Below are 121,896 nucleotides of genomic sequence, written 5' to 3' on the forward strand. Positions count from 1 at the left end.
GATTTTGGCATGTGGCCTCCCCTTCTGCAGATGTGTAAAGAGACAAGGCCATTAGATAGAACGTGGATGGTAATTGTGCTATAAAAGCAAGGTGTGGTGTTTACTGTACTGTAGCTCGAGGTCCAGTGTTTGGGAGTGAGAACAACGTTTGGTGAACATTTAAACTGAGAGTGACATGTGAGGAGGGAGATGTCATGCACACCAAAACACTGCTCTGTCGGGATTCTTTTTAAAGGTAAAGTGCAGATTAATTTTGTTTTATTTTTACTTTACAGCAGTCTAGTGTCAGAAAGAGCAGTGTTTCCTCCGTAAGTGTGTGTGCATGTGTATGTGTGTGTGTGTGTGTGTGCGCGTGTGTGTGTGTGTGTGTGTGTGTGTGCGCGTGTGTGTGATAGTCATCCCATACAGTAGCCCCCTCCCTACTACTCTCTTCTCGTCTTCACACATACACATGCATACATACATGCGCGTGTGCATGCATAAACACACACATTAACAGAAACACTGCTCTGTTAGGATTCTTTTCAAGGGTAAAGTGCAGGTTAATTTGTTTTATTTTTACTTTATAATTTGTATTCATTATTTTTATATGAATATTTTTTGGTTATTTCTTATGGGGGAAATTCCCTTTGATATACGATTGCTTTGATACAAGCATGCTTCCGGAATGAGTTATGCTCCCAATCCAAGGTTTAACTGTATTCAAATTTTGAAAGGTGTACAGTATTTTATTCTCTTGCTGACATCATAAAATACATAGTATGCAAAATGTACTTATTCTTAAAAAATTGTGTCAAGTGATACAAAGCAGTTAGCAGGTTAGCGATAATGAGAAACAAAATAAAGAAATTTCTGAACCATATGGCCAAATATGCCAAGGAATTCTAATAGGGTGGAGTTTTATTTTAGTTTTTATGAAGTTTATTTTTTATTTACCTTACAGTCGAATGGCCAAAATTGTTAAGTTGAAGGGCAGATTTACCACAAGGTAAATACAAGGTCTTAAAAAAAAGTCTTTAAGCTTTGGTTGTCGATGGGGTAGGAGATAAGTTTAATCAACTGTTTCTCAGAAACTGTAAACCAGATTAAAATCAATCACAAGATTCTTTGCAAACTGGAAAAGAGATAAAAAAAATTATGGCAGATGAAGGACATGATGATATTAAAAATAAACAAAGAATATATAATAATTAAATATGTAATAGATGAATAAATAAATAACAATATAAAAATAACAATATAAAAAAGCAAGGTGATTTACTTAAAATCCACTTCCAGAGAGATGTGGTTAATTCAAAATTTTAATTGAGTGTTAAGTTAGCAGAAGGTTAGCTGTGTTGACCTCTTGACAGGAGAAGCCAAAAGACTAAAATTGTAATTTTATAGATAACTTAAATTTTATATTACATTGGTGTGACAGTTGGTGACACAATAAGGTCATCCTATGTAGACCAGTCCACTTTTCCAAACATGTTAAAATTGAGACTGGTACCTCTAAAATCGTTTGGTTTATATCACTAAACAGGCAAATATTTACAATTTTAAAAATGTAGGTATCCTTCCCATGCTGATTTCAGACCATTCGGCAGTGATTGGCAATTTGTGTCCCCCTACAAGATTTTATAGAACAAAAAGATGGCGCTTTAATACATCTCTATTATTGAAAGATGATTTTACTAAACAGCTACGGGATAGTTTGACTGTGTTCCTCTCAGAGAACTCCAGTTCAGTTGTAAACCCACAGATTTTATGGGAAACAACCAAATGTTTTTTGAGAGGGAACTGTATCTCCTTTGCCTCCTATGAAAATAAGTCTAAAATTAAATCGGCTGGAGGACCACTTGAAATATTGGAGAAAGATTTAAAAGAAACTTTTTCAGAACAAAAGAGCAGAATTCTAGGAAATTTAAAATCTGATTGTAAGGCAATCTTATTAAGGAAAGCAGAATTCCTGATCCATCGCACCAAACAAAATTATTATTTCAATGGAGAACGACCCACTAAATTATTGGCTTTGAGGCTGAAACACAATGATGTAATGTCATCAATAACAGCCATTAAGAATAGCAAAGGCGTCCTGTGTACTGCCCCGGAGGAGGTGAACATTACATTTAAGAACTTCTATGAGCATCTCTACAGTTCTGAGTTGGGGGTGGAGAATCATCAAAGTATTGATTTTTTTTTATCAAAATTAAATCTCCCTTGCCTAAGTGAGTTGCAACGGAATTATTTAGATTCTCCTATTGAATTAGGTGAACTAAGAGAGGCACTAGAGTCAATGAATAAAGGTAAGGCCCCTGGCCTAGATGGCTTACCCCCAGAGTTGTATCTAGCGGTGTGGGACTTACTTGGTCCACTTCTTCTCGACTCGTTAAATTTTGCAATAGATGTAGGTTCTTTCCACAGAGATCAGAATACTGCTTTAATCTCCCTCATTTTGAAAAAGGGGAAGGACCATCTCAGTTGCTCTAGTTACAGACCGATTTCATTAATCAGTACAGATACTAAGGATTACGCCAAAGTTCTAGCCCGCCGCTTAGATCAAATTGCAGGTTCCATAATTTCATATGATCAGACAGGATTTCTTAAAGGTCGCTCTGCTACAGATAATGTCAGGCGCCTACTGAATATCATAGACAGGTCCAACCTGATCAATGATCAAAGTGCCATTCTCTCGCTAGACGCAGAGAAAGCCTTTGATCGCGTCGAATGGACATACCTCTGGTCAGTTTTAAAGCGTTTTGGTTTTGGCCCTTATTTTATACATATGGTGCGAACTCTATACACTAATTCAGCAGCAAGGGTGTCGACAGGAATGAGTTGCTCTAGTGCTTTTCCTCTGGGTAGAGGTACAAGACAGGGTTGTCCACTCTCACCATTGCTGTTTGCACTCTCTTTAGAACCCCTGGCCCAGGCAATTCGTCAGGACCATATAATTTCTCCTATCATTATAGACAATCATAGACATCACATTTCTCTCTTCGCTGATGATATTCTATTGTATTTGTCTGATATTTCTATCTCCCTTACGCAATGTCTTAAAATATTCAATGACTTTGGTAATGTGAGCGGGTACAAGATTAACTGGGGAAAATCAGTACTAATGCCATTGTCTGTGCGAACGGATATCACACCCGTGTCCTCCGCAATTCCAGTCTCTAATGCATTTAAATATCTAGGAATTCAGATCTTTTCTTCACTCCAGGCTGTGGTCAAACAAAACTATAGTTCTGTACTTAGTAATATCAGACGGGACCTAGAGAGATGGGGAGCACTTTCAATTTCTTTGCAAGGTAGAATTGCAATCATTAAAATGAACGTTCTACCTAGGCTTTTATTTTTGTTTACCATGATTCCTCTTTCTCCTTGTAAAACAATTTTCAAAGAATTCAATTCCATGATAACTAAATTTATATGGAACAACAAACGTCCAAGAATTAAACTTAAGACTCTACAGAGAACTCCGGCCAAAGGGGGTTTGGCACTTCCTAACATTCAGCTGTATTTCTGGGCATGTCAACTCCGCTCATTGAAGACGTGGTTGGAAGTAGATTGTGATATTGCTTGGCGTAGCATCGAAGCTGCAGCTGTGCATCCACACCGATTACAAGATCTGTTATTTACTGGTTTACCTAAGAAAATTAGACAATTGAATAATAAAATAGTGGTGGACTCCCTTAAAATTTGGTATGATGTTTGCAAATTTACTAAATGTGATAACAAATTTACAAAAGAATCCCCAATCTGGAATAATTATTATCTACAATCTGGGGGAAAACCCTTTGTCTTTAAGCCGTGGTCAGATCAAGGTGTTTTGGTTTTGGGTGATATTTTTGATAAACAGGGTTTAAGGTCATTTCAGGATTTGAAAGAAGGTTATAATCTCCCTGGAAGTTCCTACTTTCTGTACTTAAGGTTGAGAAGTGCAATGCGCGCTTACGGAGTACCTTGGAACTGTAATTTGCTCACTCATCCACTGAGGAGCTGGGTAAATTTTCATATGTCACGTGGAGCTGTCTCAAATATTTACAACAAACTGCTTAATCATGACTCTGCTGCACTTCCAATCATCACGATATGGGATAAGGAATTACCCACCTACAAACTCAATTGGGACTGGATTTGGGAAAGTATTTCAGTGATGTCCAAGAATCCTGCGCATCAACTTGTACATTATAAACTGATCCACAAGGCTTATGCAACTCCATATGTGCTACACAGAATGAAGCGCTTACCCTCTCCTTTTTGTACATTGTGTAATTCAAATATGGTGAGACTTACATGCATATGTTTTTTGACTGTCCAATTATCAGCTTATTTTGGGATAAAGTTTGTCGAACAATCTCTGAACTTTGTGATAGGTTTATTCCTAAATACCCCAATATTTGTTTATTGAATGATGACTACGACCTTAATTTAAACGTTTACCAACGTCGGATATTTCATACTGCACTGACTGCAGCCAAGAAGGTTATTTTCTCAATGTGGCACGAACCCACATTTCCAGCGGATAAAATGTGGCTTATAGAATTAAAAAATATTGCGCTGCTAGAGCGCTCTACAGCAAGGATGAACAGAGCTAAACCCCATACAATTAAAGCATGGTCTGAGTTCATTGAAAAACTTTCTATTATAATAACTAGATAGACTAAACTGTACTGTAAGGCAAATAGTACTACATCCCAGTTGTAGGTAGGTTGTTTGTCACCCTGGAATTTTTTTCATTTATGGTCTCATGTACTTTCTGTTAATGCAAACCCTGGCTTGTATATAGTTGTTGCTAGCTAGGTAGGCTGGCTTTGTTCTACAATAAATAAACAATAATAAAAAAAAATGTAGGTATCAATGCACTAATAATATACTGATTAAATTGACTTAAAAGGTTTCATATTAATATTCTAGTATATTCACAATATTCTTTAAAAAAAGCCCTTGCATTTTTTTTGCTTGATTTTTCTCTGAGACGAAGTATAATACAAGCTACCATTATTTTCACAATGTAGAAACAACATTATCAGCTTAACAACCTGCTCAGTGTAAAATTAAATATTAATTCCTTAAAAGATCTTCTTCTTTGTCTTTCGTTCCCTTTTAGGGGTCGCCACTGCGAATCATCTGCCTCCATCTAACCCTATCCTCTGCATCCTCTTCTCTCACACCAACTAACTTCATGTCCTCTCTCACTGCATCCATAAATCTCCTCTTTGGTCTTCCTCTAGACCTCCTGCCTGGCAGTTCCAACCTTAGCATCCTTCTACCGATATATTCACAATCTCTCCTCTGAACATGCCCAAACCACCTCAATCTGGCCTCTCTGACTTTATCTCCAAAACATCTAACGTGGGTTGTCCCTCTGATAAACTTATTCTTAATCTTATCCATCCTTGTCACTCCCAAAGAGAACCTCAACATCTTCAGCTCTGCTACCTCAAACTCTGCCTCCTGTCTTTTCTTCAGCGCCACTGTCTCTAAGCCGTAGAGCATCGCTGGTCTCACCACTGTCCTGTACACCTTTCCTTTCATTCTCACTGATACTCTTTTATCGCACAACACACCTGACACTTTTCTCCACCCATTCCAACCTGCCTGTACCCGCCTTTTCACCTCCTTTCCACACTCTCCGTTGCTCTGGACCGTTGACCCCAAGTACTTAAAATCCTGCAGCTTCTTTACCTCTGCTTCCTGTAGCCTCACCGATCCTCCTGGGTCCCTCTCATTTACACACATGTATTCTGTCTTGCTGCGGCTAACCTTCATTCCTCTGCTTTCCAGAGCATACCTCCATCTCTCCAAATTTTCCTCCACCTGTTCCCTGCTCTCGCTACAGAGCACAATGTCATCTGCAAACATCATAGTCCATGGGGACTCCTGTCTAACCTCATCTGTCATCCTGTCCATCACCAGAGCAAACAAAAAGGGGCTTAGAGCCGATCCTTGATGCAGACCCACCTCCACCTTAAACTCTTCTGTCACACCTACAGCACATCTTACCACTGTCTTACAGCTCTCATACATGTCCTGCACCACTCTAACATACTTCTCTGCCACTCCAGACTTCCTCATACAATACCACAGCTCCTCTCTTGGCACCCTGTCATACGCTTTCTCTAAATCTAAAAAGACACAATGCAACTCCCTGTTACCTTCTCTGTACTTCTCCGCCAGCATCCTCAAAGCAAATACTGCATCTGATGTACTCTTTCTAGGCATAAAACCATATTGCTGCTCACAAATGCTCACCTCTGCCCTTAACCTAGCTTCCACTACTCTTTCCCACAGCTTCATTGTCTGGCTCATTAGCTTTATACCTCTATAATTGCCACAGCTCTGCACATCTCCCTTGTTCTTTAAAATTGGCACCAATACACTTCTCCTCCATTCCTCTGGAATCCTCTCACTCTCCAAGATCTTGTTAAACAAACTTGTCAAAAACTCTACTGCCACCTCTCCTAAGCACTTCCATACCTCCACAGGTATGTCATCAGGACCAACAGCCTTTCCACTCTTCATCCTCTTCAATGCCCTTCTCACCTCACTTCTACCAATATTTGCTACTTCCTGTTCCACAACAGTCACCTTTTCTACTCTTTGTTCTCTTTCGTTTTCCTCATTTATCAACTACTTAAAGTACTCTTTCCATCTTCCCATCACTCTCCTGGCATCTGTCAGTACATTTCCATCTCTATCTTTAATCACTCTAACCTGCTGCACATCCTTCCCATCTCTATCTCTCTGCCTTGCCAACCTGTACAGATCCCCCTCTCCCTCCTTACTGTCTAGCCTAGCATACAAGTCCTCATATGCTCTTTGTTTGGCCTTTGCCACCTCTACCTTCACCTTACTCTGCATCTCCCTGTACTCCTGTCTACTCTCTTCAGTCCTCTCGGTGTCCCACTTCTTCTTAGCTAGCCTCTTTCCCTGTATACACTCCTGGACTTCCTCATTCCACCACCAAGTCTCCTTGTCCACTTTCCCCTTACCTGATGATACACCAAGTACCCTCCTACCTGTCTCCCTGATCACATTGGCTGTAGTTGTCCAGTCAACTGAAAGCACCTCCTGACCACCCATAGCCTGTCTCAACTCCTCCCTAAAGACTTCACAACATTCTTCCTTTCTCAGCTTCCACCACTTTGTCCTCTGCTCTGCCTTTGTCCTCTTCGCCTTCCTCACCACCAGGGTTATTTTACACACCACTATTCTGTGTTGTCTGGCTACACTCTCCCCTACCAACACTTTGCAGTCACTGATCTCTTTCAGGTTACAACGTCGACACAAGATGTAGTCGACCTGAGTGCTTCTGCCTCCACTCTTATATGTCACCCTATGTTCCTGCCTCTTCTGGAAGAAAGTATTTACTACTGCCATTTCCATCCTCTTTGCAAAGTCCACCACCATCTGTCCTTCTACATTCCTGTCCTGAAGACCAAACCTGCCCATCACATTTTCATCACCTCTGTTTCCTTCCCCAACATGTCCATTGAAGTCTGCACCAATCACCACTCTTTCACCTCTGGGGATGCTCTGCATCACTTCATCTAACTCACTCCAGAATTTCTCCTTCTCTTTTAACTCACATCCTACCTGTGAGGCATAACCACTAACCACATTGAACATTATCCCTTCAATTTCCAGCTTCAGACTCATCACCCTATCTGATACTCTCTTCACCTCTAGAACATTCCTTACAAACTCCTCTTTTAGGATAACTCCTACTCCATTTCTTTTCCTAGCCACACCATGGTAAAACAATTTGAACCCTGATCCTAAGCTTCTAGCCTTGCTACCTTTCCACCTGGTCTTCTGTACACACAGTATATCCACCTTTCTTCTCTGCATCATATCAACTAACTCTCTTCCCTTCCCTGTCATGGTCCCCACATTCAAAGTCCCTACTATCACTCCTAAACTCTTGCCTTTCCTCTTCTCTCTCTGCTTACGAACACGCCTTCCTCCTCTCCTTCTTCGACCAACAGTAGCCCAATTTCCACCAGCACCCTGTAGGTCAACAGCACCAGTGGCGGTCGTTGTTAACCCGGGCCACGACCGATCCGGTATGGGAATTATATTCTTGATTCGCATCATTGATTTGGCAAATGTTTTACGTCGGATGCCCTTCCTGACACAACCCTCTGCATTTATCCAGACTTGGGACTGGCACAAGAAGACACTGGATTGCGCCCCCCTGTGGTTGCATTGTAAATAAACTAGAGAGAACATCAGAGAATTCCTTAAAAGATCTGACGTTTCTCAATACACTTACTAGCAAGCTTTGGCTCACTTGCTGATGAGGAGACACATCCACACACATCAGCCATGATAGTGTATGGATGTTCTCTCTAGTTTATTTACAGAAAATTAAGGTTATAAGTCCCAAGTCATTTCTTGAGTAATTATAAAGTATATGGGTATCATGTCCATCTGTTACCACATTCAAAGGAAAGCAAAGATAGGAACAATCTTAACCTCCCTTAACTGCATGTCTACTATAAAGTACAGAGGAAGTAATTGGGGGGGCAGGAATTAAGTTTAAAAAGTTGTTTCTCAGAAACTGTGAATCAAATTGAGCTAACTCTTTAATGTCCTGAGTTATCATGCTAAACTGTAGATGTTTTAAAATAATGATTGGGCTATTTCAAAGCCATTAATACTGTTAGCCAATCACTTTATAGGAATTGTTTATGATCATCAATCATATTAGCAATCTATATACTATCCTGTTTACAGGTGCACTGGGATCCTGGAGCCTATCTCAGGAAATCTAGGGCAAAAATCCATCGTAGGGCACATACATTTACACACTTTGGAAACTTTGGGGCAATTTTGGAACATCAGTTAAAGTACTCTGCATGTATTTGGACTGTGGGAGGAAAACTGGCATACCGGAAACTCACGGGGAGAATATGCAAACTCCATAAACACACACCCAAGGCAGGAATCAAACCCGGATCCTGGAGTTGTGCCTTCATCACTGTGGTGCCTTCATTAATCATAAATGGTGACAATTTATGGTCTGCGTATTGTTCTTTTAAGAACTGGTCAATCTTGGCAAAGGGTGCTTGGCTCCTATGTTGTGTAGCAGTTGCCTTGCATACTGACTATCCAACTCGGAATTGTTACATAGGACATAGTTGGCTACCCATGGCATGATATCAACAATGCCTGAACTGTAGCCTACTAACATGTTTATATCAGTTGTTTACACCAGGATTCCTAAAAACATTTAAGACCTTTTTTTTGTTCTTCTTTCAAGTTTTTGGTGACAGTGGTACAATTTTGAAATTAGCTTGCCATGTAGCCAAGTCCAATTCCCATAATATAGCATGACCTACAAACATGGCCACCAAGGACTACAACTCACAGATAGAAAGTGAAGTTGAAGTCATGCTGTGTTAAATTTTGGGTAATGTTATGTTTTTTTATATTGTTATGTGCCATATTTTGGGGATAACGCTGCCTTTGTTTTAGTTATAAATTTATATTTAAATATATATTCAGTTGTCATGATTCTGAAAAATGTTGCAATAGAAGATCAGTGCAACTGGCATTTTTAATATATAAAAAATTAAACTCACATAAGGTGTATGTGTTCATTTCGAACATGGAATAATAATAAATTTACAACCATATCCAGCCATTATTTTGGCCATCGTCGAATAATGGATGAAATAATTATTTAATGCTGGACACAAAAAGCATGATGATTACTATGATAAAACACCCGCTTTGTATAGATTCATGTGACAAATCATTTTCTCAGGAAAAGATTCTTATATACACACATTCATCATGAAATATTTACATTGTAACCTTTCATTAAAAGCATGATTCATTCCGAAAGTGGGCTCATATTTCAAAACTCATGTAAATTAAAGCAAATTTCCCATAAGAAATAATGGAAATTATAAATACCTAAAAATAATGATTACAAAATATAAAGTAAAAATAAAACAAATTAACCTGCACTTTACCTTTGAGAAAAAATCTTGACAGATAAATATTTCCATATGTGTTTGTGCGTGTACAGAACTGTGTATATGTGTGTGTGTGTGTTTATGCGCAGGTGCTGTGTATGATTGTGTGTGTGTGTGTGTGTGTGTGTGTGTGTGTGTGTATTTGTGTGAAGTTTACGTAAGAGGAGAGGAGGAATCAGACCCTCGCCTCTCCCTCTTCTCGTCTCACACGGTAACCCTTCATCCTTTCTTATTTATGTTTTACTCACACACATTAACGGAAGCACTGTTTTATCAGGAAAGTTAACAAAGAACAACGCTAATGATGCTCAAGTGAGCACACACTAACAGACTCACTGCTGTAAAATAAAGATAAATACTTTACCGCACACACACACATAGAAAAAAATGTATCTTTAAACTCTCTAATGACACTTGCGGACACACGTGTTATAATAAACAGTATATGCCCACATGAAGAGACAACTTTCACCTTCGCACACATACAAACAAAATAAAACATGCTTTACACACACACACACGCGTGGTCACAGTGTTACAGCGCACTAAGACCAAACAAGAGAGACGATCACCCATAATTCTGCAATGCGCAAGTGGGAAAATTATTGGCTCAGTTGTCATTACATTATGCATACGTGCTACATGATACTCGGTATTTGTAAACCAAGTCTTGGTCATTTTTCAAATAAAAATTTATTTCCAATTTTTGCTCATCTTGCGGAACGTTCGTAAACTGGGTTACTCGCAATCCGCGGTTTCACTGTATTGTAAAACAAAATAAAATTTATGTTTGCTTTAGCATTGTAAACAATATTGTTTTAGGATAAATTATTATACACAATTCTTTGTGTACCATCTGGCAGATATTCTGTGAAGAACAAAACATTTATTTCAATTATAAAATGGTGCTTGCTTCTGTATACTGTCTAGGTATGTGAGTGTAAGGGTTTGGGGTCTGCGATCCAGTCTTGGACTGCCAAGTCAATGAGTCTATGTTATTATCATTACTGGTATGTCTAAATGAAGATGAATTTTACATGGTGAAGTCCCTTTTCTCTCATTTACAGCATTTGCCACCTCTTTATCCCCATCTCCATGTTTTACCTTCTTCATTGTATTTGAATGATTTAAGCTTATTTTAGCACCTTTCAGATCCTGCCCATTTCCAATACAGCATGAGATACCGTTACATCTGTTACATATATAGAATAAAATAATTTATTATATTATTGGTATGGTATATGGTATACCACTAAAGAAAATGACATTATGACAAAAACAGCATTCTACAGCTCAGCTTCGGTGCACTATTACATCAAGTGAGAACAAGTGAACCAGCTGACACATAGACAAAGGTACAAGACACTACTGTAAATACACACTCTGATTCTGTAGAATCATTATAAAAAGAAACACACCATAAATACAAAACAACATGCTTATTCATAAGTAAATCTTTACCAGTGCAACAAGCAGAATAGATATATTCATGTGCTGAGAGTAAAGCAAGGACTGTATTTATGTGTTGACATTGCAGCAGGGTTTTAAAAGTAAGGCCGAAAGGCATTGGAGTCCCTTTAGTGTACTATAGTCCAATACTTGAGCCAAAAATTCTCTGTAAACTTCTTAAGTTTATTAAGCCATCACTGAACACAAGCTCACCAACACCGCTGCAGAAAAACAGCCCAAGCCACCTCTGCTTTCTATAGGTCCCCTAGTGTTGTTTTGTTGGAATTCTTCCCATGGCTTTCTTAACACAAACTCTCTACCATCTGGTGCTTCATCTTTAAACTTTTTCTTTTTTTTTTTTTTTTTACAATATACAACTTTGCAGTAAAGGCAAAGGACAGTAAAGACTGTTGATCTTGGGAATAAGTGGTATTCTTTAGACTTTTCCCTCAAAGTGCCATCTTCTCCTTTTTTTGGTATCAATTTTAACCAGATGGTTTCAGGCTTATTTAATGTTGATGTATGTAGTCAGTTATCTATATATCTATATTGTTTTGGGGATCTTGCTTAAAGACTGTGCTTGTTGTACACACTAAAAAACGCTGGGTTGTTTTTTCTACCCAAACGCTGGGTTGCCGCTGTTGGGTCATTTTTCTGGGTTATTTACAGAGAGTTGGGTAGTTTTTGTGTAACCCAGCTGCTGGGTTAAAGTTTGCTTGGCCCCTCCCCCAAAGTTCACCGGTGGATTCAGCGGCTGTCAGTCAGAGCTTCGTGTCTCTCTTGAGCTCCCACACCGCTGATGACGGTTCATTTAAGGGAAAATAACGTTAAATACAAGGTCTGTATACACATGTTCACTCACTTAAGTCACATATGACTGAAAAATTATCACTATATGTAAAATGTATTACTGTTACCGTGTTAAGGTTACACTTAAACTTTCAGGCTGGTCTGAGGTACAGTAAGATAATTCAGCTGACAATAGCTGCTATAGTTAGCCAAAGAACCCCACCTGTGTGTGAAATAAACGGATAAGATGTCTGAGCTATTTATATTTCTCTGTAGAATGTTTGCAGGGTGACGAAACTGTAACTGTAGTGCTAGCATGACGCAGGCATTTAGTTAGTTTGCTAGCATTAGCAACCACATTAACATTAGAACTGTATTATTCTCACTGCTTGAGACAATAAAATGCTGGGGTGTTACAAAACACTGACCCTCTCACAAATATGCAGACCTGCTAACCCTCCCATTTTTCACTAGCTAGTAATTTACTCTGCGGTCAAAATTCTCTCGCGTTTCTCTCGAGTTATAACAATATTTTACACCTTTCCCCCTTTAGCAAGTCTGCTAATATGTCACCATTAACTGCTGCATGTAAGCTAACCAGGTAGCCCTCTTTAACCAAAGTTGCTTGTGACACAGGCTAAATTAACTATCAGTCAGCTGTACAGATAACTACTAGATGGAAGTAAAGTAGTAATAATTGGGTGACTGTAATGTGCCAGTATGACCCCAGCTATGACAATGCATTTCTTCGGTAATTAGCTTAAAATCAACGCAGACCACAAGATCAACTAGTCTGACTAAAAAAAACATCAAAAAAAAAAAAAAAAAATATATATATATATATATATATATATGAGCTTTATCCCAAAAGCCATGCTTATTTTATTTTTGGTAGTAGCTGTCTTTTGTTTCAGGTTATCTATACCCTAGCTTTGTCATTTTTTAATTTAGTATAAATCCTATTACACATTAAATTGATAGTCTTATTCAGTTTAATCTTTGTTATTCAACAAAATTTTTACTTTCTTTCATTTTTTTCTTTTTAAGGTTGGCACCAACATGGTGGAATACCTCCAGCAGACTGAAGTGTCAAGGCCATACTCTACATCCTGACGTTGGGAGATAATGACCAGCGCTGCTCTCAGGCATTCGTCATTCTGGTGGGACAGGCTCTGGAGCAATGCACACTACTTGGGGCGGTTGATGTGTGCTTCAAGGCATTTTATATTTTTGACATTAACTATCCAAAGCAGTGTGCTCCTGTAGAGGACTTTTTGTAATGTTGCTATGAAATAGCGAGGCCTATAGTACTTGAAAAGTCATAGACAGTGTTTGTATGTTAAAATGAGACCAAGGCTAGTTTTGTTCTGCAGAAAAGATATCTAATGTCACAGAGAGATCCTGCTCTGTAGAAGCTGCCTCAGCCTATTTGTGTTATTACTCCATTCTGCCCTTGTGAGTAATAGTATAGTAATGATGTCGCTGTTTATTATCTGCTCTTGTGCTTTTGAAAAATAAATGTTTTTTCTATGAACATTTAATAGGATGTTGTTTATTGTATATGTATGGTGTGCAAAACTTTAAAGTTATTTTATTTTATTATTTGTAATAAACCAGTATATCAAAGTAATTTAACTGTTTAATAGACATGGGTAGTTTTTTTTTTTTTTTTTTTTTTTTACAGATTCACTATAAAACATGAAAATAATAATAATAACAACCTATTTGTGAGGTAAAATTAACCCAACATTCCAGTTAAAATGAACCAACATCTGGGTAGAACATCTGACCAATTTACGTGGTAAAATTAACCCAGCATTATAGTTAAATATGACCCAGCATTTGGGTTGAATATTTAACCCATTTTGCTGGGTTAAATTGACCCAGCATGTAGTAAGTCCAATATTTACCCAGTAGCTGGGTTTTTAACCCAGCATTTTTAGGGTGTAGGCATTTAACTTTAAGTGCCATTTTGGTTTAAAAAAATTTCCAATGACAAGTGCTTTTTGTGAAACTGGACGCTAATGTGGTGACTAGTGATTAAAGTAAGTTGATTAAAGTGGTTGGTGAATGATGACAGGGTTTTATTTCTGAGGAAGGTGAGTGGAAGGCAGTTTATTTCTGATGGTCGTGAAACATTTATGGGTTTTTGTGTACTTGTTCTAAGTAAGTTTTTACATTTGTCAGAAGACAAAGAGTGAAGAGTTGGATGGAAGCGGTGTGAAGAGGTTTTGGCCACTATTCTTGTGAATTTACTGATGCATTATGTGTGGTAGATGTCCTGTATTGAAGGCAGATAGAGCTCATTAGTGTTCTTTGTTGTCTCCTCTATCCAGATGTACTTAAATTATACCATTTATTTAATATAACAATTAACTTTTAACAAACTCCCAGTGAGCCTTTTGTTTTTCTATATTATGTACAGTTCAGAAAATACTAATGAACCCAGGAGGTGTTTTCATGCAAATGAGAGAGAGAGATGCATAGATATATGAAATGAACTTACAGTTCAACATAAAATATAGTTACAGTGAAATACCAGACATGTTGTGTTAAATTACACATGTACTGCAAGGATATACAACTTAGATGTGTAGTGCAAAAATACATAACCTATAAGTTATAGAATCAGTAATGAGGACAACACAATAAATACGACACAGCATGTAGCCCATTTGGTATACCTACATAACAACAAAACCTTTATGAATTGTTGTAACATTTTAAAACACCAATCATCAGCACACTGACTGAAGCAGCCAACTAGCAGCACAGATGTTTTAAATAGTTGAGAAATAAGCAAGGACTGTATATGTGAATGGAAATCGAGCAGGATTTTAAAAGGGTCCCTGTAGTAAATCCCTGTAGCATAGTGTAGGCCAATACTCAAGCACTTAACATGTATTCATTTTATGTCTGATACTTGAATAATTTATTTACTGATTTCTGCCTTTGCTTTCATAAGTCCATGAAGCCATCACTGAAAACAAGCTTGCAAACATCACTGAATGACCACCAGTGCAAGCCATTTCTGTGCTCCCTGAGTTCTTCTCCTGGCTTTCTCAAAACAATTCTCAGATTTTCTCAGAACCATCAATTACAATGTACAAAATAATTTTAAGTTTGATTGCATTACTATTATAGGTAAGTACAGTATATTGTACTACTTTCTAATACAATATACTTGCATTTAATAGTAATGTAATATGTAAATAATTTTAAGTTTAATCGGTTAAAAATAGCAACAAAAAAAAATAGCAGTGGCCACGCCTCTTTATCTCCATAGAGACCGAATTTAAAGTTGATGATTGGCTGTTTCTTCAGGCAACATACGAGATGAATGTACATGCGCAATTTAGGTTATTTCATCTGCCTGATTTGACCACAATCCATTTTCCACCTCTTTTTCTTTTAATGTTTTCTTTCACTTAAGAGGCTGATTGTGAGCCGTTAAAATATCAGCTCGACAAAAGTTTTATCACCTGTTGCTTTGACTCCTGTTAACGGAGCTGGTGTAATGAGTGCTGTGGGCGGACGCTGCCCCGCATAAATCTCTCGCCAGGTGACCGCGCCGAGGCGGCTTCCAGCAGGTGAGACCAGAGGGCGACGGGTCGGACTGCGGTACCACAGTCTACTGAATCTGGTGAGTGCTATTGGTGAGAAGTATAAACCTACTGCTTTTGCACATGAAAAATATAAATAGGTGGAGGAAAATAGAGGTACTTTTTTGTTGGAAAAGGCTGCATTGTCTAACTGCCTAATTACAGTATATCTTCTCTTTGTTAACTAACATGGACTACAGTAAAACACCAGTGGGAGTCCTCTGCATTGAAAAACCTCAGCTCAACCCATCCAGAGTCGACATCTTGGAAGGGATTGTGGCGATAGTCTGGCCAACATGCCTTCAGTAATGTATGCTCTGCATGGTTAAACCTCTGTTTGAATAATAAACAAAAAAAGGTTTATAAGACATGACATGTTCTTAAAATTCATGTTTGAAATTTAAATAAACAGAAAACGAACATACTGTGTTTTGTTTTTACCAATATATATTTTTAAATAATTTAAACCCTCTAATTTAAATTTAATAAAAATAAAAAAAATTCTCATTTTAACTTAAGATATTAAGTGGTGTGATTGGGTAAAGCAATTGATATTAAAATTACCTTTTTCTTTTATTTAAAGAAATAAAAGAGCAGTTAGAACCAGACACACAAGTTGTAGATTTAGTACAAATTACTTACTGAATGCAAAATTTTGTTTTTCAGCTTAATAAAACCTGCCACAAAGATTATAATAATAATAATAATATTTTTTTAGAGATTATAGTTTTTTTTAAATACCCCCAGGTTTACAGTATAATACAATATTTAAATGAGCTTTTAATGTTACCTTTTGTTGTCATCCACAACAGCTAATGGTGGTTTGGAATGCACACAAGGATCATAGCGGTGATTGTGAACATCTCGATGCACGAGAATTAGAGCTGGATCTGATATTTCACCCAAAGCCCACACGTCACCAAATGGCAGAAATTTGCTGTCAAGACAGAGATCTGATTATATGTAGATTATGAAACTATTATCATAATATACATATTATCATACTGCTTTGTTTGTTTCTTTGTTTATATTAATTATTTAAACAATCACCTCAGTGTTTCTTCATATATTGGATTGCCGTCAGGGGGTTTCTGATTAAAGTCAACTTTAGCGCAAACCAGTTTATTAATAATTGGGAAATGGTCATTTACATTGCTCCAACGGTCAAGCTTATTGGAATCTTTCAGCTCTCTAATCCAAAGATCTCTAGCTTTAGTATATGCTTTTCTATTTAAAGTTTGCATGAGTTCTTTAAAAAATGTATTTGATACAAAAAGAACTCTTAAATGGAAGATGTAGAGAATATGGAAGGCAGCCAATAATGAGTCTGGGACACATGTGTTGAAAAACTGGTTTGGGCCAAAAGTCGCTTTGATGTAGGAACCCTGAGTTTTGGTCATGCAGTGTTCCAGTGTTTCAGGACCAGAGCTAGCAGGTGCAAATCATTACAAAAATGTTAATAGCAGTAAGTTTAATAAAGTTATTTAAATAATGATAACTTTACACTTTAAACACTTACCATGTAGACATCTCCGTCTCTGTCATTAAAAAGTCTCAAAAAGAAAAAAAGAATACAAAGAAAAACATAGTCATTTTTTTAAATGAAAATAAATGACAATCCATTTATATTGTTAAATGGAGAAAAACAATTGTCTTACCACCACCATTTCTTGGGCAGCGCCTGGTAAAAAAGAAAATATTTATTTGCATGGGGTGATTGATGTATATTACATAACTAAAGAATCAAAGTATAAACTGATTTTCCAATTAGAACAGTAAATTAGTAAGCTATTTAATGCATGATATAACAAAATAAGGACTTTACCTTTTATTTGGTTTACCACCCACATCTGGGGAAGCTAAAAAAAAAAAGGACACACACACATAAGGTCAAAAGGGTTAAGTATTCGGCTACATCTAGCAAAGAAAACAACTAAGGAGATTTAAAATTACTGGAACTGGGTTAACAACCCAAAGAAAAAAAATTAATAGAGATAACTTAAGCAATTGATGTTGCATGGTAAAAAATAAACACAAAAACACTGTATGTATGTTCAATACTGAAAGTAAGAGCATTATAATACACACACATTCTGATGAGAACTCACAGGTTTAACAGTGCAGTGTGGCCCTAGGAAAACCATTTGTTATACAGTAAAATCTCATCAGAAAAAGACTGGACTTTGGAGCAATGGAAAAGGTAATGTGGTCCAATGAGTCCAGATTTATTCTTTTCTAGAGTGATGGCATGTTAAGGGAAGGGTAAAAAGGGAAGCGCTTGAAGCAGTGCATCAATCATGCATAGTGATCCCTGCGGAACCCTCTAAAGACAGATTTATGATCTGAGGTTGCTTGAATGGTCTGGTCTAGGCTCAGCAACGTTACTATATGTGGCAAAATATTCAGTCGACCACTTGCATATAATAAATGAACAGGTTATCACATCAAGACTTTTTCTTCTTGATGTAATTTTGTCTTATCTGTTTTCTTATCCTAAAGCAGGTCTGGAACACATTAACATTAATAAGCTCTAATTATTTATTCTGATAACAACACAATATTAACACATTAACATTGAATATCAATACTATATAAGTAAACTGGTGACAGAATCCTGGGCACCCAAGGCTCATTTATCCATTTTTTCCCTAGGGGAGCAAAGGCTAGTCAGTCTGGTTTAATTCCACAGAAAAGCCAGTGCACCTGAGTATAAAAGGCAATGCTGGCCATGATAAAAAGACACCAGAACACCCAGTTTACCACAGCCTGCCATGCACTGGCCAGTTCAAAGAATTGTTGCAAGCTCACATATTAATTATGGCAGGCATATGCTTATTTAATTCAAAATTGTGTTGTTGTTTTATTTTTTCTTTTGGGCTAGGCAGGGTAGCTTGAAGATTGTTTGTATAAATGTAATAATAATAATAATAATAATAATAATAATAATGTGAATTAGTCTAACCCCAGAGAAAATGGCACAACTCACCAAAATAGCTCCTGTTATGACAATATCAATTGATATTGGAAACACTATATATAATCTATATAAATTGTAATGTTGGTACGTTTATTAATGAGTTTATCAATAATGGGAAGTATAAAACTAAGAAGTAAAAAGTAATGAATGTATAAGAAGCCCTAGTATTTAGGAAAAGTGGGATTTAACATGTATTTAATTTCTCTGTAGCCTTTTTTTTTTTTTTTTTTTACTTTTTTTGTATACAGTACGTTTTATAACCAAAACTTCCTTATTGTGCTGACATAACTTGTGAAGAGGCTAACATGTTGATACTAGCGGTTCACTGGCAGCATTTCTAAGGCTTTTTTCATGCGCTTATGAATTGTTTTATACACAGGAATTATCCCTTAGGGGTTTTAAAGTCTATAGCATACTTTAAGTTTTACTTTACCCTTTCTTTTGACTGCTCTTCTTTTCATTTCTTTTTTATTAAACAGCACAGATCGGGAACGATGTTGTTAAGCAAGTCGGCCTCAGACCCTACAAAAAGGAAATGGACGTTAGTATGAAACAAAGATATTTAACAGAAAAAACAAACATTTTTGGTAATCAGACTAAAAAGTGTTGATATTTAGAGGAAATTATACTTAAAAAAATTTTTTTTTGACCTTTATTTGCGAACCGGAGGTACTCGTCTGCCAGATAGCTGCCAAATCGCGAACGCTGCGCACATACAGTACAATAGGAAGTAGATTCCCCGCCCCGGATATTACGTCTTACTACCTTTTATGTCCTACCACCATTTACAGACTCCAACCCCCAGATATTACTACAACCTTTTATGAAGAGGTGTTTAAGATAATAAAGTATTTAAAACTATTGAAAGTATAAATCAAGGTGAGAGTGAATTTTATTAAATCACTTCAAATATGTGTATCTGCCAAAAGTCAATCTGAGTGTTGTGTAATCGTCTGAAGCCACATCAAAGCAGTAAATAATCACTGTAATTTTTTGCTTCCAGCATATTCTTTAACTGAAAATCTTTTCTAATCAGTTCATGGTGCCACTGAATAAGTTTTTTTAAAGAATGCTTTAACAAATTGAAGTTATTATATAATAAAAGTTCCCTGCAGAATATTTTCTTTAACTAATGAACAAATAAGCTGAAATTGACATAGATTTTTTTGCATCAGTTACATAACTCACGTTATAAATTTCAGCTGTAATTACATGTCAGAATAAAACCTGTGTGCATGCACATACTGTTTATTATACAGTACTGTGTGCGTGTGTAAAGCAAAAGCAAGTTATTTGTATAGCGCTTTTAACCATTCTCATTGTCACAAAGAAGCTTTACACAATCAAATGTATTATTTAAGTTTATATAGAATGTGAATGTGTATGAATCAAAATGGTCAGATAGTCCCTGGTGAGCACGCCGAGGGCGACAGTGGCAAGAAAAAATTCTCATTTGGGTGAAACAGAGAGCAGGAATTGATCTGCATTCATACTGTGTGTTAGTTGGCAGCCAGTTCAGCATAACAGTTGATGTTAATTGATGTTAATATGGAGTCCAGGTAGATATTGAAGACTCAGGTAGACTTATAGGAAATTCCAGTCCTGATCTATCGAGCAACTACAGCCAAGTCAAGTCCTCAGAGAAACAGCTGTCAACATCAGTCGAGGCCAGAACCGTCTTTATGGTAGAGTGAAACCGTCCCCAGACACCAGACGCATCCCAAAAAGACACACGGGGCATCCATGTGACGAGATCTCCAACCAGAAGCGGCGCACCAGGATGGGTCAGACAGGTCCAGAAGACAGAGAGAGTCTGGATGACTGGCAGCTCAGGAAAGACATGTGTAGCTCGACAGAGAGAAAGAAAGAGAAAGAGGGGGGAGAGAGAACAGAAGAGGGGAGAGCAGAAAAGAGTCTTATTAGAGAGACTTCTAATTAGAGATTTTCTATGTCTATCTCAGCCTGCACTGATTCAGAGTGTGTGAGTGTGAGTGCGCGAGTCACTGGACACCATGCCCCTTCCTCCTCTCGCCTTCACACACACACACACACACACACACACACACACACACACACTAACGGAATCTCTAAGCGTACTCGAGTGTCAGAGATGTTTTATGTAAATTTTCCAGATGTGGCAGTCTTGTGTGTGTGTGTGTGAAAGTTGTCCCGCACAGTAGTTCCACCACCTCTCAAATAAAAGAGGAGAAAGGGTTACTGTGTAACGAGAGGAGGGAGCGGGTGTCATTCCTCCTCTCCTTTTACTTTAGCTTCACACACATGCACACACATACACAGCATGTGCGCACGCATACACACACACACACACACACACACACACACACACACACACACACAGCTAACACTAACAGAAACACTTATCTGTTAGGATTTATTTGCCCTTTTTTTTAAAGGCAAAGTGCAGGTTAATTAGCTTTATTTTTACTTTATCTTCTTTATCTTTCGGCTGTTCCCTTTCAGGGATCGCCACAGCGAATCATCTGCCTCCATCTAACTCTATCCTCTGCATCCTCTTCTCTCACACCAACTAACTTCATGTCCTCTCTTACTGCATCCATAAATCTCCTCTTTGGTCTTCCTCTAGACCTCCTGCCTGGCAGTTCCAACCTCAGCATCCTTCTACCGATATATTCACAATCTCTCCTCTGAACATGTCCAAACCACCTCAATCAAATGTATGATTTAATTTGACAATCTGGCCTCTCTGACTTTATCTCCAAAACATTAAACGTTTGTTGTCCCTCTGATTTTTTTATCTTTATTTTTACTTTATATTTTATATTAATTATGTTTCCGTATTTTTTGGGTCATGGAATGAATAATAAAGTTTTCATTATGACTTATGTGATCAATTTGATCCACAGTATATATCTCTTGATGTTTATGACTACTCTCTCTCTCTCTCTCTCTCTCTCTCTCTATATATATATATATATATATATATATATATATATATATATATATATATATACAGGTGTGCCTTAGACTGGCCACCTGTAAAAGGCCACTTTGGAAGGTTCAGTTGAATCACACAGCACAATGCCACAGATGTCGCAAGTTTTGAGGTAGCGTGCAATTGGCATGCTGACAGCAGTAATGTCCACCAGAGCTGTTGCTCGTAAATTGAATGTTCATTTCTCTACCATAAGACGTCTCCAAAAGTGTTTCAGAGGATTTGGCAGTACATCCAACCAGCCTCACAACCGCAAACGACGTGTAATCACACCAGCCCAGGACCTCCACATTCAGCATGTTCACCTCCACACTGTAAACCCTAATGTTGTCTTTACTTATAGAATCAAGTAATGTTGACTAAACATTACTTAAAATTTTGCATTTTAGACCCATCACTTAAAAATATAAGTTCATTTAACTTATTTACCATCAAAATGCATAAACTTAAGATTTCAAGTGTTGTGAACTCAAAATCATGATTAATTCTTTGGGGGAAAAAGCATTTTCAAAAGCTCAATTTTCGCAAATGTGAATGTGGCGTGGGCGGGGCGGCGGCTGACGACCAGCATGCTTTGCGGGGATGTCGGTGTGTTCACCATGTTGGGGAAGGGTGTTTGGGTTAGTGGCTTCGGCCCTGTTTGTGTGTGTGGGTAAGGGGTGACGGGTGAAATATGCTCCGGTTCATGCTGAGGCTGAATTGGATGGTGGTTCCTGTGTGAATGTACTGCTCATGCCGTACATGCTGTGTGCCTAATAAAATACTCTCCAACATTCTTTCCAGTGGAAAATTGTGGCATTTTGTCAATAAAAAAAATCTAAGCTTAAAAATGCTGTTCATTGTTTTATTTCAGTTCGGTGTGCACAAAGCTTGCAGTCAAATATAAGAACATTGTTTAACAGGTTTAAGTTACATTTTCATGTTGAGTTAACTTAAATATATAAGTACACTTAAAAAAAATTATACCAAGTGAACGCAATTTTTTAAGTACATTAAATAAGTGCTAAGTTTGTTGAACTAAATGATTTAAGTACAGTCTACAAAACCGCCAAGTTAAATAAACTTAAATATGCAAGTTTTGGAAGATTGCATTACTCAATTAAATTGAGGCAACGAGTTTACTCAATCAAATTAGTCCAATTAACTTATTAGGGTTTTCAGTGCATGATCGTCTGAGACCAGCCACTTAGACAGCTGCTATAACAATCTGCATAACCAAAGAATTTCTGCACAAACTGTCAGAAACAGTCTCAGGGAAGCTTATCTGCATGCTCATCGCCATTGGGGTCTCGACTTGACTCCAGTTCTTCATCGTAACAGATTTTGACAGATTTGTGAACAATATTTGAGAGATATGATTATTTTGTTTATGTAGAAAACGTTTCAGATCTTTGACTTCATCATTAAAAATGGGAGCAAAAACAAAAGTGTTGCATTTATATTTTTGTTCAGTAGAGAGAGAGAGAGAGAGAGAGAGAGAGAGAGAGAGAGAGAGAGGGTTTTTTGAGGTTTAACTTAACTTTAAATAAATACTGATCATTTACAATAAAAATTGTTTTGCAACAGCATCAGTTAATAAGAGAAAACTTAATAAATAAATAAAATAAAATAAAGGATAATTAGTGTAAAGGAGTGCTAAAAGACAGTTCACCTTCATTAATAAAACAGATTATGTTTTTATAACACCACTTTAGCATAAAGGTATCCAAATCATTCATTTCTTTAAAAAAATTAAAATCTATTTTAACCCGAGCTTTCACTAGAGCTCTGAACACAGAAATGGGGCTGGTCAATTCTTTTTTCTCTATTTTATTTTTTAGACTTATGTATATGGCTATTTTTGCTTCTCCTACAACTAAGTTGATCAGTTCCCATTTCTGCTTTTCAGCCTTTTTATACCCAGCTCCAAATATAAAAGAAACCTGAGACCATTTTTCGCCAAAAGAATTAAAAAGTGTTTTCAGCAGCTCGAACAGAGGGTTAAGCCTTTTACATTTCAAATAACAATGAAAAATAGTTTCAGTATCAGCACAGAAGGGACATGTCTTTAAAACATTTGGATTTAGCTTGGAAATTAAAACATTGACCCCCACAGCTCCGTGTAAAATTCCCCACTGTAAATCACCTGCTCGTTTCCTAAGTGGCAATTTATAAAACACTCTCCAAGCTGGTTTAATTTCATCTGAGACCCCATGCGTTTTTCTCCACACTGTATCTGTCCTTTCATCCAGCTTTCTTTTATTTACAGCATTCATGCAGCATCTGTAAATGTCTTTTTTTTTTGCTTCATAAATTGGTAAAACATGCCCTTTGTCTACATCAAGATAACAACCATTAAAACCGTTTAAATTGGGTGAACAAAAGCAGTTCAGGGAAGGGGTCACCTTAGTCTGGTGTTTCTGTCCCCTCATGATAATCCTTAATTAGGTCCAATTCTTCTCTTGACAGCTTACTGATCCATCTTTTGATGATGGTTTCCATGTGCCGTAGTGACCGTATCCCGAGTTCCTGAGCCACCGCTCTTGTGTCCTTAAAATCCAATCCTGCTGTGTCTACTAGTCTCTTCAATGTTGTGAACTTTTTTTGTTGTAGAATTTGTGTGAGACCTGGAAAACTGTCTTTAATGTCCATTCGTCCTTCTCCCAGTAGTGGCTTCTCCAAAAGCCAAAGCAGCGAGACAGCAGGACCTCGGGATTCACACTCGAACAGAGTCCATGTTTTAAAAATACTTTTGTAAAAATTGGACATGTTAAAACCATTAAAAACTGCTAAATCCATTAAAAACAAGGTATGATCACATCCAAAACCATTGATTTTTTTCAATATAAAACTCATAGCATCACTCCATCCCAGGGAATCAGACCCGATCAGGTATTTTTGTATAGTTTTTTTAAGCGAAATGCTGTGATTCTGCTCCTAATGTCTATCAAACCTTGTCCTCCTTGGATGGAGAGGACACTTTGAGGAACCCAGTGTAATTTGTCCCATACAAAATTGACTAGGCATGACTGTATTTTTCCAACGAGGCCCATAGGGAGCTCTAGGCAGGCTACACGATGCCACAGTGTTGAGGCTACTAAGTTGTTTGCCACAAGTACCCTCCCCCTGAGTGACATGTTTGGTTTTAGCCACTGCCATTTCTTGAGTCTGCCTTCTATTTTCTCTAAAACCCCCTCCCAATTTTTCTTTCCATCATTTAATTTAATTTCTAAATACTTAAAACCTCCTTTTATCCATTTTAGTGTACCTGGTAGTTTAGTTAGGCCTTGAGACCAGCTCCCTATTGCAATGGCTTAACTCTTTTTCCAGGTGATTCTAGATGAAGATACTAGACGTAGGCAGATAAAACATGCGGGACATTAAAACCTGGTAAAATAAACCCCTTTATGGAAGTTCGTAGTCTGTGCAAGAATGGTTCAACTGCTAAGGTGTACAACATACCTGATAATGAACAGCCTTGTCTGATTACCCGTTTTACTTTAAAAGGAGCGCTTAACCCTCTGTTGATCTTCAGTACACTTTCAACGTCTTGGTACATCACTTTCACAATTGCTATAAGATTAGGGTTAAGGCCAAAGGCCTCCAGAGTTTTTCAGAGGTATTGGTGCTCAACCCTGTCAAAAGCTTTTTTTTGGTCCAGTGAAATCAGACCAAGGTCGACTGTCAAAGAACTGGAAATGTCCAGAATGTCCCGAATCAAAGAAACATTATCAATGATGGATCAATCAGGCACACAGTGTGTCTGTTCAGTTTGAATTATTGTGTCTATGATGTCCCTGAGCTGATTGGCTAGTGCTTTTGACATTATTTTATAGTCTGTGCAGAGCAGTGACACTGGACGCCAGTTTTTAATGTCCTGCAAATTCCCTTTTTTGGGGAGGAGGGTAATCACTGCTCGCCGGCTATTTAGGGGTGGACACATTTCTCTGCAGCTTTCGTTATGGACTTCTAGCAGATCCTCTCTGAGCTCTTGCCAGAAGAACTTGTAGAATTCTACTGTTAGGCCGTCAATTTCAGGTGCTTTTCCTTCCGCCATTGATTTCAAAGCGGCCTGTAGCTCCTCCAGAACCAGCAGTCCTTCTAGTGAGGACATTGTCCTCTGGAGAGACCTTCGGAAGTCCTTGATGGAAAACATCCAGCAGCTCCTTGTTTTCGCTGTAGTCACTCTTGTACAGGTCTTTGTAAAAGTTTGTAGCATACCGTCTGATGTCGTTGCTGTTTGTTATGTTTGGTCCATCCTCTGTGTGTAGTGTATGCATGATTCTGCTCTGTCCATTCTTTTTTTCCAGCCCAAAAAAAAACTGTGATGGAGTGTCAATTTCGTTGGCCCCTTTACAACGTGATCTTACAAGGGCACCCTGTGTTTTTGTTCCCAATACTGTAGATCCATCATTAATGCTTCTTTTGTTTTGATGTTCTCAGAAAGTTCTTTGTTTCCTGTGGACTCAGTCAAGGTCTGGAGTTCCACTATTTCTATCTCCAGTTTCTTTAATGATTCAGTGATGTCCTTTGTAACGTTGGTAGTGTACTGTTGACAGAGCTGCTGGATTAAAACCTTCCCATGGTCCCACCATTGTCTGCAGGAGGAGAAATCTCTCTTCTTATTTCTAAAAGAAGTCCAGAAGAATCTGAAGGACTCAGTAAAGTTAGCATCATTCAGTAAGGAAACATTAAAATGCCAGTATGCACTTTTGGTTTTGAGATTTGCAATAAAAACTTTACATCTAACTAAAGAATGGTCTGAGAAACTGACAGGCATTATTTCACTAGTTTTAAAAACATAAAAATTATGTTTAAAACAATAAAACCTATCTAATCTAGCTAGTGAAATAAACCGATCTCTAGAATGTGCCCAAGTGTATTGTCTCTGCAGTTCCATGCAGTCTTCTCCACACATCTACCAGATTACAGTATGAGTTTTTATAACACGTGTTAAAGCATGTTTAGATGCTGCATGGGGTTCCATATGATTCCTATCTATTGAATCATTTTGCGTATAGTTAAAATCTTCTCCTAAGAACAGAAAGTCTTTAGAATCACAGCTGGATAAGAGTGCATTTACTTTGTTTAAAAATAAGACTCTTTCAGGACCGCTGGTTGGGGCGTATGCATTGATTAATACTAGATTAAAATGTTCGTATTTTGCTGTAACTATTATTAATCTACCAGCAATCGCTTCTTGTATGGTGTAGGATTCAGGTAAGAAGTGTTTGGCAAAAAGAATGGCCACTCCTGCACTCACTGAGCTTGCTGAGCTCAGTACTACCCCTTCATCCCACTCCATCATCCATTTAGACTCATCATTCTTTTCACTATGTGTTTCCTGTATGAAAGTCACATCTATATGCTTTAATCTAATTAATTGTATAATTCTGCCCGTTTCCTTGTATCCCTCCCCCCCCCGCCCCCGTATATTTAAGGAAGCGATGTTAAAATCAGTCATGAATAAAAAAATAAGGAAAGGAAGAAAGGAACATTCATCTTACAGGGTTTGTTTTACGCACTCTCTTCATCTTCACACTGCAAATCTTGCCTGGTTCTGGTTACAAACTTCTTAAGTCTAAATATTTCCTGGTGAGTGAAGTCCCTGTGTTTTTCTCTTATTATGGCCTTTGCTGAGTTGATAAAGTTTTGTTTATTGGGGAAAAACTGGTCTACTCGAACTCCTTTCAAATTTTTTTTTTTTTTTTTTAAGAAATTGTTTTATCTCTTTTTCTTTATATCTGCCAATTGGTTCGTCCCTGTTTTGCTTCTCTTTATTACTTTCTGATTCTGTATGTGTATCTTGTTCCTTGCTGGATTTGGCTTCTGTTTCCTGACTCTTTATGATTTGTTTTTCTTTTTCTATTTCTACTAGCCCTCTCTTTTTGGTTTAAGGCCCACTGTTCCCCGCTCTAGATTTTCTTTTAGGCCTAACCAGAGTAAAACCAACATCATCTGGGTTCATGCAGGTGTTTTCTGAACCTATGCATTCATCATTGTTTTGACTGTTGGTCAGTAGTGTGTTCTGAAAAGCATTCTCACTCACGAAGGTTTTCTTTTTCTGTCTCCATCTGCTTCTTTTCCTGCTCAGTAGTTTTTCCTTCTTCTTGGCTCTCAGTGTTTCCTTCTTGTTGTTTAGTTTCCACCTGTCCAGTTGATCGTACACTATTTGCTCCATTGTCTTGCTTATCATTTATTTGCTTGTTTATTTCTGTCTCCTGGTTGGCTGTAGCTTCTTTTTCAGGACAGTTCTGGATTAAGTGACCCTCTCGACCACAGCCAAAACATTTCAAGTTTCCTAAAGTGGCAAAAATGGCAAATTCCTCCCCGTGTGTATTTACTTTGAACATGATGTTCAGATGTTCATCTCTGCTGTTTAAGATCATGTACACGTGTCTTCTATAAGAGAAGATATGTCTGAGCTCAGGGTCTTTGCAGCCTGCTGGTATCATTTTAAAGGGCGACACTAATTTTCCAAATCTGGTTAGCTGTTTACTCAAAACATCATTGTCAATATACAGTATGGGGGTACATTAGAGATCATCCCTTTTTTTGCGGGAGTACCGAGGGGGAGCACATTAATCAAGGTATCCTTAATTACGACCTTGGTGGCTATTACTGTCTCAGCTTTCTGAATCTCATCAACAAAAAAACACTACAGCCTTGTTCATGCAGACACGATGCTCTTCCCGCTGCATCTTTGCTACCGCTGAAGCGCATTCCTCCACGGAGCATGCGACAGTCGGGAGCACTTTAAACCCGTGCTTTCGGGTTAGGTTTGTAAACGCCATACTGTCAAACACACAGTGGCCTGTGCCGGTGACGGCACAGCATTTCACACACACACACACACACACACACACACACACACACACACACACACACACACACAAAACGACACTTACTATCCACTTAATTCATACAACCATACAAAAAGTAGAAAAAAGAAAGACTTTTCCCCTCAATCGCACAATCACACGCTCTGTCCACTCTCACACACACTCACTCACTCGCGCATGCTCAGAGAGAGAGAGAGAGAGAAAGAGAGAGAGAGTCATAAACATCAAGTGATATATATTGTGGATCAAATTGATCACATCAGTTAAGATTTGCATACATACTCTAGGTTATAAGATTGCAATAAGGTTGCAATTACAAAACAAGCCCGGTTGTCATGAAAGCCACAACTTTTATTTGAAGCAAACAAGAGCAATGAAACAAACTAACTAGGCAGCTAAATCGTTAAATGTACATGAACAGAAGGTAACTTAAACATGCAAATGAAACTGCTGCCAGGTCATTGTGAGTGATTTTTAAAAATATTTTTTTAATTAATTTATGTATATTTATTCTGAATCAGAGCTGCTGCAGGATAGCATTTCTATGTCTTCCACTGGCTGTGTCGGGTTACTAAATATGGCTAGAGCCTCTGGGCAGTTTGGGTAAAATGCTTGTGGTCCCAGCCGTTCTCTAGTCCCAGGAACGCTTACAGAGTAGGAGCACAGATCTTCTATTTCTACCTCTGCTACTGACTGTTGTAGGTAGAAATTATTATATGGATCAACTTTCTCTTTTGATAAACCTGGATAGAGAAGCTGTTTTTCTGATCCTTCACTAGTCTCCGCAATGCCTACAGAGTGTAAAAAAAAAAAGTGGCATATAACATAATTGTAAAGATTCATATAACATAAATATATTAATAAAATTAATAATTTAACTCTTACTCTTATATTCTTGCAGTTGGGTTATGTTGACATATCCAGCCAAACAAATGATATAATCTTTAAGACTCTTAAAGTTAAAAGGCTGAAATGAAGGCTTTTTCGGGTCATCATCATATAAATGCCATGTGTTTTCAAAAGACTGAAAGCACATAGTCATATGCTGTTCCTTTCCAATTAGCAAAAATTGAAGTGCAAAGATCCTAAAAGAAAGATACATATATAAGTTAAGGACATAACAGGAATTAACATTTAAACTTTAGATTTAAACTTCAGTTTGCTATGTAAAATTATTTTGATGCATATGTAGAGTTACCTTTCCTTCACATTCACACAAAGTGGCCATTCAGTATTCTTGGAATTAATATAATTTTCACAATGAACCAGAATTAGAGTTGGATCAGATGGGTCACCCATGACAAATACTTTATCGTAAATCTTAGGTATGCTGCCAGAACATCCATCAAGGTGCATGCAGAGAAAAAAGATATAACACCCATGTTAAAATATACAAATATATAATGTATAAACTATACAAATTCTAAAGTATACAAATGTTTCTCTGTATGCATTGACTATTTCTTAAAACATCTTAAAATTGTACTGCTTGGACATTTACCTGGGTATTTCTTTGTAGATGGCCAAGTCCTTCGGGGCATTTTTCCTATAAGTAATTTCTGCACATGCCAGTTTACTAATCAGTGGGAAATAATCCTTGACATTACCATAAAGGTCAAGTTTTCCAAGATTTAGCTCTTCCACACAGAGATTTCGAGTCTTAATATATATTTTTTTATTTAACAAAGACCTAACTTTTGCGAAAAAGTCATTACTATGCAAAAGAGAGTCTATATTTGGATATTTCATGCAACTTGTATGAAAAGCAGCTAGCAATGAGTCCAAAACACAGGTATTAGTTAACTGGCATAAGTCAGAAGGGCCACCAGCTTTGATGTAAGGAAAAGGATCTTCAATCAGCATCTGTAAATTATGTAGCCTACAATAAAAATGAGAACAAAGAGATGCAAAACAGTTAATACAAAATGCATAAAATTGTGTTGTTTTTTTTAGAACATTAGTATTAGTAAATAATAGTTAGCTAACTAGCATTCTTGTGTTTCAGACCACTACTTCAGTTTTATAACTAGTGATATCTGTTTATGATTTAACATCTCAGTTTTTTTTTGTTTTTTTTTATGCTAGAATACGCTCTAGTGAGGTGAAACTAGCCAGACTACAGTACTATAAGAAGTCTTGTCTAAAGTGACTGTAAAATGATTTATTAGCTGCAATAAACTGCATTACTAGTTATTATTCATTGTTTATAACCACTGGAACTTATTCACCTTCCTATATACTGTAACGCCACAAAAGGAAATAGTGTTGGTATAGTATAAATGCAGGTCAAAGAAATCTTTTTAATTAACCCTGTGTGGTGTGGTGTATAAAAATGTGGTGTGAGAGTGTGACTTAAAGACATAGCCTGGTGAAGATAGAATAAAGGGGCTATATATTTTAATACTGACACACTGTACCTGCAAATACAACAATGTTCAACAAATTGGCCATTATTGACATTCATTATTTTTATATTTTTATATTAAATTGTTAAACAATTTAGTTGTTTAACTACCTCACGGCAGAAAAAACACCTCATAACAGGTTATTACTACCTCCATGCTTTACTGTAGGAATGCTGTTATTTTAAATGTATACACTATACTTGTACAGACATATTTTTTGTTGTTGTTGTGGTCAAATAAAAAAAAAAGGTATTTCTAAATTGCTGTAACTGCTTCAGCATTGCTGAAGGCGTCTTGGTAGCCTCTCTGACCAGTTTTATTCTGGCTTTTTCATCCAGTTTGGAACTACATCCTGATCCAGGGAGGGTCTGTACTGCACCAAATACCTTTCACTTCTTAATAATAGACTTCACTGTGTTTCTAGGCAGTGATGAAGCCTTTGAACTTTTTGCATCCATCTCTTAACTTTATTCTTAATATTTTATCATTCTTGAATTTTATCCCAAAGATCTTTTGACAGTGCCTTATATATATATATTTACAGTGTACTGTGGTTAGTGGAATTTGCTTGTGATTTTAAAAGGGATTTTACTAATTGCATTGCGCTTTTTTTCCTGCTCCCCCGCAGTCGACCAGGGGTGATGTCCCCTAGCCACCTTCCTCCAGATTTTATACTCCTAACTGAGAAATCTTAGCAGCCAGTCCCTTGCCTTGCTCACAAACTTGAATCAGGGTGATAATGAGCTGATAGACCCACACAGTGACATAAAAGACTGCAAATGGGAAAACTCTCACCTGTTATATTCCCAAGGCTGTGGTCGCAGTCCTTCTTTAGTCTTAGGAATAGGGAAGGAGTATGATGACAGATCTTTCATTTCCACATCCTGTACTGACTGTCTTGGGTCTAAATGTATGGGATGGTTTACACCTGAAACAAAACACTTTGTTCCTCCTCCTCTTGTCTCAGTAATGCCTACAGAGTAAAATAAAGAAAAATGAGTCACTAAGGACCTCAGATGATATATACCAAGAACATTAGATGATACAGGGGTAAAAGGTGAAAATGCTAATTACATACAGTATTTGTGAAGCATGGGTAATTATTATTGACAGTCAGAATCACCTACTGTAATATTTGTAATTCATAAAAGTAATGTAAAACATTATTTGTATTAAAGACCACTAGTATAACAAGGGTTTTAAGAATCACTTCAAAAACATGCACCAATGGTATAAGCAGGATGAATAAACAGGAAAAATGTGCAGAGATTACCAAAGAATATTTACACCACTGAAAAAGGCAATGTTATCATTATAGTATATGCTTAAAGTATAAGCAGTGCAGCAGAATAAGACAGAATAAACAGAATAAGCAGCTCACCTCTCATATCTTCTGGTCCATGACTTTTGTCACATGACTCTCATAGATGCTATGCGGTGCATTACACAGCAAAAGAATTAACCGATTATTCTCATAAGTCTTCTAGTCCAAATCGTTCATTTTTTAAATCTATTGCACTGCATAGCGTCTATGGAAGTCACATAACAAAAGAACGAACAACTCGGACTAAAAACTCATAGGTTCTTTTTCCTGTGTAATGCACTGCATAGAGTCACATGACAAAAGAATAAATTATTCAGATCAAAAGAATACAGATGTGAGCTAATTGATTCTTTTTCTGTATATAACCTACGGTGGGTTTGCAATGCTTTGCGCATTCGCGCCCAGTAGAAATGAAGGAATCACTCTCCGAGAACTACTTATTCCACTGAGTCACTTTAAAGACCCATTCAAAAAGAACGAATCGTTCATGAACGACCCATCACTAGTAGAAACCCCCTCGGGTTTCCTAAAGTCACCTGGTCATGGATGTTAAAGCTGAGGTTATTTTCAAAGTTCTTCTACTTGTTCTGATTAATTGATTGCTATTTAAATGCTTAGGTTTAGAGATGCATTGTGATAATGGACCCTTAAGCTTGAGAAACTTATTCCTATCACTGAAAACTTCAAAAAAAATTGGATCTCACATGTGCCTTTAGTATATACCCTTGTCTTGCACTCTCAGAACAAAGTTAGAATTTTAGGAATTGAGCAGTGCTCCAGATTCTGACAATCACTAATTAGCCCATGATTCTCTCCAGTAAACCCAATGAAAAATGCACACACAATGATAAAATATTTGACCGGTAGTCTGAGAAGTGTACAAGAGTAGAAGAAGAAAAAGTGACTTGATCCAGGCTTTAAATCTGGCTCGTTGTTTTGGTATACCTACTCAGATGGTTTCTTTCTCTCTCCAAATGCTCATTCTGTTACGTCTGTGCCTTGTTAACTCTGTTTTACTTAAGCTTCTCTCAGTCACTGTTAAGTGCTAGATTGTGCATTAGTCTTGCTGGTCAGCCTTGATTCTGTTTTGGTTATTAAACCTTTTGCTGGTTTCTAAATTCATGGAAGAGGAACTAGGGTGAAAAAACTCCTGGTTTTCCCCAAATATTGACATGTTATCAGTCCTCTTCTTGCTAGTGATTCTGTTTTTGGTTACTTGCATTCACAATTTGCTTGTTTACCTTGACCTGTCTGTTCCTTAACCATAATCCTACACACTTCTTTAGTCCGCCTGCCTGAACATAAGACTGCAGCAGCCATCTGTCCATTGGTAAGTCATTGCCCACTGCTCCTAGTATTGCTTTGTTATAATACATTTTAAAAAGACTGAAGACTTTTTCTGGTGTCTTGCATTTGAGTTCCATCATTAAGTTCTCATGATGAAGAAAATGATGTACGACAGCAGAATTAATTGCAGATACTGTGTCATTGCATCATTAACAAGGGTCAGCTCTCAGTTTGTATGTTCTGAAGAAGGTTTTGAGGTGATTCTCACAACCAAGAATGGTAAAATAGATTAGATACCTCAATTGAAATAAAAAAAATCAATGCATACCAAGTTTATATTCCAGAGCTTGACTCATGTTGATGTATCCAGCCAAATAAACCACATAATCTTTAACTTTATCCAAGGAAAAAGACTGGAAAGAAGGCTTTGCTGGGTCATTATTATAGTGAAGCCATATATTTGAAAAGAACTGGAAGCACATAGTCATATGCTCTCCTTTTCCAAGCAGTAAAAACTGAAGTTGAAATATCCTGAAAAAAAAAAAAATGCACTGTTTATGTGACACAGATCATTACAGGAATTTGAATTAAAATTTTAATTTTACTGTGTAAAACTGGTTTTGATCTATTGGTACATTTACCTGTTTTTCTTATCTTCAACTAGCAACAGTGGTTCTGTTGTCAAACCGTATCCCAGAATAAGAGCCGGATCCGCTGGATCTCCCAAAGCCTTTATACGGCTGAATGTATTGAAACGTCTCCCATGACAAACACACAAAATAAAATAAAAATAATTAAGTATAGTAATATTTCCTTTTACGTATTAACATTTTGTTAAGCTGATTATTGTTTTGAAGCTGCTTATACACTTACCTGAGAATTTCATTATGAATGACACTATCATTTGGGATTTCTTGGTCAGAAGTCATTTCAGCACATACCAGTTTATTAAACAAATCAGAATGTTCTTGCATATTGCCATAAAAATCAATTTCTTTATACATGTGATCAAACCAAACATGTTTCAGCTGCCATGCACTAGCAATACGAGCTTCAACATATTTTTTGCCATTTAATAAAGCCATAATATTTTTTAAGGGCTCGTCAGAATTAAAAAGATATCTGACATTTTGAAATCTTACAAATGTGGTGTGGAGTGCAGCCAAATGTGAGTCAAGAACACATGTTCTTTTAAACTGGTATGAGCAAAATGAAGCACCAGCTTTGATGTAGAAAGAACTCTCTTCCAACAGCCTGGAATTAAAATGAGAAAACAGATATTACAGAAACTATATAAAAGGATCGCAGTGGAAAATAAGGGGAAAATAAACATGAAGTAATAAATTATTTTAATAAAATATATTATTTAAATAAAAATAAAAAAGCTTAAATATAATTTGATCCCAATACTGATTTTAGGAAAATTAAACTGAATGCATGTTCACACTGACTAGATGTATTTAAGTCTCAGTTGCAAACTCACATTTGCTCTGAAGAAAGACATCTGATTATATGTGGATTATAAGAATATTATCATAATATACTTATTATCTTACTGCTTTGTTTGTTTTCTTGTTTACATTAATTTTTTAAATAATCACCTCAGTGTTTTTCCATATATTGGATTGGCATCAGGGGTTTCCTGATGATAATCAACTTTAGCGCAAACCAGTTTATCAATAATTGGGAAATGATCTTTTACATTGCTCAAACGGTCAAGCTTATTGAAATCTTCCAGCTCTCTAATCCAAAGAGCTCTAGCTTTAGTATACGCTTTTCTATTTAAAGTTTGCATGAGCATTCTAAAATATTTATTTTATACAAAAAGAGCTCTTATATGTAAATGTTTGATGTAGAGAATATGGAAGGCAGCCAATAGTGAGTCTGGGTAAAACTGGTTAGAGCCAAAAGTTGATTTGATGTAGGAATTCTGAGTTCCGCTGATCAGCCTCAGCAGGACCACGAGCAGAGCTAGCAATAAGTTTTAAAAAGCTATTTAAATAATGATAATTTTGCACTTTAAACACTTACCATGTAGACATCTCCCTCTCTGTCATTAAAAAGTCTAAAAAGAAAAAAGAATGAAAATAAAAACATGGTCGTTCTTTAAAATGAAAATAACTGACAATCCATTTATATTGTTAAATAGATAAAAACGATTGTCTTACCACCACCATTTCTTGTGCAGCGCCTGGTAAAAAGAAAATATTTATTTGCATGGGGTGATTGATGTATATTACATAACTAAAGAATCAAAGTATTAACTGATTTTCCAATTTGAACAGTGAATCAATAAGCTATTTGATGCATGATATAACAAAACTATGATTTTACCTTTTATTTGGTATATCACTCACATCTGAGGCTAAAGAAAAAGACACACACACACACACACACACACACACACCAATATAAGGTCAGAAAGGTCAAGTATTCAGCTGCAGCTAGCAAAGAAAACAACTTAGGAGATTTAAAATGACTGGAACTGGGTTAACAACCCCACAAAAAACGAATAAAGATAATTTAAGCAATTTGCATGGCAAAAAATAAACCCAACTGTAAAACTGTAAACTAAACACTGTAGGTATGTCCAATACTGAAAGTAAGAGCATTATAATACACACACAATGTGACGAGAACTCACAGATTTATAACTAACAGTGCAGTGTGGCCCTAGGAAAACCACTTGTTATACAGTAGAATCCCATCAGAAAAAGATTGGATTTCGGAGCAATGGAAAAGTTTATTTGGTCCAATGATTCCAGACTGACCCTTTTCTAGCGTGATGGCATGTCAGGGTAGGAAGGGAAACGCCTGAAGCAATACTCGACCACTATATACTGTATAGTCGACCACTTTCATATAATAAATGAACAGGTTATTACATCAAGACTTTTTCTTCCCTGATAGCACACCTATATTACAGGACCCATGTTGCAGAGAAAAATATTGCTTCTTCCTTTTTCGTCTTTTATTTGTTTTCTTTCAGGGGTCACTACAGCGAATCATCTGCCTGCATCTAACTTGATCCTCTGCATCTTCTTCTCTCACAGCAACTAACTTAATGTTTTCTTTCTCCATCCATAAATCTTCTCTTTGATCTTCCTCTAGACCTCTATCCTCATCACTCCCAAAGAGAACCTAAACATCTTCAGCAATCCATCACAACGTTAAATGCACAACCAGAGAAAAAAAAGACATTGGATCAAGTATACACTAATGTAGCACATGCAAATACGGTACAGGTTTATACCCATCTTGGCCTGTCTAACCATCGGTCACTTTTGCTACATCCAAAGTATACTACAAGGAATAAAACTGCTGGACTCAGTGTAAGGACTGTATGACTATGGCCTGATGATGCTATCCCTAGGCTTCAGGATCGCTTCTCCCCTCACAGACTGGGACGTATTCAAGGACCACGGACCCATCACACATAAGTCTCTAAACAAATACACCTCATCAGTCTTAGACTACATCAATTATTGTGTAGATATTGTGACATTGTGGAAGCAAATGCGTGTGTCTTCCAATAAGAAACCTTGGAAGACACACAAGGTCCAACTGCAGATTAAAGTCAGAGATGCATTTAAATAATTTAAAGTATTTAAATCTGGTGACAGGACAGCATATTGTACTGCCAGGACAGCACTTAGGAGGGGCATAAAATCGGCCAAAATTCAATATAAACGGCGGATTGAGGCCCACTTTTTCCACTCCCCAACTCCCCAAGGTGTGGGAGGGAATTAGGGTGATAACAGACTATAAGAGAATGACAACTCTCTCTTTTAACAGCTATGGACACCCTAGTGGAGGAGTTAAATAACTTTTATGCCCGTTTTGATAGAGGCAATAGAGATGTTGCCCCAGTCATGAGCAGTCATGAGATAGGACAGTGTTTCCGTAACATCAATCCCAGGAATGCTGCTGAACCTGATAGTGTGCCAGGCCGGGTGCTCAAGTATTGTGCAGCTAAACTGGCGGAAGTCTTCACTACCATCTTTAATTTGTCACTGTCCACATTATGGGTGTCAGCATGCTTCAAAAACACTACAATAATTTCTATCCCCCAAAAATCTAACATTACCTGTTTAAATTATGACAGACAGGTTGCACTTACACCCATACCTGCAAAATGTTTGGAGAGGTTGGTGATTAAGCACATCAAGGATGTCATACCACCCACACTGGACCATTACCAGTTTGCATACAAAGCAGATAGATTGATAGAGGATGCAGTGGCTATTGTGCTTCACCTTATGTTGGAACATCCAGAGCACAAAAATACGTATGCTAGGCTTCTCTTTGTGGACTTTTGTTCGGCATCTAACACCATTTTGCCAAATAAGCTCCAAATTAAGGTCTGTGAACTAAACACTATATAGTGTTAAACACTGTATTGCGTAACTGGACTATAGACTTTCGAACGAATCGTTCAAAAGTGTCTCCCTTCCTTCTAATTACATCATTAAATTCTCTGATGACATCACGGTGTAAGGCCTCATCACTGACAATAATAAGTCGTCATATAGAAGGGAAATAAAACATATGGGAGCTTGGTGTGACACCCACAACCTGGCCCTCAACATCAAGGAGACCAGTGAAATGATTTTTGCAAGGGCACAAAGACCATCCAATTACGACTTACTATAAGAAATAGGACGGTAGAGAGGGTTACCAGCTTTAAATTACTTGGCCTCACAGTGACAGAGGACCTAACGTGAGGCAATAACATCACCTCTGCCCTAGGAAAGGCCCAGTAGTGCTTCTTCTACCTAAGGAACCTGAGAAGAACTAATCTTTCTCAGCAGCTTCTGGTGAAATTTTACCATTGTGCTATAGAGAGTGTGCTAACATATGGACTCTTGGTGTGGTTTTCCAGTTGCACTAGGGCGGAACATAAGACACTACAGTGTGTGGTGAAATCAGCTGGAAAAATCATCACGACTAGTCTTCCAGATATAAGTACCATCTATACTACACACTGCATTCGTCAAGTGCACAACATCCTGCAGGATCAGCATCAACCTGCACAATACCTGTTTCAGTTACTGCCCTCAAGTAGAAGGTACAGGTCCATATGGGCCAGAACCACCAGACTGTCCCACAGCCTTTTCCCAACTGCTGTAAGGCTGCTAAACGATCAGTCCCAACCCTCTTACGGTTGAAATAGGATTGGTCACCGTTAGTATTCTTGTTAGCCAATCAGAGATATCCTTAAGCGTTACTACTGATGAAAGGGCAGTGAATGAAAACAGGTAAGAAAAGTTTCTGAAGAAGAAAAGGCACAAAGTGTTGGTGTTGTGTGTTGCTTTTTAGAAGAGAGGAGCTAAAGGAGACATCACTGCCCGTGAGCTTTAAAAAATCTAGAAAGTCTCTTTAAAGTTATTTATGTTTCCAGAGTTCTCTAAAAAGTGCTGTAAACGTATTTAAGTAAAGTGGGTTAATTCAGTTAATTTTAGTTTGTTTGTAATTACAGCTAGGTGACCGGTCACATTAGTTAGTTTACAGAGGTATACATAATAGAATTGGTGTAATAGTAAGAACAATAAGTGTGTATTGCTATTTTTGTTTATTTCTAGAATTAGACTAAGTATAAAAGCAGAAGAGGATTAAGTTGATGTTTACATGGATAGTATTTATTTATATCTATGTTTGTTTTCTTTACAGGGGATTCTTTTATTTCTCAATTTGATAAGTGTTTATTTAAAGTACTTATTTTTTGTAAATACGTAAACAATATATTTTGTTTTTTATACACCCAAGGTTGTGTCTGTTTACTGTTCATAATTACTGGGGTGGAGAGTGTCCACCAGGTAAAGCCAGTTAGGCAACGGGTGAGAACCCAACCTAGGAATCCAGGTTAAATAGTTAAATATAATTTATCTACAAAAGGGGGTAGGGCATTTTCATATTTAGCTCCAAAGCTTTGGAATAGCCTTCCAGACAGTGTTCGGGGCTCAGACACAGTTTCCCAGTTTAAAAGTAGACTCAAGACGCATCTCTTTAATCTGGCATACGCGTAACTCATCCCATAACTTCATACTTCAGTACACCTATCCTGAATGGCAACTACGCTAATTCTCTCCATCTGTTCTGTACTTTTCTACCCATCCCGAGGCATCTGGAGATTGTACCAGCTTCAGTAGACAAAGGCCAACCCTGCGAGGTTTCTGAGGCATCCAGAGAAAGACCAGCTCCAGCTGAATTCTGCCTTATTATGGTTGGAGCTACACATCCTGCTCCTGTGCTCCCAGTGATCCAGATCCCATCTGCCCTCTGCACCTACTGACTCATCCCTATGCTGAACTGGACTTCATGTTAATTTAAAGAATTTCTGTTATATTGGACTTTCAGCTGCATAACACACATGGTGTTATATCATCTCTATCTGTTATCACCCAAATGAGGATGGGTTCCCTGTTGAGTCTGGTTCCTCTCAAGGTTTCTTCCTATTGCCATCTCAGGGAGTTTTTCCTTGCCACTGTCGCCGTCACCCTTGGCTTGCTCATTAGAGAAATTTCATTCATTCATCTCATTATTATCTAGACACATTTTTCTCACACATACACAATTTATTATTATTATTATCATTATTATCATTATTATTATTATTTTATTATATATATATATATATATATATATATATATATATATATATATATATATATATATATATGTATATATTATTTTTATTATTAATAATTATTATTATTAATAAATTTCTTTCATTTTTGTGAAGCTGCTTTGAGACAATGACCATTGTTAAAAGCTCTATATAAAGAAAATTGAATTGAATTGAATTGAATTTTCCTTTCTATCGCAAGATTACAACTTTAGCTAAAATACACTAATATGATGATAATGTCTTAGCATATGACTACTAGGTAAATTCTTCACAAGTAACCAAATCTAAAGTAAAACATAATTCATATATACACAAAGTAAATATTAAGCTGCAAATATCAAGATTTCCATTTTTGTGCTTAATAAAAAGGGCTAATTATCTGTTTTTAATGGGGGGGGGGGGATACTGTGAATGCACAACAGTTCACAGTATCTATGCATATATAATACCAATATCTTGATCATGGCATTTATAGTGACATTGTTCTAACAACCTTATGTATTGTTTATTTAACTATTATTGGCTGAGATCTGAGATCTTGACATTGTATTGAGAGTTAAAAGTCCCAAAGGCTTTTAATATGGTTAAAGTTGGGACTCTGTGGTGGTCAATTCATGTGTAAAAATAAATCCTCATACACACTTAACCACGATTTGAGCCCAGAGAAACTTGCCACTGTCATCCTAAAATACGACAATGCCATCATGGAAGAAAAACCCTATTGTTTTAAACTGGTCATTCAGTACATTAATTTTTATTAGTAAATAACTTTACTGAAGCAGCCTCAGATCATAACAATACCTCCAAAGGCTTGTACAGTGGCCACTAGGCATGATAAGTGCATTACTTCAGGTTCTACCCTTCGTACACGTACAGTATGCACCCACAACTCTTTAAATTTTTTCCATTAATCTGGGTTCAATTTATGATATTTTTATCAGTTTTACTAACAAGTGGTTTTTATATGGCCACACAGCTGTTTAGTTCCAATCCTGTGAGTTCTCGCCACAATGTGTGTGTTAAACGACTTCACCCTTTAAATATAGCTGGGATTTATACTCTAAATCTTTTTTAAGGATACTTTACCAAATATTTACGTGATCTCCAATCATAGTCATTTATGTTTTTTTGTTTTTTTTTAATTCCTATTGATGGTTCAGCAATATGTTCCAGGTTTTAATTAAGGTTGGACAGCTCTTAACATAATCGTGTCTCATTTGTTGTTTCCTTATCTTAAAGCAGGTCTGGAACACACTAACATCAATAAGCTATAATACTTTCTACTAATAACACTACATAATATTAACACATTACCATTAAATATCAATACTATATAAGTAAACTGGTGACAGAATCCTGGGCACCCAAGGCTCATTTATTAATTTATTCCTTAGGGGAGCAAAGGCTAGTCAGTCTGGTTTGATTCCACAGAAAAGCCAGTGCATCTGAATAAAAAAGTAAATGATGGTCATGATAGAAAGACACCAGAACACCCAGTTTATCACAGCCTGCCTATTTATACAATTCTTTGGTCAGTTCAAAGAATTGTATAAATTTAATAATATTATAAAATTTAATAATAATTTGTCTAATTTCTGAGAAAATGTTACACCTCATCAAAATAGTTCCTGATATGACAATATCAATTGATATTAAAAACACATTCTATATAAATGGTAATGTTGGCACGTTTATTAATGAGTTTATCAATAATGTGAATGTAAAGTCTGAAACTAATAAGTAAAAAGTAATGAATGTAGAAGAAGCCCTCGTATTCAGTAAAAGTGGGACTTAACATTTATTTAATTTCTTTGTAGTTTTTTTTTTTTTTTTTTTACTTTTTTTTAATACGTTTTATAACCAAAACTTTCTCTTTGTGCTGTGAGAAGTTGTTGATACTACTGTTGTCCGCTTTTTAAGTAGCAGCATTTTTAAGGCTTTTCTCATGCGCTTATAAAACATTTTACACACAGGAATTATCCCTTTAGTTTTAAAGTCTAGAGCATACTTTAAGTTTTACTTTACCCTTTCTTTTGAATGCTCTACGTTCCATATCTTTTTTATTAAACAGCACAGCTCGGGAGCGATGTCGTTAAGCAAGTCGGCCACAGACACTACAAAAAGGAAATTGACGTTAGTATGAAACAAGGATATTTCACAGTAAAACCAAAAATTGTTACTTCAAATCAGACTAAACAGTGTCGATATTTAGAAGAAAATCATAATTTCTTTTTTTAACCTTTTTATTTACCTTTTTTCTTTTACTTTTTTGCGAGCCGGAGGTACTCGTCTGCCAGATATGATGAGGAAATGGCGAAAGCTGCGCACGCACAACAGGAAATAGATTTGGTACAAAATGACTCCACACTCCAGATATTACGTCCTACCTCCTTTTATGAAGAGGTGTTTGAGATAATTAAGTATTAAAAACTATTGAAAGTATAAATCAAGGTGAGAGTGAGTTTTATTAAATCACTTTAGATATGTGTATCTGCCAAAAGTCAATCTGAATGTTGCATAATCGTTTCAAGCCACATCAAAGCATTGAGTCATTACTGTAATTTTTTGCTTGCAGCATATTCTTTAACTAAATATCTTCTCTGATCAGTTCATGTTGCCAATAAATAAGGTTTTTTAAAGATTGCTTTAACAAATTGAAGTTAATATATAATAAATAATATATAATAAAATTTCCCTGCATTTATCCAGGAACCTCCGCAGTCCAACAAGGGATCATGGAGGCCTTTTTTCACATAAGTGAAAATCAAAATTGTTATTTAACAGAAGAGGAAAAGTTGTTGTGTGTATATAGTCTTGGTTTACAAATACCAAGTATAATGTATCAGACATGCCCTTCTTGTTTTGACGCAGAGCATCATGTGATCACAACTGATCCAATGGTTTTTCTCTCTCTTGTGCTGTGGAATTGTGGATAATTGTCTCCCCTGTTCGGTCTTAGGATGCGTCTCTCATGAGTATAATCAACATCCGTGCATGCATGTACTGTTTACTGTACCACTTTGACCACGTATTTGCGCATAAAGCCTCTGGTATTTTGTGTTTGTACATGTGTGTGTGTGTACAGCGCGCGTGTACTGTTTATTATTACACACGTGTACATGTATGTACTGTTTATTATACAGTACTGTGTGTGAGTGTAAAGCAAAATCAAGTTCAATTCAATTCAATTTTATTGGTATAGCTGTCAGTGTTGCAAAACAGTTTTACACAATCAAAATAATTATTTAAGTTTGTATGGAATGTGAGTGTGCAGGAATTAAAATGGTCAGATGGTCCCTGGTGAGAAAGCCGAGGGTGACAGCGGTAAGGAAAAACTCCCTGAGATGGTAATAGGAAGAAACCTTGAGAGGAACCAGACTCAACAGGGAACCCATTCTCCTTTGGGTGAAACAGAAAGCAGTAAATGATCTGCATTTATACAGTGTGTAGGGTGGGAGGCAGTTCAGCTATAATAGCTGATGTTAATTGATGTTAATATGGAGTCCAGGTAGTTATTGGAGGCCCAGATAGACTTGAAGGAAATTTCAGTTCTGAACTATCTAGCGACTGCAGCCAAGTCAAGGCCTCAGAGAAACAGCTGTCAACCCCAGTCAAGGCCAGAACCGTCTTCATGGTAGAGTGAAACCGTCCTCAGACACTGGACACATCCCAAAGAGACACATGGGGCATCCATGTGACGAGATCTCCAACCAGAAGCGGGGCACCAGCATGAGGCAGACATGTCCAAGCGCAGAGAGAGTCTGGATCACTGGCAGCTCAGGAACGACATGTGTAGCTCGACAGAGAGAAGGAAAAAGAAAGAGGGAGAGCAGAAGAGAGTCTCATTAAAGAGATTAAAGATGCATTTTCTCTGTCTCTCTCAGCCTGCACCTATTCAGTGTGTGTGTGTGAGTGTGTGAGAGTCATTGGACAGGAATTTATTTATACTTTTTTAAATGGTACAGTGGAGGTTAATTTGCTTTATTTTTACCTTATATTTTGTATTAATTATGCCTATGTATTTTTTTTAAGTTTTCATTATTTCTGATAAGTATATATATATATATATATATATATATATATATATATATATATATATATATATATATATAGTGTGCACGTGTGTGTGTGTTTGTGCGTGTATGCGCTGTGTGTTTGTGTGTGTGTGTCATACTGTAGGTTGTGAGATTGCAATAAGGTTGCAATTACAAAACAGGTGAGTTTTCATGAAAGCCAAAACTTTTATTGAAACAAATGAGAGCAATGAAACAAGTTAACTAGGCAGCTAAATCGTTAAATGTACATAAACAAATGGTAACTTAAACATGCAAATGAAACTGCTGCCAGGTCATTGTGAGTGATTTAAAATATTTTTTTAATTAATTCATGTATATTTATTCTGAATCAGAGCTGCTGCAGGATAGCATTTCTATGTCTTCCACTGGCTGTGTCGGGTTACTAAATATGGCTAGAGCCTCTGGGCAGTTTGGGTAAAATGCTTGCGGTCCCAGCTGTTCTCTAGTCTCAGGAACGCTTACAGAGTAAGAGCACAGATCTTCCATTTCTACCTCTGCTACTGACTGTTGTAGGTAGAAATTATTATATGGATCAACTTTCTCTGTTGATAAACCTGAATAGAGAAGCTGTTCTTCTGATCCTTCACTAGTCTCCGCAATGCCTACAGAGTGTAAAAAAAAAAAAAGTGGCATATAACATAATTGTAAAGATTCATATAACATAAATATATTAATAAAATTAATAATTTAACTCTTACTCTTATATTCTTGCAGTTGGGTTTTGTTGACATATCCAGCCAAACAAATTATATAATCTTTAAGACTCTTAAAGTTAAAAGGCTGAAATGAAGGCTTTTTCGAGTCATCGTCATATAAATGCCATGTGTTTTCAAAAGACTGAAAGCACATTGTCATATGCTGTTCCTTTCCCATTAGCAAAAATTGAAGTGCAAAAATCCTAAAAGAAATATACATATATAAGTCAAGGACATACAAAAGAATTAACATTTAAACTTCAGTTTGGTATGTAAAATGATTTTGATGCATATGTAGAGTTACCTTTCCTTCACATTCACACAAAGTGGCCATTCAGTATTCTTGGAATTAAAATGATTTTTACAATGAACCAGAATTAGAGTTGGATCAGATGGGTCACCCATGACAAATACTTTATCGTAAATCTTAGGTATGCTGCCAGAACATCCATCAAGGTGCATGCAGAGAAAAAAGATATAACACCCATGTTAAAATATACAAATATATAATGTATAAACTATACAAATTCTAAAGTATACAAATGTTTCTCCGTATATTTGTTAAAACATCTTAAAATTGTACTGCTTGGACATTTACCTGGGTATTTCTTTGTAGATGGCCAAGTCCTTCGGGGCATTTTTCCTATAAGTAATTTCTGAACATGCCAGTTTACTAATCAGTGGGAAATAATCTTTGACATTACCATAAAGGTCAAGTTTTCTAAGATTTAGCTCTTCCACACAGAGATTTCGAGTCTTAATATACTTTTTTTTATTTAATAAAGACCTAACCTTTGCAAAAAAGTCATTACTATGTAAAAGAGAGTCTATATTTGGATATTTAATGCAACTTGTATGAAAAGCAGCTAGCAATGAGTCCAAAACACAGGTATTAGTTAACTGGCATAAGTCAGAAGGGCCACCAGCTTTGATGTAAGGAAAAGGATCTTCAATCAGCATCTGTAAATTATGTAGTCTACAGTAAAAATGAGAACAAAGAGATGCAAAACAGTTAATACAAAATGCATAAAATTATGTTTTTTCAGTGTATCATTTAACAGCCAGTAATACCCCATAGTTGTTATCTAGCTAATAGTTAGCTAACTAGCATTCTTGTGTTTTAGACCGCTACATCGGTTTTATAACTAGTGAATGACAGAAAGTGAAACAAGAATGAAATACCTTTACTAGTCATATCTCACCCCCTGCTTGCATATTTATCATACGCTTCCTTCTATTTACTGTATAATTTACCATCTCAAAATTTTTTATGCTAGGATACGGTTTAGAGAGTTGAAACTAGCCAGACTACAGTACTATAATAAGCCTTGTCTAAAGTGCCTATAAAATGTTTTATTAGCTGAATTTACTAGTTATTATTTATTGTTAATAATAATTGTAACTTATTTACCTTTTCCTTTCCATTTTCTCTGCAAAGAAAATCAAACCAAAAGGCTCCTTCCTGTATATACTGTAGCGCCACAAAGAGAAATGACGTTGCTATAGTTTAAATTCAGGTCAAAGGAAACATTTTAATTAACCTGTTTGATGTGGTGTATAAGAATGTGGTGTGAGAGTGTGACTTAAAACCATAGGCTGGTAAAGATACTGACATACTTTTATGTATGTCAGTATCTAAATTTATGTACCTGCAAATTATAACAATGTTCAACAAATTGGCCATTACTGACAGTTATTATTTTTTTTTATCACTTTTTACTTCACCTTCCTTTGGCCTTTTTAGAAGCAAAAGATCATGATTGTTGTTCTTTCAGCTCTAAGGTCAAAGCAGTGCAGGCACAACAGCCAGTAAACTTAGAGTGAAAACAGGAAACTGTTATGAAGTGAGGTTTGAGAGAAGGTAGTTTCAAAACCATCGAAAGCATGAATCAAAACGAGTGTCTGTGTTTCTGTAAAACCACTTTGGTTAAGGACGTCTGCCAAAAGCTATGAATTTATTGGAATGTATCCTAACATATGATTAAATAAAATGATCTAAATATTTAATTAAGAGAATAATGTAGCCTTAATTCATTTTCATAATTAATTCAATGTTCAAAATGTTTTATCTGCTAAATTAAACAGCCCAAAGAGGGGGATTCTAGCAGAGGTCAAAGGTCAGCCTGTAAACTAAACACAAAGTGGCAGTAAAGTCAACAGGTGACACACTAACCAGGTGATCTGTGCCTACATTTAAAACAAACACTTTACAGATTATATTCAAAATATATTAACTAATATATATATATATATATATATAAATTATATTAAATACTGTACATATTCTAACAACATTTTGACAACATGGATTTATGCCATACATTTTGTATGTTTACAAATCCTGATAGGCGGCCGAATAATAATTCAGAGTTTGTATTCTGGTTGTAAGTTTGTGGTCAGGTCAATGGGCTTGATCAAGATTTTCTCTGAACGCGACATGAAACCTAACCATCTTAGGAGTGCTCTCGGAAAAACTGAGTAAAGCTGTAAAAAACTATGATCCCTGCCATGAATGTCAACAAACTGCAGACATCAGAGGAACAGGGAGATTCGTATGAACCCATCATTTATAAGGTTTAGCATTAATTAATGTCTGTTAAACTTGCAGAGGCAAACAAGAAAGATGTATGCTTTAAATCAGGCCTACAAGGCCAACAGAGAATTTTGTTTTATTAAGACTGATTTAAAACACCTGATTTTAATTTGCAGGTCATATCTTCTTACTGTTCTTACTGTGAAATAATCAAAATAATATAATAGCCATTCACCAGCTATAACTGACCAAAAGCAAACAAGTGAGCAAAAGACAGCAAATATATAAAAAAAGAAGTTTGTGGAAATCTTGTGAACATTTTACTTATAACTATTGAGGTATTCAATAATTTTTTAAAACTATTTTACAGTTAAGAATGTCACAAGAAGAAAAAGGCAGAAATGAACTGATCTTTATGATTGTTCACTTATGTACCAATAATTAAATTAACATATTTGCCAATAAAACAAATAAACAACTATTAAGCAACTATTAAAGTGTTAAACAGTTGTTAAACTATTTAGTTGTTTAATTACCTCGCTGTAGTAAAACACCTAATAACAGGTTATTACCACCTCCATACTTTAATGTAGGAATGCTGTTATTTAGATGTTGCATTGTATTTGTACAGACATATTTTTTTGCTGAGAAAATCAAAATGACCCCAGCTGATCACAGGTAAATATCAAATAGCTTTGTGTGCTATTGAGAAGGTAATTAGCTTCACCTGATTGAGTTTACTCCATTTTTAACAGAGATACTTTTTCAAATCAGTGATTCTGTTTTGTTTTTTTTTACATTTTTTTTCTGACATGTTGGTGTTATATCTTTCAATTAGATGTTAAAAGTTGCACTGAGTAAATAGCAGGATAAAACAAATTTTGCCAGTCTTCATTTTAGGCTGTAAAGCACCAAAATGTGATTATTTAGTGGGTTGATTCTTTTTTATACCCACTGTATATTAAACTTTATCTATAATTAACTATATGCCTTTGAAGCTATCTAGCTGTTGTTGATGTTGTTAGTCTTTCAACTGCTCCCATCGAGGGGTTGCCAGTGGACTATCCGATTCGCACAGAACTTTGGCAGAGGTTTTATGCTGGATGCCCTTCCTGACGCAAACTTCCAATTTGGGACAGGCACTGCATCCAGTATATATTTACAGTGTACTGTGGTTTATTTAGTGGAATTTTGAAGTGTACTGTAAGTGATTTTACTAATTGCATTGCGCTTTTTTTTCCTGCTCCCCCGCGGTTGACCAGGGGTGATGCCCCCTTGTCCCCTTCTTTCACATTCTATACTCCTGACTGAGAAATCTTCCAGCCAGTCCCTTGCCTTGCTTACAAACTTGAATCAGGGTGATAATGACCTAATAGACCCACACAGTGACATGAAAGACCGCATTTTGCAAACGAGCAATAAAAAACTTATTGCACGAAAGTGAGCATTTTTCTTAAATTGTCCTTTTTTCCCTTTATGCCTGCTCAATGCCACCCCTGGCAAGTTGCCACCCTGGCTTGTGAGTTCTGAGCGAAGAAAAGCGTAAACCCTGTGTTTCCACCCGGAGGACTCTTCAGTAACCCTCTGCAACCTTCAGGAACCCTCTCAAGCATATGTATGTGCATGTGTATGTAATGGTGAAACCTTCTGGTTCAAAGTGCTAAATTCCATTTATTACAATAAAAGGTTTTGATAACAATGCAGGAAAAATTAACTAAGAAAGAGAAAGATGGACAGTTGACATGTTGCGTGTTAAATATACCCAAGTCAAAGGAGAAGGTGTAAGGTAAAAGAAAGTGAAAATTCAAATGGTGAAAAGAATGGCAATTCAAGTGGAGAAAATGTAAAATACAACAAATCAAAGTGTAATATTTTAGATTTAAGGAAGACAAAGAGAAATGGTACTTAAGTGCATACACTTACAAGAAGCGTCCAGCACATGATTCAAAAGCAAAGCAGGGTCTTAGTGTTATTCAACTCAAAGATTTAGATAGTTTGTAAGATACTGATCAAAACAATGAGGCCATACATTTTCAAGAAATATATACTTTTTATTGAAAAAAAAGCATATGAATTAGGCAGCAAATCATAAAATTAACCTAAAAGGGAAGTCCAGGCCCCCCAGCAGTTGGAGGTTCGACATGGGGTCCTTCCCACTTAACTATTGGAAACTAAGAAAACAACAAATTAAAATAGCAAACCGTAAAAAGATGCTGCCTAACAGAGTAAATAGTCTTTTACTATGACTTTTTTTTTTTGATAACTATCAGGGCTGCTGATAGAAAGCTATATCTATGTCTCCCTCTAGCTGTTCTGGGTCACTTAATATGGGGGGAGTACTGTATGATGACAGATCTTCCATTTCCACATCCTGTACGGACTGTCTTGGATCCAAATGTATGGGATGGTTTACACCTAAATCAAAACACTTTGTTCCTCCTCCTGTCTCAGAAATGCCTACAGAGTAAAATAAAGAAAAATGAGTCACCAAGGACCTCAGATGATATATACCAAGAACATTAGATGATACAGAGGTAAAGGTGAAAATGCTAATTACATACAATACAGTATTTGTGAAGCATGGGTAATTAATATTGGCAATCGAAGAAGGTGGTGCATGTTTTTGAAGTGATTCTTAAAACCCTTGTTGTAGTAGTGGTCTTTATTGCAAATAATGAATCACATAACTTTTATGAATTACACATATTACAGTAGGGGATTTACTGTAATATGTTTAATTTTACAATAGAAAAATAGTAAAATAAATTAGACACCCCAATTGAAAAAAAAATCAATTCATACCAAGTTTATATTCCAGAGCTTGACTCATGTTGATGTATCCAGCTAAATGAACCACATAATCTTTAATTTTATCCAAGGAAAAAGACTGGAAAGAAGGCTTTGCTGGGTCATCATTATAGTGCAGCCATATATTTGAAAAGAACTGGAAGCACATAGTCATATGCTCTCCTTTTCCAAGCAGTAAAAACTGAAGTTGAAATATCCTGAAAAAAATAAATGCACTGTTTATGTGACACAGATCATTACAGGAATTTGAATTAAAATTTTAATTTTACTGTGTAAAACTGGTTTTGATCTATTGGTACATTTACCTGTTTTTCTTATCATTAACTAGCAACAGTGGTTCTGTTGTCAAACCGTATCCCAGAATAAGAGCCGGATCCGCTGGATCTCCCAAAGCCTTTATACGGCTGAATGTATTGAAATATCTTCCATGACAAATACACAAAATAAAAAAGAAAAGAAAAATAATTAAGTATAGTAATATTTCCTCTTACATATTAACATTTTGTTAACCTGATTATTGCTTTGAAGCTGCTTATACACTTACCTGAGAATTTCATTATGGATGACACTATCATTTGGGATTTCTTGGTCAGAAGTCATTTCAGCACATACCAGTTTATTAAACAAATTAGAATGTTCTTGCATATTGCCATAAAAATCTATTTCTTTATACATGTGATTAAACCAAACATGTTTCAGCTGCCATGCACTAGCAATACGAGCTTCAACATATTTTTTGCCATTTAATAAAGCCATAATATTTTTTAAGGGCTCGTCAGAATTAAAAAGATATCTGACATTTTGAAATCTTATAAATGTGGTGTGGAGTGCAGCCAAATGTGAGTCGAGAATACATGTTCTTTTAAACTGGTATGAGCAAAATGAAGCACCAGCTTTGATGTAATAAGAACTTTCTTCACTAATCAGCATCTGCAACTCCAACAGCCTGGAATTAAAATGAGAAAACAGATATTACAGAAACTATATAAAAGGATCGCAGTGTAAATATTATTCTTTGTTTTTAACATAGCAAGGGAAAAAACATTGAGCACAAATAACTGGTTTATTTATGATAGGCATTTTAGAGGGTTAACCCTTAACAACCTTGTTGGTAATAACTTGAAAAGTGTGTGTTTTTTATTTATTTTTTTTTTTTTTGTGTGTGTGTGTGACAGATAAAATCACAGTTTAAATTGTATTACATCCAATTTAGGATATTTGTTTTTCCATAAGAAAAAGAAAAGCCAAACAACATTGCTACGTAATGAACATCACCCTAATAAATTTAGCCACTGGCTCCCCTCAGACAATCATATAAGTCAAGAGCTTTTGTTCTGGTTACTTGTTACAGTACATTTATACTGTATGACACAGTATTTTAAGGCTCTTTCCACCATGTACATATCAGGCTGCTAAAAGGGTAGTGTGCTTATATTACGGTAGCCTAATTATTTAATCATGGGTGCCCATGAAAGATGGTAGAACCTGCATTAGGCCTAATGGTTTTTAGAGGTAGAACTTTTAACCTTACCTTTGTGTTTCCATTTTAAAAAGTGCTCTCAGTCTAGGAATCACAGCAACTGATTGCTTCTTATTCGTTAAAATGTTGTAACAGTGCCAGGTCACGTGAATGCTGGTAACACAGCCACCTGGCCTATGTGCACATAACAAAAGGAAATCAACGGTGGTTTAACATAAAGGCATTTTCCCTCAGCATAATTTTTACCTAAATAATCATTGTGGGAGTGTATTTTAAAGATGTTAATTTGTTTTATATTTACTTTATATTTTGTATTAATTATTTAATTTTCCATTATTTATTTTGGGAAATTCTTCAATTAACGAGTGTTTTGAAAGACGAGCCCACTTCTGGAATGAGTTATGTTCATAATCCAAGGTTCCACTGTATAGTGTGTGTGTGTGTGTGTGTGTGTGTGTGTGTGTGTGTGTATAAAAATTGATAGGTAGGTAGAATTCCAGAAAAGTTGGGATGTTTTTTAAATTGAAATACAATACTTTTTGCTTAACTAAAAGACTTTAAAAAAGAAAGTCCCACCCCATCCCAACTTTTTTGTGACCTGTAGCCGGGTTTACATTCTAAATGAGCTCATTTAGTGCATAAAGTGTAAAATTTAGAATATAATTGGCTCAAGTGATTTTAAAAGTCTTAATTTTCATTCTATTTAAATTTACAAAACTTTTTTTAAAATTCGTGTTGTACTATTACTTTACTTCTTCTACCATTTCAGTTAGTCACAAACTAGCAAACTAAGTTTTTTTTGTTTGTTTTTTTCCTTAAAGCATATAGCCAAATACATTTTTATTAACAAACAAAACAAGACATTCATATTCAGAGCATATTTTAAGTTGTACTTACCCTTGATTTAGTAGAAGATAAGATTCTTTACTGGCCGTATATAGTTAAGATGTCTGCCATGTTTAACTGCTAAAAGACAAGGAAGTAGAGGAGGTTGATTATGAACGATAGCAATGATGATACGATGGGTGGTACCAATGATACATCAAACAAAAAACAGGAAATGGTAGCATATTATTGTGGTGACGAATTGTTATTTTCAAAACCAAGTATGAATTCACATGAATTCTGACGTGGGTTGGTTTTTTTGTTTTTTTTTCTGCAGTGTATTCCTCTATACTAAACTAACTTTGTACAATTTGAAGATGAATATTTTAGAATCTTCTCAGGTGACATTTGCATTTTTCTCACTTTGGCATTGATGATATCTAGCATTAGTTGTATGAGGTTAGATTCACTAGTTACCTTTTGAAATTCACTTCTATTTACTGTAATGCATTACACAATAACAAACGTGGAACAAATGAAGCAGCTAATCACATCTTATGCTGGATAGTAACTATCATTTTATCATTTCGGTATGTGTAGGTTTAGAATATTTCATACTTTTTTAATAAGATTATAAAAATTAGCCTTACAAATAAAACCTGTAATATGTTTATATTTATTTAAAGATTTACATATTTATGTAATTTTCAAAAGCTTCAAGTGTTCATTTGCTGTGGGTAACCCAGATCTTGATGTTAACCAGATTTGGTTACCAGATGCACCCACAGTGCACTAACTGATCATGTGGGTTGTAAGTTGTATGTGTAGAAACACTGACTGCAGCTCACCTGTTGGCCTTACTGTACATGGGAGACAAACAAGTTTATTAAATTTTAGTTCTTGTAACCTTTTAATAGGCTTTGTTATTACATGTTAATACATCAAATTGTAAAGTAAACAACATTGTGATTGATATTAGCTATGTGTTGTTCTTGTAATCCTGCATAAATCATTTATTAAAGGTAAACTTACTAAAGTCTATGAAACTGGTAGTACTGTAGTCAAGAGCAGCATTAGACATATACTATACCAATATTTGTGTGTTTTACGATTAAAAACAGTAGAAGCTAATGTATTACTAAAAAGCATTTATTTTAACAAAAGAGAATGAAGAAACAAACTAAACAGGTATTAAAATCATTAAGTAACAAAATCAACATAAAGAGGATAATCAAGGCATCCCAAGAAGGTACAGGTTTGACCTGAGGTCATTCTCACCTAATTAATGGATACTAATAAAATAACAACATAAAATGACAAATTATTAAAGATGCCATTTATTTTATATAAAATATATAAAATAAATTTTCACTAAACAGAATCGGGACTGCGTATCTGTGTCTTCCATTAACTGCGTCTGGTTGATGATGATGGCAGGCAGCTCTGGATATGGAAGAGAGGCTGTGTTCCCAGCAATGGTGGCCAGTCAATCAGGGGCACAGGCCCCTTAGAGTTAGGCAGTCCCAAGCCCGGAAACAATGGGAGGGTTGCATCAGGAAGGGCATCTGGCGTAAAACCTGTGCCAAGTTGTAGTGTGGACTGGATGTTCCGCTGTGGCGACCCCTTGCCAGGATCAGCCGAAAGACCAACAACAACAATGATGCTTAATCACCTGATAAATAGCTATTTACAGGCTATTATAAAGGTTAAATTAAAATTAAAAAAAAATAATAAATAAATTGCACCACTGGTTCCCAGTCTTTCTCCAGGCTCAGGAACAATTACAGAGTAAAGGGACATATTTTATTATCCTGATAAGGTACAACTCCAGTAACCTAGAATCAAAATAGGAAACTTAAAGATGCAAAATAATTAAAGCAAATAAAACACTTTTTTTTTTTTACATTTTACATTTTCATATACTTGTAAATATTTTTTTACTAGAACATTTGCTATCCATTTTTTCCAACTTGAAAACCCTTTCCTTTTAGGCTCTAGACCAGAGACTTTGATTGGCCTCATAGCCAGTGTCGATTAGTATTCAAGATGTCCTGAAATCCTTCAAAATACTGGAATATGGTAGTGTATTCCAAATGTTACCCAAATCTTTATCCCACTCAGCATCAGTGGCTCTGTGGTTTTACCTGGGAAGTCGCTACACACAAGTTCATCATATCCAGGGATCTGAAATGGTTGTGAAACGCGGTCTTTACGGGTTAGAGAGTGCAGCAAAGATTGTTCTTTCTCAGACCGTGGATAAGTTCAACCTGATCTAGTTCTACAGCCTTCGATTCCATCCTAAATCTGTCTGGTTTGAAAACACAGACCACAACCTGAGCCAAACTCCAATGGCCTGTGCACTTGTTTGTTCTGTTTAGTATGTTATACTGTATAGCATACATGTGTGCACACCATGACACATTTCTCATACACATACAATATATATCAAAATAAAGAAATTGTAATTCTGGTTTTAAATTTAATATAATTAGATTTAGAGCACTCACTTAATATTAAAACTGTTTTGCTAGTAAGATGCAACCACAACTTCAAACACAAGAGATTGCTCTAAAAACCAGCTGACCGATTGAGGTGTTTCTCAGATGAAATTAACTATAAACAAGCAAACAAATATAATGTATGTTTTTATTTCTTTTTAAAAAAGCAAGGCAAAGGTTCATGGTGGTCTTTCAGCTCTACGATGGATGACTGCCACATCAGCTTGCAGGAATATAATGGCTGATACAACATATGCAACACAGGAAAGATGGTAAATCAGTTCTGACAAGAAGAGTAAGTGGTTGCAGGTTTAGGAAGTCATATTTGAAGTTATATAGAATGCCAAAAAATCTAACATCTGTTTATTTTGACATTTAAAAAAACTAAGATTATTTATATTATTGTATCCAGGCATTACAGGTCTGATTTTCCTTTTTAAATAAATGTGTCTTAACTGCTCTAAAGGATAACTAAATGATAAGTGATAATGCTTCACCTATTTCCCTCATTTAGCTAATGTCAGTTATTACTAACTAGCATGTCTGCTGGTTAAATGAAGTATAGAATCAAAACAGCAGCATCAACCACAACAAATAGTGAAGCATTTCTTTTACTTTACATCTTAGAGAAGATTTTAAAAAAAGCCTTAGGCATGACAAAAAAAGAAGCCTATCAAAGTCATTTAGTGTTGAATGGTCTTTAGTTCACAACTGACTGGTTTTTCCTCTACAAAAATAATTTAACCTGTTTATATAAATGAAAGGATTTACTTAAAGTTTTATATTTATGATTACATTGATCGCTATCAATAGTGAATACCCACAAAGGTCTTTTTATTTAACTGTATTTATGTGTAGTTTAGTGTCTAAATTGTGTATGTATGTTTCTATACATTTATCAAATTTAGTTTGCACTTGAGAATTTGTGCACATTTTCATTTGCTCCTGACAATTCATATAGTACACAAGAACCCCTGGTGGTAAAAGAAGGTGTTACAAAAACATAAATCAATGATAATGTTGTGATTTGCACTTCCGTGTCGGCCGCCATCTTGTTTTGGGCACTTCCCTGTGTCGGCCATTTTGTCCAAGCTCTACTATAAGATGAAGCTGTGGAGCATGTGGTACCTGTGTGATGGTAAAACAGAGTTTCTTGATTCTTTCTGTTCTTTTTCTCTTTCCATCGAGATTCTGACCTATCTTGATTCTGTCTGTCTTTTCAGTGCTAAAGCTCTAACTTTGCATTAGCTGTTGGTGTTGGAAACTACTTCTACTTTCTCTGGGACATTTAATGAATGTAGATCCCATTGGTGATTAAATAAATTAGAACCTGTACCTGATCTGCCTTGGTAACCTGCAATTACATGTTTCTGTCGGACTTAAAGATTACCTGCATGCTCTTTATGTCTACATGCTACTAATACTGAGTCTGGCCTTCCTGAGACTATGAATACTATGGATAACTAATCTTCTCTGACCATATCTTATTAATCTCCTCTGAACCTGGTTGCTGGAATCTGCTCCGACCTTATTTTGCCGATTACTAGAAAACCTGGCTGCTCTCCCTATGCATTGGCTTACCACTGAAGGAACCTTATTCAATGCAAGATGCCTAGCCACAACATCAGTACCTTCATGCTTGAAAACTTGGTGTTTAGTTCCTCTGAACCTGTTCAACTTCCATAATTCAGTCTCTCTCTCTCTCTGTGTACAAGATTACTGTGCTGTTCGCTTTCTTTTTCCAGTTATGTTATAGTCTACTCCCCAAAGCTGTCATAGAGTTCCCTCTGTGTCCGTGTGTGTGTGTGTGTGAGTGAGTGATCTGTCAGCAAACACCTAACAGCAGTTATTGCATTTCCATTGTTCTTGCACCTTTCCATCACTTGTATTCCTTCAAAACTTTTATTAAAAGTTTTTTCAATCACCCTCTGGCTCTGTTGTGTCCTGCTTTTGGATCCAACCTGTCTGCATCTGCTCAAACATAAGGAAGCTCTGCTATACATAGTCAATAAAATCAGCAAAACTGAGCAAATAACTGCTTGTTTAAGTGCACACTAGATGCAGGAAAACATCGGTAGAATGTATAAATAAATCATATAAAAGACTTTTTGCTCATGCAGCTTTGTAGAGGTTGAGTAATTGCATATGTTTACCATCATTCATATTGCACACACTAAGGTCCATTACACTGCCAAAACCGGCAGTGCAAAAATATATATATATTGTTTATGCTACTAAAAAGTTTCTAAATGCCTTTTGTGGCAAAACACATCACACAGTCTTTCAATATTTTCTAACTGGAATTTGTTAGACATAAAAATTCGGAGTGTCTATAAATGCTTTGACAAATAAGAACGCTGAAATGCATAAGCCAGGGGCTCTGGGTCATGAAAATGTTTTTAATTCTGTCTATGTGCACATGCGTACCATGATTTATCCACTCCTGCATTATCCAACCCAGGATCAATTTAATCCATTAACTTAAAATAGCACAAAATATATAGTGTTAACATGGACAATGTGGCTTGCAACAAATAAAACTCCTGTGCACCTACGAAACACCTACACACTAACCATTTGATGCACTTAAGTCAAATGGAAAGTGTGCAGTATAAATATTTTTACGGGAAAAAAAATTGTCACAGAGGAGGCGCAAGATGGAAATAATTCTGTATGTCCGTATGCCTCTGTACATTTTTACAAATTCCAGAATCCTGTATATTATGTATGGGAATAAGTGTGAGTCAGACAAATCGGACTAGTTGGATCATCCCAGCATTTTAGCACGCAGGGCTTTTTTCATTTACAGTACTGGAAAGGCTGAAAATCAGCTAAGGGATACCTGTAGAATGTGAGAAAAATCATGAATAGCTTAGTTTCATGTTTATTAATTTATTCATGTTTTATAGTGATTTATCCTGAACACTATCACAGGAAGCCTGGAGCCTATCCCAGAAGATGTCAGGCATGAGGTGAGGTACACTCTAGACAAGGTTCCCATCTATTGCATGGGACACAATACAGCCCAGAAACTGTGTTATTAAAATAGCGCTAACAAAACAGATGCGAGGCAACTTGCTAACTAATCCAAGGACTATTTACAGTGGGGCAAAAAGTATTTAGTCAGCCACCAATTGTGCAAGTTCGCCCACTTACAAAGATGAGAGAGGCCTGTAATTTTTATCATAGGTATACCTCAACTATAAAAGACAAAATAAGAAAAAAATCCAGAAATTCACATTGTAGGATTTTTTTTCTGAATTAATTGGTAAATTCCTTAGTAAACTACGTATTTGGTCACCTACAAACAAGCAAGATTTCTGGCTCTCACAGACCTGGAACTTCTGGCTCCTCACTCATTCCCTGTATTAATGGCATCAGTATAAAAGACACCTTGAAATAAAGACTTATTTGTAGTTTTAAGCAGCTTCCAAAAGAAACTAAAATTGGAGATCATCTTATCTCCAAACCCACTGTAGTGAACTGAAGCTTGTTGGATCCTCACCATGGCAGCTGTTCAACACTGGAAACGGTGTGGCATTGTACTCCATTTATTTTAAACACAAATGCCACTTTATGAGAGAATTGTATTCTGCATTTCATGGGGTCACTCAGCTCCACAGATGGACCTCTGATGAAAGAAACACTGCAAACAAAAATTTACCATGTGTGTCGAACTTGCAGAAGAGCTGACTGCTTAAGTACCATAATAACTGCCCTTGTAAAGAAGATGAAACCAAAAAACATTTACATAAGTTAAGGGTAAGAAATGTAGACACTTAATAATTAGACTGTAAAGTTGTATAGATTAGCAGTGTAGTTTGTTTTTTTATTTCTCAAAATAAAAGCATTGGTTTATTCTTGTTCCATAGCATTTTTTTACTAATATTACAGATAATTAATTTAATAACTGCTACAAAACACATATTATCATGTTACCAACAAATGAGAATAGACAGAATCATTTTCCATAGAGGAATTCACAAAGAACTTACACTGGAGACTCCTTCATTTGTCTGCTGAAGGCAAAAAAAAAATGTCTTCAGCAGCCAAAGTCCACACTGTGTTTTACTCCTGTCAGCCATTGGCAGGAATCTGAATCTACATTGGACACCATCTAATCAGTTTAGTGAATTTGTGTTCACCCTAGTCTCCGATTCCTGTCCTTATTACTTTACATAATGTAATGTAACGTATTACCACTTTTCCGGCTTTCTGGGTAAAATAATAAGACAGGAAAGCTGCCCACCACCTCCTGTGCCACCCCCAGTACCCTCACCCCAGCTCAAATGAATGAATGATATATTATACTGTAGTAGTTTAGTCTAGAATATACTACTTGTAGAACTTAAGGATGTATTGTATGTAGTGCTTGTATATTAATAAAATGTTTATTTGTTTGTACAAATCCTTGTGTTGTCAAAGTGTTGAAAAAAAAAAGCCTGAACACATTTAATTAATTTTGAATCCTACCCCGACTTGTTACTAATTTCTTTGTCGTAAATCTAAATGTTTGCGCTAGATTTCTCATCATAAACAGATTTTTCTTTGATGCACTTTATTGATAGAGGGGCAGGAATATGGTGTTAATCTTCAAATGCGTCATCCGCAGCCTGTAGGATGCTCATCCCCACATTCAAGAGCAGGATGTCGGTGTTGCAGTCCACTGTCAGTTGGGAAACATAATTCGTCACAGGAAGAACGTAGGACAACGGCAATCCTACCATCTCCCCTGCTTTTTTCATCTTCGGATAAAAACAGATATAGGACAAAAGTAAACGCCATTTTAGTGCACATGCTGTAAGCCATGTTAAACATGGTAAATTTCGTAATTAATGCAGGCCTGATTGTAGTACCTTATTCTGCACAGTTAAACTGTAGTAGACGTCACTCAGGTCTTTCTGTACTGCCAGGCTCACCTGATCCACATGGGTGAGCAAAATCAGCTGAGGGATACCTTTAGTGTGTGAAAGAACAACACAATCAGACAAGGCTACTCCAGTACCAAAAGTCATAATTTTTAGAAAAAAACTTTGCATACACTCCCCTGGAAGTAATACTTGGATATGCATTTTTAAAAATAAATTTACCCTACTTGTTGTTGTTGTTGTTGTTATCCTAGCCTTAATATGTTTCTTTACATTGTTGGCTTATATGTTGTATAATCTGTAAACTGGCCGCTAGTTCACAATGTAACTGCAATTTAAATTATAATTGTTAATATAATTACAATTATATAATTACAAGTATAATTATATTTTTATTTGTATTACAGTTTTCCTTTGGGATTAATAAAATAACCTGCATGCCTTCCCTGCCTGACCTGCCATGCCCTCCATGCCATGCTTGCCATACCCGCCTGACTGACTGGGATTTGAAAACCTTAATCCTTAAACCCTCTTGCTTGTTATGCCAAATATCTAACCTAGCATCAAGATACTGATAATAAAATTATGTCTTTGGAACATTTTTCCCCCAGAGAAAGACATCACTTCTACTTCAAATGGCTATACACGCAGAGAGTCTAGTACTGTTGTAAATAAGTACTGTAGGTGTTCTTAAACTTATCCATTATCATTGACAACTACAACCTAGGACATAAAGTTTGAGACACTGTAAATGGACATATCAAATCTCTTATCGTCCAATTGGCTTTGAGTAGCTTAAATCCCAATTTATTAATTACAGAATTAAGATTAAAAGTCTGTTATATAATTTACAGTATACATATATAGATGGTAACAGCACTTTGACATTTAACTACAGTGGAACCTTGGATTGCAAGCATAATTTGTTCCTGATTCCAAATATTCAACCCCAAATATATAATATAGGCATATTCCAAAATACTCATAAATCAAAGAAAATGTTCCCATAAGAAATAATGGAAACTTAAATTATTTGTTCCACATGACCCCCCCCCCAAAAAAAAAAAATAATAATTAATACAAAATATAAAGTAAAAATAAAACGAATTAACCTGCACTCAACCTTTATAAAAAAGTTTTTTTTTTAAATCCTGATAAGTGTTCCCGTTTATGGCTGGGAGTACTTTATTTTGTACACGCAGTCACACAAAAGCATAAGCAGCACATTCACATGAAGCCTATACCTCCAATTCAGCCTAAGCTTGAACCGGAGTACATTCCACACGTCACACACACACCACACACAAACAGGGCCGAAGCCACTAACCCAAACACCCTTCCCCAACACGGTGAACACACCGACATCCCCGCAAGGCATGCTGGTTGACAGCCGCCGCCCTGCCCACGCCACACTGCCCCCACCCGAGCTGTGACCGTCCCGGGTCACCATGACGAACATCGTTTCGGACGCATGGAGGCGGTCGGCGCTGGCGTTGGGAACGCCTTTGGCAGGTGAGGGATGAGCGCGAACATTGCCCTGAGGCGGTCCGGCCTCCACAGAGTTCGATGTTTCGTCGGCGTGCGGCTGATAGGGCGCAAGACGGTCCCGGTGGAGCACAACTCGTGCCCGCCCCGCCAACCGCACACGGTAGATAACATCGGAGAGCCGAGCAATTACTGTACAGGGGCCCACCCAGTAAGACATAAGCTTGTCCGAGAGCCCGCTTTTGCTTCTGGAGGAACACACCCATACCTGCTCTCCAGCAGCAAAATCTCACCCCTGGCTGTGTGTCCACGCCCATACGCCCCATAGGTGCCCCCACCCGAAAGTCTTGCAGCGGTGCCCGCGAGCGCTGGGTGGGGCCCTTCTGCTTGGCGATGAGCGGATCACGGTCCAGCTGTGACACAGGCGAAGCGACTGCGGGTGACGCTCTGGGTGCTGCAGTAACTCGGCTGCACGCTGGCTCGGACAGCTGATCACCGCCAGAAAGCCCGGAGGACTGCACGGGGAGAATGTTCGGCGTCGAGGTTTCTACCGTACCTTCACATAGCCCCCAGTAACGGTGCGGACGTTGAAGGCAGGATCATGCAGTCTGCAAACAGGGCCGAAGCCGCTAACCCAAACACCCTTCCCCAACACGGTGAACACACCGACATCCCCGCAAGGCATGCTGGTTGTCAGCCGCTGTTCCGCCCACGCCACAATATGTTTTACACGCACACACGTGGCCACAGTGTTACAGTAAACAGTACATGCGTGCACAGATGTTGATTATAACAGTGAGAGACGTGCACTAAGACCGAGCAAAGGTGATGATTATCCACAATTCCGCAGCACAAGAGAGAAAAAAAAACATTGGCTCAAGTGTGATCACGTGACTCTCGGCGTTAAAACAAGAAGTGCATGCATGATACTTGGTACTCGTAAACCAAGACTTGCTTATTTTTCAAGTAAAAATTTATTAAAAATCTTTGCTCGTCTTGCGGAACACTCGCAAACCCCATTCTTCACAATCCGAGGATCCATTGTATATGTGTTATAATAATGATTAATCACAACAACTGTCAGTCACAAGCATGGGTAAAAGTAAATCTTTAAGGTGCCCAGTACTGAGGATAGACCAATTGCCAAAAAGACATTCAAAACCAGTTACGAAAGCACTTACAGCAAGGAAACGATCTAATAACATTGTGATAGTAAGCAACACTTAATATTTGTTTTTAAGTTGTTCCAAATCACCTCTGAACTGTCAGTGTTCATATGGTTAAGCTAACTAGCTCCTAACCTAAGACTGAATTCTAAATCGCCTTCCAAATTGCCTCATCAAATGCCCTACTTCATGTGTGAACCAATGGATTGTACACCCTAGATCTTTCCATTTAATTATTTTCGGGAACCCCAAAGTTAGCAGAGCTGAAATATAAAGATAGAAAAAAATAGAAATATAGAAATACAGAGAGAAACTTATGAGACTTTTCACAAAATCCATGTTTTATTCTCCTCAAATTTTGGCTACATAGTACCAGTAAGATTAGGTGTAGTAAAAGCAATTTCACACTGTGCTGCTATGCTAAATATCTGCGTGGCTGTGATTCCTTGGTATCTGGGCCATGCCCTTGTGCCTATAACATGATCACAGTCATGCATATAATAATCATAACAGCATTCCCTCTCCTGTGATATTGTTTAGTAGGTTGATTTATAGAAGGAAGTCACTGAGGTCCATGGGATAGATAATAGTAGGCAGGATATTTAAATAAAATTTGTCCTCTTCCTGGCTGCCTGTTTGTTAGCTATGAATCTATAAAACTGGAAAAATGAGATGTGCACTAACCCAGGTTTGATACAGCAGAATGAAGTTTCCTAAGTGTGGACTCTAGGCTGCTGGGGTACGACGTCAATTTGGTGGCATCAAGTATGAAGAGGACACAGTGAATTTGTTCATTCAGGGAGGGATTTGCTATGTAGCCACTCACAATATCACTGATTGTACCACCTTTCTGAAACTGGAGCCAAAAACAAAATACTTACTGGCAAATAAAATGTACACACCTAGGCTAAAGATATTTCATCTAATTTCTTAACACTTTTCATTTTATCAACATTTTTCAGGTATCAGTTAGAGCTACTGCCCAGCTGGCAGTTTGTCAGACATAGCTCACATTGGAGGAAGGAGAACTGCCCTTGGTGGGTCATCATCATCATTGGTGCTAATGACTGGTAGCCACATATTTAACCAGAAGGAAGTGTCTAAAGGTACTCCAAATGGACTAGGCAGGATAGCATGGCAAAATCACATGATGTTAACTATTCAATGATAATGCATTTGTGTATGAAGTGACATTTCCTTTACTATTCTGATCTGTCTCAGTCCACCACATCTTTTTTGGCCTATATACCAAAGGACCACTTTAAGCATCCTAGAAAACGGAAATATTTTAGGGGTGATTATTTATTTATGATGAGGTAAAGGAGGGATGATCAGAGTAAAAATCAATAATGTGAACCAGCATACTGTCCTCTATTTATGCCCTTTATTTCTCTTTGTGGTGGGGATGGTGGTGGTTTCTGTGTGTAAGCTGAAACGCAGTACACTTAAATTTCATTTTTCATTTAAATTTATTGGTCTGAATGACACCATAAGGATTTTGCCAAATGTATTACATAAATTAATATGAGAATGCTGCTAATACAGAATATTATCATAATTTTGCCCTAAAGGAGGTAACAATAACTACCCTATCCCTTCACAATTTAAATTTGAAATGTAGTACCTCATATCCTTCTGGGACGTGGCCTTTGATGACAGCAAGTGCATCATTGTAAGAGAGACCAGTAGAGTCATCATTTCCCAATGCCATCACATCACATAGGCTCAGAGCACTCTGAGATCCTCGCTGGTTTACGCGAATATCATAGGTTGTCATCTGAGTAAAAGAAAATTTGGGTAAAGCAGAGTAAGGGAGAGAAAGCACACTTTGACTTACATCCTGTCCTTTATAATATTCTGTTCTATTCAATTTTGTCAGTGACCACTAATCTGCATGTAGTCCTAAATTTGTTTTTCCTTTTAAATGGAGACACAAAAATATGTAGGACTGAGATGCACACAGGTTATTTCAACAACTGAAAATCTGCCTCAAAATTAAAGTTATGCTACATGTTGCTCAATTCCGATATTTTGGCCAGAACAGATTTGCATATCATGAGGGTTCATGTTCATAATTACAAGTGAATTTTATCTGACTCTGACACTGAATGTGGGTGCATGTGTCCTCTGAAATGGCACATGCAAACATTGATATGTTTTTGCTCAAGCCATTTGGTCAATCAAGTCATGAGGTCATGCGACCACTCATTTATTTTAAAACAATGGATGTGATTTCGGCAAAAATATGGTTCATATTTGGTTTATGATATGGTTTGCTCTGGAAGACAGTAAGCGGTTTTGGGCTGTATTTATTGAGGTCCATATGAGTGATAGAAAACCAGATTTAAAGAAAACATCAGTTTTACTTTGTATGGCTATGCATTCAGACAGCCATACAAAAAATCTGATCTGTGTCACATTAGAGTAAAAAAAAAAAAAAAAAAAAAGTTGGAATTGAGTTACTTCTGACTGGTTATATGAACATAGAATTAGCATAGACATTTCTAAAACCTTCTTAGTGAACCCCTCCACAGATGAGCCGACATTGGGCAGATGCACTATGCGTTTGTACATTGTGGATTTGATAGAGCTGATGAAGTTGGATTTCCCAGAACCCACTGGGCCCAGAAGTAAAGCCTTTATCTGGGGTAGAGACTCCAAAAATGGCTTGTAAGAGACAAAATCCTGCCTTAGGTTCTCCCTTGTTCTTTAAACAGAGGGAGAAAGAGAGAGAGGAACATTTACAAAATTTACAAAATTACAGTCATTTATCTCCTGCATAGAATATACTGTATAGATTAGTTGGCCTTAACAATAATGAGCATTAATTAATATGTGTAAAACAAATAAAATCTGCTATTTCAGAAGGACATAGCCAAACACTGATTTGGTTGTGTTTTTGCAGTCATTATCTTGCTAAAAGATCCATGGGAAGATCCAAGTCCAATGGGTTACAAACCGCAACACAACTAGCGTTACCACATTGTGTTGGAAAGTATGTATCTAGATATACAGTATGTAAAAAATAAACACAAGATTTGCTTTTACATAAAAGTAATTCAAACTAGTGTTATCATATATCAGCATGGCCAAGAGTGTGTTTTACACATATTTTCAAATTTTATGCAAATATGTAGTACACTGAGAGAGAGAGAGAGAGAGAGAGAGAGAGAGAGAGAGAGAGAGACTTACTCATCACTCCATAACACTTCTCTCCAAGGTTTGGGCAAAATGTCACCTAGATCTGCAAAAAAGAATAAGCACCTTAATCTTATAAGCAGCAGCCACAAAAAGTTTGTAGTTTGACATCTGTGGTACAATGTACCTTGGACACGGTGCAGCTCCACATCTATGCAGTAAACATACTGTGGCCAGGTTCTGCCATAACGCACATCTTCCCAGTAGCTCCCATACCAGAAGCCTTCCTCCAACTTTAAAATAAATTTGTTTCCAAAAGTGATTGTACTTGAATCCACATTAACAGGTGTGATTTGCCGATCATGAACCTTGTGGTGAGTCTCCATTTTAAAAAAAAACATTTCATCATCTGAGTATTCCTTTCCACACGTTAGAGGTTTACTCATGAAAGCGCCTCTGACGGACCCCAGCTTCAGAAATGCTATGAGCAGATATTTCCCATGCTTGTCAAACCTGCTGAGGAGCTGGTCAATAGTGGCTCCATGATGACTGCTCTTGTACAGGAGATGAAAACAAACACGACTGGAGAAAGATTTCTGTAAAGTTACCTCATTCTCAGCACTTAGTGAAGATGCGATGGAAGCCATAAGTCTGATTATTCAGTCAGATACAAATAGAACAAGGAAGCTTGTAAAGGATGTGCAGCACGAGAGAACAGTTGCAAGCCAGTGATGAAATGAAAGTAAAACAGCAGACACACTTTCAGCTTCTGATGAAACAGAAACTTGGCATTTAGCCCAGAGCTCTCTAAAACGCTTTGGGGATAAACATTCCAAGAACCTTAAACACAAACATCATGACCTTTTTTTTTTTAAATAGATTTTTAAAATGGAGTAGTAGTCTAATGAGTCTTTAAATATTTTTTTAACGGATCAAAATGTTTATTTATTTTAAACCATTGTTAACAATTATAGATTAACTTGGATGATGTTTGCACCAAATAATTTTCATTTTATAGCTGAACATTCTCAAATACATTAAATACCTGAAATACATTTTTTTTTTAATTAACTGCTTTCTTCCGCACATACTGTATAGAGGAAAAAAAATTGGACCACTCAATATTGAAAAATTCTAGAATTTTTTTTGTTGCTTCTCAGTCTTAATTCTTCACTAATGAAACTTCACTAATGTACTCGACTAATGAAAAACAATATTCTTGTCACATCTGGGCCACCCCAGTCCTGGGGAGTAAGCTCGGGCCCCCCCGGATTACTGAGCCGTGGCTTTGTCTCCCCCTAGTGTGTCTATGTCGGTATTGTTCCCCATTAAGTTAATCAAACACTAAACTGAAGTCACCTGTGTCTACCTCCTGTGTCACTGTTATAATGTGCACGTTATATTGTCTCTCACCCCTTTGTATGTTTCTCTCTCTCTTTCTCCCAGGACTGAGTGGCGTCTGCAGGAAGTGGCGGTGGGAAAAAAAGGACCTTCATTAAGGTTATACTTATTTTTGGAAAAGTCATTCAGCTTTGTGGTTTATTTCCCGTGAAAGAAGGGAGTACACGCATTCTCAAGTGCACTTTAGACAGCCCCCTGCAGAGCCAGCCTGGGAATACGGCTACTAAGCCGTCCAGTGTTTTTGTTTGTTTCTGTTTTATTTTGTGCTTTGTGTTATTCCTTCCACAAATAAACCCCTGTTTTCCTTAAACCTGCACCTGCGTTCGTCTCCTCCCTATGGAAGTCATGACAATTCTCCATTAATCTGGTTCTAACTTTCTGAAATAGCAGTTGACGGATTGTCTTTACAGGATCACACCATGAATCATCAACCAAGTATATTATTATTATTATTATTATTGTTGTTGTTGCTGTTTGTTGTTTATATTGTTATTATAATTATTATTATTTTATTTAATGATGATGAGTGAGTGAGAGTAGTATACGTATATAGTTGAGTAAATACCATTGAAATGAAAGGTAGTGTAGCACATTTCAATAAAGACTCAGTGTGACATAAATATTGTTCCTCTCTTTACTGCTGAACTGTAAAAATACAGACATAACAGCACATTGTAAACACGTTACTGTCGACATCTTCTCTCAAGCCATGTCCACACATAGCCAGGTATTTTTACCTGAGATTTTTCTTCTTAATTTTTAAAAATAGTTCTGTCCACACAGCCTACGTTTTAAAAATATCTTTGTCCACATGAAAACGCAAAACGCCCTGTTAAGTGCTGTTAGGAGCCTACCTAATCAACAGGGGGCCAATCAGAAGCCTAGACAAAACGTCAATACCTGTTGCGCTTTGTAGAAGTCTGACGGGTATTGTCCGAAACAGCAGTCACTGTCTGCGTCGTCTGTGTCGTCAGAGTTTGTACAGTATGTAGCAGCAGTGAGCTTAGTAGTACATTCAGTCACCTCTGTTCATTCACATAATGTGTGCGTAACTGCGCATGTATGTACATGCATGCAAAAAGTCCAGTACTCCACATTAACACAGTCACTAGTTTACTGTATGTACAGTACGTCGACCACTGCGCAAAATCTCCTCATAAATAAAACTGACATCAAATCAAGGAAACAATTACAGTGGTGTGAAAAACTATTTGCCCCCTTCCTGATTTCTTATTCTTTTGCATGTTTGTCACACAAAATGTTTCTGCTCATCAAAAACCGTTAACTATTAGTCAAATATAACATAATTGAACACAAAATGCATTTTTTAAATGATGGTTTTTATTATTTAGGGAAAAAAAAATCCAAACAAATCCTTGTTAAAAAATAACAACTGTGGTTTATCACACCTGAGTTCAATTTCTGTAGTCACCCCCAGGCCTGATTACTGCCACACCTGTTTCAATCAAGAAATCACTTAAATAAGATCTACCTGACACAGAGAAGTAGACCAAAAGCACCTCAAAAGCTAGACATTATGCCAAGATCCAAAGAAATTCAGGAACAAATGAGAACAAAAGTAATTGAGATCTATCAGTCTGGTAAAGGTTATAAAGCCATTTCTAAAGCTTTGGGACTCCAGCGAACCACAGTGAGAGCCATTATCCATAAATGGCAAAAACATGGAACAGTGGTGAACCTTCCCAGGAGTGGCCAGCCGACCAAAATTACCCCAAGAGTGCAGAGACAACTCATCCGAGAGGCCACAAAAGACCCCAGGACAACATCTAAAGAACTGCAGGCCTCACTTGCCTCAATTAAGGTCAGTGTTCACGACTCCACCATACGAAAGAGACTGGGCAAAAATGGCCTGCATGGCAGATTTCCAAGGCGCAAACCACTTTTAAGCAAAAAGAACATTAAGGCTCGTCTCAATTTTGCTAAAAACATCTCAATGATTGCCAAGACTTTTGGGAAAATACCTTGTGGACCGACGAGACAAGTCCGAGTCCCATTACATCCGGCGTAAAAGTAACAGCATTTCAGAAAAAGAACATCATACCAACAGTAAAATATGGTGGTGGTAGTGTGATGGTCTGGGGTTGTTTTGCTGCCTCAGGACCTGGAAGGCTTGCTGTGATAGATGGAACCATGAATTCTACTGTCTACCGAAAAATCCTGAAGGAGAATGTCCGGCCATCTGTTCGTCAACTCAAGCTGAAGCGATCTTGGGTGCTGCAGCAGGACAATGACCCAAAACACACCAGCAAATCCCTTCACCCAAATGAGGATGGGTTCCCTGTTGAGACCGGTTCCTCTCAAGGTTTCTTCTTATTGCCATCTCAGGGAGTTTTTCCTTGCCACTGTTGCCCTCGGCTTGCTCATCAGGGACGATCTGACCATTTTGATTCATAGACATTCGCATTCCATACAAACTTAAATTATTATTTTAATTGTGTAAAGCTGCTTTGCGATAATGACAGTTGTTAAAAGCTATACAAATAAAATTTAATTGAAATGAATATTCAGTGCTTTGGGGATTGTTGTTTTTCAGAAAGCTGGGGACAAGTAACTTTAAAAACCTGACCAAATGCTGAGTTTCCTCCTTTGAGATGCTTTGCCACAGGGAGACCTATTTCTGGAAAACCTGGTTTTAGCTCTTAACTGCTCATCACTACTGTGTTTAACTGACTCTTTGGACATTCTAGCAATTTTAGTCATTTGTTCCATTTTTTCCAATGTCTGATGAGCCACATCAAGAGGAGCATTACCAGGCCAGTACTCAAGTATCTGACTAGATTTTTTAAACTTTGACCCCCACCCCGGCTGTCCCTTATTTCTGGAAACCTTCCATGTAGTATTTTGTAGAAAATAGAATAGAAAATGAATAAAGAAATAGTTATTTCATGCTACAAACTTTCGAGAAGTGTATCGTGCATCTGTATGCTTTGCCCACTTAAATCTTAATTTTTATGGGTTAAAATAGTTTAATTAAATAAAAAAATAAGTTCAGGTGGTCCTCACAATTTAGGTAGGTGTCATGTTCCAACGCACATATTTTAGTGAAAACGAGAGACACAGGTGCACATCATTATTGATGGGGAGACCTACAGTACCACCTTACCACACTAGGGGGGGGGGGGGGACAAAGCTGCGGCTCAGTATTCCGGAGACCCAGATCTTATTTTCCTGGACCGTGGTGGTACAGATGTGACAGTAGGCTATGTAAAGCATCAGACATAAAGAGCAGCATGTCATTAGCATAAAGAGAGACTTTGTGTTCTACATCCCCACGAGAGAGAAAAAAGTTTAGGAGGTCCTCACAGTTTTGGTAGGCTATGTAAAGGATCAAACGTAAACAGCAGCATGTCTTTAGCATAAATACACACCGTATTCCACATCCTCCCTATAATTTTGGCATTTTCCCTTAATTCGATAACCAGTGGTTCACTAGTCAAAGATAAGAGAAGGAGTGATAAAGGGCACGCCTGTCTTATACCACACTGAAGCTCAAAAATAGAGGATACGTTATTATTTGCCTGAATGTCAGCCAGTGGGGATGAGTATAGTACTTTTATCATGATATAATTTAGGGCCAAAATCAAATTTCAATTCATCAAACGCTTTACAAATGCTGTACATAGATTACAGTTCAATATTTTATCAATACTATCATCCCCCAACACCTGATCAGGGCTGTGTGCTCAGTCCCCTGCTGTTCACACTGCAGAGTCATGACTGTGTAGCAACACACAGTTCCAAACACATCATCAAGTTTGCTGATGACATGACTTTGGTCTCATTAGCAAGAACAAGGAGTCAGCATACAGAGAGAAAGTGCAGCGGTTAACGGACTGGTGTAAAGACAACAACCTGTCTCTCCTGTGCTCCACCTGGAGGAGAACCTCACCTGGATCCTCAACACCAGCTCTCTGCACAAGAAAGCCCAACAACATCTTTTTTTCCTAATAAGGCTAAGGAAGGCCCAGCTTCCACCACTAATCCTTACCACTTTCTATAGAGAGACTATCGAGAACATCCTGAGCAGCTGCATTACTGTCTTGTTTGGGAATTGTGCCATCTCGGACCTCAAGACCCTACAGCAGACAGCCAGGAAGATCATCAGGGTTCTCTGCTTATTTGCACAAAAACTCATGTTGTCATTCTTGTTTGCACATTTGAACATGCACTTTATGTTGTCTTTTTCTGTATAGGACTTAGATAGTTTTAGTTAATTTATAACATTAACCTGTTTTGTCTCAGCTAGTCAGCTAATTAGGTTTCTTACTTAATTAGGTAGTTGTTTTTTTTATTAATTCATGTTGTAAATTTATGTTGTATGTAGCACCTTGGTCCTGGAGGAATGCTTTTTTGTTTTACTGCACTAAACTGTATATGGTTGAAATGACAATAAAAGCCTACTTGACTTGACTTGACTTTAGATGCTGCACTGGGGATATGGACTGACTGGAAATATAGCTATTTGCTCCTTGTTTAAGCGAAGTGGAGCTCGGGACCTGCACTCCGCAGTTTCCGATGGTAGTGTAACTTAGCAACAATGGTGCACGATTTCCCGCCCTGTTTTTCAGGAGTGGGACTTCTATACAAGTGGTCAATAAAGAGGTCCTTATCCATCTGCAGAACTTCAGTCAGTAATTTAGATAGGGACCTGGTGAAACTCCCAGAATTAGGATGTTCCTTCTCCACATTTTCCCTTACATATCATCCTACCTTGCTCTCAGTTTGACCAGTTCTGCATTACTGTATTTTGTATTGAAACCACTTCATCTGACAATGAAGACAGTTTGGCTTTCAGGTCCTTCACACTAACCGAAATCTGGTCCATTTCAGCATGTGTTGATGCACCACAACTGGTGATTTCAGCCTTGAGCATCTGTAAATTACCCTTAATAGAGGTAAGTTCTTCAGCCAGTGCACTTCTCAAATCTTATTTAATCACAGATAATACGTATGTCACTCTTAAGGGATATGAGAATTTGGGTTTTAAAGTCTGCAACATCCATCTTATCCAATTACGTCCAAAGATGAAGTAGTGGTATAGCTAGAGCTTAGCTCACTAACAGGGCTGAGCCCAGGAGGTGCTTGGTTTAGTGCTGGATGCTCCACTGAATTAGAATTTTTTCAAGCTTGCAGCCATAGCCCACAACAAAGAGTACTGAACTTGTCACTTCGTTATAAATATGTTTTCTTGACTAGTCACTGAAATAATCAGAAAATAAAAAACATTTAAACATATAAAATATTATTGCTCAGCGAGAAGGCAGCATGGTGGTGTAGTGGTTAACACTGTTGTCTTGCACCTCCAGAGTCCGGGTTTGACACACTGTCCAGGATGTAAAAAGTTTAATAGATTGTTTTTATATTATAATTAATGTGTTCCCTTTTAAAGTGATTCTCTAATTTTCAGTTAAATTGTTATGCACCACAACCGTCTAGTATATTTAAGCAGAAATATAATTTTGACCCCCACCCGTAATAAGCTAGACTCTGCTCATTCTTCCATAAGAGCATTAGTTAGCCACTGTTCTGGTTTGAGTCGATTTTCCAGTTCATTATTTGCCTTTTTTTTTCTTTCTTTCTGCCTTTCTTTTCTCTCTCCTAACATTACCTAAAACACTAAGAAGAGGGCAGTGTAACAGACAGAGTAGGCAAAACCCCTCGAAGCAGAAAATGAAAACTTTTGTTTAACCAACAGTGACTCTTTTTTTTAGTGTTAGTGGGTGGGTGGCTCCTTACTGAACACAAGTTTGCAGAGAAAATTTATTTAATTAAAGATGCATTTATATACATTTTTTTCAGACTGTACAAGTATATTTTTGATCTATCAACATTGATCAACCAAATGAGTAGTAAATAAATATTTGTATTATTTTTCAGGAAAACAGCATATTAATATTAATACTAATAGCAAACTGATATTTTGCTAGTTTACCCAAGGAAACAGTGAAATAATGACATCTGATACCACCGGTGTTCTCAAACTTAACATTCAAAGGTCTGGATCTGATTTCTATTCAAGGTCAAAAGAACAGTTGAGGATATTAAGTGGATGATTTTTATTAAACTTGCTTATAACTTACAAGCAACTTACATTCCTGTTTAAGGCAGCCTGAGACAAAATATAGTCAAGCCTGGTTAAAAACAGTATCACCGTTTAGTTATCACTTGTAAACCAAAACAGCTCCAACATTCAACATTAAAAAGTTTACAGATGTTATGAGAAAAAATTATAACTACAAGAGAAAAGCTTCATTGACTAATTTTCATGCTAAACAAACTAAATAAGCAAACTTATGCCTGAATGATCCAATTAAACAAACTGACCTTAAAGGACAGCAAAACAAGACCATGTAATATCAAAATGTTTTTAAATTAAAAGGTACATAATGCCCTAATGGGCTGTTCAGATGTCACATGTAAAAATGCAAGTAAAATGCCAGCCATGCCGCTTTCTCCATTTTCTCAAACAAAATTCTGCATAATTTTTTAGACTGAAAACATTACTCAAAAAATGTATGTATTGAAAAATTAAGAAAAGATTATAAGAATATTAAATACTAGTGAAGGATTATTGAAATTATATAGAGATTATAGAGATTATAGATATTATACTCTACTATATCTTTTCTTAATAATGGTTAGAACAATTTGGTCTTACTCTTTTATTAAACAAGTCTAAGATGTTCTATATTAAATTATAGTTAAAACACAGTCTGGATTTATGAAAAATCAACATATAATAAACAATATTATACTTGTTTTTGATTTATTTAATTATTGTGACCTCATTGAAACTGAGGGTTTTGTTTTATTTCTTGATTTTCACAAAGCATTTTACTGTGTTGAGCATAAGTGTATTCTGAAAGCACTGGATTGGCTTTGGGCCCTTTTTCTGCAAAACAGCTAAAACTTTGTATAATAATATAGCAAACCTATAACCATGAAATGGAATACTATTTTATCTGGTTGTTTTAAACATCTGGTTTATGCTTGAATATAAACAAATATGAGTTAATGCAATAAAGAATTGCAAAACTCAATTTATTTGCAATGTTCCTGTTAAAAATCAGGTAACATAGTTGTTAAAGTTCTTATAATTAAAAATTGCAAAACAAGATGCCCTTCCAATTTTTTTTTCCATTATTAATAAAACTCCAAAGAAATTTAATGTATGGCTTCAGAGAAATTTATCTTTTAAGAGGAGATTTTTTGTTCTTTAAGGCTGAAGGTTATTATTGTTTTTCATGTTCAATGTTTATTACATCAAAAATAATGTATTAATGAATACACAGGAATGTGGTGGAATTAATTTTCTTGACTTTACAACTCTGAAATCTACATTTAAAATAAATTGCCTGGGGCAATTAATTAACAATATAAATTCTATCTGAAGGAAACAAAAATAGTTTTTTAAAACTGATTTAACAATAACAATAAATAACAATTTTGTTATTTAGAAGCCTTACTGGTCTGTGTTAACTGGGAGGTTTTAGACTTCAAAGTATGTATTTAGTTTTTTTGGATATGTCAGGTAGAACACAAGTTATCACAAATTTTATGAAGGGTAAGTTTTACCACTACAAGAATATGATATTTACATTGGAAAAATGTAAAACCTGATCATAAAAACAATTTAAAACAATCATAAAAACATGTGATCATGTGTATCTGTGCTATTTCTTTGCCTAGGTGGCCATTTTCAAATTTTTTGCTTAGTCATGATTGGGAAGTTGGTAAACTCAATTTTAATTATTTTTAATCATATTACCTCTGTACATGTTTACATATGTGCTGGGCGAAAAACTATATTACACTCTATACTGCACAATCTATCCTGTCAATTTTTTTATTACTTAAAGATTTTTTAAAAAACAAAAGAAGGAGGAGATAAATAGTTTATAAAGGTTTTAGTCTTTGTAATTGCTTTTTTTATTCATAAATCTCAGTTTATTAATAGTATACCCTTCTTTCTTGTATTCAAAGAAGACAAGAAAAGTCTCAAAGAATCTCTGATTCAGAAAACTCCAAAGCTGTTAGAATATTACCTCTATGCGAGAACACAGTTTTATTTTCAGCTTCTGCTGCTCCTTTACAGTGTTTTTTTTTTTTTTTATTAACCGTTTGTTGACGTTGCCATGACAACAGTGTAACGCTGAGAAACTATTACGTTTAACAGTAGTCTCTGGCCAGGGTCGCTGTAACGATCTCCAAATAGACTTTAAAACTAAGGGTTTATTGACAAGTACAGGACGACTTTATTTCAGGGTAATAAACGCACACTTTTTACACCGTCTTATCGCATTTCTCAATTGCGGAGTGGGCGTGGTCCGGAGTGACTTGCCTTGCAGCCCAGTAAATTCACGTGATATTTCCTTGGTAAGCGCCGCGCGCCGCAGTATGGCAGCAGTGGCGTTAACACGGTGCCGAAGAAGAGCTTTTCAGGCTTTGGGTTATGGAGCAGTGCGGCTTCTTTCACCTACATGTCTCCAGGGTTAGTACAAACAGGTTTACTGACTGCTGTTTTATACAGAAATGACGTGAAATGAATGAACGGCTGTTATAAAGCAAGAAAATTAGATGTTTTATTAGACAGAAATTAAGAATGTACTAGTTTGGGAGATAAATATGCCATATGTTAAAATATTTTTTTTAATATATTGTGGCGTGGGCGGGGCGGCGGCTGACGACCAGCATGCCTTGCGGGGATGTCGGTGTGTTCACCATGTTGGGGAAAGGTGTTTTGGTTAGTGGCTTCGGCCCTGTTTGTGTGTAGTTGGGTGTGACGTGTGGAAAGTGCGCCTGTTCAGGCTGACGTTGAATTGGATGTAGGCTTCTGAGTGAAGGTGCTGTCACTACACTAGTCACAATTGAATCTAAGCGGATTTCGACTGGTCTAATTTCCACCTACAGTGTTTATTGTTTAACTTATAAATATGTTATTTACCATAGTTGGATTAGTTTATGTACCCTATATTTACTGAGTGAGCAGCCGTACTAGTATACACTTAAAAACGTAAACGGGATGCCGGGTTTCAATAATATAATTTTAACAGACTTAGTTTTGAAGTGTGGTGTTCCCTAATTGTTATATAACACTCTAAGAAATGTTCTAGCCTTTTTTAAACACTTCTCTTTTATATGAGCACAGGAGTCCGACAGAAGTCCAGTACGATCCAGTATGTTTCCCGGCCGGACCTCTCGAAGCTGGCCTATCGCAAAGAGAAAAGAAACAGTCCCGGTGTGATGTTCCTGCCTGGTTACGGCTCTAACATGAACGAACCAAAAGCTGAAGTTTTAGACGACTTCTGCAGGGCGTTAGGTTTTTCATATCTCAGGTAAACACGCTTTAATTGTAAACTGGATGAAATTCTAAAATGTTGTATTATCGAACATTATATTTGCTCTCTTTCGACTACATTATAGTTTCTGGAATAACAGGTTTTTTACTGGCCTTGTATGGTTACTTAAATGCCTAACAACAAACAAAACAAAACTACCCAGTGGGCACAAACTCGTGGAAACCACATAAAGAAGACTATGTTCTCCACGTGGAAAAGACGGGTAATTTAGGCGTAAAAGGCAAGTTGAATTCCACGTGGATTTGACACATGGAATACGTGTTGTGTTCAATGTAAATTCTGCAAAGTTTAAAATGTCTACAACATCCTGTGTAAAGCAGACACAAATCACATAAAAGTTGTAATAACCAATAATTTATTCATATTTCAAAACAAACAATACAAAATGCACATAAAAACTGGGTGTAGTGCATAATACTGAAATACCATAAAAATGTGAATACTAAAAGACTAATTAAACAAACAAAACATCTAAGAGAAGATAGACAACTGTCTCAAACAGCAAAAGAAACAAAATTACAAAAACATTTACTTAACACTTAATAAATTACACTGCATCCAGCCTTTCTTTCCTCTTAGGTGCATTTCGTAACCGATTGGCAATGGAGCTGAGGGCAAAGGCTTCTGTAACATCATGCGCCTTTACTACACTGTCTGTCAAAGGACAAAAATGTTTAGTATAATTTAGATGCATGGACTGCAATTTATCAATACAATCATTGTGTTAATATAAAAAAAGACACGACCACAAGGCACCGTTCAATTACGATGGAATGGAACATTCTGCAAGTGAATGTTAGTGTTCACTGCCAGAACTCCTCAGTGCATACAATATATTATACATGGTGATGGTGCTGCATTTATGACAAAATATACCTGTTCATCAAATACTATAGCCTGTTTTTATGATTTTTGACAAATTAACATTTGCAATTGCCTGTTATGATTTGAAGCCTACGTTAGCTACATACATAGATTCACAATCAAGCTAACCGCGTCGGTTAGAACCTACACAAACTGCCACAGAACATACTAGAATATTACTGCTTATTATTTACCTCAGTGTTCACCCTGTAACATCACACATAAATGTTCTCTGTATGAAACACAATTGCCATGGGTACTTTGTAACTTCAGCAGACCACAAATATAAACAAATTTCGAAGTTTCTAATTTCTTTTTATTAGCTATAAATGTTTCGCGCTTCCACTTAAAAAAAACGGGATCCAGGAAAGGCTGATCACTGCGCATGCTCAGTACCACTCGCTAGACTGCAAAGTCACTCTGCGCAGCGACGCCTATGTGTCGCCTCTAATAGCACATTGGTGTTCTAAACTTCTTTTTAGTTTGCAAATCCAGTGTACGTTGTAGTCAGATGTGGCATTTAAGCGATCAGTAACAAATTTTTAAAAAGTGTATGTGTATAATTTGATAAAAATGGTAGAATGGTATATTGTTTTAGCATAATGTATATACAAATTCAATCTAAAACTGTCAAAAACAAATTTGCACACGTCCGATGTATTATTTATACTGAATAAAAGTATATATAAAGTATATATACTGTTTTTTAAGTAAATATCTGACATCTGTGTTCTGTGTTTAAACTTATGTGTTCTAGATTTAAATACATATGCGCAACTTCAGAATACTCATGTTCCGTATGTGAACATAAACATGCCATTTTAGAACACATTTTGGCTCATGTGTTCAACTTTAGAACACATTGGACGCGTCATATGCGTCATTTTATTTTAGAGTGTGTTTAATGTTAATTAATGATTGTCACATTTATGTAAAAGCATACAAAATATGCATTTAAAATTAGATCAAGCAACCATCAATAGGTGGTACGAAATTATTTTCCACGTGATATCCACGTGGAAATGCACGAAGAATAATGTAGAACTAAAACTCCATGTGGATTCCACATTAATTTAGAACAGGTTTTCCACGTGCCTAAAACCACGTGGAATCAACGTGGATATCAGGTGAAAATTGGTGGATCCACCACTTCACCAAATATCCACCAGAAATCCACGTGGATTACATGTGTTGTGCCCGCTGAGTAGGCAATCATTGATATTGATATTGATATTGGTAATGTGTTTACTTTCTTTTGGGTTATTAATGTCACTAGAGAGTAAAACTAAAAACCGGTGAAGGAGTGACAATAAAACTGCAGTTAAATGAGCGTAGACAGGAAACAGTTGTTCTACAACATTAAGCCCTTGTTCACACGGGCGTTAAAATTAAGCGTTTTTTTTGCGTTCGTAGCGTCCGGTGAGCGCGGATCAAGCGGCGAGTGTTTTCTACACATGGGAGTCAATGAAAGTGTTCACACGGGCTTTGGTGACGTGCGTTTGTTTGGCTGCGCGTTTATACGACATTAAAAAAACTTTGCATGCAGCTTTTTCTTAGCGTTCAAAACCCAATGAACGTAAGAAAACTGCTTTTAGTGCGTTCTCTTCACGTTCATTTAACGTTTCGGAGGACCAGATATATCCCATGATCCTACATGCTATACATAGGGAAATGCGGAAAAGGCAAAATAAAATTAAATAAATTGTTGAAAAACATACGTGGAAATTTTCGTATTTCTTGATAAACCACAAAAAAACTTTCTTTAATCCGACGTTGTGCAGTCAGAGAGTGAACCCGGTAGCGGTGGGCTTTCATATCCAGTTCCCGACACTGCCCCCACAGGTTAACACACAAACTACAATTTGGGCTGCAGGCTGACGTTAGACAGAGACAAACGGACGCCAGTGTAGAAGTCAATCCAGCGCCACTACAAAACGCAACATAAACGTCTAGGACGTTCAGAACAAGTTCGTTTATCCAAAAATACGCCCGTGTAAACAAGGCCTAAGTGTAATGATAAACCAATAATTAAAAAAAAATAATCATTAAGAATTATAATAATAAAAACACTTCAGGGTGTTCTTTTATTACAATTAATTAACTTCAAGTTAATAATAGTGACTCCACTTCATCTTATTACTGTGTCATTGATTATTTTTCTGTAATAGCACACCCATTTTATTCCTTACATAATGAATATACTCCTCTGTCATATCTCTAAATGAATGTTGGTGCAGAATATTAATCGGTTTGTGTGCTTGTGCAGGTTTGATTATTCCGGTCATGGAGCATCAGAAGGAGTTTTCTCTGAGGGAACGATTGGAAGCTGGAAGAAGGACGTTCTTTTTATGTTGGATGAAGTTGCAGAAGGGCCTCAGGTGAGATCTTAATGATATTTTCCTGTTAACACATGAATTGTTGGCAGATTTAACACAAGATTCAACTAATTTAAGGTCTGTTCTTTTTGTATTGAACCTTTGAATGGTTTAAATGAAAGAAAAATAAAGTACCCTTAAGGAATCTGAGATCCTACTGATATAGACAGATAGACAGACAGACAAACAGATAGATAGATAGATAGATAGATAGATAGATAGATAGATAGATAGATAGATAGATAGATATGGACGTGGATGTGTGTATACTGTACAGTATATACACTACTGTTCAAAAGTTTTAGGAAACCTGCAAATTTCTTTTTTTGTTTAGTGATTTATTTTCTACATTCTACAACAATACTGGGGATTTCAAAACTATAAACACATATGGGATTAGGTAATTATGTAACAACAAGAAAACCAACAGTTAGTTGTTATTTTAAGACACAGAGGTCAGCCTTTCTGTAATAGTTCTTGCAAGAACAGTATTGTCAAGTGCATTTGCTAAATCCGTCAAGCACCATAATGAAACTGGCTTTCATGAAGGCCATCCCAGGAGGGCGAGACCAAAACCTACCTCTGCCGCAGACGAGAAGTTCATTTAGAGTTATCAGCCTGAAAAATGACCAATTAACAGCACCTCAGATTAGAGGCGTTATGAAGTCTTTACAGAGCAGAAGTAGCAGAAACATCTCAATATCAACTGTTCAAAGGAGATTAATTCCTTTTTTGGACGCCTTCAGCATTCCTTTACAATGTAGAAAGAAATAAAAATCAGGAAAAATCAATGGAGTTAGAAAGTGACCCCAAACTTTTGAACGGTAGTGTATATATACACCTGTGGTTTTGGAAAAAGGCTGTAAACATAAGGCTGAATACTTTCCAGATGCCCTGTAGATGGATAGATAAATAGATTGAGATATCCAGAGTTTCTGCAGATACATCCTTTCAGACAACTGCTTATTTTTCTGCAAATGCAAATGTCTGAATCTTGATTTTGGTATGATGCTGTAATATAAACCAATCAGCCATAACATTATGAGCACCCGCCTAAAATTAAGTAGGTTCCTCATTTTTCTACCAAAACAGCGACGCACTGTGTGTTCTGACACCTTTATATAGCAACCCAGCATTAACCGTTTCAGCAGTTTGAGCTACAGCAGCTCTTCCATTGGATCCAACTACATGGGCCAGTCTTCACTTGTTTTGTAGTTGCCCTGACTGATCACATCACACATCGTTGTTTGACCCTTGTCACAGTAGGCTACAGTTACACCTTGTTACAGTGGCATCTGGAAGTGAGTGAGATCTATTAGGCAACAAGTGAACCATCTGTCCCAAAAGTTGATGTGTGAGAAGCATAAAAAAATGGTCAAGTGTAAGGATGTAAGTGACTTTGACAAGGGCCAAATTGTGATGGTTAGACGACTCTGTCAGAGCAGCTCCTAAATGTTGCTCTTTAAGGATGTTCCTGGTCTGCTATGGCCAGGACCTACGAAAGACGTCCAAAAAAGGAAAAACGGTGAACCGGCAAAAGGGTTTCATCGGCAGCCACGACTTACCGATATACTTACTGTATGGCACAAATGTTACTCGATTCTTAATATTAGTCGTAATGTTCTGGCTGATGTCTGTCTGTGTGTTAGGTATCACTCACTCTCTCATCGTCATTACTGCTTAATCCCAGGAGACTTAGGGCACAAGGCAGGGTACACCCTGGACAGGGTGCCAATCCATTGCAGGGCACACAGACATACACACTATGGGAAATTTGAGAACACCAATTAACCTAACCTACATGTCTTTGGACTGTGGAAAAAAAACCAGAGTAAACCCACCAAGCACGGGGAGAACATGCAAATTCCATGCACACAGACGGAAATTGAGCCTAGCTGGGAATTGAACCCAGACCCTGGAGGTGCAAGGCGACAGTGCTAACCACTACACCACCATTTATTTTATATAAATATTTTTTTATATTTTTTTTGCATGTAGATTCTGGTTGGCTCCGGCATGGGCGGCTGGTTAATGCTGCTCGCCGCTAATGCTCGCCCCAAGAAGACTAGCGGTCTCTTGGGCATTTCAACAGCAGCTGATCATTTTCTCACAGCATTTAAATCACTTCCTTTGCAGGTAAGAAGCACGTCAGCTCCATGACACGCACACAGCACCACAAACTGTCCTGAACTCAGAGAAATATTTATAAGTACATCTGTTGTCTGTGAAAGAAGTGTGCTTCCTCACCTGTGTCTTTTTAGGTTAATACAGTAATACTAATACTAATAAATGCAGTTAACAAAATGTAAAGACTTTTTAGTGATGCAAACATTATTTGCATTTATTTTTAGATAAACATCACCTTACAAAATCTTTTAGGTCAGAAAATTAATCAACACTAATCAGAATCAAGCATGTGGCAGGGCTATGATACAAAACAGCATATAAAGTGTAGTTAGGATATTTTTTATCATGGCATGCTGTCTTACATGTAAAGGAATGGAGAGAGTACCACCCCTGGCAAAGAGTAAGGAATCACCGCTTTTGGAAAATGTTCATTCAATTGTTAAATTGTGCAGACATGCCACAAAAATATTTTCATTTAACAGTCCAACCTTCTGGCTTAAAGAAACACTTAAAAAAGAAAAAAACAAAAGGAAACTATAGTCAGTTGCAACTCTTTCTAAATCTTTATTACCTCTGCTGTTTAGTCTGCAGTTAAAAGAAGGAGTGCTTGCACACCTTAGTGAGACGCCGCACCAAGCTGATTGACATAAATCATGGCTCCAGCATGAGAGACGTCAGTTAAAACAAAGAAGAGAATTATAAAACATTTTCTAGAAGGTGAATCATCACGGAATGTTCCAAAAGATGTTGGTTGTTCCCAGTCAGCTGTGGCTAATGTCTGGACCAAGTACAAATCAAATGGGAAGGTTGGAAAAGGGAATTAACACCTAAACAGAATAAAACAAGGTGACAGTGGGTTAAAGGAAAGCAATCCTGGACTGTGGATGACTGAATGAAAGTGATATTCAGTAATGATTCACGAGCTGCATTGGGCAGTGTGATGATGCTGGAACTTCTGTTTGGTGCCATTGCAATAAAAATATGAAGATGACTGGCTAAAGAATATGTAAACCTCCACAACCCTTGATGGTGCGGGGAGAGGAGGGTCATTACATCTTCAATAAACGCACAAGTTTATATTGAGATTTCAGACACTTAATCTTATTCCATCAATTTAAAGAATGTTTGGTGGTAATGACAAAATCTTCACGATGATAATGCCTCTTGCCCTAGGGCAAAAGCCATAAACTCCTCCCTCTAATAAAGACATATAATAATAATAGCCTGTAAACAGTCTGGGGGTCTATCCAATTGAATATCTATGGTGGAAATGAAAGAAAGCTGATCTGACAACTGCAATAAGAAAAGGTTGTAGTCGGATTAATAAAGAATGCTGTTTGTCACCAGTTAAATCAATATCTCAAAGAATTCCAGCTGTTATAAAAGTCAGAGGTGGTGCAAAAAAGTACTAGTGGTTTACTGTAGTGATTTTGTTTCATAATATTTTCCTTAGAGTTGAGCGATTCTATATTTTTTTTCTCTGCTTGATCTGCAGAAACAGTTGCAATTGACTAAGAAACAAAAAAAAAAAAAACGGAAAAGTCAGAAGGTTGGAATGTTAAATAAAAACATTTTGCCAGGGGTTGTACAAACACAAGGGGGAATTCACTGTTTTTTCCTCCTGAAAAAAATACCATATGGAAATGAAAACAAACTACAGGCTGTAGAATAAACTAATTCATGTCAAGTTGGCTAAGTTCCCGCTCTGACCTTGTACTCTGTACAGAAGGCAGATTAAAAAAAAGGAATATATATATATATATATATATATATATATATATATATAATAAAATAGAAATGACTAGAAGATCAGATATCCGTGATATTGCCTCATTTCTTATGTTCTCCGTTCGTCAGAAAAGAAAGGAAGTAGAAGACCAGGGCGTGTGGACGATCCCGACCAAAAGCAACAATGAAGGCATGTACACTGTTAGCATGGACTTGCTGAAGGAAGCAGAAAACCACCGTTTGCTGAACGGCCCCATCCCCATCACCTGCCCCGTACGTCTCATCCACGGGATGAAGGATGAGGATGTGCCGTGGCACGTCTCCATGCAGGTGGCAGAGCGCCTGCTGAGCAAGGACGTGGACATCATCCTCCGGCGCCTCGGGCAGCATCGCATGGCCGACAAAGATGACATCAGTCTCATGGTGTTCACCCTCGATGACCTCATCAGCACACTGACCTACATGGACTGGCAGCCAGGATGGAAACAGCTGGAACCCCATTTTTAAACAACTATATTGTTTTTAAACAACTATATTGCAATCTTGTATAAACTTATAAAACAACAACAAACAACTACTCAATTTACTACATTTGTTACAAACTATTAAAAACTATTAAATTATAAACCACCAACTTTCAATAAAAAACAATTATTTACCTTCAATTTCTATTTCAATCTGAGCAGGCTGTCCTGAACTGCTCACACCTTTCTGTTTTCTCTTTTTTTATTATTATTAATATTTTTTTCCTCTTACCCTGCTGTCTCCACGTGCATTGAAGCTCCTCAGTGGCGATCCATCCCTAGGACCTCTGTCAGCCACTATACTAAATAATTTAAACTATTTGTAGTATATGCAGTGGGTGGTACTAGTGGGTATGCCCACAGACGTACTGCGCATGCACCACCTGTTCATGTTGAAGTTCGTGTGTACTGATTAAAGTGAGGAGTCTATGACTAAACTCTGTTGTGTGTGCATTATTGCTAATGAGACAAACAAAGCATACAACACATATAATGTTTAAATTGTCATTTTCTTTACTGTAACAAAACTGCAGAATCTCCATCAACAAATTGTAAATAAAATAAATTACAAAGTAATGAAGGCTTATTAAAGTGTACTACAATAACCACAATACAGTTTAAAGCCTGATGTGAAGCTGCAATTGGATCTCTTTGTGAACTTTTTTTTTTTAATTACACAATAGTTGTACAGTTAAAAATATTATGTTGTTACAGTGTGGTCTTATTTACAGTTGATTATTTTACAGTCAATGTTTTTGTCTTAACTTTTTATGTTGTGTATTTAGGGCCCAAGCACTATGAAATTAGCCCTATTGTTTTTCTAAGGATTATAATTTTTCTTTTTTAAAGCCCCAAGCACTATGACATTAGCACGATAATGCATGATAATGTCATTGTTATTATGTAAAGAACTGGCAGGTTTTTAGTTTGGTTGGCTGCCACTTGTGCGAGTGGCACAACAGCAACATGAAATTTGTGCATGTTAAAAGCCTCCATCTGCCTTTTTCTCCAAACTGTAAGCAAATTAGTCTCAAACCCAGTCATTACCCACGCTTATCTAATAAAATATCTGAAAGGAGCTAAACCCTATGTGAATGCACAGGCGTTGGCCCAGCCCGGACCAGCTCATATGCCTTCCTCATCTATCCATTTGAAGATGTTCCTCTCCTGGATTTTAGACTCAACCATAACCCAGTACTTGAAGGCACTAGTGAAACAGGGTCTCTCTGAGAGTTTCAAGATGTTTTTTTTTTCCAAGCCATCACACAGTATAGACCAGCTTCTGCATAAGGCTATGGAAGGTGATCACCATGAGCTGTATGTCATCTTCATTGGCCATATGGTGCTGCCCGTGGCACCGAAGGATGATTTCCACATCGTCGCTCAGCACGCGCTCTGCCACCTGCATGGAGATGTGCCACGGCACATCCTCGTCCTTCATCCCATGGATGAGACGCACGGGGCAGGTGATGGGGATGGGGCCATTCAGCAAGCGGTGGTTCTCTGCTTCCTTCAGCAAGTCCATGCTAACAGTGTACACACCTTCATTGTTGCTTTTGGTTGGGATCGTCCACACGCCCTGGTCTTCTACCTCCTTTCTTTTCTGTTGCATGGAGAATGAAAGAAATGAGGCGTTACCACAGATATCTAGAAAAGACCGGATCTGATATTTTAGTCACCTTTTCTATTTCTAGTTTTCTTTTTAAAGCTGCCCCCTGTATAGAATGCACACACTTTTCATCTCTATTACAAACAAATGTAAAAAAATTTTTTTTAAACATTAATTTGAAGTCAGTGTGGAGCTGAAAACCTGCAGAGGAAGTGATTTAAATGCTGTAAGAAAATGATCAGCTGCCGTTGAAATGCCCAAGAGAGCTTTGACCTTCTCAGGGCGAGCGATAGCGACGAGCAGCATCAGCCAGCTACCCATGCCGGAGCCAACCAGAACCTACACGTAAAAAAAAAAAAAAATTATATATAAAATATATACACTCACTGATTCAAGCTGATAGAAGAGCAACTTTGACTAAAATAACCACTCGTTACAACCGAGGTATGCAGCAAATCATTTGTGAAGCCACAACACGCACAAACTTGAGGCGAATGGGGTTACAACAGCAGAAGACCCCACCGGGTACCACTCATCTCCACTACAAATAGGAAAAAGAGGCTACAATTTGCATGAGCTCACCAAAATTGGACAGTTGAAGACTGGAAAAATATTGCCTGGTCTAATGAGTCTCGATTTCTTTTGAGACATTCAAATGGTAGAGTCAGAATTTGGCGTAAACAGAAAGAGAACATGGATCCATCATGCCTTGTTACCACTGTGCAGGCTGCTGGTGGTGGTGTAATGGTGTGGGGGATGTTTTCTTGGCAGACTTTAGGCTCCTTAGTGTCAATTGGGCATCATTTAAATGCCATGAGCTACCTGAGCATTGTTTCTGACCATGTCCATCCCTTTATGACCACCATGTACCCATTCTCTGATGGCTACTTCCAGCAGGATAATGCACCATGTCACAAAGCTCGAATTATTTCAAATTGGTTTCTTGAACATGACAATGAGTTCACTGTACTAAAATGGCCCCCACAGTCACCAGATCTCAACCCAATAGAGCATCTTTGGGATGTGGTGGAACGGGAGCTTCGTGCCCTGGATGTGCATCCCACAAATCTCCATCAACTGCAAGATGCTATCCTATCAATATGGGCCAACATTTCTAAAGAATGCTTTCAGCACCTTGTTGAATCAATGCCACGTAGAATTAAGGCAGTTCTGAAGGCAAAAGGGGGTCCTAATAATCCTTTATGTGAGTGTATATATATATATATATATATAATATACACACAGATAAGTCATATCATTATGAAAAATATTGAGTATTGAGTAACATTTGCTCCGCATCAGTGAGCCTTGGCCGCCCATTATGCTGTCACTGGTTTTTCTTTCCTTGGGCCATTTGGCCCTTGTCAAAGTCACTCACATCCTTACACTCGACCATTTTTTTTTTTTTCAAACACATCAACGTCTGGGACAGATGGTTTACTTGCTGCCTTATAGAAATAAAAGAGATGCTGTAGCTTAAACTGCTGAAAAGGTTAATGCTGGGTTCCAAGGTCTCAGAAGACACAGTTTGTCACTGTTTTGGTGGAAAATGAGGAACCTACTCAATATTAGAGGGGTGCACATACTTTGCATTCATTATCTTATTATACATCTGAGCAGCTGAGTGTTAAAGGCCTTGTGAGAATTTTTTTCACAGAATAAATGACCTCACTAATTGAACTCCAGACTGCTAATAATTTGAACATGTCCCTTTCAATTAGTTATTCAATTCTGTTAGTTATGGATCTGTTAGTTTTTTTATTACTTTACTACAACTACTACTAAACTATTTTGCCAGGCAGAAATATAATTCCTACCAAAAACAGGGATTGATCAGTCCAAGTAATGTTGGACTGCTATATATTACGGAATTATACCAAAACCAACATTCAGTCATTTGCAGCAAAATAAGTAGATCTCTAAAAGGATATAGCTGCAGAAGATCTGCATATCTCAATCTATTTATCTGAGCATTTACACACACACACCCACACACACCCAAACACACACACACTACTGCTCAAAAGTTTGGGATCACTTTTTAACTCCATGATTGTTCCTGATTTCTATTTCTTTTTACAGTATAAAACAATTCTGAAGGCGTCCAAAATATGCAATAAGCACCTTTATTTAGATTTTAAAATCTAATCTGAGGCGCTGTTTGTTAATTGGTGAGGAAAAGTTTGACCTCCATGCCTTAAAATAACAACTGACTGTTGCTGTTGTTGTTACATAATTACCTAATTCTATAAGGGTTATTTCGTAGTTTTGACTCCACATGCATATCCACATTCATATTCTGCATCTTTCTGTCTATCTATCTATTTATCTGTTCACATCAGCAGGATCTCAGATTCCTTAATTTTTCTTTAATCCAAACCACTTAAAGCTTCAATACAAAAAGAACAGTGCTTAAATTAGTTAATCATAATGTGTTAAATCTGCCAACAATCCATGTGTTCACAGGAAAATATCATTAAGGTCTCACCTGAGGCCCTTCTGCAACTTCATCCAACATAAAAAGAACGTCCTTCTTCCAGCTTCCGATCGTTCCCTCAGAGAAAACTCCTTCTGATGCTCCATGACCGGAATAATCAAACCTGCACAAGCACACAAACCGATTATTTTCCTGCACAAACATTCATTTAGAGATATGACAGGAGTACATTCATTATGTAAGGAATAAAAGACTCAGGGGTGTGCTGTTACAGAAAAATTATTAATGACACAGTAATGAGATGAAGTGGAGTCACTATTATTAACTTGAAGTTAATTAATTTTAATAAAATAACACCCTGAAGTGTTCCATTTCTCTTATGTAATAAAAGTTTTTATTATTATAATTTTTAACAACTATTTATTGGTTTATTGTTACACTTAATGTTGTGGAACATCAGTTTCCTGTCCAAGCTCGTTTTATTGTATTTTTATCGTCATTCCCTCACCGGCTGTTATTAAGTCCGACAAAGTGAGGCTTATACATTTACATTTAGGCATTTGGCAGACGCTCTTATCCAGAGCGACTTACATTTTTATCTCATTATACATCTGAGGGTTACGGGCCTTGCTCAAGGGCCCAACAGTGGCAACTTGGTGGTTGTGGGGTTTGAACATGGGTTCTTCTGAACCGTAGTCCAATGCCTTAACCACTGAGTACCCCTGCCCCAGGGCTACGCCTTTGACATGAATATACAAGGTAAAGCATACCAATCCATTTGACTATCTCTCTGTCCCCTTCCCCCACACTGCCATCATTTAACCAAAAATCGTACTGGAAGGAAATGAATCTCACATGTCAAATGTAAAAGTGTGGTCTCTGCATCTTTAAATTATGAGGAGGATCCCGGATGACATTTTGTCCCAGAAGCCGTTTTCCACTGTATTAGACTGTGAACTCTGTTTTGTTGAGGATTAACAAATATTTATAGATCCGCAGTGTGTTTGCGGAAATTTGAAAAGTTACATAAGACAACATTATAGAATTTTAGCTAATAAAAAATCTGGGTACGTAATAAGATTGCTGATTTAAAAAAGTGTGTTTACCTAAGATATGAATGACTGAAAAGCATGCAGAAGTCCCCTAGAGCTACAGCTTTTCGTTCGTTCATGCTAGAGCCATAACCAGGCAGGAACATCACGCCAGGACTCAACCTTTCCACTTTGCGATAGGCCAGCTTCGGGAGGTCCGGCCGGGAAATGTACTGTACCTTACTGAACATCTGTCGGACTCCTGTGCTCATATAAAAGAGGAGTGTTAAAACAATGCTGAAATGTTTCTTAAAGTGTTACAGAACGAATAGAAAACAAATCACAACACTTAAAACTAAGCTTGTTAAAATTATTTTGTCGAAATGCGGCATCATCTTTGAGTTATTAAGTGTATAATAATAGTACATATTATATAAAATATACTATAATAGTGTATATTATATAAAATATACTATAATAGTATATATTATATAAAATATACTATATCAAATATTTACACCAGTCTAATCCGCTTAGACTTAATACGTGGAGGTTGAACGACCGACAGGGGGCGCGCTTTACACACAAATAAATAACTAATATTCATGGGTTTAAAACTGATTTTCATAGCGACTTCACACAGTTTTTCAAAGACAAGGGCTTAATTAATGCCTTGTGGTTTTATCATGATTCAAAGTACAAGTACTTTTCCAAGTAGAAAAAAAACAAATAACTTTAAACAAAAAAGGTCAAGTACAACGGAATAAAGTGACAAATGGGTGTTACATAAGATTCATAAATATTCGAGCACATCCAGAACAAATATATTAAATAAAATATTTTAACATATGGCATATTTATCTCCCAAACTAGTACATTCTTAATTTCTGTCTAATAAAACATCTCATTTTCTTGCTTTATAACAGCCGTTCATTCATTTCACGTCATTTCTGTAAAAAACAGCAGTCAGTAAACCTGTTTGTACTAACCCTGGAGACATGTAGGTGAAAGAAGCCGCACTGCTCCATAACCCAAAGCCTGTAAAGCTCTTCTTCGGCACTGTGTTAACGCCACTGCTGCCATACCGGAGAAATATCACGAGATTATACTGCGCTGCACGGCAAGACAGTGTAATGAAGTGTGTTTATTACATAAAATCGTGCTGTATTCGTCAATAAACGTATCTTATTTTTCTTCCAAATCTATTTGGAAGATCGTTACAGCGACCTTGGCCAGAGATTACGGTTCAACGTAATAGTTTGTCTGCGTCACACTGTTGTGACGGCAACGTCGACTGCCCCCAGCCTGGTGTTTAACGTGACTGAGTTATAGGGCTCAGGATTGTGCAGTATAGAGTGTAATATCCTTTTTTTCAGCAGTCAAATTTGACTCATTAGATTTTAATACAGAAGTCGACTTTCCATATTTTAACTGTATAATACTTGTGGCAGAAGTATTGTTTGTGGGACTGTTTACTAATAAAATAAATTCAGCTCATTGTTTATGATCTTGTTACATGTCATTTTTCATACACAAGTAAACCAGGGTGAATTTAGACTTCATGTCTTGTCAAATTTGGCAAATAAATGCCAAAAATGGTAATGTGTGTATTATTTCTTTTTTTATAATTTGGTATCATTATATAAATTGACCTGAATTAAAATATTTATTGAGTAACAAGTAAATATAGGCTAGTTTAAAAAATTAAGTGTAACATTAATTCTGTGATAGAGCAGTATAAAATAAATTCAGTGAAAATATTTAGTAAATGTAACACTTTTTATTTGTTAAATAATAGTCTAATTTTCAGTTTCTTCTACCTTGCATTTCAATTATATCCTCTCAATTATTTTACATATTTTCATTTAGGGTAACCATTGCATTAACTTCAGATTTTCATTTTTACATTTACTCAATTTTGTACATAATTGTACTAAATATAGTTATTTAGGTCTACTTAATTTGTATTTAATATTTTATATGATTTCACAACTTTTATATTTACTCAATATTTTTAAGTGTAAAAATGTTTCACCAAAAAAAAAAAAAAATCGAGTACAGCACAATTTTATTTTTTAGTGTGTACAATTGACAACTGGGTTTAAGTAATTGACCAACTAAGATAATATTGTTAAATCAATTTTCAAACACAATTTGTTGTTGTAAGTAATCTTCCTGTGGTTTCAGATAAAGTGTGTAAGGCGTAAAATTGAACTTAAAATGAGAGATGAGTACAATCACTTTGCAGCTACGATTCTTTTCAAAGGGTGCAGGTTAATTTGTTTAACTTTTACTTTATATTTTGTATTAAATATTTTATATGAATATTTCTTGGTTGTGGAACCAATCAGTTTCCATTATATCATATGGAGGAATTGTCACGAGGCGCCGACCGTGCAACGCAGGCATGGAGAACCCAAAAACAGACACATCAGATAAGACTGGGTTTAAATGAGGAATGTGCCAGATTTCAATTTTTTTTTTTAGAAATTTAGTAATCGGGGCAGTGACCAACGCGCAGAGAGAAAGCAGCTGTGGGAGGAGATTAGGGCTGCAACGCGCGTGCCGAATCCAACGCGCAGATTAAGAGGATCGGAGATTAAATGCACCGAGCGTATGCAGCATGGGCGTCGATAGGCCATTTGTACCCAGCCCCCCTAAAAATTCTCCATAAACTTCACACAAATTGGTGATCGCCCATCGTCCCTTTTAAATTTCATATAAAAGCGGCGGCAGACGTCGGCTCCTCCCGGTCTTTCAGTTCGCCATCACAGAGGGAGGATTAAGGCAAGGTGTGTGTTTTTCGATAAATTGCATCAGTGCAGTCCTTTCTCATAAATACAGTTTACAAAATGTCATGAGGGATTAATCAGTTAAATCTTCGCTGTGTTCACCCCTCATCACAGCTGTTTCCCTGGTATCTAGCGAAAATGAAGCCCTAAATACATACTCTATGAACCCATAGTCTACTTTATAAAACAATCATGCCGTTGCTGTTTTAATTTTAAAACCTAACTGTCTATATAAAACACTGCACAGTGCATATGACATTAACTACCACAGTGTTATGCACATAAATGATTAAAAATAGTGACAGACAGCATTTAGTGCACTCGTTTTAACTACATTGCAGGTTGATTTACAGAGATAGAAAATCCTTTTTTTTTTGTAAAAATATTGTATTGTATTAAATAATGTCCCTAATCGTAAAATACATTTGTTAGCCTTAGAGTAGGGTTTTTGCCACTTTGATTTAAAAAAGTTACTTTTTTAAATAAATAGAAACAAAAAGAGAATGATATTAAAAAGATGCTTTGTTTAATTACATTTAAACAACGTTTGTCTATATTAATAAATTTAAACAAATAGCCAAGCTATGAAATTTTAAAGGGTTGAATAGAGAACGGTCTTGTTTATGTAACTAAACCACTAAATTAAACTAGATAACATGCTGATCAAAGTATTAATATTTATATTTAACTGGAAGGTTTTTCAAGTCACATGGAGAAAAAAAAAGATGTTCTATTCTTACCTGCTGGAGACCTACTCCCATGTGACTTGAAAAACCATCCATCTACAGTTCTCTGTTCAGTTCTACAGTTCAGTTCTCTGAAAGGGCAGCCTCTTAGGCACATTAACACCGTGTTCCCAACATTGATTCAAGTCATTGCATCGGAAACTATTTTTCACATTTTTTGTCTGCCAATTTTCAACAAAAAGCAGCAGAATTTACAGATAAATGTTTGACATTATTGGCACCCACACAGTTTATTCCATTGCCCAGCCTCATACAGTATGTGTTGTTTATATTGATAATCAATGTAAGTTTAAAGTTATATGCTGTTTTCTGGTTACATTTTTCTGATTGTAACTGTACATAGAAAAAGGTTTATACGGTAACAGCGTGTGTGATCAAGAAGACTCATTTGAGTTATGATTCTGTCTGCAGCCTGCAGATCGAGGCGGGGATTATAGCACCCCCTATAGGTACATTTCGACATAGCCTCTTGGAGTGAATTAGGTACTGGTCCCACATTCATGTACAAAGTTTGGTGTATATATGTCACATTGTTGCCAAGATTTGCCTCAGTTACTGATTGGTGACTTTAATATATTTTTTTTGTTGTTATGAACAAGCAATTCTGCATGTTACAAATCAGAGAAGCGCATTGTGTAATCTGAATAATTTCTACAATATTAATGAATTTTGCAAACAATTGCAAATGATTACACTGCCATAATCCATGTAAAGTACTCATGTAAAGTACATTACTTTTTTTCTACTGATGAACAAAATCCCCATTCATCCTCCAGGAAATTTATGCGCTGCACTTCCCGTTCTTTGGGATGAAGGGAGCAGCAGATCGCAGGCCCTCTCACTCCAACAATATTCTATTAGCCATGTGGTCAGTCGGAAAAGCCTGCCGACTCTCTTTAAAAGGAATAACTAAGCATAGCTCATTAAAGGATAATGTTAGCATAAGAATAAATTTTGAAAAATGTAACCAAATACCACTTTTATGTAAGACTTTAATTTTAAAAAGTTTTTTTTTTTAAAGTTTAAATTAACTATTAAAGTTATTATAGCTCAAAGTTTACTCAACTACTTTACAGCTAATACTGCCAACAAGTAAAAACCGACAGGCATATTGAAAAGTGCAAGTTTTTATTTTTCAATGAGAAAAACCAATACTTCCATAAAAGCTTTCACAATAAAACAACATGATGAAATCATTATTTTAATACACTCTAAAAAATAAAACTGTGCTGTACTCAATTTTTTTGGTGAAACATTTTTACACTTAAAAATATTGAGTAAAAATAAAAAAAATATAAAAATCATGTAAAATATACTTCATGAATTGAGTACAAGTCAGTAAAAAAATTAAGTAGACCTGAATAACTATATTTAGTACAATGATGTACAAAATTGAGTAAATGTAATGAAATTAGAAGTTAAGGAAAAGTGAAAATAAGTAAAATAATTGAGTAGATATAATTGAAATGGAAGGTAGAAGATACTGAAAATTATACTATTATTTAATAAACAAATGTGCTACATTTACTAAATATTTTAACTGAATGAAAGAAACAATACACACATTTTCGTTTTAATTAAACATTTATTTGCCAAATTTGACAAGACATGAAGTCTAAACTCAACCTGGTTTACTTTGCAAATGACATGTAACAAGATCATAAACAAAGAGCTGAATTTATGTTATTAGTTATTAGTTATTAGTTTCAGAAACAATACTCCTGCCACAAGTATTATACAGTTAACACATGGAAAGTAGACTTTTGTATTAGAATCTAATGAGTCACATTTTACATCTGAAAGATTGCACACCTTCACACTTCAGTTTCCTGCAAACTGTGGGATCCATACAAATGTGTGTGCAGACCTTCTCGAGTCTTAAAGAAGCAATGACAGTCTAAATCAGTGGTTCTCAAAGTGTGGGGCGCGCCCCACTAGTGGGGAATACAGACATGACAGGTGGGGCGCAATGAACGGGAGGGTATTAGTGGAAAATAATAGGAAAGTACCTATTCTAATTCATGCTTTTCTTTATTGACAATAAAGATCGGACACTCGAAACTAAACAATCACACGCAAAGAAATTGATCATTAATACAAGTAAATTAAAATAACATCAGAGAAAAAGTGAAACCATAGTGCAACAATAACGGTTTAACGTCGGCATGTTAATTGCAGAGGAACAATATATAAGGAAACATTCGGTATTATATATGTAATTTCATTTATTCCAATGTGTATGCTGATGTTTCTGTATTTTTGTTATAAATTTATATTTTATCAGGCAGTACATGTCTGGCATTTCTAGTTTCCTGTGTGGCAACAAAGTTGCTATTTGATCCTTCAGGCGCTGAACAGAAGGGAAGATCAATATCGTTTTACGCTTTTTGTTGCTGTGCGGCATTTTGCGATGATCCCTAAATCATTCGTTGCGCCCTAGAGAATAATGGTGTTTATGCTTTTAAACATGTATAATTTAAGGCGGATGTAGCTTAAAGACAATGTAGAGAGGAAATATATATATATATATATATATATATATATGGGTATTTTATTCCTGGGTGTATTCATGCAGCTATTGAATTCGGAGATGCGAATATAAAACTAACTTTACCGCGGACACACACAGGTGTTATGTGCTGAAGTGCCCCCTTGCCACGGATTGCCCCCCGGTTTATTATTATTAAATATATTATTACTATTATAATTAACCCTATGCACGTGACACTCGTCGAGACGATTAATACAAATCCCCCAAAATGATTATTTTATGGCACATTTATTTTGTAGGGGTTTGTCAATGTACAAATAAATTATTTATCACAAATTACACTAAATAAATATTGTTTGTGGTGAAAAATTATAGGAAACGATTTTTATTATACAATAAGCAATATAAAAATATACATGTTGTATATGAAAAAATATATATAATTAATATATTTTTCCCCTATACAACATTTTTTATATTGCTTACTTTATAATTAAATTCGTTTTTTATAATTTGTAATTTGTAAACCATAAACCTATGAATTCATGTTCTAATATATTATTTGAAAGAGATTATGTAGGGGAGGCAATCTGTGGCAGGGGGGCATTTTAGAGCATAACACCGGGTCAGTAGCGTACTGTATGTAGTGAGCATAATAACTTCAATGGATACATGTGTTACATGGACCACAAAAAAGCAGGTGATTCAGCATCATCAGACTATTTAACCAAAAAGCCTATGATAAAGCCTATGTTGCGCTTGGATTCATGGTGGGGATGGTGGGGCCGAGGAGAGACTCGTGTCTTTTGTGTATTAAACCGCTGGCAGCAGACAGCATGAGACACAACAAAGTAGAAAGACACTTAGAGACAACACACCCCAGTCACGTTAATAGGCCACTCGACTTCTTTGAAAGAAAGCTCTAGATAAGTGACAGGTAAGCCAGTTATAACAGTTGCACGTGTATTTTATTTGTTTTGAACTTGGCGTTATTTGATCTTATTGGTTTAGAAATTGATATTTCAATAAATAGTACACTTGGCCGTTTTCGTTATCATTTTGTTGACAAGTGGGGCTTGAAAATTCGCCCACCCCCTTAAGTGGGGAATGACAGAAAATGTTTGAGAACCACTGGTCTAAATGAAGACAGAACACAAAATATCCATGACCAACAGTACCATGCTTCACTCCATAATGATCGAAATTTCTTTTGATGAGGCAACAAATGTGCAGAGCTTACACCGCCATCCCATAAACTGGCACCTGAAAAGGGAACAATAGTATACAAGTAAGTACAAGTGTGACTGTTACTATAAAGTCTAACAGACTTGTAAAATAGTACTTCCGTTCAAATACATACTTTTTGGACTAATAGTCTATTTCTATCTTTGATTCAATGGTTACACATTTAATACTTCTGTAACATTTAAAAAAGTTGACATTTACCTCCTGTTTTATCTCTATTTAACTTCTCTTCATTAGTGGTGCTGGTGCTGTGAAAAAGATATAGAAAATATATAACATGTTTCACACAAACACACACAATCAATCAGTTTTAGGTTCTTTTACTTACATATCAGAACATACATAATGTTTCACTTCAGTATTTTAATTTCATATTACTTTCTCCCTGTTCTAATTCTGAGAGAAATGTTGTATTTTCACTAAATCTTTATATTTCATAGCTTTAGTTGTTAGTACAGTACTTAGCACATTTATTTTATAACATCTGCTGCTGCGTGCTCAGTGTTTAATCATGTTAAAAATACTCATATACAGTAACGGATAAAACAGTACCAGAGTCCGGACACTGCACCTCATTTCTGCTGGATTTGTTCTGAGTTTCTTCCTTAAAGTGTCGGAGTGACCGAGCAGACCCGCGGTTCAGTGTGTGAGGTGGACCGGTACACACGCGGTAATTATTTGAACATGCTAGTTTTATATCCTCTTCACAGTGGCGGTTGGCTGCGCAAAATCACCGCATTTGGCGGGAGAAATTCAAATATTGCAGCACAACCGCCGCCGTTTACACCGAGAAACCCGGAAGAAACCCGGACATGCACGCGCCGCTGCTCGGTGTTAAATCTCTCCTTTTACACCAGAGTTTAAGTGTCTGTATTAAACGCGCTTTAGCAGAGCAGTTTGGTGGTTGGAACAAACAAGCTAAATCACACTGAACCCCAGGACTGGCCTTTTGCTACCGCGGTGAAGTTGGTTTGACGTTGGACGTTGGATATTCGAGCTTCGGCGACCAGATTTGTAGCGGCGATTCGCTGATTTGTAGCGGGGGTTCGCTAACAGAGTCCGGCGAAAGCACGTCGCCTACTGCGCGAGTTAGGGACCGTATGCAAATTACTGTCCGACTGAAATACGGATAATAATAATATTATAAACATTGATATTTAAAACAAATAAACGAATTATTGATTCAAAATCTAATCTAAAATGTGTGTCCACTTGTCCTGCAGAAGGCACAACCTTTTTTTGTCAATATTATGACTTTTCATTTTGATTAACAATTAATATTTAATAATTATGCATTTTACTTCAATAACTTCCAGGTCATGTGACCTATTGACTCAAAATTTATTCCAAAATGTGTGTCCACCTGTCCTGCAAAGGGCACAACCTTTTTTCTGTCAATATTATCACTTTAATTTTTTTATTAATAATTAATATTCAATAATTCTGCATTTTACTTCAATACCGTTCAGGTCATAAGACCTATTGCCTCAAAATCTATTCTATAAGAGGTGTCCACCTGTCCTGCAGAGGGCACAACCTTTTTTCTGTCAATATTATCACTTTGCACATTTATTAATAATTAATATTTAATAATTATGCATTTTACTTCAATACCTTCCAGGTCATGTGACCTATTGACTCAAAATTTATTCCAAAATGTGTGTCCACCTGTCCTGCAAAGGGCACAACCTTTTTCTGTCAATATTATCACTTTTAATTTTTATTAAAAATTAATATTTAATAATTCTGCATTTTACTTCAATACCTTCCAGGTCATGTGACCTATTGACTCAAAATCCATTCTAAAATGTGTGTCCACCTGTCCTGCAGAGGGCACAACCTTTTTTCTGTCAATATTATCACTTTGCATATTTATTAATAATTAATATTTAATAATTCTGCATTTTACTTCAATACCTTCCAGGTCATGTGACCTATTGACTCAAAATCTATTCCAAAATGTGTGTCCACCTGTCCTGCAAAGGGCACAACCTTTTTTTGTCAATATTATCACTTTAAATTTTTATTAATAATTAATATTTAATAATTATGCATTTTACTTCAATACCGTTCAGGTCATAAGACCTATTGCCTCAAAATCTATTATATAAGAGGTGTCCACCTGTCCTGCAGAGGGCACAACCTTTTTTTGTCAATATTATCACTTAAATTTCTTTTTAATAATTAATATTTAATAATTATGCATTTTACTTCAATACCGTTCAGGTCATAAGACCTATTGACTCAAAATCTATTCCAAAATGTGTGTCCACCTGTCCTGCAAAGGGCACAACCTTTTTTTGTCAATATTATCACTTTGCATTTTTATTAATAATTAATATTTAATAATTATGCATTTTACTTCAATACCGTTCAGGTCATAAGACCTATTGACTCAAAATCTATTCCAAAATGTGTGTCCACCTGTCCTGCAAAGGGCACAACCTTTTTTTGTCAATATTATCACTTTGCATTTTTATTAATAATTAATATTTAATAATTATGCATTTTACTTCAATACCATTCAGGTCATAAGACCTATTGACTCAAAATCTATTCCAAAATGTGTGTCCACCTGTCCTGCAAAGGGCACAACCTTTTTTTGTCAATATTATCACTTTGCATTTTTATTAATAATTAATATTTAATAATTATGCATTTTACTTCAATACCGTTCAGGTCATAAGACCTATTCCCTTAAAATCTATTCTAAAAGGTGTGTCCACCTGTCCTGCAAAGGGCACAACCTTTTTTTGTCAATATTTTCACTTAAAATTTTTATTAATAATTAATATTTAATAATTCTGCATTTTACTTCAATACCGTTCAGGTCATAAGACCTATTGACTCAAAATCTATTCCAAAATGTGTGTCCACCTGTCCTGCAAAGGGCACAACCTTTTTTCTGTCAATATTTTCACTTTAAATTTTTATTAATAATTAATATTTAATAATTCTGCATTTTACTTCAATACCTTCCAGGTCATGTGACCTATTGACTCAAAATCCATTCTAAAATGTGTGTCCACCTGTCCTGCAGAGGGCACAACCTTTTTTTGTCAATATTATCACTTTAAATTTTTTTTAATAATTAATATTTAATAATTATGCATTTTACTTCAATACCGTTCAGGTCATAAGACCTACTGACTCAAAATCTATTCCAAAATGTGTGTCCACCTGTCCTGCAAAGGGCACAACCTTTTTTTTTGTCCATATTTTCACTTTAAATTTTTATTAATAATTAATATTTAATAATTATGCATTTTACTTCAATACCTTCCAGGTCTTTTTGCAGTAGCAGTAGCAGTGATTAACCTTTTCATAGTGATGTGCCCACTCTTTAGGCTATAGCAAATGACATGTAGTCAAGCAGTACTTGCACAACTTCTTCAGTAGCAACCAGGGCTGGTTCATCTGTACGGTATAATGGAACTTGCAGGCATACAAAACTGAAGTACTGATCAGATGGTCGGTAGATCAAGCCACACCTCCACCAAGTTGCCATTGTTGAGCCCTTGAGCTAGGCCCTTAACCCTATCTGCTCCAGGGGTGCCATATCATAGCTGACCCTGCTCTCTGGTATGTGAAATTTTTTTTTGTGCGCAGTAATGTACAGTATGTGACTAATAAAGGCTTAACTTAAGTTAGGGTGTCTCAATGTAATACCCATGTACAGATTATTAGGGCCCAAGCACTATGACATCAGCCCTATTACAGTACATTACAGTGTGTAAAGGGCCATCTTGTTCTTCTAAAGATTGTTATTAGGAACCAAGCATATGAACATCAGCCCTACAGTTTGTCGTCTTAGTGTGTGAAGGGCCCCTTTTTTTTCTTATAGGAATTTTTTTTTATTAGGGCCCAAGCACTATATGTCGTCTGTATGTCGTCATAGTGTGTGAAGGAGTCTTATGTTCTTCTGTTGTCGTTGTTGGTCTTTTGGCTGCTCCCGGCAAGGGGTCGCCACAGCGGAATACCCTGTCCGCACTACAACTTGGCACAGGTTTTACTAGGATTATTATTTTTTAAGAGTCCGAGCACTATGATATCAGCCCTATTACATCATAGTGTATGAAGTTGTTTTTCTAAGGATTTTTTCCAGCCTCCAGGTCTCTTGCTTTTCTAGCACGCCCTGAAAGTCATTAGTAACAGGTTAGAAACTGCTGCCATTAGGATGCAACTCCCAGGGCCCTTACACAAGATTTTGCTGCATAGCTTATGCACACTTGCATGTATACATGGAAAACCCCAAAACTTGATTCCAAAAATGTTGCGACACTGTACAAACTATTAATAAAAACAGAATGCAATGAAGTGGAAGTTTTAAATTTAAATATTTATTCCATAATAGAATATAGATAACATTTCAAATGTTGAAAGTGAGACATTTTTAAATGTCATGCCAAATATTGGCTCATTTTGGATTTTATGAGAGCTACATATTCCAAAAGTTGTGACAGGTAGCAATAAGATGCCGGAAAAGTAAAATGTACATATAAGATTCAGCTGGAGGACCAATTTGCAACTTATTAGGTCAATTGGAAACATGATTGGGTATAAAAAGAACCTCTTAGAGTGGCCGTGTCTCTCAGAAGACAAGATGGGGGGGGGATCACCAATTCCCTCAATGCTGCAGCGACTTTCTGTGTGACATTATATTAAGTGACATCACATTTAGTGACATTATTGTGTGATGCTTTTCTTCAGCATCCAGAGCTTTTTGAAGGTCTTGACATAAAATTCCCCCCATTCTAAAATCATGTCATTATGTTATTGGTATGTCTCCTTTAAATGCATGTGTCCACTGTGTCCAATGTATTTTTGCACAAGATGATTGGACCTGCTCATTATTGCTTGCAACTGTATTTCAACCTTAGTTATTAATAAATATAAGAATAAGTGACTTAGTGCAACCAGAGGAGGGGGGGGGGGGGGGGTGCAACCCAGTGTCTTCTCGTGCCAGTCCCAAGTCTGGAATGTAGAGGGTGGTGAACTTTGCAAAGAGGATGGAAATGGCAGTAGTAAATACCGGAAAATAGGGTGACATACAGTATAAGAGTGGAGGCAGAAGCACTCAGGTCAACTACATCTTGTGTCGACGTTGTAATCTGAAAGAGATCATTGACTGCAAAGTGTTGGTAGGGGAGAGTGTAGTCAGACAACACAGAATGGTGGTGTGTAAAATAACCCTGGTGGTGAGGAAGGTAAAGAGGACAAAGGCAGAGCAGAGGACAAAGTGGTGGAAGCTGAGAAAGGAAGAATGTTGTGTAGTCTTCAGGGAGGAGTTGAGACAGGCTATGGGTGGTCAGGAGGTGCTTTTAGTTGACTGGACAACTACAGCCAATATTAGGGAGACAGGTAGGAGGGTACTTGGTGTATCATCAAGTAAGGGAAAAGTGGACAAGGAGACTTGGTGGTGGAATGAGGAAGTCCAGGAGTGTATACAGGGAAAGAGGCTAGCTAAGAAAAAGTGGGACACTGAGAGGACTGAAGAGAGTAGACAGGAGTACAGAGAGATGCAGTGTTGGGTGAAGGTAGAGGTGGCAAAGGCCAAACAAAGAGCATATAAGTACTTGTATGCTAGATTGGATAGTAAGGAGGGTGAGGTGGATCTGTACAGGTTGGCGAGGCAGAGAGATAGAGATGGAAAGGATGTGCAGCAGGTTAGAGTGATTAAAGATAAAGATGGAAATGTACTGACAGATGCCAGGAGGGTGATGGGAAGATGGAAGGATTACTTTGAGGAGTTGAGGAATGAGGAAAACGAAAGAGAACAAAGAGTAGAAGAGGTGACTGTTGTGGAACAGGAAGTAGCAAATATTAGTAAAAGTGAGGTAAGAAGGGCATTGAAGAGGATGAAGAGTGGAAAGGCTGTTGGTCCAGATGACATACCTGTGGAGGTATGGAAGTGCTTAGGAGAGGTGGCAGTAGAGTTTCTGACAAGTTTGTTTAACAAGATCTTGGAGAGTGAGAGGATTTCAGAGGAATGGAGGAGAAGTGTATTGGTGCTGATTTTTAAGAACAAGGGAGATGTGCAAAGCTGTGGCAATTATAGAGGTATAAAGCTAATGAGCCAGACAATGAAGCTGTGGGAAAGAGTAGTGGAAGCTAGGTTAAGGGCAGAGGTGAGCATTTGTGAGCAGCAATATGGTTTTTTGCCTAGAAAGAGTACATCAGATGCGGTTTTTGTTTTGAGGATGCTGGTGGAGAAGTACAGAGAAGGTAATGAAGAGTTGCATTGTGTCTTTGTAGATTTAGAGAAAGCGTACGACAGGGTGCCGAGAGAGGAGCTGTGGTGTTGTATGAGGAAGTCTGGAGTGGCAGAGAAGTATGAGCAAGACATTTACATTACATTTACATTTAGGCATTTGGCAGACGCTCTTATCCAGAGCGACTTACATTTTTATCTCATTACACATCTGAGCAGTTGAGGGTTAAGGGCCTTGCTCAAGGGCCCAACAGTGGCAACTTGGTGGTTGTGGGGTTTGAACCTGGGATCTTCCGAACCGTAGTCCAATGCCTTAACCACTGAGGTACGGAATACATGTGTGTGAATGAGAGGAATCCAAGAGAAACGGTGAGGCTACAGGGAGCAGAGCTGAAGATGTTGAGGTTCTCTTTGGGAGTGACAAGGATGGATAGGATCAAGAATGAGTTCATCAGAGGGACAAACCATGTTAGATGTTTTGGAGATAAAGTCAGAGAGGGCAGATTGAGGTGGTTTGGACATGTTCAGAGGAGAGATTGTAAATATATCTGTAGAAGGATGCTGAGGTTGGACCTGCCAGGCAGGAGGTCTAGAGAAAGTGTTACGGATGCAGTTAGAGAGGACATGAAGTTAGTTGGTGTAAGAGAAGAGGATGCAGAGGATAGGGTTAGATGGAGGCAGATGATTCGCTGTGGCGACCCCCGAAAGATAAAGAAGAAGTATAAGTGACTTAAATGTAAGTGATAATATTTATAATTTAATGTGTCCACTTGTCTTCTGCAGCTCAGGTGGACACACATTTTAGAATGGATTTTGAGTCAATAGGTCACATGACCTGGAAGGTATTGAAGTAAAATGCAGAATTATTAAATATTAATTATTAATAAAAATTTAAAGTGAAAATATTGACAGAAAAAAGGTTGTGCCCTTTGCAGGACAGGTGGACACACATTTTGGAATAGATTTTGAGTCAATAGGTCTTATGACCTGAACGGTATTGAAGTAAAATGCAGAATTATTAAATATTAATTATTAATAAAAATTTAAAGTGAAAATATTGACAAAAAAAGGTTGTGCCCTTTGCAGGACAGGTGGACACACCTTTTAGAATAGATTTTAAGGGAATAGGTCTTATGACCTGAACGGTATTGAAGTAAAATGCATAATTATTAAATATTAATTATTAATAAAAATGCAAAGTGATAATATTGACAAAAAAAGGTTGTGCCCTTTGCAGGACAGGTGGACACACATTTTGGAATAGATTTTGAGTCAATAGGTCTTATGACCTGAACGGTATTGAAGTAAAATGCATAATTATTAAATATTAATTATTAATAAAAATGCAAAGTGATAATATTGACAAAAAAAGGTTGTGCCCTTTGCAGGACAGGTGGACACACATTTTGGAATAGATTTTGAGTCAATAGGTCTTATGACCTGAACGGTATTGAAGTAAAATGCATAATTATTAAATATTAATTATTAAAAAAAATTTAAAGTGATAATATTGACAAAAAAAGGTTGTGCCCTCTGCAGGACAGGTGGACACACATTTTGGAATAAATTTTGAGTCAATAGGTCACATGACCTGGAAGGTATTAAAGTAAAATGCATAATTATTAAATATTAATTATTACTCAATATGAAAAGTGATAATATTGACAAAAAAAGTTTGTGCCCTCTGCAGGACAGGTGGACACACATTTGAGAATAGATTTTGAGTCAATAGGTCACATGACTTGAAAGATATTGAAGTAAAATGCAGAATTATTAAATACTAATTATTAATAAAAATAAAAAGTCATAATATTGCCAAAAAAAGGTTGTGCCCTCTCCAGAACAAGTGGACACACATTTTAGAATGGATTTTGAGGCAATAGATCATTTATTTATTTTAAATATGTGTATAATATTAATAATATCCGTATTTCAGTCGGACAGTAATTTGCAGACGGTCCCTAACGAGCGCAGTAGGCGAGCTGCTTTCGCCGGCCTCTGTTAGCGAATCTCCGCCACAATTTGGAAATCTGGATGCCGGAGCTCGAATATCCAACGTCCAACGTCAAACCAACTTCACCGCGGTCCTGTACCGAGCTATCGTTAGCTCTGGAGCTCGGCTGTGACAGGATTCAGAACAGTAACTCACACCCTATAAAGTTGTGTGTGCAGGCAGACAGAGTCATTATTACAGTAACTTGTGTTAGCTGTTTACTCACCAGGATTTGTAAGGAATGCTCCAGAATGTTCCAGGTGCTTCATGTCCATTCTCACATCTTCACAGCCTTCTTGTCTCTGATGTTACGCCAGATTTCCCATGAGCACTTGCACAGGGCAATTTACTCAATTATTTAAGTTTTTGTTGTTAAAAATAAAGAATATTGAGTTGGAATAATTTATAATTGTAGTCCTTGAAACTAATCAGTACAATTACTCCATTAACAGATATTTTTATTGAAATGTATCAAAAAATATTAAGTGCATGTTAAAAATATAATTCAGTTAGTCAAATACTGATTTTTACTAGTGAAGTAAACTTAAATTATAGTGTAAATTTAATACAAAATAAATAATTGTTTTTTTTAGGCATTTATTTTGATTTGTTTAACTCAAACAATCATGTATGTGACTTTTAGAGATTTTATTAAGGTAACATAACTTTTTTATAACTGTGAAATTTACAAGGCCACAGAATAATTTTTTAGAGTGTAATATATATATATATATATATATATATATATATAGCTCCTGTAGCTGAAAGACAAGACCTTCAATTGCACTGACTGTAGGTCAGGGAACTGTGTTTGCCGAACCCCACCAGACGGTCGCCCTCTGTGTCTGTGCCCATCCTCTTCTTGACATCTGAAGCCATAGGAGGGAAGAGGTGATTACAGCAGAGTGTCCTTGGGGTGCCTTTCAGGACACTTAGAGAAAGAAAATGTTTTGATGTTGAGTGGTTTAAAAGTTATGAGCAATTTTATTTGCATTTTACAGTTATTTAGTTAGATTTTAAAAAATGTAATCCCCTATTTAGACAATTTATGTAATCCGTGAGCCAGACAGCAGTCATTCCCAATCCCTTAGTGTGTGTGTGAAAGTCGTCCCGCCCCCCGATACCCCCCTCTGTTATTCCTGCTGTTATACCCCTATCTCACCTATGCGGTTTGACTATGCGAGAACCGACGTGCGAAAAGATGTAAATCTGATCACAGCGCAAAACTCACGGTGAATCATGATGAACCATATGGCCACCGCACGAAACTGCGTAGGTGAGATAGAGGTATTAGTAGTTAACAGATTATGGGCTAAACTTCTCAGAGTGATGATGGTAGAATAATTATAAAGGTCTTGACTAAAACAACAAGCATGAGAAATCACAAAGGAGTTTTCATTTTCTGCAATGGAAAAGTACTTAAACTAGTTACTTTTATCAGAAAGCAAAGCTGTAATTATTTAAAGACAGTAATTTTGTAATGTGTTATGATTTCTCAGTCGGCGTTTGAGTGTGCGTGGCATAATTTGCAGGAGGCGAGCTGGCGGTTTAGTATTTGCTTTTTATTCAATGAACACATAAAATAAACACCAACATAAATCTTACAAGGACAACAAAAGCTAGACGCCTGACTGCGCTCCAGTCAGGCTATTTATAATTAACTTAATTATCTTACCTCGGTTCAGGTGAACTCCCACGTCACCTGACCGAGGAGCAGTCTGGGACACGCAGTCCAACTTAAACATAAACTCCAAACTAAAACAAACAAACCCAGGCGCTTTGGTGCCCTCTAGGGGTTAACCGTTACAGTACCCCCCCCTAAAAAACTACCGGAGGACCCGGACTCCCTCCCCAGCGGTCCCAGTCTGGACCCCCAACACCGAGGCGGTCGATCCCCTCTTTCGAGCTGGGTTGGCCAGCCTGCGTAATCCACGCCCGCATGCGAGGCTAAAGAGCTGGAGCGACGCTCGGCGGCGGCTGAGGAGCTGGAGCGACGCTCGGCGGCGGCTGAGGAGCTGGAGCGACGCTCGGCGGCGGCTGAGGAGCTGGAGCGACGCTCGGCGGCGGCTGAGGAGCTGGAGCCACGCTCGGCGGCGGCTGAGGAGCTGGAGCGACGCTCGGCAGGCTGGGCGGCGGCGGCCGCGGAGCTGGCGCGATGTCTTCAAAGCCAGGAGGCGGAGGAAGCAGCAGGCCGACCTCGAAGCCCGGCTGAGGAGCCGGAGCGTCGTTCGCTGCGTCCATTGGCGGCTGCTGAGCTGGTGCGATGTCTACAAAGCCGGGAGGCGGGGGAAGCAGCAGACCGACCTCGAAGCCCGGCTGAGGCGCTGGCTCGACGTTCGTGCAGCTTGGAGGCGGCAGATCGGCAGTGCCGCACACGACGCTTGGCGGCTGTGGAGCGGGAGCGACGTCCCCCATGTCTGGCAGAGGCGGCTGCGGTGGAGGAAACGTACAAACCCAGGCGCTTTGGCGCCCTCTAGGGGTTAACCGTTACATAATGTAATTAGTTACTTTAAAATGTAACATCCCCCAACACTGCAGATCACAATCACCTATGCAACTGTTTATCAGTTTAATTGTTTAATTACTTTTAAGCCTGTGAAAATAGAGTTGCTATGAAATGGTTGTACAGGCTATTCCTGAATGGTTTTGTTAAACTCAAAAGCTCAAAAGAAAAGCTGAACATCTACACTTTAATCACACATTGGTTTCTTCATTTCAAATCTATTAAGACAAATTCTGAAAGTTATGTCACTGTCCAAACACTTATGGACCTGACTGTGTATGCTGTAGGGTTTAGGTTATATGCTGTTAGAATATATAGAATATATATAGAATATACCTCACTGTATATGCTGTATAGAATGATTTTAAGTTATATTATATTACTTATCACAAAGGAGTTTTCATTTTCTGCAATGGAAAAGTACTTAAACTAGTTACTTTTATCAGAAAGCAAAGCTGTAATTATTTAAAGACAGTAATTTTGTAATGTGTTATGATTTCTCAGTCGGCGTTTGAGTGTGCGTGGCATAATTTGCAGGAGGCGAGCTGGCGGTTTAGTATTTGCTTTTTATTCAATGAACACATAAAATAAACACCAACATAAATCTTACAAGGACAACAAAAGCTAGACGCCTGACTGCGCTCCAGTCAGGCTATTTATAATTAACTTAATTATCTTACCTCGGTTCAGGTGAACTCCCACGTCACCTGACCGAGGAGCAGTCTGGGACACGCAGTCCAACTTAAACATAAACTCCAAACTAAAACAAACAAACCCAGGCGCTTTGGTGCCCTCTAGGGGTTAACCGTTACAGTACCCCCCCCTAAAAAACTACCGGAGGACCCGGACTCCCTCCCCAGCGGTCCCAGTCTGGACCCCCAACACCGAGGCGGTCGATCCCCTCTTTCGAGCTGGGTTGGCCAGCCTGCGTAATCCACGCCCGCATGCGAGGCTAAAGAGCTGGAGCGACGCTCGGCGGCGGCTGAGGAGCTGGAGCGACGCTCGGCGGGCTGGGCGGCGGCGGCCGCGGAGCTGGCGCGATGTCTTCAAAGCCAGGAGGCGGAGGAAGCAGCAGGCCGACCCGAAGCCCGGCTGAGGAGCCGGAGCGTCGTTCGCTGCGTCCATTGGCGGCTGCTGAGCTGGTGCGATGTCTACAAAGCCGGGAGGCGGGGGAAGCAGCAGACCGACCTCGAAGCCCGGCTGAGGCGCTGGCTCGACGTTCGTGCAGCTTGGAGGCGGCAGATCGGCAGTGCCGCACACGACGCTTGGCGGCTGTGGAGCGGGAGCGACGTCCCCCATGTCTGGCAGAGGCGGCTGCGGTGGAGGAAACGTACAAACCCAGGCGCTTTGGCGCCCTCTAGGGGTTAACCGTTACATAATGTAATTAGTTACTTTAAAATGTAACATCCCCCAACACTGCAGATCACAATCACCTATGCAACTGTTTATCAGTTTAATTGTTTAATTACTTTTAAGCCTGTGAAAATAGAGTTGCTATGAAATGGTTGTACAGGCTATTCCTGAATGGTTTTGTTAAACTCAAAAGCTCAAAAGAAAAGCTGAACATCTACACTTTAATCACACATTGGTTTCTTCATTTCAAATCTATTAAGACAAATTCTGAAAGTTATGTCACTGTCCAAACACTTATGGACCTGACTGTGTATGCTGTAGGGTTTAGGTTATATGCTGTTAGAATATATAGAATATATATAGAATATACCTCACTGTATATGCTGTATAGAATGATTTTAAGTTATATTATATTACTTTGCATAGAAAACGTGTTGACAATTTCAGCCTGTGTTCACCCTGATGCAGTTTTCCTAAACACCATAGCAGGGATTGTGAAGAACAAAAAAGCAAAAAAAACAAACAAAATGAATAAATAAATAAAAAGGGGGAAAACACTATGCAAGTGGTTTCCTTGTGGCATTTGACTCTTTAAAATCACATATTTCAGCTGGTTGACAAGGAAGCGGAACTGATTGATGGAAATTGCTAGAACACATCATGTAACAGGCTTCTGCTAAGCACAACAAGATGAAGGGAGAGATGAAATTTAAATAAAAGTTACATGATCATTTTATTGGGTGTGTGTTTGAACAAAGGCATGGGGAAAACACTTTGTGGTTTGGAGGTTTGAAGCACCTAAATAATAAAGTTTTATGGTCAAGAATGTAAACATGTGATAAAAAAATGTATTAACATTTTAATAATCCTTAGGTTTGAGTGTGTAATGTCCTGGTAAAAGCAGCTTATACTCTAGGGGAAAATGAAAAAACACAACACAACTGCACACCTGTTAAGTCACACATGTTTTATATTTGGGACAAAAACAAAAGGCCACCACCTTTAGATATTGAACAAGCTGACTCTCGTGGTGAACAAATTTAGAATGGTAAATAAAGTACACCAACACCTAACCATAACAGTCATCTATGTCATTTTTCATTGCCTTGACTTCTGATAGAGATAAAAAATACTACTCATGTGTTTATACTGTAGAGTTGAATTAAAACGAAGTGCATAAATGAAGTACATTTCCATTCAGAACTTTATACAGTAAATACTCATTACAAACAGTAATCTCATAACATTTTAAAGTATTGGGCGGAGCTGGAGCGACGCTCGGCGGCGGCTGAGGAGCTGGAGCGACGCTCGACGGGCTGGGCGGCGGCGGAGCTGGCGCGATGTCTTCAAAGCCGGGAGGCGGAGGAAGCAGCAGACCGACCTCGAAGCCCGGCTGAGGCGCTGGCTCGACGTTCGTGCAGCTTGGAGGCGGCAGATCGGCAGTGCCGCACACGACGCTTGGCGGCTGTGGAGCGGGAGCGACGTCCCCCATGTCTGGCAGAGGCAGCGGCGGTGGAGGAAACGTATCCACGTCGCCGTGCAGCCACGGCGCGTAGACCTCCGCATTGACTACCGGCGGGAGCGGGAGGAGGATCGCGTCGTCCAGATTAGAGAGAGGGAGAGTATCCGGAGCTACAGCGTGGTTCTTTCGAACCTGGACGAGCAGCATTTGGAGTTGCGCCACCTGCTCCCGCAGATCGGAAATGCGCTCTCTGTTTTGCTGCGCCAACAACGTGTAGTCCTCCACCGTTAGATCCACGTCACCGTCCTGCCAGGCCTCCTCGGCGCACACCTCTTGGATGGTGCCTGGGACCGTGTCTCTCCCCGCTGCCTCACCTTTAAACGGCGTCCGCCGAATGGCGAGTCTGCAGCCTTCCCAGCTGTGCCGCGCTCTTGTCTCTCGCTGCTCCTCGCTGTCCTCCAGCCAGTCCGCCGGTTCGATGAGCCTGCATCCTTCCCAGCTCTGCAAGAGCTCTCTCTCACCTTGCTCCTCGCTGTCCTCCAGCCATTCCGCCAGCTCGGGCGAGATGGTGATAGCGCCCCCCCAAAAAACATCTGGGGGAGCGACCTCCGCTATGCCACTTCGACGGTCTAGCTTTCTGTCATGATTTCTCAGTTGGCGTTTGAGTGTGCGTGGCATAATTTGCAGGAGGCGAGCTGGCGGTTTAGTATTTGCTTTTTATTCAATAAACACATAAAATAAACACCAACATAAATCTTACAAGGACAACAAAAGCTAGACACCTGACTGCGCTCCAGTCAGGCTATTTATAATAAACTTAATTATTTTACCTCGGTTCAGGTGAACTCCCACGTCACCTGACCGAGGTGCAGTCTGGGACACACAGTCCAACTTAAACACAAACTCCAAACTAAAACAAACAAACCCAGGCGCTTTGGCGCCCTCTAGGGGTTAACCGTTACATAATGTAATTAGTTACTTTAAAATGTAACATCCCCCAACACTGCAGATCACAATCACCTATGCAACTGTTTATCAGTTTAATTGTTTAATTACTTTTAAGCCTGTGAAAATAGAGTTGCTATGAAATGGTTGTACAGGCTATTCCTGAAGGGTTTTGTTAAACTCAAAAGCTCAAAAGAAAAGCTGAACATCTACACTTTAATCACACATTGGTTTCTTCATTTCAAATCTATTAAGACAAATTCTGAAAGTTATGTCACTGTCCAAACACTTATGGACCTGACTGTGTATGCTGTAGGGTTTAGGTTATATGCTGTTAGAATATATAGAATATATATAGAATATACCTCACTGTATATGCTGTATAGAATGATTTTAAGTTATATTATATTACTTTGCATAGAAAACGTGTTGACAATTTCAGCCTGTGTTCACCCTGATGCAGTTTTCCTAAACACCATAGCAGGGATTGTGAAGAACAAAAAAGCAAAAAAAAAAACAAACAAAATGAATAAATAAATAAAAAGGGGGAAAACACTATGCAAGTGGTTTCCTTGTGGCATTTGACTCTTTAAAATCACATATTTCAGCTGGTTAACAAGGAAGCGGAACTGATTGATGGAAATTGCTAGAACACATCATGTAACAGGCTTCTGCTAAGCACAACAAGATGAAGGGAGAGATGAAATTTAAATAAAAGTTACATGATCATTTTATTGGGTGTGTGTTTGAACAAAGGCATGGGGAAAACACTTTGTGGTTTGGAGGTTTGAAGCACCTAAATAATAAAGTTTTATGGTCAAGAATGTAAACATGTGATAAAAAAATGTATTAACATTTTAATAATCCTTAGGTTTGAGTGTGTAATGTCCTGGTAAAAGCAGCTTATACTCTAGGGGAAAATGGAAAAACACAACACAACTGCACACCTGTTAAGTCACACATGTTTTATATTTGGGACAAAAACAAAAGGCCACCACCTTTAGATATTGAACAAGCTGACTCTTGTGGTGAACAAATTTAGAATGGTAAATAAAGTACACCAACACCTAACCATAACAGTCATCTATGTCATTTTTCATTGCCTTGACTTCTGATAGAGATAAAAAATACTACTCATGTGTTTATACTGTAGAGTTGAATTAAAACGAAGTGCATAAATGAAGTACATTTCCATTCAGAACTTTATACAGTAAATACTCATTACAAACAGTAATCTCATAACATTTTAAAATATTGGGCGGAGCTGGAGCGACGCTCGGCGGCGGCTGAGGAGCTGGAGCGACGCTCGGCAGGCTGGGTGGCGGCGGCGGCGGAGCTGGCGCGATGTCTTCAAAGCCGGGAGGCGGAGGAAGCAGCAGACCGACCTCGAAGCCCGGCTGAGGAGCTGGAGCGTCGTTCGCTGCGTCCATCGGCAGCTGCTGAGCTGGCGCGATGTCTACAAAGCCGGGAGGTGGGGGAAGCAGCAGACCGACCTCGAAGCCCGGCTGAGGCGCTGGCTCGACGTTCGTGCAGCTTGGAGGCGGCAGATCGGCAGTGCCGCACACGACGCTTGGCGGCTGTGGAGCGGGAGCGACGTCCCCCATGTCTGGCAGAGGCGGCGGCGGTGGAGGAAACGTATCCACGTCGCCGTGCAGCCGCGGCGCGTAGACCTCCGCGTTGACTACCGGCGGGAGCGGGAGGAGGATCGCGTCGTCCAGATTAGAGAGAGGGAGAGTATCCGGAGCTACAGCGTGGTTCTTTCGAACCTGGACGAGCAGCATTTGGAGTTGCGCCACCTGCTCCCGCAGGTCGGAAATGCGCTTTCTGTTTTGCTGCGCCAACCACGTGTAGTCCTCCACCGTTAGATCCACGTCACCGTCCTGCCAGGCCTCCTTGGCCCACGCCTCTTGGATGGTGCCTGGGACCGTGTCTCTCCCCGCTGCCTCACCTTTAAACGGCGTCCGCCGAATGGCGAGTCTGCAGCCTTCCCAGCTGTGCCGCGCTCTTGTCTCTCGCTGCTCCTCGCTGTCCTCCAGCCAGTCCGCCGGTTCGATGAGCCTGCATCCTTCCCAGCTCTGCAAGAGCTCTCTCTCACCTTGCTCCTCGCTGTCCTCCAGCCATTCCGCCAGCTCGGGCGAGATGGTGATAGCGCCCCCCCAAAAAACATCTGGGGGAGCGACCTCCGCTATGCCACTTCGACGGTCTAGCTTTCTGTCATGATTTCTCAGTCGGCGTTTGAGTGTGCGTGGCATAATTTGCAGGAGGCGAGCTGGCGGTTTAGTATTTGCTTTTTATTCAATAAACACATAAAATAAACACCAACATAAATCTTACAAGGACAACAAAAGCTAGACGCCTGACTGCGCTCCAGTCAGGCTATTTATAATTAACTTAATTATCTTACCTCGGTTCAGGTAAACTCCCACGTCACCTGACCGAGGTGCAGTCTGGGACACGCAGTCCAACTTAAACACAAACTCCAAACTAAAACAAACAAACCCAGGCGCTTTGGCGACCTCTAGGGGTTAACCGTTACATAATGTAATTAGTTACTTTAAAATGTAACATCCCCCAACACTGCAGATCACAATCACCTATGCAACTGTTTATCAGTTTAATTGTTTAATTACTTTTAAGCCTGTGAAAATAGAGTTGCTATGAAATGGTTGTAAAGGCTATTCCTGAATGGTTTTGTTAAACTCAAAAGCTCAAAAGAAAAGCTGAACATCTACACTTTAATCACACATTGGTTTCTTCATTTTAAATCTATTAAGACAAATTCTGAAAGTTATGTCACTGTCCAAACACTTATGGACCTGACTGTGTATGCTGTAGGGTTTAGGTTATATGCTGTTAGAATATATAGAATATATATAGAATATACCTGACTGTATATGCTGTATAGAATGATTTTAAGTTATATTATATTACTTTGCATAGAAAACGTGTTGACAATTTCAGCCTGTGTTCACCCTGATGCAGTTTTCCTAAACACCATAGCAGGGATTGTGAAGAACAAAAAAGCAAAAAAAAAAAACAAACAAAATGAATAAATAAATAAAAAGGGGGAAAACACTATGCAAGTGGTTTCCTTGTGGCATTTGACTCTTTAAAATCACATATTTCAGCTGGTTGACAAGGAAGCGGAACTGATTGATGGAAATTGCTAGAACACATCATGTAACAGGCTTCTGCTAAGCACAACAAGATGAAGGGAGAGATGAAATTTAAATAAAAGTTACATGATCATTTTATTGGGTGTGTGTTTGAACAAAGGCATGGGGAAAACACTTTGTGGTTTGGAGGTTTGAAGCACCTAAATAATCCTTAGGTTTGAGTGTGTAATGTCCTGGTAAAAGCAGTTTATACTCTAGGGGAAAATGGAAAAACACAACACAACTGCACACCTGTTAAGTCACACATGTTTTATATTTGGGACAAAAACAAAAGGCCACCACCTTTAGATATTGAACAAGCTGACTCTTGTGGTGAACAAATTTAGAATGGTAAATAAAGTACACCAACACCTAACCATAACAGTCATCTATGTCATTTTTCATTGCCTTGACTTCTGATAGAGATAAAAAATACTACTCATGTGTTTATACTGTAGAGTTGAATTAAAACGAAGTGCATAAATGAAGTACATTTCCATTCAGAACTTTATACAGTAAATACTCATTACAAACAGTAATCTCATAACATTTTAAAATATTGGGCTTCAGATAGCCTACATTTTTGAACGGGTCATTTTCCGCAGCAGAATTGTTATTGAATTAGGGTTTTCTGAAATCAACACATGTTAAAAAATATCAGTTCAAATAATTATCATCTGAATTAATTAACCTCTTAGTTGAGTGTGATTAATGCAACCACGGGTGGCGCAATTCAGTGTCTTCTTGTGCCAGTCCCAAGTCTGGATAAATGCAGAGGGTTGTGTCAGGAAGGGCATCCGACGTAAAACTTTTGCCAAATCAATGATGCGAATCACGAATATAATTCCCATACCGGATCGGTCGTGGCCCGGGTTAACAACGACTGCCACTGGTGTTGTTGACCTACAGGGTGCTGGTGGAAATTGGGCTACTGTTGGTCGAAGAAGGAGAGGAGGAAGGCGTGTTCGAAAGCAGAGAGAGAAGAGGAAAGGCAAGAGTTTAGGAGTGATAGTAGGGACTTTGAATGTTGGAACCATGACAGGGAAGGGAAGAGAGTTAGTTGATATGATGCAGAGAAGAAAGGTGGATATACTGTATGTCCAGGAGACCAGGTGGAAAGGTAGCAAGGCTAGAAGCTTAGGATCAGGGTTCAAATTGTTTTACCATGGTGTGGATAGGAAAAGAAATGGAGTAGGAGTTATTCTGAAAGAGGAGTTTGTAAGGAATGTTTTAGAGGTGAAGAGAGTATCAGATAGGGTGATGAGTCTGAAGCTGGAAATTGAAGGGATAATGTTAAATGTTGTTAGTGGTTATGCCCCACAGGTAGGATGTGAGTTAAAAGAGAAGGAGAAATTCTGGAATGAGTTAGATGAAGTGATGCAGAGCATCCCCAGAGGTGAAAGAGTGGTGATTGGTGCAGACTTCAATGGACATGTTGGGGAAGGGAACAGAGGTGATGAAAATGTGATGGGCAGGTTTGGTCTTCAGGACAGGAATGTAGAAGGACAGATGGTGGTGGACTTTGCAAAGAGGATGGAAATGGCAGTAGTAAATACTTTCTTCCAGAAGAGGCAGGAACATAGGGTGACATATAAAAGTGGAGGCAGAAGCACTCAGGTCGACTACATCTTGTGTCGACGTTGTAATCTGAAAGAGATCAGTGACTGCAAAGTGTTGGTAGGGGAGAGTGTAGCCAGACAACACAGAATGGTGGTGTGTAAAATAACCCTGGTGGTGAGGAAGGCGAAGAGGACAAAGGCAGAGCAGAGGACAAAGTGGTGGAAGCTGAGAAAGGAAGAATGTTGTGAAGTCTTTAGGGAGGAGTTGAGACAGGCTATGGGTGGTCAGGAGGGGCTTTCAGTTGACTGGACAACTACAGCCAATGTGATCAGGGAGACAGGTAGGAGGGTACTTGGTGTATCATCAGGTAAGGGGAAAGTGGACAAGGAGACTTGGTGGTGGAATGAGGAAGTCCAGGAGTGTATACAGGGAAAGAGGCTAGCTAAGAAGAAGTGGGACACTGAGAGGACTGAAAAGAGTAGACAGGAGTATAGGGAGATGCAGAGTAAGGTGAAGGTAGAGGTGGCAAAGGCAAAGAGCATATGAGGACTTGTATGCTAGGCTAGACAGTAAGGAGGGAGAGGTGGATCTGTACAGGTTGGCAAGGCAGAGAGATAGAGATGGGAAGGATGTGCAGCAGGTTAGAGTGATTAAAGATAGAGATGAAAATGTACTGACAGATGCCAGGAGGGTGATGGGAAGATGGAAGGAGTACTTTAAGGAGTTGATGAATGAGGAAAACGAAAGGGAACAAAGAGTAGAAGAGGTGACTGTTGTGGACCAGGAAGTAGCAAATATTAGTAAAAGTGAGGTGAGAAGGGCGTTGAAGAGGATAAAGAGTGGAAAGGCTGTTGGTCCTGATGGCATACCTGTGGAGGTATGGAAGTGCTTAGGAGAGGTGGCAGTAGAGTTTCTGACAAGTTTGTTTAACAAGATCTTGGAGAGTGAGAGGATTCCAGAGGAATGGAGGAGAAGTGTATTGGTGCCAATTTTTAAGATAACAAGGGAGATGTGCAAAGCTGTGGCAATTATAGAGGTATAAAGCTAATAAGCCATACAATGAAGCTGTGGGAAAGAGTAGTGGAAGCTAGGTTAAGTGCAGAGGTGAGCATTTGTGAGCAGCAATATGGTTTTACAGATGGAGCTACGCCAAATAGCCGCGGCCGTGTGAATTGCGTACGAATGGCGTACGGCTGCCCTATGCACGCCGTAGTCCCCCCTCCTTTTTCTTCGAGAAAGGCGTGTCAAGATTTCACAGTAAACACGCCCATTCAAGCCCTATTTATGCATTGACCTGGTTCCACCACTAGATGGCGCTTCGTTCTCAAGGACACGTTAACACAAGCCAGCAATTTAGCTGCGCTGAGTTGCAATCACGTGATTTTAACAACCCACCCCCGCCGAACTGACGCTGCCAAACTGCACTAGAGATGAAGATGGCGGCTTAGTGGACTATTCGCGGTAAGTGGTGTTTTAATTTATAAAATTTGTTTGGGATTAGTTTACAGTTTATTTTCCAGTTTAGTTTTTTACCGGCGTTTTGAAAATCACTGGCAGCACCAGCAGCGGTCAGATGTAACTTTAGATAACTTAATGATCTGTTTACCAAGTCTGAAGTTAACATTACAGATTACTGTCAGTGTCACAAACTCACAATGTCACTTCTCCTTAACTAAAAAAGACACTAAAGCTTCGAAAATACTATTAATGTCCCTATTACAAAAGCTGCACTACCGGATGAAGAGTGTTTGTGCTCTATAAAAATGCCTTTAGAATCTGACCGCGTGCTGTCTGGATAAATTCAGCATTTATTTATTCTTTGGGTAAGAGTTAATCTGCAGGTTATATCTGTGAATATAATGTGATGCAGTTCATGAAGGACACAAGCTGAGGATAGATGTACAGGAGCTCGCGAGCTAAACGCTCATAACCGGGTTTATATTTTTCTCAATTTGGCCGTGACTTTGCGCGGTAGCGCGAGCGCTTTGTTACCGAGCTGGATAAAAACTCTGAAGTGTTTATCAGTTAAGGAGTGGGGGGAGGTGTGTGTGTGTGGGGGGGCTTCAGTACTCGGGAAGTTATAGTTTGGCTTCAGAGATGAACTAATATATACGAGTGTTATATCGCCTAACTTATTTGTATGAAAAGCGCATTTTAATTTAATGCAGACGATAATACAGACAGACCGGGGTTAACACTAACAAAGTTCAATGGTTAAAGTTATCCCAGTTTATTTACATTCCAGAATTCCCCAAAACAGTATTTTACACACTCTGTGGTGTAGGTTTACTAATATCTTTTATATATATTACAACTAGATATTCTGTAAAGTTTATTTATCTTTGTCTTCACTAAATTCTCCTGTTGTCTTTAATCAGAGCTCCGCTGTGGAGGGTTGGGGGGTCAGACGAATGACGGTTGGCTTTTTGGAGCTACTGGAGGAGCCTGAACAAGCTGTTGAGGGAGCTGTAGGAGGGATGACGTCACAGTGCAACAGCTTTAGAATTATGTTTGGTCAGGTCTACTGTATATTCTGAACATAGAATTGCAAAACGTCTAATACTTTAGGGGGGAAACAAAGAATTAAACAGTTCCATCTTTAATATTTTTTAAAAATGATATTTTAATATAAAAGAACCAGATAGAGACTGATAAGCAGCTGGTGTTATCCGGGTATTTTAATGACCTTTAAGCAAAAATTAAACATGTTTTCACCTGTTTTATACAAATTATTCTTTTACCTTTGACTAGTTTTAAAAGAATAAATTTTATTTTTAAAGTCATGTGTGCGTGTTTTAATTGTTGGGGGATTGTTTGTGTATTTAAAAATACATTTACTTAATCCAACAACTTCAATGTGCAAAAAATGGGACCCGACATTGTTTTAAATAGTCAAAGAGTTGGGCTAATAATAATGATGATAATAATAATCATAATTATTATTATTATAACTGGTTATAGAAACAAATGAAAACAACAGTTAAACATTGATCATATGTATCTGTGCTAGTTTTTGTTTGTGATTGTGACCCATAATCATTTTTTTCTCAGTATAATTTTTTGGGGGGTTTTAAGAACTCCATCAGAAGAGCAAAGACAAACTTAGAAGGAATGGAAGGTAAGAAACCTCAGTGGAGAATACTGACTGTGACATGGTGCTAATTGCTCTCTATGTGTGTGTGGTTTTGGCGGGGGGAGGGGTACTTCAGACTTACTTGTCTGTGCGCAAAATGTTTGTGTTAAAGCAACGGAGAAATGCAGGAGCGCGCGCGCGCGCGCACACACACCTCTCATCCACAAACGCTTTAACTGTTGTCTTGTACACAGCTGTTCAGCATCAGTCCTAAACACAAGCGCAGGGTCTGTTTTTGTCCTTAATTAAAAGACACCAATATGTTAATAATTTACACAATGTTAAGATGTTGTTTATGTTTAATGTTTATTTTGCGGGAAAAGGTAATAAGCAATATTTAAAATAAAACAAACCAGGAAGTAAGTGTTTCATACATTAAGGTGCTGTGTATAACCAAGTGCCCCAACAGACATAGCAACAGTGTGTGCGCTGTGGGGGATTGGAAGGTGAACGAAGATAATCATTTACAAGACAAAAGACGTTCAGAGGTGTGTTATGCCCTAAAACGCCCCCTGCCATGGATTGCCCCCCATTACACAATCGCTATCTTCAAAGAAAAGCCGCCACCCCTTTTCTTCCGAACGCGTTAGCGACTGTTTTTCTTTCCCTCCGCTCGGTTTTGTGAACACAGTTGCGTTCGGTAACACGGTGGAACCAATTACATAAACAGCAGCAACAACAACCATTATGATCACACTTTGTTGAATTTATATTGCTTAAATATTTCGCAGCTCTGTCCTCTTTGCATTGCTACGTGTTTATTTACTTCCTTTTCGCATTGCACGTAATGCACTCTAAAATCGACACTATCAAACTTGGAAATTATATAATATTCAATCAAACATCAAGTTATTAAAAGTAACGAATTTGTCACTACTCTTCTCTCATGCAGCAGGGCTAAAAAGATAATAAAAATTACAACAAAGTGCTGCAGGTTTGGTGTCCGTGAGCTTTTCCTAATCAGAGTTACACGGGGGGCATTTCGTGGCTGCTCCAGTTACACTCTACTTAGATATTGCACAGAGGGGAGTTCATTTCTGTTCTCTTCATCCTAGCTTAATTTCATCTCATGAAATAATAGTAAGTTTTGTAAAGTCTGAGTTCATCTCCCCAGCCAGTGTTGTGTATGGACAAGGTAGCATCATGGCAGGATTGGTGTAATTTTTATTATCTTTTTAGCCGTGCTGCGTAAGAGAAGAGTAGTGACGAATTCGTTACTTTCGTTACTAGACTATTTTGTCTGCAAGTGAAATACATCGATACGTTAATAATTTACACCACGATAACATTACTGCAGAAGGATCTAGAGACGTGACTTTGAGACGTTCACAGTATATTCGAACCGTAGACAGTGTTTATTCTGCATAACATTACAAAACAGCCATGTCCAATAAAACAGTGCATCTTTAATAAGCCACATTGGTTTCCAGTCAGTAGTAAAATTAACAAAAGACTGAGAAGCCCCGTAATTTATATATATATATATATATATATATATATATATATATATATATTTTTTTTTTTTTTTAATGTTCAAATTAACGTTTCAGTGTAGCCTATATAATTTGTCTTGTCATCTGTTTACAGTGTTGGCTGATTTTGTGATTGAGACCCATGGGTTACATTGAAATATTTTTTATTAGTAGTAGTAAGCCAGTCTTTAGTAACCCTGGATAAATCAGAATATAAGCCCTCTCCCGCGCGCACGCTCTCTCTCTCTCTCTCTCTCTCTCTCTCCCACACACACACACACACACACACACGCACACACGTACACACACAAACAAATAAAACATGAAATCGCGTAAAACCAAATGAAACTATGGCAAAAATATATAAGCAGTAAAAATTACAGTAGTATCCTGTAGGTGATCCCTGTCCTGATAACAGGCGCTGACCCTCTGGAACTGTTTAGTTCTGTTAGTATTGTGTTCAGGTGTGAATGTTTAAAGGGATTTAATCTGTCTCTGCTGCCGCATCTATTCACCGTAGTGATAAGTGATTAATGTCCCATCAGATCTTTGATGGGGGAACGTTATACTGGTTAAATGACTGAAGACAGACAGACGGGGCATCGTTAACTACGTCATCGCGGGGGATCACATTCCGTGCACGGATCGATCATGGTCCTGTCACGGTCCTGTCATGGACCTATCATGCTCCAAGCGGCTGTTTGACGTGGCTCCCACTGTATGCCTAGAAAGAGTACATCAGATGCAGTATTTGCTTTGAGGATGCTGGCGGAGAAGTACAGAGAAGGTAACAGGGAGTTGCATTGTGTCTTTTTAGATTTAGAGAAAGCATATGACAGGGTGCCAAGAGAGGAGCTGTGGTACTGTATGAGAAGGTCTGGAGTAGCAGAGAAGTATGTTAGAGTAGTGCAGGACATGTATGAGAGCTGTAGGACAGCGGTAAGATGTGCTGTAGGTGTGACAGAAGAGTTCAAGGTGGAGGTGGGTCTGCATCAAGGATTGGCTCTAAGCCCCTTTTTGTTTGCTCTGGTGATGGACAGGATGACAGATGAGGTAAGACAGGAGTCCCCATGGACTATGATGTTTGCAGATGACATTGTGCTCTATAGCGAGAGCAGGGAACAGGTGGAGGAAAATTTGGAGAGGTGGAGGTATGCTCTGGAAAGCAGAGGAATGAAGGTTAGCCGCAGCAAGACGGAATACATGTGTGTGAATGAGAGGGACCCAGGAGAATCAGTGAGGCTACAGGGAGCAGATATAAAGAAGGTGCAGGATTTTAAGTACTTAGGGTCAACGGTCCAGAGCAACGGAGAGTGTTCAAAGGAGGTGAAGAGGCGGGTACAGGCAGGTTGGAATGGGTGGAGAAAAGTGTCAGGTGTGTTGTGCGATAAAAGAGTATCAGCGAGAATGAAAGGAAAGGTGTACAGGACAGTGGTGAGACCAGCAATGCTCTATGGCTTAGAGACAGTGGCACTGAAGAAAAGACAGGAGGCAGAGTTGGAGGTAGCAGAGCTGAAGATGTTGAGGTTCTCCTTGGGAGTGACAAGGATGGATAGG

The 121,896-nt window shown here is 37.7% G+C and overlaps 4 protein-coding genes and 2 long non-coding RNA genes across 8 annotated transcripts; 1 reads left to right on the forward strand and 5 right to left on the reverse strand.

The window, feature by feature from the left end:
- Nucleotides 1-28,935: 28,935 nt before the first annotated feature.
- LOC128542542 (uncharacterized) lies at nt 28,936-52,784 on the reverse strand. 3 transcript variants are annotated; one of them, XM_053512433.1, is made up of 13 exons: nt 42,482-42,531; nt 42,256-42,344; nt 35,937-35,967; nt 35,771-35,793; nt 35,634-35,667; nt 34,476-34,856; nt 34,244-34,360; nt 33,931-34,133; nt 31,787-31,964; nt 30,088-30,465; nt 29,785-29,916; nt 29,472-29,671; nt 28,936-29,377 (listed from the first exon to the last, which is right to left on the reverse strand). In XM_053512433.1, the coding sequence occupies exons 2-13, from the start codon at nt 42,281-42,283 to the stop codon at nt 29,094-29,096; spliced, it is 1,989 nt and encodes a 662-aa protein (XP_053368408.1). In that variant the 5' UTR covers nt 42,284-42,344; nt 42,482-42,531; the 3' UTR covers nt 28,936-29,093. The 3 variants fall into 3 exon arrangements, with proteins under 3 accessions (XP_053368408.1, XP_053368427.1, XP_053368417.1); XM_053512452.1 differs by lacking the exons at nt 33,931-34,133; nt 34,244-34,360; nt 34,476-34,856; ... (3 more) ...; nt 42,256-42,344; nt 42,482-42,531 and adding exons at nt 50,337-50,539; nt 50,648-50,764; nt 50,887-51,288; nt 51,874-51,996; nt 52,720-52,784; XM_053512442.1 differs by lacking the exons at nt 34,476-34,856; nt 35,634-35,667; nt 35,771-35,793; ... (1 more) ...; nt 42,256-42,344; nt 42,482-42,531 and adding exons at nt 50,887-51,288; nt 51,874-51,996; nt 52,720-52,784 and having other exon boundaries at nt 28,939-29,377.
- Nucleotides 45,312-46,464, reverse strand: LOC128542561 (uncharacterized). Its single transcript, XR_008365666.1, has 3 exons — nt 46,413-46,464; nt 45,600-45,977; nt 45,312-45,437 (listed from the first exon to the last, which is right to left on the reverse strand). It is a non-coding gene; the product is annotated as an uncharacterized LOC128542561 (long non-coding RNA).
- A 6,160-nt stretch (nt 52,785-58,944) lies between the features above and the next one.
- LOC128542567 (interferon-induced protein 44-like) lies at nt 58,945-66,524 on the reverse strand. Its single transcript, XM_053512484.1, has 7 exons — nt 65,990-66,524; nt 65,857-65,908; nt 65,176-65,371; nt 64,289-64,441; nt 63,349-63,520; nt 60,002-60,102; nt 58,945-59,890 (listed from the first exon to the last, which is right to left on the reverse strand). Exons 1-7 carry the CDS (start codon nt 66,447-66,449, stop codon nt 59,732-59,734), a joined length of 1,293 nt encoding a protein of 430 aa, XP_053368459.1. The 5' UTR covers nt 66,450-66,524; the 3' UTR covers nt 58,945-59,731.
- Nucleotides 66,525-75,462: 8,938 nt separating this feature from the next.
- On the forward strand, nt 75,463-84,781 carry LOC128543377 (palmitoyl-protein thioesterase ABHD10, mitochondrial-like). The gene is made up of 5 exons (XM_053513781.1): nt 75,463-75,715; nt 76,373-76,559; nt 79,714-79,825; nt 81,821-81,958; nt 83,807-84,781. The coding sequence occupies exons 1-5, from the start codon at nt 75,622-75,624 to the stop codon at nt 84,182-84,184; spliced, it is 909 nt and encodes a 302-aa protein (XP_053369756.1). The 5' UTR covers nt 75,463-75,621; the 3' UTR covers nt 84,185-84,781.
- A 99-nt stretch (nt 84,782-84,880) lies between these two features.
- On the reverse strand, nt 84,881-90,489 carry LOC128543385 (palmitoyl-protein thioesterase ABHD10, mitochondrial-like). The gene is made up of 5 exons (XM_053513792.1): nt 90,268-90,489; nt 89,354-89,540; nt 88,299-88,410; nt 86,012-86,149; nt 84,881-85,804 (listed from the first exon to the last, which is right to left on the reverse strand). Exons 1-5 carry the CDS (start codon nt 90,359-90,361, stop codon nt 85,463-85,465), a joined length of 873 nt encoding a protein of 290 aa, XP_053369767.1. The 5' UTR covers nt 90,362-90,489; the 3' UTR covers nt 84,881-85,462.
- A 4,422-nt stretch (nt 90,490-94,911) lies between these two features.
- Nucleotides 94,912-105,064, reverse strand: LOC128545025 (uncharacterized). Its single transcript, XR_008365826.1, has 3 exons — nt 104,983-105,064; nt 96,754-96,800; nt 94,912-96,570 (listed from the first exon to the last, which is right to left on the reverse strand). It is a non-coding gene; the product is annotated as an uncharacterized LOC128545025 (long non-coding RNA).
- Between the last annotated feature and the right edge of the window lie 16,832 nt (nt 105,065-121,896).

Source organism: Clarias gariepinus, chromosome 2, assembly GCF_024256425.1.
Source record: "Clarias gariepinus isolate MV-2021 ecotype Netherlands chromosome 2, CGAR_prim_01v2, whole genome shotgun sequence".
NCBI lineage: Eukaryota > Metazoa > Chordata > Actinopteri > Siluriformes > Clariidae > Clarias > Clarias gariepinus.

Coding starts and splice junctions, on each gene's coding strand:
- LOC128542542 (XM_053512433.1), bottom strand. CDS start 42,283: ATGGAACGTAGAGCATTCAAAAGAAAGG. Junction 34,857..35,633: donor GAGAGGGAGATGTCTACATG/GTAAGTGTTTAA, acceptor TTTTAATTCCAG/GCTGTTGGAAGAGAGTTCTT. Junction 34,134..34,243: donor GTTGAAGATAAGAAAAACAG/GTAAATGTACCA, acceptor TTTTTTTTTCAG/GATATTTCAACTTCAGTTTT.
- LOC128542567 (XM_053512484.1), bottom strand. CDS start 66,449: ATGGCTTCCATCGCATCTTCACTAAGTGCTGAGAATGAGGTAACTTTA. Junction 65,909..65,989: donor GGAGCTGCACCGTGTCCAAG/GTACATTGTACC, acceptor TCTTTTTTGCAG/ATCTAGGTGACATTTTGCCC. Junction 63,521..64,288: donor ACGTCCCAGAAGGATATGAG/GTACTACATTTC, acceptor TTTTGGCTCCAG/TTTCAGAAAGGTGGTACAAT.
- LOC128543377 (XM_053513781.1), top strand. CDS start 75,622: ATGGCAGCAGTGGCGTTAACACGGTGCCGAAGAAGAGCTTTTCAGGCT. Junction 75,716..76,372: donor TTCACCTACATGTCTCCAGG/GTTAGTACAAAC, acceptor ATATGAGCACAG/GAGTCCGACAGAAGTCCAGT. Junction 79,826..81,820: donor AAGTTGCAGAAGGGCCTCAG/GTGAGATCTTAA, acceptor TTTTGCATGTAG/ATTCTGGTTGGCTCCGGCAT.
- LOC128543385 (XM_053513792.1), bottom strand. CDS start 90,361: ATGGCAGCAGTGGCGTTAACACAGTGCCGAAGAAGAGCTTTACAGGCT. Junction 88,411..89,353: donor TTCAGTCATTCATATCTTAG/GTAAACACACTT, acceptor GTGCTTGTGCAG/GTTTGATTATTCCGGTCATG. Junction 86,150..88,298: donor AAGTTGCAGAAGGGCCTCAG/GTGAGACCTTAA, acceptor TTTTACGTGTAG/GTTCTGGTTGGCTCCGGCAT.